This window comes from Alosa sapidissima, chromosome 14 (assembly GCF_018492685.1).
Source record: "Alosa sapidissima isolate fAloSap1 chromosome 14, fAloSap1.pri, whole genome shotgun sequence".
Classification (NCBI taxonomy): domain Eukaryota; kingdom Metazoa; phylum Chordata; class Actinopteri; order Clupeiformes; family Clupeidae; genus Alosa; species Alosa sapidissima.
Genome location: NC_055970.1, coordinates 31,624,768 through 31,737,662, shown reverse-complemented (window position 1 = coordinate 31,737,662; position 112,895 = coordinate 31,624,768). Strand labels below are relative to the sequence as shown.

Here is a 112,895-nt window from a genome sequence, read left to right as displayed (position 1 = left end):
GTTGCAGAAATCACGTATAAGAAGGTATCCCTTCGACTTCTGTTTATTTTCACATATTCCAACATAAGGAAGCAGCATGAGCCTCCTGTCATAATCGTCATCAGGACATTCCTCCCAAATGGCCCTATCACGTCTTTGAACTGACGTCATGAGGGCGTGTTTCAGCTCGTGCAGCTCGTGGAAGGCAACTGCAAGATCTGTCTGCAGGCTAAGACTCCCGCGATATTTTAAGGTCATGTGACATGGTGTCACGGTGGTAAGTCCCTCCCTGGCTGACAGAAATCGGACAGAATTTCTAACCAGCAAGCATTGCGTCCATCCCAGTATGCATTGTGTTCAACCCAGCATGCATCACATCAAGTCAGATCTGCACAGATCTGCCGCAAGTCGAACTCGCCTAGTTGCTCCAGGTGGCCTGAACACCTGGCATAGGATTCTAATTGCTCTATTGTGATGTCATAATCTAATGTTAAGTCAATGGGGACATTTTAGTAGTTTTTAATTAATAGTTTAAAAAGTATAAAAGTTACAAAGTTGAAAAATACATAGCTGAAGTCACATAGTAAGACCTACGCAACGCAGTTTGAACGAAGTTTCTAAGTTAAACGGTTGAAGCTGTATTAAACGCACAAAAAGCGTCAGCGGAATAATAAGAATAAATCGGATAACAGTAGAGTGCATTTTCATGCACTCTAATTAGAATCCTATGCCAGGTGTTCAGGCCACCTGCAGCCACTGTCTCAGGCTGTCTCAGTCTTTAAGCATACAATATGGCTGTATTAAGACTACAGATCCTGTTCAACTGCTTCCTGTGCCCACAACTGTTTCAAAATAAAAGTCCCTTTAAACTATCCAACTTTTTAACTGTTCAACTACTGTCAACTGTTCAACTGTTGTAACTGTCAGTCAACTATGACTCCCATCAACTGTATCCTCTGCCTTCAACTATTTCAAAATAAAAGTCCTCACTAGCTAGTTAGCATCATTAGCATTGTTAGCATAATTAACATTTTAGCATAACTGCTAAAAATGATTAGCTAAGTTAGCTGAGTCACATGGTTAGCATAGTTAACATGTTAGCATTGTTAGCATGCTAACATTTTTTTAGTAAAGCTGCTACAAATTATTAGCTAAATAACATGGTTAGCATGTTAGCATCATTAGCATTTTAACATAACTTCTAAAAAGGATTAGCTAAGTTACATGGTTAACATAATTAACATGTTAGCATTGTTAGCATTTTTTACAAAACTGCTAGAAAACATGAGCTAAATTGTCAGTTATCCTTAACTATCTACCTATATAGAGCCTTTAAACTATTTGTCTATCAATATGCATTAAACTATCAGTCTATCAACAACTTTTAAACTATCTAAATTTCATTTTTAGACTTTCAACATTCATGAAACTATGTGTATCAACATCCATTAAACTATCTGTCTATTAACAACTTTTAAACTATCTACATTCAGCTTTTAAACTGTCTACTTCTAAACTATCAACTTTTATTAAGCTATGCTGTCTGTCCTAGATTCATTTTCATGCACTCGTAATTCCCTGGAATTACATTCTCTAGTTATTATTATTATTATTATTATAGTGCATGAAAATGCACTATACTGTTCTTCCAAGTCTTCTTATTAGAGTGCATTTTCATGCACTCTACTGTTATCCGAATTATTACAGTGCATGAAAATGCACTGTACTGTTCTCCCAAGGCTTTTTCTGATTATTACAGTGCATGAAAATGCACTGTACTTTTCTTCCTAGGCTTCTTATTACAGTGCATGCAAATGCACTGTACTGTTCTTCCAAGGCTTTTTACAGTGCATGAAAATGCACTGTACTGTTCTTCCTAGGCTTCTTCTTCTTCTAACGCAATTAATGCAGCTTCAACCGTTTAACGTAGAAACTTCATTCAAACTATGTTATGTAGGTCTTACTTATGACATGAGTGCTATGTATGTTTCATCTTTGTAACTTTTATACTTAGTTATAATAAAAAATGTCCCCATAGACTAAACATTGGCCTCTATGACATCACAGCAATTAGAATCTTCTGCCAGGTGGCCAGGCCACCTGCATCAACTGTCAGTTTCTCAGGCTTTAAGCATACAGACTACACATGCTGTTCAACTGTTTCCTCTGTCCACAACTGTTTCAAAATAAAAGTCCTCACTACAATAATTCCCTATTAAATAATTTAACCATTTAAACTATCTACCTATTTAACTGTTCAGTCAATCCAACTATATTAAACCTCATCTACCTAGCAAATATTTTAACAATTTAAACTATCCACCTATTTAACTGTTCAGTCATTCTATATTAAACCTCATCTACCTAGCAAATAATTTAACCATTTAAAGGTGCCATGTGTAAGAATTGAGGTAAAAATATCTAAAAAAAATGAGCTAGATGCATCAAAAGAATGAGAAAAAATAAGGGTGATGATGTCATTAAAAAAATGACAAGGTATAGTGCTGCAGAGATATCAACCTGACTTAGCATGCTAAATTACTAGCCACAGCCCGACAGGTGTCATAATACCAGTTTCGGCCATGGGAGGCAGTATGCGGGCAACATAACCACCAGCCAAACTGCAATACACGTTTCTCGGTTGTTACTCTAGGGTAGACCAACTCACTTTCTGGAGGTATACTGCCCCCATCTTTTATGGAATGTGGAGTATGAATTGATTTTTTGGCGGACATTACACATGGCACCTTTAAGGTATCCACCTATTTAACTGTTCAGTCATTCTAACTATATTAAAACCTCATATACCTCTCAAATAATTTAACCATTTAAACTAACAACCTATTTAACTGTTTAGTCATTCCAACTATTAAACCTCATCTATCTAGCAAATAGTTTAACCTTTTAAGCTCTTCACCTATTTAACTGTTCAGTCATTCCAATTATATTAAACCTCATCTACCTAGTGCAGTCATTCCAACTATATTAAACATCATCTACCTAGTTCAGTCATTCCAACTATATTAAACCTCATCTACCTAGCAAATAATTTAACCTTTAAAAATATCCACCTATTAAACTGTTCAATCATTCCAACTATATTAAACCTCATCTACCTAGTTCAGTCATTCCAACTATATTAAACCTCATCTACCTAGCAAATAATTTAACCTTTTAAACCATCCACCTATTTAACTGTTCAGTCATTCCAACTATATTAAACCTCATCTACCTAGTTCAGTCATTCCAACTATATTAAACCCCATCTACCTAGCAAATAATTTAACCTTTTAAACTATCCACCTATTTAACTGTTCAGTCATTCCAACTATATTAAACCTCATCTACCTAGTTCAGTCATTCCAACTATATTAAACATCATCTAGTCATTCCAAATACATTAAACCTCATCTACCTAGCAAATTATTTAACCATTTAAACTATCCACCTATTTAACTGTCCAATCATTCCAACTATATTAAACCTCATCTACCTAGCAAATAATTTGACCATTTAAACTTTCCACCTATATTAAACCTGATCTACCTAGCAAATAATTTAACCATTTAAACTATCCACCTATTTAACTGTTCAGTCATTCCAACTATATTAAACCTCATACCTAGCAAATAATTTAACCATTTAAACTATCCTATTAAACTGTTCAGTCATTCCAACTATATTAAACCTCATCTACCTAGCAACCAATATAGTTTGTTTTTACTCTGTATGATATTTTACATCATATTTTTTGCATTTTTATGCACTGTATTTCCTTCAGGAAATGCTTTTCTAGTTATTCTTATTACAGTGCATGAAAATGCACTGTACTGTTCTTCCAAGGCAACAACATCAACTTCTTATTATTATTCCGCTTACCACTTTTTCCGTACGCAATTTCTCTTGAACAGTTTAACTTAGAAACTTCGTTCAAACTTTGTAACGTAGGTCTTCAAACGGACCAAGCTGCTATGTCTTTTCAACTTTTATACTTTTTAAACTATTAAAGAAAAACTTTTTAAAAATCCCCATAGACTTAACATTGCCGATTGTGACATCATAATACGGCCGTTAAGCAATTAGAATCCTATGGCAGGTGTTCAGGCCACCTGGATCAACTGCCAGTCTCAGGCTTTAAGCATACAAACTGGCCTTATTAAGACTGCACATCCTGTTCAACTGCTTCCTCTGCCAAAAACTGTTTCAAAATAAAAGTCCTCACTACAATATTTCACTGTTAGCATGCTAGTTAGCATAACTGCTAAAAATGATTAGCTAGGTTAGCTAAGTCACATGGTTAGCATAGTTAGCATTGTTAACATGCTAGTTAGCAAAGTCACATAGTTAGCATGCTAGTTAGCATAACTACTAAAAATGATAAGCTAAGTTATCTAAGTCACATGGTTAGCATAGTCATTGTTAGCATGCTAGTTAGCATAGTTATCATTAGTTTTGACTAAACTATTAGAAAACATTAGCTAAGTTAGCTAAGTAATATGGTTAGCATAGTTAGCATTGTTAATATAACTACTAAAAATTAATAGCTAAGTCACATGGTTAGCATAGTTAGCATCGTTAGTATAACTGCTAAAAATGAATAGCTAAGTCACATGGTTAGCATTCTTAATATTTTAGCATAACTGTTAGAAATTATTAGCTAAGTTACATAGTTAGCATTGTTAACAGCATTAACATTATTAACATTTAAAAAAACTGCTAGAAAACATTAGCTAAATTAACTAAGTTAAGTAACTTGGTTAGCATTATTATCTTTGTTAACATAGTTAGCATAAGGGACCGTTCGTTATTTATAAACGGGGCCACCGGAGGAAAATAGGGGAGGGTCATGTCTTTTTATTCTTTGTTGAGGGGAGGGTCACCTAACTTTTTTTGTCTAGGAGGGAGGGTCACCCATCTTTTGTATTAATGAAAACAGCAAAAAATCAAAGTGGCTTGTTTGATTGTTGATTTCTGTCGCCATATAACGTTCTCTTTCGTTCCATAGCTCTGGCAACATTGAACAATGAAAATAAAGGAGATTTCCCAGGTTTCTCACGCAAAACACGGAAAATGTCAACATTCGTCCCCATTAACGTTGGAAGGGTTGGAGCAACAAAGTAGCCTACTTTATTCACGCCTAACAGCCTATATCCATTTGGTCAACTTTATCCAGCCCTAAAAAAGTTAAATTTAACTTTGGTTTACTTGTAGTTTACCGTGTAGCCTAACTTTAAACAGTGTGTATGCTTAACATAAAGCATACTTGTGCTTCATTCATCCACACATCCAGCTCCTAACGTTTTGACAAGCATTTCTAATTGACCTCGTTCCTGCCCATCTCTAGCTTTGCTGTCTCCATCCTTTCTGTTTTTGTTGTTTGCAAAAAAAAAATATAGTATTTATTGGTAACCAGCAACAAGTGCAATTTGTTAATCGCTGTCATTCTCTCTCCTGCCAACAAAAATGTGTTACGTTCCAAGTAGCAGTGCGTAATTCTGCTTCATAAAGTTGAACAAATACATTTGGTCATATAAATAGCCAGTTTATGGTCTATAGAGTTGATAAGTTATGGTAGGCCAACTTGGAGTGAATATACAGGGGGAATTCTTTGTCTAGCTGAGTAGCCTGGCAGGTGCGCACGTAGGCATAGCCTACGGCCGAACACTGCAAGCGCTAATAAATCGTGCTCTCACGACAACCACGTCGTTAACTTAAATAGGCCTAGGTTAACATCACTCTGAGTTCGCATTCAAGCAAGCAAAACGATGATTTGAATACATCTGTTTCACTGGAAGGGCAAGGGGTAACAACAGGGCAACACAGAGACAGGCCAGAATGCAGGACTAATGTTATGAGAGTATTACAGTAATATGGGATATTCTACGGGAAAATATTAAAACGGCAAGACAGCGGGGAAACGTTAAAATGATAAACCCGGAAAAAGTTGGCATGTTAGGTATTTTTCGGTCCCTGTGATTATTTGTGAAATTGTGCAAACGGCCTTTTCAAGTCATTTGAGAAGGAAGGAGTGTAGCAAGCTCCCAAATTGACGCTCGTCTGAAAAATTGAGTTTTGGATAATGTTCAGCTTCGGCAGCTTTACAATGACTGAGGAAGCCTAGAGACGAGTCCATAGCAACAAGTTCATGTGTTGAATTTGTTATTACCCAGTGTGCTTTGTGAATGGTCTCAATGCTTTGTTTTATTTCATGTGAATACTTACTAGAGGAGTAACTTTTCAAGTAGGCTAATGCAGTTGCAGGAAGTGTGCATTTAGTTTCCATGCTTATTGTGTTTCCACAACAATGTTAGTGAGTAAATCTACTGAAATGGCCACCATCTTGGTGAAGTGTGATGTGTAAGATCAGAAAGCAGAGGTTGGTTTTAGGGAAGTAGCATATGTTGATGTGTTTTTATAGCACGTAAGAGCGTGGGCGGAAGACATCGACAATTGGCTGGGGAGGGTCATGTCATTTTTGTAAATGCTGCTGGAGGGTCGTTGAAAATTATATCGCAGGCAGGGGAGGGTCATGCAACTTTTAATCGAAGCACTCTAAATCCCTCCAGTGATCCCGTTTATAAATAACGAACGGTCCCTAACTGCTAGAAAACATTAGAGCCATTCCAACTGTCAGTTATCGTCAACTATCTACCTAAATAATTTAACCTTACACTATCTACCTATCTATTTAACTGTTCAGTCATTCCAACTATATTAAACCTTATCTACCAAGCAACCAATATAGTTTGTTTTTACTCTGTATGATATTTTACATCACAACTTTAGCATTTTCATGCACTGGTAATTCCTTGGAATTGCATTTCTAGTTATTTTTCTTCTTCTAACGCAGCTAATGCAGCTTCAACCGTTTAACGTAGAAACTTCATTCAAACTATGTTACGTAGGTCTTACTTAGGACATGGGCGCTTTGTATGTTTCATCTTTGTAACTTTTATACTTTTTAAACTATTAATTAAAAACTAATCAAAATTTCCCCATAGACTAAACATGGGCTGAGGACATCACAATAGAGCCGTTAAGCAATTAGAATCCTATGCCAGGTGGTCAGGCCACCTGGCTCAACTGCCAGTCTCAGGCTGTTAAAACTGGCTCTATTAAGACTACACACCCTGCTTCCTCTGCCAAAAACTGTTTCAAAATAAAAGTCCTCACTACAATATTTCACTGTTAAACAATTTAACCCTTTAAACCAGCGGTCCCCAACCATCGGGCCGCGGCCCGACCTTCCTAACCGGGCTGTAGCCTACAAGAGTTTTAAAAAAAATGCATGCAAACTAAATAAACTCAATTTAATTCACAATAATGTCACATTCGCAATAATACCCACTGACGATGGTGAGCCAGATACCTCAAAGAAAAAGAAGGGGTCATTCAATACCCGAGTCATATTTAAAATATGGTTTCGCATGCACCAAGTCCTTTATGTGTGGTATTTGGCGATAAGTTGTCAAACGAAGCAATGAAACCATCAAAGCTAATTCGACATCTAGAGTCCAACCATCCTACACTTAAAGACAAACCCCTTGAGTTCTTTGAGCGTAAGAAACGCGAGCAAGAAGGACAAAAAACTAGTGCGTAAAGCAACCACATCGGTGAACGTGGCTGCGCTAAAAGCCTCATAGTGGCTAGTCGGATTGCTAAAAGCCCTTTACTATTGGGGAAGAGTTAATTCTGCCTGCTGGTAAAGGCATGTGCAATGAACTCCTTGGGGAGGTTGCAGCTAAAAAAATAGCTCAGGTACCGCTTTCTGCAAGCACTGTCCATAGGCGAATTGATGATATGTCAGAGGATATTGAGGCACATTTGTTAGAGAGGGTGAATGGGTCACCGTGGTACGCTATCCAAGTTGGTTGGTTGCAGGTCACTGGCCAGAGTGTTTGAGTTGCGAGAGCCGCTGCAGAGATTTCTTACAGAAAAAAAGTCACAGTTAGCTGCATATTTTAGTGATGAGGGCTGGGTGTCAAAACTCGCTTACCTGTGTGACATATTCGGGTTGCTTAATGACCTCAACCTGTCACTGCAGGGGAGAATGACGACTGTCTTTAAACTGGCAGATAAAGTCACTGCATTTAAAGCCAAGCTTGATTTGTGGGTATGACGAGTGGATCGGGGTGTATTTGATATGTTCCAAACAGTAGTGGGGGAGAGACTGAGGCAGGGCCCTTTCTCTCGCAGCTGGTGCACGATCACCTTGTTGCGCTTTCAAATGAGGTTGAGCGTTACTTCCCATCCTCCAAAGACCCACGGCAAACCAATGAGTGGGTCCGCAACCCATTTGTCAATATCCCGAATAGTCCTAACTTGTCAGCGCAAGAGGAAGAGCAGTTGATCGAAATTGCAAATGACGGTGGTCTTAAGAGTGTGTAGGCTATGAGGAAACCTCTCTGGCGGGTTTTTGGATGAAAACCAAAGCAGAATATCCCGAGATAGCCGTAAAAGCGCTGAAAACGTTGCTACCATTTCCCACCACGTATCTATGCGAGGCCAGGTTTTCGGCAATGACTGCAACTAAGACCAAATTGCGCAATCGACTGGACATTTCAAACACACTGAGGGTGTCACTGTCTTCCATCACCCCCAGATGGAACCTTCTTGTTGCAGGGAAACAAGCACAGGGCTCCCACTGATTATATTCGTAATGCACGTTTAGTTCCCATGTTTTGTTACCATATTTTGTTAAGCATGTTCACACATGATAGATGTAGCTTCAAGTTGTTCAATTTTCATAGTTCATATTGTTCAATTTTCACTTCTTCAAGTTCACGTTTTTCACATTTTTAAGAGTTCGTTACCTTCACTGTTCATACATAACTGGAGCTAGTTCTTTTCAAGTAATGCATGCACAACACGGAACATGGAACCCCAGAACCCCCCACCGGTCCGTGAAAAAAAAAAGGGAATCAAACCGGTCCATGGTACATAAAAGGTTGGGGACCCCTGCTTTAAACTACTGAACTTTTTAACTGTTCAGTCATTGTAACTGTGACTCCTACCCACTGTAGCTAGTTAGCATTGTTAGCATTTTTAACAAAACTACTAAAAAGGATTAGCTAAGTTAGCTAAGTAAAATGGTTAACATAGTTAGCATGTTAGCATGCTAGTTAGCATAACTGCTAAAAATGGTTAGCATAATTAGCATGCTAGTTAGCATAACTACTAAAAATGATTAGCTCCTTCTGGCTTATAAAAAACAGACGAAGTGACTGCAAAATAATAACGTCATGTACAAACCAACGCTGCACACCCATTACTCTCGTGTAAATTACTCGCGGACCTGTGATCGCATAGCCTAGAAATCTAGACGCACCCTAGCGGCGGCAAATTAATTTGCTCAGCCTGTACGTCTAGTATCAAACCATAGGGATTTCTATTGGCTGACGCCGTGGACTTCATCCAATCACAGCGCTCTATTTTGTTAGAGAGTCTTAAGGCGGGCTTAACAGGATAACGACAGTCCTGTGACGGTGAACAACAAGGAAGGTGGCTATGGCTAACAAAGAGCGGTTGTTTGAATCGGCGTTGGCGTCAACTTTGGAGGAGTTGGACTTGTGCTTTTCTTTGAAAGTTGAGCAACACAATGCACTTAAGTATTTCTTTTCAAAGAAGGATGTATTTGCCATTTTGCCGACCGGATACGGATATGGTCGTAGCGCTGGCCTATTGCATGCCTAGGCAGTTTGAAAGACAATGCCCGCCCCTTGGATTAAGCGAGGTAAATGGTTCGATTCCAGACTATACATTTCAATGATATAGGATGGCCCGCCAGGCTAGTGATCGCATAGATATGCCACGCATGTCAGATGAAAGAGGAGACTCAGAGCTATCATTTGATACCAAGTACATCCTTCTGGGTTATAAAACAGTCCCTCCAGGATTTCGCGAGGATTTTTTGTGATTGTTAGATTGTGATTGCGATCTAAAATGCCTGATTTCGCGACAACTTTTCTAAAAAATTGCGATGGAAGTTGCTGTGTTTTTAGATGTTTGTTGCGAAGAAATTGCGAGAGGTAGTGAAAATTGCAAAAATAGTTGCGATTTTTTTAAAAGTATTTTTTAATTGAGGGTAATTAAGGTTAGTAAGACCAAAATTACACGTAAAAGGATAAGTAAAGGTAAATAGTAAGGGTTACAGAAAATCAAAGTAGGCCTACTTTATTTGTGTAAAATGTTTGACTGGGGTAATTCACAAAGCAGTATAACCTTTAGTAGAACTGTCCAGAAAAGACCCCCTAAAGAGATGGCATCATGTCATATGTTTCAATACATTATGTTGTAATTCATATTAAGTTCATATCTTTTTAATAATTCATATTCTGTGACTTGCATAATTACTAACAGCCAACTAGTATCTAGTACACATTTTTAAGTGGATTGGAACGCTTGCATCTCACTGTGTTCGGCTACGACTGGAAATAACTTTTTCCTTAGTACAATATGTGGATGGAATTCGGGATGTTTTCTATGTCATTAGTTAAAATAAATGTAAAAAAAATAACTCGTATGAAATCATTCTTGGATCATAGAAAAGGTAAATTTCTTACAATGTTATTAATTTCTATGATTATGGTAGCACTACACAAACTGAGCCCACAAGCTAGCAAACATGACATGAGCTAAACGGACATCTCCAGGTGTAAACGTTTACCAATGGGTTGCATATTGTAGCTACTCAAATGTCAGTAAACCAAGTAGGCCTTAATTAACTTACTTTCATAGCCTAGGCAGGTTAGCAACACCAGGTTGAGAGACGCAAGTAAAGCAGATCATTAACGTTAGCCTTCCATTTATTGTCATCAAAACTGCAGAGGAGTGAACAAGTTATAGGGCAGTCTCTGGTGTCTGCAGAAGTGAGTGTGGCATCTGACTCAATATTCTGCGCGAGGGACTGTTGTAGTAGGTGAAATTTCACGGGGAAACCATGATGATTGGTCAAATTTGCGAAAAAGTTGCAGTGTTTGGACAAAATTGCGAGGTCGCCCAGAATTCACAGGATTTGCTGAATTTGCGTTAATTGTTGCGATCGCAACATTGCGAATTCCTGGAGGGACTGATAGTATGCTACTGAGACCCCCTGAATTTCCCCTTGGGGATCAATAAAGTATCTATCTATCTATCTATCTATCTATCTATTTGGGGCAGGCTTGTATGCGAGGCAGGCCTTTATTTCTTACATTGTGCATTTATTGTGAGACATGCGCTTCATTTGGAGTGGCATATCGGTAGGCTATCAAAAGCATAAGATTTTCGATTTGGTTTAGGATTTAATTTACTTTTGTACTGTTTGATTATATTGCTAAATGTTGAGATTGATAGGCACTGAAATTTGGGGCTATTTGATGATTCACTATTAAGTTTCATGTAGTTGAAAGAGTATCGGGATTTCTAAATTGAGTTATTTTTTAATTATGCATGATTTACTTTTTATTAAATTCGTAGGCTGGAATGCCTCGCGGCAACAATTGTGTTCCCCTTGGGGATCAATAAAGTATCTATCTATCTATCTATCTATCTATCTGTTTAAATGTAGTACTACTTCAGCCTCTGGCATGCTCAAAAGGGAGCGGCTTGCAACGGGCTTGAGAGCGACGTGTTGGAGACCCATGGTGTAATTATTACCCCGGCTTGTATTTGGGGACCATCCTTATTTGTCTGAATCGACCAAAATCGCTTAACTTTAACATAGTTATAGTGCAGCCAGATGATACAATCGGGGTAATGTCCAGGCTTCCGCAAAAAAAATAGTATTTTATTAGGTTGAGGCAACAAGTAGGATGGCAATTTTCTTCAAGGCTATTCTGAATAGCGGAAAAACAAGTTTAGTTTACTGTCTATAGAGAAAAATGAGTGGCTCTGAAAAAGCCGTTGAACCCGGAAAGAGATTTATTATCCCAATATTGCATCATCACATAATAACAGAATCCTTTGTGGGGGCCTAGTTGAGCAGCTGGCACCTGATACAGGTGCAAATCAGTTTAATTGGCCCTTTATGATGTCATAATGCTAATGCAAAGTCTATGGGGAAAAATAAGCTTGTTTTTTGTTAATATCTCAAAAGTATAACGTTTACAAAAATGAAAAATACATTGCTCAAGTGTCTTTTTTAAGAACTACGTTACAACGTTTGAACAAAGTTTATATGTTAAATGAATCAGACACAGAAATTTGGGAAGAATAAATAGGAAGAAGAAGAAGAAGACTTCGGATAATTTTAATGCACTGTAAAGAGTGCAAGGGGGATTGAGTTAGCATGGAATTTGGTGTGTGGCCGCTTTGCAACCATCACAGTCTCCCATACCCTTATTGCTGCCACACAACTGGGAACTGATGTTAAAAAGCCTTGTTTGCATATGTCTGATGATTGGTAAAAGTATTTTGGATTATTGATAAACTGCCATAAAAACAATAAAAGCAATATCAATCACACCTGGACATATAAGGAGGATCAGAAGGCTGCCCACTGCCCAGACCTATAGCCTAGCTGTAGTTTACACCGTTCTCTCCTATAGTGAGACACCATAAACCTCTTTTCTTTTGACAAAATTACAAGTTCCTTTATAGTTGCATTACATGTATTAGACTATATGATGTGATACAGTGGATGATGTTATACCATTTTGTTCTTTTAGCAGTAATATGTAACAATGGCAATGGAGAGATGAAAAATGCAATTCCATTTATGAATGCATAACCTCTGATTGTTTACCATATTTCATACTCAATTATTCAATTATTTATTTGTAGTCTGACCTCTAGCCACTTTCTTCATTTTACGCAGTTCCTTCAACACAACACGTTTTACTCTTTACTCTTAATACTGACGTAAAGGCTTATGTTTTGGCATTTGCAGAAGTCAGTGAATGTGTGAATATTTTTACAGCAGACATTTTCCCCTTAGTTTAAGGTCATCCAATCAGAGTTGCCATGAGCTTAATGTTCTGGAACAGAAAAGTTAACAGAAGTTATTTGTGCTATATAAATACTGAATAGTTCAGCCTCTTCAGAAGCAATACCCATGGAGTTTATGTTTATAAACCACTTTTTTCTGCAAGATTAACAATTACAAATGAGAAGTATTCATACTCCCCTCCCTGTTCCTTCTGTGTCTGCCATACACCAGAGCCCATCACCTAGATATTCTCTGGCTGCACACTGAATGTGGTTATAATTTGTGCAGCCTCTAGGGTACAAGGTCAGCAGTCTCAAACCTGGTACAAGAGCACTTATTGCTGCATCACGAGTTTCCAAAAATAGAACTACACGTCACTCATCTGAATTCACTCACTTTCGCAATTACAAGAGTCAGTAAACGGCAAGTGTTTTGTCAGCTGTTACACATTATCAAGCAGCCCATTGGTCCACCTATAAAAAGAAAGAAAATGTAAAGGTGAATCTTCAAAGGGCTCAGATTGTTGCTGTTTATAGTTGTACCCTTGACATTGACTGTCTTTATTGGTAACTGTGATTCAGCTGATAAGTACCTCTCTGATCCCCTTCACCATAAAAGCTCTATTCTTGTTTAATCATATCAAGTAAAGATAAGAATGCAGGTCAGTACTCCTCATGGAGATGAGTGGACTCAAATGGTTGAACTCTTGTTACAGACATTGAACAGACTTAGACTCTTACTGTAACATAGCCTATCAGAGATGCTCTGGCTCAAGGCTCCTACAGCCCTGTCAAACGGACCCTGTCAAACAATGTGCATGTCCTCTAGTGGTAATTTCTGATATGACACACTAACTGCCTATATCACCTTTCAAAGTAGTCTAAATCATGGCTACAAGCTACTACTGTATCCATTGAATTAGGTTATTTGTTTCTATGACATTTATATGAAATGGAGTGTCTGCAGGTTTGGCACCACAAATGTACAACAACACCCACTCAGCCACTTGATATAGTCTACATAGGCCTATTATGGGCTCTTAAATAAGAAACGCTGAAATAAAATAAATTAAACTCTGGCATTGGTGTCATATGGTGATATATATTTGTCTTTCTTCGTCCTACTCATAGTCCTACTCCTCATGCCCAAGCACAATTTCAAGAGTGAGCCCTGTCAATTTTACCCTCCAATCCAATGGATGGCAGTATAATGTGGAAAGGCTTCGAGAACAACTGACAGGAACTGTTTAGCAAGCAACAAGCCGGAGAGCACGTCAAGTAAATGTTCGATTGAACGTTAGCTAGCTAGGTTACTGACAAATTTCATTGACCAAAATGCCGGAGCTAGCTGTTGAAAAGGTTGTTGTACATCCCCTCGTTTTGCTGAGTGTGGTGGACCATTTCAACAGGTACAATTTTACCGTGGGTTTATTTGGAAATTATAGATTGGGTCGCGATTTAACTTGAGGGGCCCAACAGTGCTGGCTCATTGGCTAAATATTAGCCATGCTAACGCTAGTCAGAAAAGTTACTTGGATGATAAAATAACATTTCATTGAATTACTACTGAAACTATTTTGCCGCATTGTATGTGCATGGAAGTCTAGTTTGACAGCCAACGTTAGCGACTTTCATAGTTGTAGCAAAATGCCAGCTCACTTAAACTTGACTTTAGAAGACTGTCGATAGCTAACGTTAGGCTTGGCTACCATTTCAGTGTTACCTCTAGCAGACCTAGCTAAACAGCAAGTCATTTGCGCGTGTGAAATGTTAAAGACGTTTTGCTTAATAACGTTCATAGATATATATGAATAACGTTACGTTGTAAACTATGAATAACCACCAAACCAACCTCATTAACAGAACAAGGTGCCTATCAGGAAAAGGCTAATTGATTCAGTTCATATGTATTATTGTAATGTTATTTAGACAGTATTTTGCTCGTTAGCATAGACTAATCGTAGCTACCGTTATATGATAACGTTAGTGTTAACTTTTTGGCCAGAAATTCAGTTTACTGTCTACATGTCTTTCCTCATCATCGTAGTTGAATCTATACTTTGCCTTTTATTTTTGATTTGTTGATGAAAGGTAATTCTGTTTAGAATAGGTAACCGGGTTGTTATGATCATATGTCAGTCAGACTGTTTACTAACGTTAGTTTGTCTGACTGCATAGCTCTAGCTCCAAGCTAGCAAAATGACTCAGTCATTTAACTTAACCTTAGCTATCTAGCTAATGTTAGCTAGATTCTACCTAGATCTTAGGTCATTAACAAATAACATTAATTTGTTAAAATTACACATATGTGCATCAATGCACTTGATCTGGTTAGCTTTGAACCACATATTGCTGTATATTGATAGTTGACATGTCGGATAATACCTGAGATTCCGTCATTTTTTCAAGAATGATGCCTTAACATTGTGTCTTTCTAAAACCTTTTTCATCCTCAATGCCAGAATCGGTAAAGTTGGGAGTCAGAAACGCGTTGTGGGTGTTCTTCTTGGGTCATGGCACAAGAAGGTCCTTGACGTGTCCAACAGTTTTGCAGGTTACAACACGCTTGTCTTGTTTTGGAACATAACCCCATCATTTATCTGACAACCAGCAAAATTCAATCTACGAATTTTAATGTAGTTGAGTATTGCTCATGCATTGTGTCTTTTGATATACAGTGCCTTTTGATGAGGATGACAAAGATGACTCTGTGTGGTTCCTGGACCACGATTACTTGGAAAATATGTATGGAATGTTCAAAAAAGTAAATGGTAAGTTTGTTTTTGTCAACGTTTGTATGGGGTTTAAGTGGCATATGTTGTGTTTGCCTACATTGTTTTCCTCTGCAGTAAGTGGTGAAACATAATTGGCCACTAGATCTCAATTTTCTGTTCGATTGCTCTTCAGCCAGGGAAAGAATAGTTGGATGGTATCACACTGGTCCAAAACTACACAAGAATGACATTGCCATCAATGAACTCATGAAGCAGTACTGCTCCAATTCTGTAAGTACCAATACACGGGTTGTAACTGTGTACAAATTATGCAATTCTACTGCATAGCCTAATACTGTGATTTGTGTTTGTGGTGCAAAGGTGTTGGTCATCATTGATGTGAAGCCCAAAGACCTGGGGCTGCCCACTGAGGCCTACATCTCTGTGGAAGAAGTGCATGATGTGAGATCCTCTTCAGTATTCTTGTTCATAAAACCATTTTAATATGCATATGAGAATTGTTTTCCCTTATATTTGTTTATACGACCTCATGAAGCTCTCTTGTGCGAAGATGTTGAGTAGTTTTTCATTGTGCTAACTTCCTTTAGAACGACTTGAGTGCATTCACTGAGGCTTTGGTTTGATCCACAACAGATGGATTGCTTTGCTTTGAAATTACTATTTAATTATAAAGTCAGTGATTTAAGCACAGATAAAACCTCAGTGAATCTAACTCTAAAAAGATTATAGACAGGGCCTCATCGGTTTTTGTACTCTGTGTGGTAGGATGGTACTCCAACTTCAAAGACATTTGAGCATGTGACAAGTGAAATCGGAGCTGAGGAGGCTGAGGAAGTCGGTGTGGAGCATTTACTCAGGTACAGTCATTTGACGTGCTGAGTCCGGCGATGGTGCTAATGATAGGCATTCATGTCATTCGATTTTTCTGTTACGGTAGCTTATTTTCTTTTTATTTTTTACAGAGATATCAAGGACACGACAGTTGGCACGTTGTCTCAGCGCATCACCAACCAGGTGCATGGTCTGAAGGGCCTGAACTCCAAACTTCTGGACATCAAAGGTTACCTGGAGAAGGTGGCCACTGGCAAACTGCCCATCAACCACCAGATCATCTACCAGCTGCAGGATGTCTTCAACCTGCTGCCAGACGTCAACCTGCAAGAGTTCATTAAAGCCTTCTACCTCAAGACGAATGACCAGATGCTGGTTGTCTACTTGGCCTCCCTAATCCGTTCTGTTGTCGCCCTCCACAATCTGATCAACAACAAAATCGCAAACCGTGATGCGGAGAAGAAGGAGGGCCAGGAGAAAGACGACGCCAAGAAAGAGAAGAAAGAAGACAAGGACAAAGATAAGGAGAAGGACAAGGAGAAGGGAGACGCCTCTGCCAAGAAAGAGGAGAAAAAGGAAAAGAAATGAACTGGAGCTTCTAGCATGGACTCACACGGTCTTGACTAAAGTTGAGAGGATGTTTTGTTTTTTGGTACCCTCCTCCTGTTTGTATGTACAGGATTGGTCGGGCATTGTATTTATCTTTTTGATAAAGGACTCCACATGCTCTGTTTTGATTAAAAGAGGGAAGGGAATCATTTTTTGTCATCAAATCCATCTTTGTGTCAAAATGTATCTTTCATATTGTCTTTTTTTCCCCTTCCGTTCTTTTTAAAAAGAAAAGCACTGATGGTAGTATATGACGGTTGTATACTGCAACTACAGCAAACGATTCCTTAATGAAACGTCAACCATGACGGGGATCCCATCAGAAACATAATTGTGGACCTCACCTAAAATTGAATCAAAATTGAAGTACAGACATGAAACATACTACATTGTTCCCCTTAGTTTGTGTAGGATCTGTTATTAAACAACAAACATGTAAGCCATTTTTACTAAATAAAAAAATCCATTCCAAAATTGCACACCCTCTAGCAACCTTTTTATAATTCACAAAGGGGGAGAAGTAGGTGACAGGAAGCTGATCTTGTAAGTACATTATTAATCCAGTGTCACATGTTTGGCTGTGCTTGTAGTGTACTGTACGAATTCAGTACATACACCAGACATACTGTGGGCCTTTATGAAGTCATCAGCCATGAGGCTGCGATGGGACCCTGCACACTGCTGACTTCATCTGTCTCTTTCAGGTCTGGAGTGAGACCTATCAGAAGAGCTTCAGCATCACATCCACTATCCCTTTTTTCACATGGATCAGGAGAGTACAAGTAAACAAAGATTTATTTTAGAAGTATCTGAAGTTGTAATCTTAGGTTTTGTATTGAGGAATGGACACACCCTGACATCTCATACACCTTAAAAGACCCTCTAAACTATTGAACTTGAAATCAATAGTTTGAAAGGCTACAGCATTTCACTCCAGACGGTAGGCTATTCACCTTAAACTTGTCTGTCGGCCTAATATCTACATTCATAGCCCTGAATGCACATTGGACCATCTCCATGTAACGTATAGTGCAACAATTGATTCTAAGGCTTTTGCAGATAGGGCAGTACATCATTAATATCTTTTTGAAACCCCTTAAATGCTCTACAGTGTCTCTTTATTTAGAAACATAAACAAGAAAGATACAACAGGTGTGTTCATTGTGCATTATAAAGATTTACACAAATGAAATATCCAGTGGAATTCTGCACCAGAATAATGTTTGAACTTGGAACATTACATCAAAATATGCCACATCATTTTTTTTATCCTAATGTATTTATTCCACACCACAAAAAGTGTGCAATGTTCCAGTCAAGTGCTAATTAGTATAGCTAGGAAGTTTCACAATAATTTCACTATGATCTTGTAATGATAATGTAGACAGTTTACAATGTTTACACAGTTTAAAATAATTCACATATGGAAGCCACAGAATGTTCCTTAACACATTGCAACTACTTTCTCCAAATCTTGGAATCTTAGGATATTTAGGTTTCGAGTTAGCAACATACTTCAACAAGAACCAAAAGCAGCGACTGGATTTTGCTTCATGTTATACACCATTACTCAAAACACAGACATTCTACTCATGCTTAAATAACAATGGACAACCAATAGTTTTACGATATGACAGATGGTGCTGGATTGTTAGTGGCAGAGAAGGAGCCACTCGCTTCTCCTTTCTTCTTAATTTTGATCCCAAACAGACTGCAGAATTTCATCAGCATCAGGTCCACTATCTCCTCCTCTTCAGATGGCTGAGGAACATAAGTGGAGGACAACAGAGTTAAAATATTGCAAATCTTACTCTTATAAGGGAGCTCTTATTATATTTCAGAGCATGTTCTTAAACACAGAAGGTCAAATGTTTGGTAACCTTATGGTGAAGTTGCTCTTCACTAAATGCCACCAGGATCACGGAAATAAAGAGATTCAACACCACAAAGGTCATGAAGATGATGCAAGAGCCAATTAGGAATGCACCAAGAACTGGGTTATAATCTAACACCTGGAATTCAAAAGCAAAATAGAGAATCATTAGCGTTGAGTCATTGAGTTTGCAGTCATCTGCATTTATTTAAGTTAATTTACCAGGAACTGACCTCTTCATAATTGAAGATACCAAGCTGTAGGCTGACCATAGTCTGTGCTGCATTAATGAGAGTCCTGTATGAAGACAGCTTCCAGCCATACATTAGGTTGCACTGCAAAAAATATGCAGAGAATAGTTATTGGTTAGGAACACAGGAAATCTACAGTGTATCCAAAGCAATAATCATAAAGCCATATATTAAAGCAGATTTACATATAAATGAATATGCTTCTATCATAATAATAAAGTTATTACGCTGGACACAGGTGTTCCATGCATACTGTGGGTGATTTTAACCTACAGCAATAGAGTAGGCCAGAAACATGATGGTCATGACCAGCAGGAAGCCTGAGATGTCTGTCCAGGCCCTTTGCAGGGTGGAGGTGATAAGGTGCAGTTTGGGGTTGAGCCGCAGGAGGTGCCACAGCTTAATGGTGGACAAGAGAACCAGGAAGGCGATCAGGTAGCCCAGCACCGCATCCACTGTGGCAGTCTCATGGAAACTGATGTACCTGATGAGGGGAAAAGGTTTCAATATAACCGCTAAGTTCACTATCCAGTCCCAAGATGTTCATGTGACGGTGATCACTCACTGGTCCTTGTTGTTTTGATATAATTCCAGGTCCCTGTTTCCCAGCAATGTTCTTTTGATAAACACACTCAGTGCACTCCAGCTGAGGATGATGATGGCCAGCTCAAGAAGGTTCCACTTAGTCTTAAAGTAAGCCCACTTCTGCTGCCTCATTAGTTTGCCCTGATTGCAGAGAGAATAACGGCTTTACAGATAGGAATATATACCAACTGAGGAATAAACAGGTTGGGGTATTAATTTTTTTAGTTCTTCTTAAGTACTTCATGAAAACTGCTCACCTGGACATACATGTAGTAGAGAATGAAAAGAAAGTAGATGACCTCAGAGGCCATGACAAAAATGTGTAAACCACCCGTAGACTGATAGAGACGGACAGTCTGTATCTCACTACGGTACTGGAATGCACCTGTGCAGACATTTGAGTGTAATTATACAGTGGAGAATAATTGTACTTATCTCTAATCATTCATATCTACGGTAAATATGAAATGGCTTCAATCAATGAGATGTCTGCCTTACCCACAGCTGTTGTTTCTAGCATTAGTGTAGCAATGCAGAAGAGGTTGATGTTGGCATTGTACACAGTGAACTCCGCAAAGATAGCACGAGTGTAAACATCCAGCCATCTGTTGTCAAACAAGTACTGAAGCGCACTGTGAATTAGAAAAGTAGACTCTCAAACACGTTTTCACACTTCTCTCAGTGGTCTCAAACTGTAATGTCACTCACTTCCTCTCTCTGTACTGGTTATATTTATGATTTGCATATATGTATGTTTTTCATTTGTCTTGTTTTTACCTTGTAGCATTGGTCAGGTCAGGGCCCAGCTCCACCACAAAGCCTCCTCCTCTGTACAGGGCCACGTTGCCCCATATGGGATGAGCTCTGAGTCGGGACTGGCTCAGGTATTGCCAGGAGGCAGCAGCCTGGGAGGTGTTTGTATCCCTTGTGCGATTCCAGCCTGGTCCATAGGAGCCCCTGTCCTCTATCTCCCAAGAGTACGGAGCATGGCAGTCTGTGACCGACAGTTCCATGGAGCGGGCAATGCGACAAGAGTCTTTCTGCACCCTCACCTGGCGAAGGCGGGCGTTGCCAATAAGTTTGGAATTCCCATCTGTTATGAAGCCTGAAGTAAATACAGACAAATGAGTATATCAGACTGTGTTGCTCACATTGTTTATAATATATTTAAATATTTTGTGCTTTAAAAAATGTATTTAATATGGTTGAATAGGGTTACGCTTATGTTTCACTTTGCCTGTTATTGATTTCTCTGTGTATAATGAAAAAACATTATATGAAAACTGCAATATTACAAACTGCATACCTGGATATTGTCCAAAAATGTTGTTCAGAAGCGACGTGTTGGCCCACGTAAACACCTCCTTGTGGCTCATCGAGTCTGTGATCCCACTGCTGAAGCTTTGCTGAATGTGCCGGGTCAGATAGAACGCGTTTGGATCCCTCTGACTATAGGCAACCAAGAGTAACATCCACATAAACCCCATGTATACTGTGTAAGAAAAAAAAACTGTTAGTTCTCTCTTTTCCATGGCTGGAAAGAATGTGTTTGATCAGTAGGCAGGTCTGACTTACTGAGAATCTCTCTGATGAGGGCAAACACTTTCTGTTCCTTGATCATATTCATTCTCATCCTCTCAATGTCTGAAGGTGGTGGCGGCTGGTAGAAACTGCATGTGCTGTCTCTCCGTGCAATACGTACGGCATCAGGATCACCTTTAAAGCATGTGTGGATGCATTCATTTTATTTGCGTTCAATAATTTACACATGATTGATCAATTATATATTCCTAAAAGGATTTTGCAATAACGGTACCTGTATTCGACACTGATTCCTCAATAGGAACATCACCGTATTCCTCCTGGTCAACTTTCTTCAGCACTAGGGCAAAGAAAACTGCAAACCCAAGCACCTGTGTTGTGTTGAATATGAGTATTCTTATACAAATCCATTGAATTAAATGCAGTCGATTTAAAGTGAATTCCACAGTTTCTTACTTTCAAAGGCTGAGTGATAAAAAGGCTTTCAAAGAAGGACACCAGCATGGAAATGAGCCAGTTGACAGAGCGCTCTTTCCCGTATTTCAACCCGTACAGCATCGTGAAGAACGCCGACACCCCGCTCGTCGCCGCCACCAGAAGCCAGCCCAGGAACACGAACCACCAGGGCAGGCCTCCCTGACAGCATCTCTTGCCACCACTACTGTCCCCTCCCTCGGCGCTGTCCTCGGGGCTGGGGCTGCGGCTGGGGTGGTCTCCGTTGGAGGTGGAGGACAGGTGGGGCTCCAGGAGGCCTTTCATGCCCCGGACCTGCTGCACGGCCTGGCTGTAGCTGTCGGGGTTGGAGAAGCGCTCGGGCCCCAGCAGGCCCAGATCTTTCTCCACGTGCTGAAGCTGCCGGTAGAGGTACTGGCTGTGAAGGCTGCCTTTCTGGCCGTCACTGGATGTTTTCTTTGGGCTCTCAGAGGAAGGGTTCTCTATCAGCGGGAGAGAATTACACTTTCGTCATCTTGCATGCTGGATCACAACATCACCACTAGGGAGAGCTCCAGTCTCAGGGGACACAACTTTACAATTGCAATTTCAAGGAATCCTACATTTCCTCTTCAAGATACAATTACCATTCATAAGATCAGTGGTCCCCAAACTTTTTCTTCCGAGGGCCAGCTCACTATGCCTGGCTCTAAGAGAGGGCCAGAGACTCGGAGTATATCAGTAACCATAAATAGCTTAGTGCTGTGAACAAAGGCAGTAAACTATCTTAGTTGAATATTCCATTACATTTAATCTATAGGCTATTGCAATTTAATACCATTGTTATCTGTGTTTATATTGCCATCATGCCATATCAGTGTAAAATGTAGCTCAAATGAAATAATACTAATAATAGCATTCTCAAAACTATAAGCAGGGAGTCCCAAAAGTATATTTTGAACTCTGAACTTTGAATACACAGCTCAAGTTGTGAACAAGCAATATCCTACAAATAATTTAAAGTTCTCAAACTATGAGTTTTATGAAGTGGGGGCAGAAACATCTAAAATGACCACCATTCTAACTTTCACTCACCTGATTTGACTTTCAACTTTGTGAACTCTGTATGAACATTTGAACGAGTGAATACAAAATATAAATAATTATACCAGAAAGTTCCAGAATTATGACTTGAATAGAAGTTAGTTAGTTATTAACAATTAATTGATACATTTTTAGAATACTTTGAGCACTGATGCAGTCAGCAGAGGCCTCTTACATTGTTTGCAGGTAGGCCTACTATACATTTCATTCCGTTTTCGACGGCAAACGCGAAACAGCGCCAAAACAACCACCAGTGGACAAAAAGAGTATTACATGTGTACTGTTAAGACCCGCCATAGAGAATGAATGGGGGAAATTACGGAGGTTATAGTTTGACGATGTCGTACTCCCGTGCGGGCCGGATCCTATATACCACGGACATGTTTTGGGGGGCCACCTAAAATGAGGTGGCGGGCCGTAGTTTGGGGACCACTGCATCAGATAATAGTGTGTTACTATATTCCCATTTTCTCCCCATCCTATCATCCATATACTCTCTGTATGTGACATGTGTTTTTGTACCTCATACAAAAGCATAATAATAAAAATAATGAGACAATGGTTTAGTAACCTTCCAAAGTGACCGTGAACTTGGAGCTGTCTGTGTAAAACATGTCCCCTGCACGGTTTTGCTGCCGGATGATGTCTTCCACGAGTGAAAGAAGCGTGTTGATGTCAGGGTTTTTGCCAGATGTCACATCTATCCTGGGAAGAGGGTTCTTCATCACCTTGGAGAGTGACTGTGCTATTCTTCTTATGTCCTGGGAGACACAGACATCTCACGTAAGTAATTATTAGCATTAAACTGAGGAACCCATTCCACTTATTAGATGGTTAAAGACCATCTAATTGAATATCCGGTTATTCAATATCTGTGTAGGTTTTTTGTACCTTGGTTACGGCTTCTGGTGTTATGTCCCTGTGCTGGCTCTGAGGGGAGGGCGGCTGGGTTGGTGACACACGGCCACTCTTGGCCTGTTTGCAGGTGTCCGCTTTACTCTTGTCCTTTACAGGCTTCTTGGACTTCCTCTCCCGCGGGCGTGTGTTTCTGAAGATGCTGACAATGAGGAGGTTGATGGGAAACATGATGATGGAGCTCTGGACGCCAATCATCACTTGCTGCCAAGTGAACTCAATGTGACCTTGGTGGGGAAATAAGACAAAGAAATAGTTTGACTTTAAAAGGCATCTAACCTCAGAGTTGAGTGCTACTGATGTCTGTTTTTTTCATGCAGGTAGGTTAGTAAAAGGTGAAATGTGCAGAAACGTACCCAAGTCCATGGTCTGCTCAGCAGGATCTGTGGGCACACCATAGAACATGATGCTGGTCAGCATGGTGCATAGTAGCAGAGAGAAACAGCAGGAGACGCGCTGCACACATGTGAAGTTGCTGTTTGCGGGGCGGCTGACCACAGAGAACCAGATGTGGCCATCACGGAAATCTTTCACTGTCTTCATGTAGAACAGATTGCTGCAAAATGAAAGACAGGACAAATGACTATCAACTGACTAACTGGCTTTTTTGTCATACCTGAATTGCAAAACAAAATGGTGATTAGGGTTTATCATGACAGACAATATTCTTGTAGTAATCCAGTGGTCCCCAAACTACATTTTAGGTGGCCCCCCAAAACATGTCCGTGGTATATAGGATCCGGCCCGCACGGGAGTACGACATCGTCAAACTATAACCTCCGTAATTTCCCCCATTCATTCTCTATGGCGGGTCTTAACAGTACACATGTAATACTCTTTTTGTCCACTGGTGGTTGTTTTGGCGCTGTTTCGCGTTTGCCGTCGAAAACGGAATGAAATGTATAGTAGGCCTACCTGCAAACAATGTAAGAGGCCTCTGCTGACTGCATCAGTGCTCAAAGTATTCTAAAAATGTATCAATTAATTGTTAATAACTAACTAACTTCTATTCAAGTCATAATTCTGGAACTTTCTGGTATAATTATTTATATTTTGTATTCACTCGTTCAAATGTTCATACAGAGTTCACAAAGTTGAAAGTCAAATGAGGTGAGTGAAAGTTAGAATGGTGGTCATTTCAGATGTTTCTGCCACCACTTCATAAAACTCATAGTTTGAGAACTTTAAATTATTTGTAGGATATTGCTTGTTCACAACTTGAGCTGTGTATGCAAAGTTCAGAGTTCAAAATATACTTTTGGGACTCCCTGCTTATAGTTTTGAGAATGCTATTATTAGTATTATTTCATTTGAGCTACATTTTACACTGATATGGCATGATGGCAATATAAACACAGATAACAATGGTATTAAATTGCAATAGCCTATAGATTAAATGTAATGGAATATTCAACTAAGGTAGACTGCCTTTGTTCACAGCGCTAAGCTATTTTATGGTTACTGATATACTCCGAGTCTCTGGCCCTCTCTTAGAGCCAGGCATAGTGAGCTGGCCCTCGGAAGAAAAAGTTTGGGGACCACTGTAGTAATCGAACAAAACACAACAAATGAATGTTTTACCTAAATTTCTTTAAGTCCATTTCTCTGGCTACAGGAAACACTTTATCCAGGACACACTCCCCCATGTCTATGGCGAGCCACGAGCTGCAGAGGAAGTGCCATTTCTGCCCCGTCTCAATGTCCTGCACCATCACTTTGTTAATGTACCTGATTTGCACAAAACAGAACATACAAGTATGAGAGATACTGTGAAACATGGATGTCACAGACACAGGTGTAGTTATACTATGCTCCCTGTTAAGCAATGCAACAGCTTTTAGGTTTAGTTTTAGTGAGTTACTTTCTAGTTAGCTCTGTGTCATGTACTTAGGCTCAGATCTGGCACATAGCAAACTGTGATGAACTTCAGCTGTGTGGATGACCGTTTTGATTTGTCCAATTAATGTGTAGCCTTTAGTTTGAAGATTGCAGTAAGTAGGATAAAATTAGTGGATCAGTTCTTGACTGGTGGTAGTGTATGGGCATATCTGTGTTACCAGCCAGGGTGATTCCCTGAGTTGTCATGCCAGAGCCTGATACTCTGCAGTTCGCCCAACGAGAATGGCGTGGTCAGTAAAAACATGTCTACCCCGCCTCTCTCAAACACTGGCTTGTCTGGGTCAGTCAGATGGTGTGGTTCACTCTCGCCCTCAGTGCCCAGCAAAGTCACTGTCACCTGCCCAGGAACCAAAGACACAGTATGAACTTTGACCTTTGAGGTAACCCGACATAAAGAGCATCATACAGCCATTGTCAGTGAATGAGAAATTTTGTTTGCCAAAACAACAACAGGAATGTGCAATGATGCCAACCAGAGATGGCCAATAAGCCTTCATAGTAGTGAGGAATGCACACCTGTGAGGATGTAGAAGCTCCGCGTCGGTGCCCAGTGCTGATGTTGAGCAGGTATCTGTACTCTGCCAGGGGGTCGTTGTCACCTAGCACAGTAATCTTAACCTAAGAGGCAGCAGAAAAGGCATTTTCAAACTGAAAAAACAGCATATACCGTGAGTTGATCAATCTTCTAATATCATTTTATAAATGCATTCATAAAGATAATCTATATGAAATGTAAAATGGAAATTCAGTTCAATTCAATTTAGCATTCAAAAGTATTCAGTGGACGCCAATCAAAGAAAAACATGAAATAAAGTATAGTTTAGCCATATGTGTTCTTTTGGAATACTGACCAGAATGTCACATTAGTGTGGATTCTACAGAGACAGACCTTTGCTGTGTCCTGAATGTCCTTCCGTCGTGCCCATATTACCACCACGAGGTAGGCCAGGAAAATAGCACCAACAAAGCACACCACCACCGGATTGTTCACAAAAGTGCTGAAAAGTTGAGCTGTCTGGCTCACATCCACCACGTTGGGCATGACGAAGAAGGAGCTCCCAAAGAACGTCAGGTGGTTGCACAAGCACTGTGTGACCAGGGGTGTAGTCAGGGGGCCAACCTATGAAGACAGAGTCAAGTATGTGCTAAAGAGTGAAATACAGAGAGGCATCAAGTCAAATTCACTAGGTGGTAGAGATTGCTATCAAAATCTGACTAAGGCCAGTTTGCACTGTTCAATGCATTTATAGTAACATCTAACAATCTAAAGATCTAAAAATACACCCCAAGGGCTCTACATAGCCAAGCTTGAACAAAACATTCACTGATTACAATGATTCCTAAAATGATTTCAGACACTAACTTCGGGTCATATACACAATTACTCTTGCAATAGTAGAGAAATGTAACGTGAATGAACATACCCTGCATCCATAGTCACTCCAGTTTAGCTTTAGTTCATCCCAGTACACACACTGAGCAGCAATGGACGTGATGGAGACTGTGACTTTTGTAGAGTTGACTCCTGCCCCAACCACAGGCCTCACCAGAAGGTAGTATACGCCTTCATCTATGGTCATATCCCTGGGGCTCAACACCCATGTGTATCTCTCCTCTGCCCAGAATCAGTGGAGTGAAAAACAAAAAAGTAACTTCAGTTATCTTGTTTCTTTTCGTTGACATTTTTTAAAAAAAAAAGTAGAAATGAGTTAGGATGCGGAAACCTTGTGTGTCTCTGTCATGCGGCAGGTAGGTTTGTGCCTCGTAGTGTGTGTCGTTGGGGTACTCCTGGAACCCTATTAGCAAATGTAAGGAGACGTCTTCTGAGGGGTCCAGCTTGAGCACCAGGGACACGTTAGGGGACGTCACATTGATCACGATGGTGCTGAAGTTTCCAAGGTCCAGAAAGGTGCTGTTCACTTCAGCAACCAATTGCCTCGGCAAGAAAATCTGAACAAAATCACATCAGTTAATGGACAATTGGGCCTCAACTAAAGATCCTTAGCTACACAAAGGGTTTCAAATGTAATTGGTATACTACAATAAGACTAAATCAGAATTTGCTGTCAAAATTAACACTGCAATACATTTTTTAAAAATACTCTGTACAAAATAATGGTAAGCATGTCTACCTCAATCTCGTTTGTCAGGTTAGCAACAGGGATAAGGGAGCCATTCTGTTGGGTGAGAGACAGAGCCCCCACTGTGCCATTGATGGACTGCGCTGTATTCCAGCAAAATGGGTTTGTCTCAAAGGTCATCATCTGATATGAAACATATATAAAGGTGGTCAACCACTGGTGTGTGCATGTGTGGAGGAAGATGGTGTAATGATGTGTGTGTATGGGTGGGCATTTCTCTACATTAGAGAAAGTAAAAAATGATATAATAGATTATTGCATTTACACACCATTGAGAGAGAACATACATTAGCATCCATTCATCAGACATTGAGGGCCTGCTCTTACCCGGACATCCACGGGCGTTGATGACACAACAGAGAGACCTAAAGGTGGGAAAGCAAAGCTGGCAGAGCTGGAGCTAGAGTTCTGAATGGTGAATGGCTGCTTCACAAGGTTCTTTGGAGACATTCTGCAGGAGGAATATGTCTTAGATTTTTTTGTAGAGCGCAGGAACTTGACATTGAACTAGAAAATATCACTAAAAGACATAATCAGCACATCGGATAATACAAATTAAATTGATCTTTCAATTAAAAACGTAGTCAAGCAATACTAATTCTGTCAACGACATACCATTTTGAGTGACTGCCAAAAAGGATATGGATTGTCCAGCTATGCATAAAAGAAATAACATATAAAAGGACTCTGCAACTTAGTCAGCTGGTTATTACCTGTTGACATATAAACTAATCTGAGGAGTGGTTATGACTGTGGGCCCATGGCTGGTCTTTTTCCCAACCAGAAGGGCACTCTGGACGTTGTCTACAGCACTGAGTAAGTGCTCGGAGATCTCATTCTGGAAAAGACGTTAAAGTCATTATGTGAGTACCTGCACCAAAATGTGATTTAAAACCACGGTTGTCATGCAGAAGAAGTGAAGAAGTACCTGTTTATCTGTCGCTGCTGAGACCACAATGATGTTACTAGCAGCTTCAATGAGAGGCTTGGATGCTTCCAACATCTTCTCATTTACATTACTTTCAGGGAGTGGAAGTGAGTTGAGGGACTTGCTGAGCTTTGACAAAATACTGCTTGCCTGAATCTGTCCAGAAGGGAACAAAACATATTACTGTTTTATATTTATATGTGTAAATTCAGGATTAATACAATCTCTCTCTCTCTCTCTCTCTCTATCTATCTAATCTAGTTGCAATTCCATATGTTACTGCCACTGCTGTTCCCACTGGTTAAGCCAAAGGCTGTTGCTACTATGGACAATTATAGCCACAGCAGTTGCAATGGGACCACAATCCCCTTGATTGAAATGACCACACTGGATTCCTCAAACCCCTTCTCACCCCTTTGATTCCAGTATGCAGGTCCAGGATTCTCACTTCCTGGGGCCCGTAAAACTACAGATCTGTCCATGTGTGGGTGGCCACTCCTACTCAAACTGTACTGCAAGCCTTATGTGACAGAGATAATCTTTCCTTGACAAATAGGGCACAGTACAATACAAACATCCAGAAGTCGTCCTGTACCTGTGTGTCTGTGGTCAGCTCATCATCCTGCTTAGTAAGTTCGGCCACAGCACTGGCGACTGCCTGCACCTCCTCTGGGCTCCCCATGGGGACACTCTCTATTGCTACAAACATATTGGTGACCATCTGCTCTCTGAGCTGAAAGGAAAACAATACTAATCATGAACTGGACTTCATGTCTCAGCATCTTGCAGGCGTTACCATAGGCTACTTACAAGCATCTCAATAATCCCCATTATATGTCATATGAAATTTATTTGGATAAACAATTGTGCTCATTTTTAATTAGAAGAACTATGTGTAGTGTTTTTAGTTTAAAATATAAAAAAATTATCTAGAAATAATAACAGAATGTGAAAGAAAGAGTTTTGATGTAATGTCAAAGAAATGTATGCTCTGTGTTGTTCAAATATCCACTAATTTTAGCTTGAGGACCAGCCAGACTTGTAATGCCACTTTGTGCCTAATCTGTATTGAATACACTGCAAGTTAACTGAAGAGTGCCGTTTTTTTCTCCTGCAGAATTGGACACATAGCATTCAATGATGGACACTGGTACCTCTTTTCTTGCACTCTTGTCCTCGTCATTGTAGCCTCCATTCAATGCACTGGACACGGTTTGGTACATCTGAGCTAAGGCTGCCCCTGTAAACTGGCCTTGGCTCTGTAACTCTGCCACCTGATTTGACACCAGGTTCTGGAGATCCTGCACAGAGGACTCCGAAACAGAGTCCCTCACCTAGATGATAGACACAAAGGTATGTAATGTGGACATCAACCTATTGTGATTTTATAGCTTCATCAGTGTTAAGGTGAATATAATACACAAATTGGACAGTGTCTGTTAACACTATTTTGAGTTTAAGTGGTAAAACTTCTCTGACAAGAGTTCAGTAGAGCTTGTTACTCTTCCCAGATCAAAAGTGGCCTTACAGTGTTTAACACTTACAGGGCTCTATCTTGTCGATCTTATCACAGCGCAAAGCTTATTCCTATTTTAAACTCAATAAATCGCCATGCTCTTCATTAAACAATGTGCCCAGGGGTGTGGCAGTTAACGGCATAAGGTGTGGTCTGGCGCATGATCTAAAAATCGCTATCTTACACCCTCTAAAAATCATTACGCCACTGACCAAGAAAAACCTGGTCTATAGCGAAAGGCGCACATGAGGCACAGCTGAAGATGCACTGTCTCAAGATGTAAGCAGCAGCTCCTCTGCAGGATAAATGTCCTTAGGTTTTTTATTCAGTCATTCGAACATTATTGGAGTAAGTGTTGCTCTTTTTCAGGCTATGTTTTTGATGGTTAACCCATTGTCAGTTAATAGTGAAAGTAATTAACTGTGTATAACTGTTTTGTCATTGACAGTGAAGTTAGTTTCATATTACCTATGAGCTCAAATAATAGACGAGGGCAGATACGTGTAGCCTATACTCTTCTAGTCACAAACAGGTTTTAGTTAAGCATGGTTTAGTGAAATACCTGTTCCAAATGGTCTTGTGTGCAAGCAGATTCCTTCAAATGCGCCGGTGACCATCAAAATACCAATGCGCTGTTTGAAGTCGCACTGCTTGCTGTTAAAGGGAATGACAGATGTCATTCTCATTGGTTTAAAGGATGTTATGCCCCAAAACACACCCATGATGACTGATTAAGAAACATAAGACCAACTTTTTTGTGCCAAGCGCCCAACGTTTGATAACAAAACTACCCGAATGTGGACTGGACACACCCCTAAATGCATTTAAGCTTTTCGCTACTGACCGGGTTTTAGATCGCCAAGATAGGGCCCACTGTTATAATGAATTCTTAAAGAATATTGTAATTGAACACTTCAGATTTTACACATTTTACTGTGTAGGCCTACGTATACAGAAGACAGATGGATCTAAATGACAGATCCTATTTGAGCTGCACATTTTGGCCTACAGTGTATGTTGTGTTGCTATTTGCTGTGCTATTTTCCAAGCCCTGTATCACATCTTCTCAGAAGAGTGTTGGGCACAATGGTGAACAATATTCAAACACATTTTCTAGTGGCTGCTGATAACATGCTACCATTCCATTTGCATTCTATATCGTTTTTGAGCAGCTAATTGATCAAAATGAATGAATGAAAGAATGTACAATCATCTTATTAGGTATCACAAACCTTGACGAGAATTGTGGTGTTTAAGGTTTGTCTAGCTGAGTTCTGCAAAGTTACAACCACAGTTAGGGTGTAGTCATTACTCCTGTCTCCTAGTGGCAGAAAGAGTGACCTCTCGCTAGGGTTATTACCACAATAAAGGTAATTGCCTGTGAAAAACAATTACAACATTTGATAAGATAAGATGTAAAAGAGATAACAAAATGTACATGTTGATGAAGATAGAAGAATAAAAATAAACAAATCATGACACCTTGCATTCCAAGCGATCCCCACCTTACCTTACTCACAGAAACTTGTCAAAACGTTGACATTGACAATGCCACCAAAATTAGTTTCTTACCACTGGCAGTGTTGAGGCAGTAGGTGCAAGGTGCAAGGCTACAGAAGGACTGGGTTACACTGCAAGTGAAGGTAAATGGAGAAAGAACATCTCCAGCAGTGCGGTTTGTCCAGCATGACAGGACACTGGGTGGACTTGCAGTTGTCCCGGGAGAGGCTGACGATGTAACAGAGGCTGATGTGGTCACACTTGAGGCTATGGTCACACTTGAGGGTGTGGTCACAGTTGAGGCTGCGGTCACAGTTGAGGGTGTGGTCACACTTGAGGCACCGGGTGTAGGTAATGTAATGCCAAATTCACTATAACCGGACTCTATGTTACCACCTCCTGTATCTTTTGTGCCTATAGTGAATATAGTAGATGAAGAGCAACCAGTGAGTAACATACAGAGACTATTAGATTCATGCACACAGTGTGTGACCCCAGCACAAGACAATTACCATAAACAATGACTGTGATGAGCTGCTGTGCACTCTGAAGGGTCGCTGCTGGGACTGCCCATGAGCTGACTGAGTTCGCTACCTCTCGGAATCGCTTTTCACCATTGCTGTAACAGGAGCTGAGGGCAGCCTGGAAGGAAACAACAAATACATCAAATTCAACAACAAAAAACATAATTCGTCATTATTTTCAAATCATTCCCCAACTTCTTTCAATCAATATGGAGTCTTAGATTGAAAATGATTCTAGACAGTTATATTTCTATTTTTGTCAGCATTAGTGTGTCGGTTGGACATATTGTAAGACTCTTTAAAAGGTGTAATGTGTGTGAGGATTGAATGTTTTTTTTGTGTGCTAAATGTCCTTTTTGTTGGTGCACTTCAAGTGTTGAATGAGATGTATTGTAATGTTAGATTTTAGTGTTTTTTTCTATGTTATACTTTTTCTTGTCACTTTGTCTAAGCTACAAAAATTACTGAGACAGAATATGTATTGCAAGCAGACAGAACGGCAAATGTAGTATAGTTAGTACCTAACTAATTACTCCCCCCACAAGTGACATATTAATTAAATCTGCCCAGGGAGGCCATATCACTATCTACTACTATCCACTACTTTTGAATGTTAATGTATAAATGAACATACTTACAGGGACTGGAGATGTGTCCTCAATTAACCACACTATTGTCTGACAACCTGGACAATCCACTTTTAGGTTGAGGTCATTTAGAATGTTGATAGAGTTACAGTCCTGACAGCTGAAAAAGACATTGCTTATTGTCTGAGGTAGAAATGATTTAGAAAGGTAAATTCAGAATCTGAATTGGTATTTCTTCACATATTAAGGTACTGATGTATCCTATGTGACAATGAAACTAAAACTATAATACTGGAGTACATCCAGCAATATGACATCCAGCAATATGGTGTACTTTGACTCCTGAATACTGCAAAAATATTATCATTGAACCAAAATAGATTCTCACTGTATTATGACAGTTATTTCTCTCCTTGGAGTAAGGGTTACACATTTGGTTGCCGTCGACACTTCTTTATTTCCTGTCTTCTTTGTAACAGTCAGAGAGTATACCACATATTCAAAAGGTTTTTGTAGGCATTTCTTAGGAATCACAATTTTCTTCTCATTAGAGGTGTCAGAACATATACAATTCCCAACTGAAAGGCAGAAAAATGAAAAAAAAAAATCCAAATTAAATTGTTACCGACGTGCTGCCTGTCAACATACAACAATGTACATTTGTGAACTATAAATGTTAGACTTACTGCATTCCCAGTGTAAATCTGAATTTCCATGTCCATTGATCTCAAGCTCGACGCTTGGGTCACCAATGTTGGGCTTATTAGGGTCCATCTGGATATTAACACTGGCTCTTGGAATTCTCAGATGCTCCTCTGTCTAGGTATAAATGTAATGCGAGATGTTTAGATCAGGGTTAGTCCAGTAGTATTGGCAAGAGAGTTACAGGGAAACAAGTAAGGGCTCAATAACTGTATACGTCATTGAGACAAAAACCTACTGAATTTTGAGCATCATTTGACAGTAGTTCTATCTCAGGGAGGCAAAGCACTGTTGTATTTCCTGCATCCTGATCTGTGGCTGAGAATGCATTCCATGCTTTGACCTTCACTTGTATCATTCCTAAAATCAAACATATACAACATACATTTCATGACGACTCATTCTGTGATGGATTACTTTGTGATGGAAATCAAATTTCAAAGGCGTGGAAACCTTGGACGGTTGTTGAGATGTTGAAAACCTGAAGACTGCCACTGTCCACTTCTCTCGTCTCCTGGACGGTGTTGTTGTCACTGTCAGATATCTGGAAGAGCAGCTGCGCGGGGGCCCCGTAGTCCAGAGAGACGGTGATGTGGAGATACGCCTCGGGGCACGGCCTGGCCTGGGTGGACACGGACGCCTGCAGCCCCTGCACCGGATCCAATACACACACCTCCAGCGCTGTGGAGGGGTCAGCAGCCGTGACGTTGTTAGAGGCCAGCAGAGTCAGCCGATGACAGCCTGGACCCAGGCTCTGCACCTCCTCTGGACCCAGGGTGATGTTGTGAGGGACTATGCCCACAGCAGCGGACGACGAGGCCAACAATGTGCCGTCTCTCTGAACTTTGTAGGTGACATTGCTTCCTGTAAAAACGAATTGTGTGTTGTTCATCGTTGTCAAATCTATAACTATTTTCTCTTGTGTACTTCACGTGGAAAAATTTGGTTACCTGCGTCCAGTTTGACCTGGATTGTAAGAGGGTTGTTAGCAAAGGCTTTGCAGTTTGTGCTGTTCATTGGCTGGCCCATGCTGTAGCACTTGACCACTCCATATTCCCCAAGTGGCTCCTGGATGGTGATGGTCTTCTGTGCAGTGACGTGCCACTCACTGGTGGTGCACTCCACCCCGACAGTGAAGACCCCTGGATAGCTGTACTGATGCACCACACTGGCCTGTGACCTAACAAAAGGAGAGACTGACTAAACCTCACTTATGCCAAGCAGAAACTGGGCGATTATTTTGACCAAAACAGTCTGATTCCTGAATTCCTGTCCGATTTCTCATGTCGTTTGAGCACTCAAGACACACGATGAGAAGACGTAACAATCAGCTTTCAAGGTCCGGTGTGATACAACTGGATTTCTGGCATGCCATTTTTGTCGGCTGTCTTGCAGTGTGAGCAGTCAAACATGCAATGTGAACACAGCAATCACTGTCAAACTAGTAGAACATACCATGTGGTATGCGACTGGAAAAAGTAAAAAAAAAAAAAAAACTCATAGTGCTCAGGGATTAAAGTGAAAAAAAATCGTTTGACTGAACTTTTTTCAGGCCATAAGTCATACGTTGTTCATATCTACCTATAGTGATAGCACCCCTTTTGCGGTCGCGACCTATTGGTTTTTAATGTACAAAAAGATGCAAACAGCAAAGTAAAGGGAGTATTCGCCTTATTCACATGGCGGCCATTGTTTAAACCAAAACGAGGCTACAGGGTACACTTACTATATAATTAATGCCACCTACAGGTGAATGCATAGAACATAACAATCCTATGGTTTGTGTACCCTGTAGCCTCGTTTTAGCCGCCAATGGCCGCCATGTGAATAAGGCGAATTGAGTGTTCTTGATTGAGATTGAGTTTTCCTGATGAACAAAAATATATTTTAGTACCATCCCTGACCATTGCTGATTAGCCATTGCTGTTCTTTTCTACTGCAGCAATATTGTAGAAAGGCTTTAACACACTCTTATTTAATTACTTCAGGCCAAAAGTGTTTAAAGGGGAGATTTTTTTCTTGTTAATATGCAATTCAACACCAAGTAAAATCTATAAAATCAAGTTTGCAAGACTTCCCATTTCCTCATCAAAGTAACGAATCAGAACATTCTAGATATTGTTCATATTTCCATTTGTTGCCTCATCCGCATTTAATGAAAACATGGTAATTTTGAGTTTTACAGACAACTCAGTTTTCCAATGAGCAGTCTCTCAGTTTGTGTGTGCTCATGCAGGAGGTCTGCGCATTTGATAACGACAATCTGGAGACGGTGCTTTTGTCTTCAGCAACAGATTGTATAAGGTTGACAAGAGGTTGCGACAGGTTGCGCTATGAAAGAACATGCGTAGCCTACTTTCTAAACGTAAAAACGGTCAGCCATAGATAAACGTAGCCTACCTCTGTCGTGGTGGCTAGTTGCACCAGGCAGGGAAGATGTCCTGAAGTGCACAAACGTTAACCTTATGGCGGTCTTCTGATTGGTGGCGTGCTAAAACGTTTTCCTATTGCATCCATAAACAATTTTCTTGCAGCGAACCGCGCAAAAGCAAACCCCTGGCACTTTAATTTCTTTACACCATGGCTTGTTAGTTCTCCCCCGTTTCCAACAGCTGCCCATCTCCATTTATTTTTTAACTTTTGACACATGCCTTGCCTTCCTTTAGCAACAACGCATCCATGACAGCTAGTGGCCTTGCCAAATAGACGCACACAAATCATGACGCTAATATGCGAGGTTCTGGTAGGCCTACTGGTTATGGTTTTGTGCTATAAATTAATAATATTTTATAGCAAAGTTTTAAGTTGACTATTTTAATTGTATGGTTATTTTTTCAACATACACTCACAACCTACTGTCGTTAAAAGTGAGGCCTAAGCTAAATAGGCTACAAGGCTGTCTGTGCGTCACAAACAGACTGACCCCCTTACTCAACAGTTCGCGATGATGACAGTGATATATATATATATTTTTTATGCTAACACGCTCAGTCAAAACCTTTCGTCGCAAATTGTGAAAAACATTGTTGTACATGTCATAACAGACGGGATAATAAATTGCATAGGCTACGGTTTATATTGCGTTGCTTTACACATAATGTTAGTTGCATTGATTAAAAACTGTAACAATAATAGTAGCCTACATCGGGTGGCATAGCAGGCTATCTGTTCAAGTCATAGGTGACACCCAAAATGAATGACCTCCCCTGACAAGAGTTCGCGATAGTAAGAAATTGTCTACATTGATGCACGGAAAGAACACAGCGCTTCTTCTCCGAATTCGCACATAGAGCTCACAATATCATATCCAAAAAAGTTAAACGGATTGGCCAACCTCATCAGCTGTCTCTAATGTGTCACTATAATCCAACTTTTAGACTGTTATAGTCCTCCATACGTGTTCTTTTTTTTTAAGCAAACGCCCGAGACAAGTGTGTAGCTACAACATTAAGCGAAACTCATGGCTGACGTAGGCTATCTTCTTGAGCGGTCACTGATTGAGGCACAGAATGTTCTCAAGAACACTATTAGGTCTTTAAACATTTACCATCACACACATTAATTCATCGGACCTAATATTTGTAGTTGCCTTAAAAAAGGAAAAGCAAAGGTGATAGTCTCTCCCCCCCTCCTATTTTTTTTCTCATCGGATCTGCATCGATCTCAAATATGACATTTCTAAAATCAAATTGACGGAAATCCGTCCTACGACGGAGAACTTTAATCCTTGAGTGCTTTACATGCCGCTACGCCTTCTCCTCAGAAGCTCAGAATGCAGGCTTGTGTTCCATGTTCTATCCCTCTTTTCAATCAGAAAGAATCCCATCTCAGTCTACTTTAGATAGATAGATAGATAGATAGATACTTTATTGATCCCCAGGGATCAATGCTTTCCCCATTTTCTCCCTCCAACGTAGGCCTTCATGCCTAATGCCAATGCCAACGCTATTATACCTTATATCCATTGCCTCATCTCTGTCCTTATCATCACCTCTACTACTTTCAAGGTAAATTATCAACCTTCTTAGTGAATATGGGTGTAGTCTATATATAGTGGCAGTGTGCACAACTGCAATCAATGTACAGTGTAAGGTAGAGATGTGCATTTGGACTCACTCATCAGGAATGTAGGGGTCAATGATGTGGCCATCCCCTGCAATGAGTGTGCATGTCAGGTTACCCTGGAACGGGTGCAAAAGCCACTTCACCTGGATTGTGACGTTGTCAAAGACAGCAGCCAACTTGCCCATGAGCAGGTGAAGACCTACATGTAAAGAACAATTATGAATGTGTTGCAGATAAAAGAGCCTCTTGCCACAGATTTTTGACATTTGGCATTTACAGCAAGAGTCTTATTATAGAGTTCCCTGAGACTTAGTGTTGACAGTGGCTGTATAATCACTCATTTCATTCTGAATATTGATCCATTCATTTAGTGTGACAGTCTTACAGTCAGTCAGTTTTACAGTGCACAGTTTTACTGCTACCACTACCATCAGCCATCATATTTTATGTATCTATTAATATGGACAATATTGGAAAGCATAAACAATCAATCAATTAAGACAGAGACCTCCTACCATCTTTACAATGATATTCCACAGACAAGTAGCTTCCAAGACCAGGGCATGGTTCTCCAAAGGATGATGCATCTGCCAGAGCTTGGCAGGCCTGCAGTCCGTGACACTGCCCTTGAAATCAAATAGCCATCTTTGTATTACTATTTGTTCAGGACATTTGGTCTACCCTCACCTCTCCTTTTGCAAGGCTCTCTTTTCAACGGAACGTATCCCTGTGCCAAGCATTGGATTCACAATAATCACTGTACTTTATAAAGAGGAGCCCATACATACAGTGTTGACTATTCATCCCTGTAGCTCGTAGGTCTCCTCTGTGAACACAGAGTTATTTCTGGGAGCCTCATTAAATATTGACTTGATTATGTTCAAGCTCTATTTATCTCAGTCATCAGAGCCTGTTACAGGACAGAGATCCTTTTGTGGTTCAACTATCAGTGACCACACAAACATTATGCTAGCTCATAGCCCTTTTCATATTTTGATTCTATACAGAGAGCGTCTAATTGAACTGCTGTTTGCACATAGTAGTCTTCATACAGAGATTTTGTATCTCGGACACAAAGCAAGACACAATAGGCCGCAGCACTGTCACAGTGATTCCTATTGTGCCAGTATATAGTATTTAAAAAAATGTTCCACATTTCTTACAGCTGCAAGCTATGTTTCTCTGGAAAATCATGTTAAATCTACACATTTATCATTTATTAAACAGTTATCATAATATTATTGAACATATTTCCATATATGTGTTCTGTGCATTTTACACATTTAGAATGTGTAAATGTAAGCCTACAGTATATGAAGCATAGCGGTCTAGAGATGTGTTGAAGATCATACCTTCTACTAAATGTACTACATCCACCCAGCTGCACTCCTCTTGTGAGGACGTGATCGAGGAAGAGGTGAACCCCTGGCAGTAGTGTATCGTCTTCCTCCCAAAGAAGCTGTCGTCCACCTCTATCACCTGCCCAGAGCCACACTGAAGTGTTGCATTGTAGTTTGCACAAGCCATAGATTTCCCAGTTTCTGGGGAGAAAGAGTGTTACTAAGACGGTTCTTATCTCACAGGCCTGTACACACCTCACACAGAGAACGGGGAAAAAAGGCTCACCAAATTCACAGGCGAAGTGCATCTCTTGGGTGCAGTTGTCTGTGGCCTCCCATTGAAAGCCAGAGCCCTGGAGGATGTAACCACACCTGGCTCCTATTGAGGGTTCACTCGCCCAGTTAGAGTAACTAACATCAGAGCCATCGAGCCAGGAGAGTGTTCCTATGAGAAAATAATATCATTAATATTAGAAAAAATAAACTTTCCCAAACATGCTTCTTCATTTAATATTTCCAAATATTTCCTTTAACTCTACCCTTAATGTAATTATCAGAACAGGTCCACAGTAATGAAGCTGTTTATATCAGAACAATACATTTCCAACATCACAGAACAAATATACCGTAAAATGCAGCTTCACCCCAGCAGGGTCTAAATTACTCAAACAAAACACAGGAGGAAAACCCATAAATGGAACAATAGAGGCCCTGCAATGGTCTGAGTGATAATGTTTCTCTTTTGTGCAGAAGATAAAGCAGCTGCTGTGTTAGCCACAACACTATACTTGGACCTATTTCAGAGACATGAGGGTAAACACATTAAGAGACGATATTGTTTGTGAACAGACAGCTGCTAATCAGAGATAGACAGAGGGCACTGTTTCGAGGATGGCTGTCAGGCGTTCATCTGGACGCCAGCTGAAGGGAACGATAACATTGATTTTAAAAGCAGCCTAGTCCTGGTTGGTTGCCTAGTCCAGTGACCACATGTCCAGCATCATTTGACAGACAAATGGAAAACAAAGCAGATGTAAAGTTCACAGATTGTTTTTGGTCACCCACTACAGAAAATCATGCATTAAACATTTTCTCCTACAAGTGGTCTAGTAACATATTTAAGAAATATAAGTTTATCCAACCAAATCAGAGAATTTGATCTGGAAAATGTAAAGATATTTGTAATGTTAATCTTGGTAAACAAAGATGTGGTTAAGCTTAGCATAATGCAGAATGCTGTTAACCTAAGCAGTTATTCCTGTTGTTCCTCTAAATTTCTTTAGAAGAAATGATTGCAAAAAACGCTGGAAACATTGTTCTAAAGAAAAGACAGAAATAGAAAGCACACAACACGAGGGAACAGCTTGTACTATTATGGGCAAGTAAAAAATACAGTAAGAATTCCTTATTACAGTATGTTCTCTAAAGACCCAGCTCTTTAGAGAACATCTACTCTCATAGCAACACTTACAACAAGTCTTACTGATCCTAGCACTCACCAGCCTTTTTAAACTGACAAGTAACTGTTAAAAACAGCACTCACCGACGCACTTACTCTTACTGTACTCTAATGTTTTTTTTTAAACTGTCCTAAAATTGTGAGAATTGTTCTAAAACTTACTGTTTACCATGTTGTTAGTCGCTTTGGTTAAAAAGCGTCAGCCAAATGTAATATAATGTAATGTAATGTAATGTAATGTTCATGCTTGTGCCTATACACTTTATTCAATATTAAAAACACAAATTGAGATGAATACTAAAACAACTTGTCAAATCAGGGCAATCAGCTTAAAACCCCTCACAGCCTTGGTATTACCCTCTGCCGCAGCTGAGTCCAGGGTGAGGTTGCTGGACGCCGGGGCCAGCCCTATCCACCAGTCCTGCTGGGGCTGGATGTGCCGCTGGAGGAACTGCTGGGTCTCATCGTTCAGAATAAACGCCAGGTGCCCTCCGCCTCGTTCGCACCAGCGCTGGGCGTTCTGGAAGGCGCGCTGCTGCGCCACAAACTCATAGCAGGAGCCGTCAAAAGGCTCCTGGTGCTCTGGACAGCCCAGCGCCTCTGTGGGGTCTTGACCACGCGTTGCGGCTATGTGTAAAATCGCTAGCAGAACCACCTCTGCAAGGACACCTTTAACCATCTTTGCCACTACCTGTGAACTGGTGCAGGCAGCCTTAAAGCTCTGCACATTTAAAGCATGCTGACGTCAGTTTCCTTCATATCACTCCAGGCCCATAAAATGACCTGTTCGCACACAGCGAACTGGCTGTTTGGTTGCTTTGTGAGGCGTCCATTGTGGTGTTACTGTGAACAATGGCCTGTAGTGAACATGCTGTAAAAGGCCCATGGGTAAATAACTGCAGGCCAATCTGTAATCCCAGAGGGTGGATAGTGAGGTATCAGGACCACTGTCTGCTTTGGAAGATAAGCTTTGTGAAGTTGGCCATTCATTGGTGAGATGCTATTTCTGTGTACTGCATTTTGAGCAGCAACAGTTTTTTTTCTTGTGAATTATCTTTAGTGTTTATGTAGACTTTAGTGTTTATGTTATCCAGGTTATCCAGAGACATACTTTTAGCTAGTTGCATGAGAGGATTTTTTGTGCTGAAAGGCTGTTTTATTTATTTATTTATTTATTTATTTATTGGTTTATTTGATAGGGGACCATGCATATTAATGAATATTGTGTAAAAAACACCATGTAAATATGCCAGAATTAGTAAAAACTAGATGTACCGCATAGCGGTACAAAATATGACCGCCGCTCAGTCCTGTACATCTGTTCCGCGAAAATAAATCATACTTCAATTTGTCTCCATATTTTACTCCATCCCCCACTCTTGAAACTTTTGTGTATGCTTGTTTGGCATGCCTGAGTGTGTGTGTGCGGCTGCACAGAAAGTAGCCTACTGGTGCTGAAAAGGTGAATAGATTGTAGAATAGCCAAAGAAGATGTAGCATTGTTATAAAACCTTTAAAATCTCTAAACAATCACAAGTAGGGCAGTTCATCACAGTTCATCCATTGCAACTGGATTGATGAAAGGTCACTTACACCTGTAGGCTACATTGTATTTGGGAAAAGCAAAAGGTATCAGCATAATGTTATTTATTTATTTATTTTTTTATTTTTTTATGTATTTTGAAACAAAAACATCTCTGTCAGTTCCATGCCGTTTTCAACAGCTATCAAAAACAAAGGTCATTTTTGGATGGATGGATTTTTTGTGAATGTTTCTTCTTCTACATAAGATTTTAGTCATCTTTAGTTCATGTAATACTTTATTGTCAATGCACAAATTAAGTAACAGTAGTCTGAAACGTTATTGTTAATGCACAAATTAAGTAACAGTAGCCTAGTCTGAAACGAAATGCTGTTTTACATCTAACCAGTGGTGCAAATAACTGACATGTCCAAATGGGCCTTGATGAAATGCGTCGCTAGACTGTTCATACACATTTTAACGGGCTTTTGTCCGTTATTGTTAGTGCAAATATAGGCTGATTCATGTTCCCTTGCATTGTTTAACTGAGGTCCATGGCTAGTCTGGCTTTCATCAGACCAAGCTCAATCTTTTAAGAAATCAAAAAATAAATAGCGGGCAGATCAGGCTGGGTTCACCCAGCCTAGTCCATAGGCACCCGATATTGTTTAATTTTCCGATTGAGATATACACGCTCTGGCTATTCTAAATGCAAAAATGCATCAGGGAGTTATGACAAAACGGTAACTAACAAACTAGATCCTAATAGAAAGCTGTTAGCTTCCCTAAGCTACAGGTAGGATTATAAGGTAGGCCTATTTACAACATAAATTGTCAATAGGCTATGCTGGCGACACAAATAAAATCTCCTTTGGAAACCAATGGTTTACGCCTTACAGTATCAAGCAGACTTAAACTGTCATATCGTGGCGAAAAGTTGTAATAACATTCACGCAGCTCCATGAGTCAAGGAAAGCGCGAATGAAGTAGCCACTTCTAAATGGGACCCACTACACAGTAGCTTAAGGTGTTTTGCTAAAGCAGCCATAATGAAATGAAGGTGTCATTGTTTGGATACTTCACACACACGTGCTTTTTAATTTCACAGACTACAACTACCAAGCTGTAATCAAAGCACATCGATTCCCCTCTCACACCCTGCACGCACTTAAAACAAAATAAACAGGCGTCTCAGTCTCACGCATGTATAGGCAAAACTGTATCAGACCGGTGTAACGTTGGTAAATCTTCCATTGCACAGAATGATTTTGTAGCACGTGCAATAAATGACAGTCGAAAGATACAAACAGTGCTGCTATACATTTGCTTGGTATAACCGCATTTATAGTTTTCTACAAATGCAATAAATCAAATGCCTCCATCACTCAACCAACGCTAACGGTAACATTACCTAGGTCCTTATTGATATTACAAGATTAACGTACCTGCAGTAAAAACCAAGCATGTCCGATAAACATCCTCAGATTTATTTCGGCTTCAAGAAGAAATGGGAATTACACTTCATGTGAACATCGTCCTATCCTTATTAGATGTTCGCTGCGGTAAATTACAGTCCTTGTATGAAGCGTCCATTGTTTTTTCCAACCCACTTTTAACTTCCAACAAAATTACGTCTCACTGCAACGATGCGCCATCTAGTGGACAAACGACTACTTCTCGCCAATACTGAAAATGCAGCCATGATGATGATGATGAATATTTATTTTGGCTTTCTTTTAATCCTACTGAATTTGTAATTATGTATCGGCCGTTCTAATACCGATAGTATGTGGGTGCCTGTGTGTGTGCATGTGTATATGTGTGCACCGCCATTTACAGGCCAATGAGTGTACAGTCACTAAATGTACACATAACCTAATTTTTTTAGACCCCCCCATGGATGAAATTCTACGAAACTTGGCATACCCCCGGAGAATGCCAGGTCAATCATACACATAAAATTTGGTGCAGTTCTGAACATCTTAACTGAAGATAGGGTCGATTAAAGCAGAATAATATTGCATTTTCATTTTTTACCGGGGGGTGGGGGTGCAAATCACAAATGAGTGATTATGAGCCAGGTTGATGTGGGCCCTTGAGACCAACATACCATAAAAGATTCTTCATCCTCAGTGCCACGGTTCAGGTAGTTATTTAGGAAAAACTGTTTTTTGCGGTTCAGGGGGCCCAGCACGGGGGGGGGTTGGTGGTGGTTCCCCGGCGACGAAATGAAATTTGTCCGTAAAAGTCTAGTGGGGCTACATACCCACCAAATTTCATGTACCCCGGTGGTTCGGTGTCCCGGGTATCAATGACCAAAAATTCAGGGAGTAGATGACGGGAAAAATTCTTGAATTGTGTGCATGTGTGCGTGTACAAATTTATGTTTATGTGTGTGTGTGTGTGTGTATGTGCGTGCTTGTGTGTTTGCCTGCGTATGTGTGTTTGTGCATGTGCATGCATGCGTACATATGTCTACTGTGTGAGTATGTGTCATACGTATGATTACTGTAAATGTATGTGTGTGCGTGTGTATCTGTTTATGCACATGTGTGCACATGGAATGGGTTAACATGACCCCTGGAGGCAAACATACGGAAAAAATTGGTCATCCTAGGCCCTACAGTTCTCAAGATATTCACAGAGAACTGTGTCTGCCCTACCCTCCTTTCGGGGGGTCCAGTCCAGCGGGGGGGGGGGGCTACAGATCAAAACGAAGAATGACGGTTCCATGCCCACCAAGTTTTGTGTACCCCGGTCTTTCAGTGTCCCGGGAATCCTTGTTGGTGTACGTCACTAAATGTACACATAAATTATTTTATTGTAGGGCCCCCCATGGACGAAAGTACACAAAACTTGGCATGCATTCGGAGGGTGTCATAATGATCCTACACTTTTAATTTCGTGCAGTTTTGACCTTGTCAGCCAGAGATATTGTGATGAAAACACCTAATTTTTTGCTTTTTAATTTTTAACTAGGTGGCGCTATACATGAAATAAGTGGTAATGGGATGGGTTGACATGCCCCCTTAAGACCAACATACATAAAATAGGTGGACCTCCTAGGCCCTACGGTTCTCGAGATATTCACAGAAAACTGTCTCCGGCCACCTACAGGCCAGTTGGTGTACAGTGACATAAATTAATTTATTGTGTGGCCCCCCATGAACGGAATTCCACAAAACTTGGCGTGCATACAGAGGGTGTCATAATGATCCTACACTTCCAATTTCGTGCAGTTTTGACTATGTTAGGTCACAGATACCTTCAATTACAACACCTCATTTTTACTTTTTTGTGTTTAACTAGGTGGCGCTATACATGAAATGAGTGGTTATGGAATGGGTTAACATGGCCCCTTGAGATCAACATACAAAAAAAAAATGGTCCTCCTAAACCCTACGGTTTTCGAGATATTCACAGAAAACTGTGTCTGCCCTACCCTCCTTTCGGGGGGTCCAGTCCAGCGGGGGGGCTACAGATCAAAACGAAAAACGATGGTTCCATGCTATCCATGTGGGGTTACATGCCCACCAAGTTTCGTGTACCCCGGTCTTTCAGTGTCCCGGGAATCATTGACGGAAATTTGGGCATGCGAAAAAAAAAAAAAAAAAAAAAAAAAAAAAAATCTGACTAAACCTATATGACCGCCGCTTCGCTGCGCGGCGGTCATAATAACTACTTTTCATCTGCAGTCCCTAGGCAGGTGACATAGGACAAAACATATATAGCCAGCAGTCATACAGCACTCATACACTGTAAAATTAAACACATAAGGGTGACATATGCATTAACAGAATAAGCAAAACATGACAGACAAACAAAACAAAACAGAAATACATGAAGACAAGGAGGACATAAGGGCAGTACATTGACAGAGTAAACAAACAAAACAAAACAGAAATACATGAAGACAAGGACATTATTCATCCACCTCTATACATTCAGTTGATAGTGAACGTGTGTGGATGATGAAATTACATGTGTGGCAGTTTAAGGTGAGTGCATCTCTGGTTTTCTAGGAGCCACTGTTTTCAGTGAGTTTTAAAAGTGTTATATGTAGGACACTCTCTTATCGGGAGGGGCAAGCTATTCCGTTTACCTCCTACTACTGACAATACGTTTTGGCCAAAAGCGGTGCGTCTGAATGGTGTTATACAGACCCCTTTTACAGAGGCCCGTGTACTACCTCCACTTCCAAGTCTTTGGAGAAAGCCATGCAGCGGAGGGGGGGCAAGATTGTGCAGCACTTTGTATACCAAACAAGCATACTTAAAAAGTGTTTAAAATTGTCAAAGTTTAAAAATGTGTGTCTCTCTAAGATATTGCAATGGTGAAATGACAGTCAGTCTGTGTGCATCAGAGGTGATTTGAACTCAAATGGCCAGGCAGCTACAGGCTACTCAGTTTGTATAGCCTAAAGACGTTTTTGACTTTGACTTTGCATTGCGTGTGCCATGTCTCCGGTCCCTTTAATAGGGTTAGATAGTAAAACACTTATCGCACTTAAATAATTTAAGACAGTTCTGTAGGTTAACAGTCCTCCTCACGGTGAATAAACAGACACACCAGACGAAAAAAAATTCTGAAGAGTGCACTATCTGTACAGTTTGAGTTTTCTGTGAAACTCGCCAATTCGCTGACAAATGTCCGTTACGTAAGACAAAAACATGTTGTTGGGCTGTGATATATAGTCGACGCACAAGTAGGTGAGCATAGTGACCTTTTGGACTGAGAGAGCAACCTCACTTACCACACGGAAAATAGTTTGCTGACAGCACGGAATCATGGACAAAGTATTTGCAAAAAATGGAACAGAGACCCCGGAGCCTGTAAAAGCGGAAGTATCAGGTATCAACTTCAACTGAAACTTACATAAAATATCTACAGTTTCAAAATACTATTACTCATCTAGTTACACTGATGACGGATGGTTATAGTTTATGTCCAAACCAATTGGGATAGCTTGATTTGCATAATTTTCTTGGCGTTGCATTTTTCATTTGCACATGCTATTTCGACGAGAACGATATGGTGACGTTATGATGATTGATTATTGCCAAAATAAAAGTATCACTATAAATATCATTAACTGTACCGTTGGTTTACCGTAGCTGATAACCGCAGGTTGTTATAATTTTCTTGTGTTTCCTGTGTGCGTTCAGGCACAGTTCCTGAATGGTTACAGGGAACCCTTGTGCGCAATGGACCTGGGATGTTCTCTGTTGGGGATACTGCATACAAACACTGGTTTGATGGCATGGCTCTCCTCCATAGCTTCACCTTTAAAGATGGTGAGAAGGAAGGGCAGAGCACACATCACTATTTGCACTGAGTTGCAATGCAATACAACAGCTACTGATAGTGAATGCTGTCACTTTCCAGGTGATGTCTACTACCGGAGTAAATTTCTCAAGAGTGATACTTTCAAAAAGAACACAGGTGCCAACAGGATTGTGGTGTCTGAATTTGGGACTATGGCCTATCCTGATCCCTGCAAAAGCATATTTTCAAAGTAATACCTGAATTTCAATGCAATACATTTTCATTGTTCAGTTGAAATTACAAAGGAACAGTTCTAAATTAATTTACATAAACCAGGAGTAATCTCAAAACCCATGACACTTTTGGCCTCTCCAAAGGGCTTTCTCCTACTTCAGCAATGCCATCCCTGATTTCACGGACAACAACCTTGTGAATATTATACGATATGGTGAGGACTACTATGCTGCATCTGAAGTGAACTACATCAACCAGGTCGACCCACACACTCTGGAGACAGTTGGGAGAGTGAGTTCAAATATGAACACATTTGTATTCAATACAATAGAATAAAAAACATGATTTAAATGTTAATTTCTGAGTTTTCATATGGTTATGTTTTTTGTCAGTGGTGTGCAAGACTGTTCCATAGTCTTTTTGCTTTGTTGTATGAGTTGTGTTTTATGAGTTGTGTGTGTCCACATTATCATTGAGCAAGGTGTGAGAGGCCTTTATAAAGTTATGAAACTGATGAACTGTGATAAACTTTGCTTCAGGTAAATTACAGGAACCATATTGCAGTAAACTTGGCTACTGCACACCCTCACTATGATGAAGAAGGAAACACCTACAACATGGGCACAGCAATTATGGGTTTTGGCCGACCCAAGTACATGATATTCAAAGTTCCAGCCAACGCATCAGGTATCAACAAGAAAAAAGTGTTATGGCCAGTCACAGCAACACATGGACAAGATAACATTAACATATTTTAAGTATGAGTAAATAAGTAAGTATATATAATCTTTTGATCCCATAAGGGAAATTTGGCATTTATCCCAATCCGTGAAATAGTGAAACACACTCAGCACACAGTGAGGTGAAGCACACACTAATACCCGGCGCAGTGAGCTGCCTGCAACAGCAGCGGCGCTCAGGGAGCAATGAGAGGTTAGGTGCCTTGCTCAAGGGCACTTCAGCCGCGGCCCACTGGTCAGGGCTCGAACCAGCAACCCTCCGGTTACAAGTACGAAACGCTAACCAGTAGGCCATGGCTGCCCAACTATTATAGTTAATAGTTTAATTGTTTAAAAACCATTGACATAACAACTGTTGCATTACAGAAATACTGATATCTGTCTGCAGATAAAGACAAGAAACAGCCAACCTTGAGTAAAGTGGAGCAGGTGTGCTCTATCCCCTTCAGATCAGCCCTCTACCCGAGTTACTTCCACAGCTTTGGCATGACTGAGAACTACATTGTCTTCGTGGAGCAAGCCTTTAAGCTTGACATCCTCAGGCTTGCAACGGCCTACTTCAGAGGGGTTAATTGGGGAGCCTGCCTCACATATGACAAAGATGATGTTGTAAGTGACAAATGTACTTTGAAGTACGCACGTTTTCACTTTACATTCCAGATATTACATGACTTGTATTGGTCTGTTGTAGACAATATTTCATCTGATCGACCGGCACACTGGGAAAGCCATTTCCAGAAAGTTCTATGGAGATCCCTTTGTGGTGTTCCACCACATAAATTCTTACGAGGAAAACGGCCATGTTGTGTTTGATCTGATTGCATACAAAGACAGCAACCTGTACGAAATGTTCTACATTGAAAACCTGAAACAGGACACAGACAAGTTCATTGAAAACAACAAGATCTTCTCACCACCAGTCTGTCAGAGATTCGTTTTGCCCATCACTGTTGACAAGGTACAAGGCAGTAAATATCTCTGCATGCAATTTTATATTCATATTCTCATATATATATATATATATATATATATATATATATATATATATATATATATACAAGCACGGCATACTGTACAAGCACGATTTATTTTTGTGGAGAGAATGTGCAGGACTGAGCAGTGGTCATATTTTGTACCGTTTTTTCAGTACATCTAGTTTATATTGTGTTTATTGGTCACACCCTCTCCTTCAGAACACTCCAGTGGGCACAAACCTTGTAACACTAGAGGACACATCAGCCAAAGCAGTGACCCAAAATGATGGCTCAGTCTTCTGTTCACCTGATACACTCTTTGTGGGTAGGTTTCCTTCTTTCATTGGCTATTAGCTTGCTGCATTTGATTAAATAAGCTGTTGATCAAAACGTTTTCCTGGAATCTTATTATATTATGTTTTTTCTCAGGTTTAGAATTGCCACAGATTAATTACAAATTCAATACCAAAAAGTACAGATATTTCTACGGCTCAAGAGTGGAGTGGTCTCCACATCCAAATAAGGTAAGATGCTTTATCAGCACCCGATAAGAACCCCACCCGGCCTTGAACCTGGGTTTCTGAGCTACTAAAACAACCAGGCCCTCTTAGTCAGAGCGCATACTCAACTGTAGTGACGGCACTCCGTCATAAAGTAACAGGTAACACCAAAAACGAATTTGCTCATAAGGGTTACACTATCTGTCATCTTTCCTGCAGATTGCCAAAGTGGACATTGTCACCAGAACTCATAAAATCTGGACTAATGACGAGTGCTACATCTCTGAGCCGATTTTTGTGGCCTCACCTGATGCTGTTGAGGAGGATGATGGTTAGTAGCATGCACAGAAAGCAAAACAGGAACATTATATAATACAATATATAATCTATAATAATATATAATACAGAACAATATGATGTTATTTCTGAGAATTATCACAGAACACAGCATGTGCTGTAATGTAAAGTGAATACCACCCACAACGATTCATAATGCGCCATTAGTCTTCCAAAAATTATGACCTTATTTTTCTTTGACTTCATTTCAGGAGTCCTTCTGTCCTCGATCGTGTCTCTTAATCCTGCAAAACCCAACTTCATGCTCATCTTGAATGCCAAGACATTGGAGGAGATTGCCCGTGCAGAGGTGGATGTGTCTGTTCACATGGATCTGCACGGCTATTTTATTCCTCAGAAGGACAGCAACTGAGCAGGTTTTGGTCTTTGGGTTTAACCGTTTCTTTCAGCCCTTAAAATAGTTATTGAAAACCCTATGTGCTCTGTGATTATTATTAACATTATCGATCAAATCTCAATGAGACAAATTGTAACACATTATCTGTCAAATGTATTATTTACATATGATGCTGCCTATTTATTAACATATAACAAGCCCATAATATAATTTAGTATTTCATTTGTTTTTTAACTTCACTGTCTTCACTAGCTGGGTTTCTATCCAACTTTTTGATGCAAATTTTCATCATTTGAATAGGGACTCCTATAGGGAATAATCTGGAGTAAAACCACCAAGGGTCTATTTATGGATGGAGTTCAAATTTAAATACATTAATCAGAGGAGTTTTGAGATTTTTGCATTAACAATGAAATGGTTCAGTAGTGGTGTGGAGAGGGTCCCTACAGACAATCAAAGTATTGTAAACGTTGTGTACAGAGAGGTTATAATGAGGACTGTTAAGGAAATCAGTGCATTACCTTAAACTTGTCTTTCAATCGCCGGCATCTTGAGAATTCCTAAGTTATTTTCACTCCGGAGTATTGCTTTAAAGCAACACAATGTAGTTTTTTGCCTCAAAGGAAGGCATTTTGATGCTACACTGACTTACAATATGTGAAGTCACATTTCCAATGTGTGCCAGGAATGCCTGGTATTCACCCCTATTTGGAATTACACAGATGTCACAGTTGCAAACGGAAGTTCATGAACGTGAGGAAACCTTGCCATGGAACGTGAGGAAACCTTGCCATGGAACGTGAGGAAACCTTGCCACGCCTCCACTTCCCATTAACCAGATAACTTAGTCAAGGCTCACCTGCTCGCACCGCTTCAGCATTCGCTCGCGCTCGCAGTAGCCACCGGTTTGCTCCCTCGTTTCATGCAGAACTTGCTGCCCATTAAATCCGTCTGTTTACACACTTTCATTTGCGTCTGCACGGGGACTCTTGGAGTGAGGCAGTTGTTGCATTCGTATTAGAGCTGTTATGTAAAGCCCACTCGTTCGTTGAGAGACATGTCGCAAACATGTATGCCAGTTGAAGCCACTTGTTTTGCTGATTGCCTGTTTCTACCTAACAGCTAGTGTTCGGTCGCGTCGGGCTTGTTCATAGATACTTCAGCTCACAGAGTTGCCTCTACCTTTTGGCTTGTGTAACGGATGCCAGCTAGCTTAGCTGTGCTCGTGGAACGTTGGTAAACCTAACTCCCCGGCGCCTCAAGAGTGCTGCTGGCATACGAGCCAGGTTCAACACAATGCAGGTTACACTTGCTTGGAGGCATAGGGCAGGGCTGTAGTCAAGACCACATTTGTCGAGTCCAAGTCAAGTCCAAGACCAGGACTAGTCGAGAGTCGAGACCAAGTCAAGACCGAGTCCAAAGAGGTTCGAGTCCAAGACGAGACCGAGTCCAAAAAGGTTCAAGACCGAGTCCAGGATAGGAAAAAAAGTCTTATGCATGACAGTATCAAGACAATCATTTTGGGTTGTTATTATTATTATTATCTAAAAGCAAAAACAGTGTGAACACACCCAGGATTTGTAAGTGTAGCCATTCCCCTTCTCCAATATTATTATAGGGCTGTCAAACGATTTGAAATGAATTAATCTCGATTAACTCATTTGTAAATGGTGCACTGTCACTTTAAGCCCATTGTGGCCACGTTCTCATAATGATCTTTTTTACCAGCTCCATTGAAATATAGCCTATAGCTAGTCCACAAGCTCTAATATTGTTTGTACCACATGTATTGTACAATATTAACAATGATAAGCATGATATTAAGTTGGTATAAACAGCTTTCATTCCTTTGGAAATAGAAGCATGTAATGACATGATGCTAGCTAGACATTTTCTGTTTGCAATTAAAAGTGAATGATGAGCCTGAGCCAGTCACCTAGCTAGCGATGTGTTTCAATCGGCATATGTGCTTCATGTAAACAAATTATTGAAGACTTCAAGACTCACCAGTTCCATTACACAAAGGCAAAGACAACTCTTCATATTTTTGTCCATTTTTCAAATCACAGTGAGTGCAGCCTACATGTCAAAGTGCCCTGGCTCTCAGTTTAGGCCTTAACTGGTCAGTAGTGGAAATCGGATAAATCAGCAATCTCCTCTAACCTCGTCTTTGTTGCCTTCCTTTTATAAGTTTCTTATATTAAAAAGGAGATATCAATTATCATCAACAACGAAAAGCCAGCTGGAGCCTGCCAATCGTTTTCTCTCCCTCTCGTGTGCGCTCAGACGTGCTCTCAATTAAATGGAGTAGCATACGTTCAAGTTGGATCTTAATGGAGAGGACCCGAAAAGTATCATCTTTATGTAACTGTTGCTGTTGGTGCATTTTGACATTGTAAACGTTATCTAACAAGAGTGAAAAGCAGTTTGCAGTAAAGCTACTATTTATTGGCTAAATGTTGGTTCCTCTTCATCTTCAGCTAACTCCACAGACAGTAAAATAAACTCTCAGGCTTGCGGTTTTAGGTTTTGCGGCTTCCGTTATGTGACATCAGCCCCCCCACAAAGGAAAACACTATTGCGTTAATATTTTGTAACGCATTATGTATTTCAAAATGAATCGCGGCGATTAACACGTTAATTTTGATGGCCCTAAAGACACCTGGACTCGGTCGAGACCAAAAGCCATATTTGGCAAGACCAGTGGCCGAGACCGAGACAAGACAAAGTCCAAATACTAGCGAGTCCGAGACAAGTCCGAGACCATAGAAAAACGGTCTCAAGTCCAGACTCGAGTCCAAGACCGGACTCGAGTACTACAGCCCTGGCATAGGGTGAAATCATAATCAGCAAATATCTCGTGAATCACAATTGCAAACGGCCATGTGTCTAGACGTGACGATTCTGATAAACTAGGCTTTCAGTCGAACTGTCACTTGGGAGAACACTTTGGCGCACTTGGGGAACGGCTCGCCAACCTCCTGTGACTGCCCCAGTCACAGTCAGCTTGCTTGGGGCTGGCCGGTGGGGGGCTGAGCGTGAAGCGGACTGCTGCTGCTTCTGCTGTGGCTGTTGTTGTTGCTGTCACTGTGGGTACGGCGCACGCCTCGCAGAGGCAGAGAGCTTTTTTTAGTGCCTCCGCACTCCTTTGTGCCGCTTCAAAACGCTGCCTCATGTTGCCCCTGGTTGGCCCGAACAATCCTGAGGGGGTCAGTGGCGCGTCGAGCAACGGAACAGTGACAGTGACAGTGTGAGCCACAGGTGACGCACCAGCACCACCAAATGGCCCATCGCCCTGCCCTGCGCCAGAGCAGCGCACCTCGATGCTCGTAGAAAGAGGTCCAGGGCCCTCCACCACTCTGGGGTGGGGTCGAGGTCCCCTCCTCCTCGGCAGGCAACCACATACTCTCCCCCGGCATACACCTGGAGAACGGCCGCCGTATTGAGAGCCCAGCAAGCCTGCCCCACACAGGCATACGCCTTAGATACCTGGCCAGCCATAACCCGACAGGACTTGGATGGTAGTGTCAGCGGCCCTCGGGCTGATGCTCCCTGGGGGCAGTGGTACGCTAGCGTCTACTCCACCTCTGGGAGGTGAGCCAGGCCGAGTATGGCTTTTCCCACGACTTCTGTACCTCCGCCAGGAAGTTGGTTGTGGGTCCAGAGCAGGGATCCACATCCCGCAGCTCCAAGCACACCTCTGCATCTGGGCTCAATTCAGCTGACCAAGGGAGCACCTACACCAGCGTATTACTCTGCTCCGTTACTCTCCTAGCTGACCAAGGGAGCACCTACACCAGCTTGTAGCTCTGCTCCGTTAAACGTCCCACATACTCGACGCACCCGACCAGTAGCGCGACAATGTGACGTCACAGAAGCGCCATAACCATTTATACTCGCGCGTGGTGGTTGCAACACTAGTTGCAATATTCTCCTGAACAGAGGTGTCGCTGTTGTGAAAAGACTAACATTAACTACTTAAACAGCAGAAGAAGCTGCAGTAAGAAACACCAGTAGCTAGCCTCTGTGATGGTACTTCAGACTTTGGTTGCTACTATTCACAACTACCATCATCATTATCATGTAGTTTCCAAGGTGTGTGCACAGGTAGATAGATAGATAGATAGATAGATAGATGGATATATAGATAGGTACTTTAGTCATCCCGAGGGAAATTTTCATAATTTAAACAGTTTAGTTAGCTAGCTAGCTAGCTAGCAGCTGGCTGAGTTTGTGTAATTTCCTGAAGTGGAAAGAGATTTTGTTCAGGCCTTAATAGATATCCTTTGTTTGAAAATAAATCGTTTCTATTCTTTCCTCTTAATTCCATGTGTTGCAACTCTCACTGGTAACTTTGTTAACTTATCCAGCAAACTATTAACAATTCACGACTGTAACAAAACACTGCAACTCGCTTGCCCTCGAACTAGTCCATCTTCCTGTTTCCGCCTTGTCGCGCTCGTCTGAAAAAAAATGAGTGGTGCGCTACACGACCAAAACCCTGGCGCGCCAGAGAGATCTACGTCATTTTGACGTCACATTGTCGCGCTACCGGTCGGGTGCGTCAGGTATGTAGAAGCCATACTCTCCTAGCTGACCAAGGGAGCACCTACACCAGCTTGTAGCTCTGCTCTGTCCCTTGGAATCCTCTCTAATAATTCTACTGCTCACCACTTCTCTTGCTGTTAGTTACAGTATTCCATTGCTTCCAGCTTACCGTAATCGTAGATAGTTAAATTGGGATGTCATCGTGATTCACTCATAAATCGTCAAATCACGGGCCATGAGCCTGCAACTGCACCAGTTCCTCTATTCCCATTGTACTGACCCCGAGCTCTGCAACTGCAAGCTGTATTCCCCTGCACTGACCCGAACTCTGCAACTGCAAGCTGTATTCCCCTGCACTGACCCGAGCTCTGCGACCGCAAGCTCATTGCTCGGCTCGTCATGTTAGTTAACTCTCGAGTCTACCCATTCTTTTAAGATTGGTGCAGCCACCACGGCGGTAAATGACGGTCTTCCAAATCAGGCTGCCTAAACTCAACCGTCTTCATTTTCCCGCTGAACTTTCCGACTTCAAGAAATCTCAGCGAGCACTGTCATACTAATCCCCTGTTGCAGGGTCCTGGCCAGGGGTCCCAATATTACTGGCTTTGTTGAGGTGGTTGGAGATCTCACCGAATGCTGCCAGGGCATTTGCTGCCGGCAGAGCATTTTGGGACCCTGGTCACCAATTATATTAAATGGTAATATACTCTTAGCTCAGGCGCAGGCTGCCAGCGCAGTTCCCGCCCGGCGTGATGCCGTGATGCACTTCGCGACCACGAGCAGTAATGCCGCGCAGAGCTGTGTTCCAGAGAAGCTTGTCAGGACCCTGACTAGTGACCTAGACAAAGCACTCCCACATTTGTTCTATCTGGCAAATTTCGGATAGTGAACGCTTGAAACAGTAACAACTCTTTTTTTTAAACACGTTTTAGTCCATCTTATACACACCCATTGAAACAACAAAGAAAATCCAAAAATACAGACTTTTGTGTAATTATTCCATATCTTGTGTAGTCATTCTATATCAGAACCTCTGACATACAGTCCAAATAGTCAGTGTTACCTTTCATTTGAGACCAGGATTATGCTTCTACACCTAGAGGTTGCCATACAGTAATGCTTTTATTGGCAGTATACATTTTGGGTAACCAAAAGTATCAAGTGAGAGGGCTGAAATGTGGTCAGTTCAGAGATGCTTGTTATCCGGCAGAAAGAAAAAACAATATTATAGCCTCTGTAACTCTGTGCCAGTACTTCACACAACTATTCTGACTGTCTCCTAAGAAACTACAGGGTCTCAGCCTTCTACAAAATAAAGGCCCGTTCTTAAAAGTGTTAATGATTAACTTTGACTTATTGGTTGATATTGGTTATGATTATTCTTAATTAAGAAATATTATTTACTTACCTTGTTGTTATGTTAAGGTGACCTTTGTCTTTGTGTTTATCTTCTTGTAAATGTTGTCTTCCCTTGTGCGTATTGAATGGTCTAATCAGCCAGTATATATGTTCCCCGGCGTGTTATTGTAGGAGGTCAGTTCTTTATGTTCAGTTCTGTTTGAGTCAACATTATCTTTTGATTTGAGTTAAGTTCTGTTTTGTAGCTCTAGGCCTAGACCTATCTCTTTCAAATTAGTTGAAGATTTTGTTATGATTTCTAGTTCTGATTTCTGACTGTTTTATGTTTTGTCAGAATAAACGTTTCTTTTGAAACGTTATCCCTGCATCCCTGTTGCCTGGCCCTCACATATTTACTTATTATTATTATTATTATTATTATTATTATCCATTATTATTATTATTATTCATATATGGTTTTCCTGTTCTGCTTCGGATTCCTTGGTGGACTGGGGTGGGCCAGACCTCATTTGGTGCTTGGTCTTCTGCCCTGGGCGGGTTTGACACGGCATGTGCGGCTTCTTTTAATGCATCACCTATCAGATAAGGCTCATACTTATACAAACAAATAAACAAAGAAAAGAGACAAACAATGGAATAGGGCTAGTGTGTGCATGTATGGGGAAGCCAGTGGCGATCATCCTGGTGGTACATAGCACACCACATTTCTTTTAATGCATTGCACATCAGATAAGGGTCATACATGTCCAAAGAAAAAAAGAAAAAGGCAAATTAAAATGTTTTGAGTGCATGTTTTGATCGCATACTGTACAACTCACTTATTTTAATGCACCCCACATCAGATAACAATGCTGCATTTCGTTGTCTTGTACAAGTACTTGTACTCTGCACAATGACAATAAAGTTGAATTTAATCTAATAAGGTGCACACATACACACATTGTGTTGGGCTGGCAGCAGTGGGCCCTGTGTCCCGCAGCATCTCTCCCTGACTTCCGACCGTAATGTGCCTTTGATGGGGTCCAGCTTATGCTGTGACCATGGAGGCATCCAGGGCAAGCCTATTATTGTTATATTTGTCATACTTCTCACACCTCCCATAAATCACACACACACACACACACACAGGAGCTATTAGGACATATGCCAGTCCCCTCCTCCCTTTTCGGTCTGTTTGGTTGTTATGTGCATTGTGTTTTTGTGTCTTTGGTTGTCATACTTGGTACTTAATATTAACTAGTATTAACATTTGTCAAATGTAATTAATGACACTTTTCTGTTTGCAAATAAATAAATAAAAATAGAAAGCCTGGTATTGCACTATTGTCAGTGCCGGCCCGAGCCTTTTGGGGGCCCTAAGCAGAATTTGATTTGGGGGCCCCCTCCCACAATGCAGAGTCACCTGTGCTTGGCGATAATTGACAACTTCACACTATAATGTCATATTATAAATTAATACAGTGAGGTTATGTATTAATACAGTGACTGATTATGAACTACTGTCCCCCTGGACACAGATGCATAAGGACCCTCTCCCCCTACCCTATTTGTGCAAATGTGGGTACAAACGGGGGGGTGTGTGTGTGGGGGGGGGGGAATTCTGAATTTGGTAGATGTGATATCCTGTATTCTGGTGCATTTTTGGGATGGTCAGCTGGAGAAGGGCAGGAAAGGGCAGGAAATGGCGGAAAATCCATCATGGCGGAAAATGACATCATAATGACATCATCAAATTTCACAACTTTTCACAAGACGGTTCTATGGGCTGCCATAGACTCCCATTGCGGAAGCGTAATAATAATAAGAAAAGGTAGAAACACAATGGATGCCTTCGCAGCTTCGCTGCTTGGCCCCCAAATATAGTTGTTATTTACAGCAACCCTGTCACCTTTTAATCTTAGAGGGTACTAAAATCACAGATTTATTTGAAACATTCATATTCAAAGTGAAGCACTAAGGGTGGTTTACTGAAGTTGAATTGACAAATAACAAAATACAACTGCATTTATATTTGTTGTTAACAAGTACATCAGTTTAATGACTTGTTTTTCAACAAATTTGCAGAACAAATCTGCAAATGTGCATTAAATGAGCAATCTTCAACTACAAAATAAAACCAAAATAGACAAACATTAATAATCAAAAATAAAATGTCCCAAAAAATAGATACGTATTCCTACTTCGTTCCTGGCTTTCAGGCATTTGCAACTCTGCAGTGGACAAACCTGCAATTATTAAATAAATACATAAATAAATAAATAAATAAAAACTATGTTAAATGTGTCATGTCATATTAACAGGCTATGTAACCATTTGCCATCAAGAAAACCTCACCTTCTGTGTCATCAGCCATGGAGGCAGACACTTGATGAGGTAGAGTTAGGTAGAGGTAGAGATGTGCTCCAAAGTACTTCAACAGTGTCTCTGGAAAAAAAAGTGCATATTTGATCGGGCAGAATGAGTTTATTTTGCTATCATTACTTACACTCATCAACAAGCAATTCCACATGTAACAATTCATATTCTATTGGCAAATGAGGCATAATCAAAAGTATAATTGCAGTATGGTCTGGTGAACGCTTAACATGGTGATCTACTGCAGCCTAAATATTAGGGTAGCACCGCTACATCACTCGCCACTGTCTTAATCAAATTTAAGTCTATTTTCATCACAGAAGTCTCCCCACCCAACATGGTATATTTTCTCAAACACTACCATCTCTCTCCAAAGATCTTAGAGCACAGCGCACGTAGGCTACTGTTCCATCTTTGCCTATGAAGCTGGAACGTTACCGATGCCCAGAGTCGCGCTAGTCAATGGGTTGGGGTTGGGACTGGGAGCCTGGGCTTAGCCTGCTGTTGCTATCAGACTTACCACTATGTTACATATTATTGAACAGTAATAAACTATCAACACTTTCAGGTGCGAAATCAGAAACAATCCCTCTGTGGTAAATTTGCCTTCAGCTACGTTTTCATGTAGCTACTGTAGTGCTAATGTCCACTTCAGTCAGCTAGCTAACTTTAATTTACAACATAAGCCCACCTAGAGCTAGGGTACATGCTTGATTGAACATCCAAAACAATCCCAATATCCTTGACATCTGAAACACACCTAGATAAATATATATTAATGGGAGACATCTCTGTTGAAGGCGGGGATTTAGTTCTGGTGATGACTTATATTCGATCATGACAGCTAGCTAGCTACCTCAAGCACAAAACATACTGTAAATAATCATGCAAACATACCTGTATCTTGCTCGTTTTTCTCCTCTGTCATTTTCTTCTTTCTGTTTTCGGCACCAGAGGGATACGTCCTTTTTTGTGACTTGTCTTAACATCTCACCGTCTCTTCCGATTTTTGAACTTGATGCAGTGTCTGCACGAATTGTCTATGAACCCGAGGTGTCTAGTTTATGCGCGTGACTCAAAGGCTGGCAGACACAGTAGAGGTAGGCAGGCACATTGATCATGAAATCAGAATTTTCTTGTTTTGAATTATTAATTGTTTCATTTATTCATTCATTGATGTCACTTGTTTACGTTATTTACTATGTAAAAAAGAAAAGAAAAAGAAACTCGATTGGGGGCCCCCTGGTGGCCAGGGGGCCCCAAGCAGCCGCTTAGTTCGCTTATGCCTCGGGCCGGCCCTGACTATTGTTATCAAGGGCATATGACCTTTTTGTCAGTTTTAGACGAATAAGCCTACCGCCTTAGTAGCAGGTAATTCAACATCTTGATAATGAAGAGATAAATTTGAAGCTAAATGCCTTTTTAAAAGGAATTCCGGAGAAATGTGCTTTAGACGTTATTTTTCGATTCGGACAACATGAATGTGAAATTAGCCTAGGTGAAATAAAAGATCATTCAGACCTTCACTCCGTTTCGGAAGGTGGCGGTAATGCACTCTTCAGCAGCCTACATCAACAAGAAGAGGAAGAAGAACAAAGCAAAAGGTTTGTCAAGAATAATTTCAAAGGTATTTTGTGCCGTGGCGATTAATTATGTTCTCCGTCTCTTTCTGACCGGTTGTTGTTGTTTATCTGCTTGTTTGTTTGTGGACTAGCCTACTGCGAAGTCAGGCCTACCAACACGGCTCCATTTCAAGCTCACAGAGTGAGCTACTTTCCCACTATCCAAGCAAGCAAGATATTGATATAACGCTACTTCGGTTTAACAGTCTAAAAAACACACCTGTCGGATATACAAACGTTGTAGGATGTAAGACAAACATGTTAGTATAATTGAACCATGAGTTTGTATGGGAAAAGTGTGACATTATTATTATTTCACACAAGCTTACGTCACAGACCACTCAAAACTCCGCGCCATGATTTTTTTCAAATTAGTCACATAGACACTTATACAGAGTAGGCTATGTAGTGAAATGCTTTGTCCACTGTCTTCATGGCTGTGCAATGTGTAAATAAATAAGGAAATAAATAGAAAAAGAAGAGAAGAAGAAGAAATGTCAGTGTTTCCAACATGCCAATCTGCAAAATTTCTTACCAATACCTTTTTTTTTTTACTATGTCTAGTAACACATCTTCCAATTTATTCATGGCCAAATCCTCAGGGAAACGACTGGAGAGCCAATCATGTTTGTGGTGCCCAGAGGGCCTGGGCGAAAATAATGAAAACATATTTTTTTTTTTTTTACCAATATTAGCTTTTGAGATGTCTAACTAGGGGTTGTTAAGGGTGCAGAATCTATCCCAGCCATTAGTTTTGAGTAATGTCGCTGCTCATCTTCATCTGTCCATTATTGAATAAAGCCTGCCCAGACAATTTGATTGGTGATAACTGTTCTGGTTTGTGCATAGTTGCATAGTCCAGACCGAATTTCCCTTTTTGTGAGTGACAATTTTGTGAGTGTGGTTATCTAATTCAGACTGGCTTTAAGACTAGATAGTGGTTAGTAGGAAGGAACTTGAAAATCTGTTGCTCAGTGTCTGAATATTTAGGGTCCCCACTATCAATGTAGTAGCCTACATAATTAGATAAGAGTTCCATAGGAACAAGATAGCCTCTGTCTCTGTCAGCGCATGACTAGAGCGGAACTTGTAGCACTGTAGATACCAAAGAGCATAGGACCCCCTCAGCGAGCTGTCTCTGGAACCTCCTTACAAACTAACAAACACTAGACGGAGGCTCCCATGCTGTGATCACAATTGATCTGCACTCGATTGGTCTTCCTTAGCTACCAGCTGTTTTTGTCTCTGTAGACTGAAATTGTGGTTATTGAAATTGAATTTCAGTGTAAGACTAAATTGTGAGAACTGAGGGCCCCATCTTGGCGATGCATGGTCACTGGTGAATAGCGTAAATACATTTAGGAGTTTGTCCAGTTCACATTGCGGGTGGTTTTGTTATCAAACGTCGGGCACCTGGTGCAAAAAGGCGGTTCTTCTGTTTCTTAATCAGTCATGGGTGTGTTTTGGGTGTAAAATCCTTTAAACCAATGAAAATTACTGAAATGAAAATTACTGAATGAAAAAACTTCAAACAGCGCATCAGTATTTTGATAGTCAGCGGCGCAGAGTGTATGGAACAGGTATTCCACTAAACCATGCTTTACTAAAACCTAGCAGAGAATAGCCTACACGCATCTGCAGATTCTGCACTCGTCTATTATTTGAACTCATTGGCAAAGTGAAACTAACTTCACCATGGTCTCATAGTCAACGTCAAAACAGTTATTAATTACTTTCACTGTTGACAATGGGTTACCATCGAAAACAGGCTGAAAAAAGCAACACTTACCCCAATAATGTTCGAATGACTGAATAAAAAAACCTAAGGACATTGATCCTGCAGAGTTGCTGCTTACATCTCGTGATAATGTGTCTTCAGCTGTGTTCAGCTGAGCTGTTCATATGCGCCTTTCGCTAGAGACCAGGTTTTTCTTGGTCAATGGCGTAATGCATTTTAGATGGTGTAAGATAGTGATTTTTAGATCATGTGCCAGACCACACCTTATGTCGTTAATTGCCACACCCCTGGGCGCATCGTGTAATAAAAGAGAAGGGCATGGCGAAAAATTTGAGTGTAAATAAACTTTGCGTCGTGATAAGAATACGCTATGCACTGCATTTCTGATCGTCAAAATAGGGCCCTGAATGTGAAAGTGCAAAGAGTGAAATTTTCAGTTAGGATAAGTATCAGAGCAAATGAGTTCAATTTCAAAATATTATATTCAATTGCAAGTTAACTGGGATTCAGTTACAATGTAATGAATTCAATTTCAGCATATACTATTCAAATTCGGTTTCTACATACAATTGCTCAAATTCGGCAATTCAAATGCAAGTACAACATATTCAAATTCGGTTTGAAGTGACACAAGTCACATATATGCCCGTATTTCTGGTATTTGCACAGGGTATTGTGCTACTGTGAGTAGCACAAGGGAGTTTGCAGAATTAACTTGAATGCAACAGTTTTTAACAAATTAGCGCAGCGTGGTTATGATGCTAACCAGATTTAAGCACAATTTAGTACAACCTGGAAAATCATTGTGTGGTGGTCAATGTTGATATTGTGGTGGGCCGCCACAAATAAGTCAATGTATGGGAAACACTGAGTTTTGTTTGACGAACGATGCACTCTTGTCCTGCTTGACTCTCTGTTCCTCCTCGTCATCCGACATTAACTCAAAAGTTATTTTAGGGAAATCGATCTCCATTTTTTAAATTATGAGAACTTTAATTTAATTTTAATTTAATGGTTATTGCTACATTGTGTCAAAGCGTTATAGAATATTTGCATTGTATCGCAGAGTGATTTCTTATTAGCTGTGCAAAGTCTGAGTTGAAATGTCGGGGTATATTCCAACGCATGGAACGTCTCTCGGCCAATCAGGAACAAGTAAATAGTTCCATAGAATCCAATTGTTGTATAATTGACAATAAACAACTTAAGTTGGCATAAATGATCCTTGTTTTCATTTATGCATGTTACAGAATAGAAAAGTGTGCCATTAAACATCCAGTACGTCCCAGTGTTTATTTGCTTTAATGACTTATCTTTACTGGCATTTTTTGAAGACTTAAACATAATAAGAGATCTGTCTTTTTTCATATGAAGCGCAGGCTACTCCAAGGTTACAAGTAGCTGAACTGACCATCTCATTTGATTTGCCTACTGACTACTTGCCATTTGACTGCTACTCTGAAATGCTTGTAAGATGTACCGGTAAATGGAAAGTACAACTGTACAAATCATTTAACATTAGGTTCCTTGTTTAATTTCAGGACACTGAGAAAGTGCTCTCCATTAACTAACCTGGTACCAGTGCATAGACAGATCCGGGAAGAATTCCTCAGTATGGCCCCACCAGACCCAGTAAGATGTCTCATCTGTTTTAGCAATGTAGTTGGACAAGTGGCCATACCAGAGAACTGTGACCACTCTTTCTGTCTTGACTGCATCATGGAATGGTCTAGGGTGAGTATGAGTCATTTAATTTTTTTGAAAGGCAAGCATATTGTTAAGTTGAATATACTCATTTTAGCAGTAGACTGTTAAAGAAACCTTGCATTTATGTACAATACACTTTTCAGAACACGAATACCTGTCCAGTGGACCGAATTACGTTTAATGTTATATACCAAACGGATTACCCAGGAGGAAAGGTGAAAAACACGGTACGTTGCCAGATTTGATTAATGTAAGTGTTTTCAGGCCTTACTTAGTATTTCACAATATCACTGCGTGTCAATATGGAAAGTGGTATTTCATTATGTTTTCTCTTTATTTGATCAGTTGATTTCTATGGCATGTTGTGTGGTCATATGTTTTTAGGTAAAAGTTGAGAGGCCATTGAATAAAAAGGAGGATGTCTCAGATGACCAGGTCATTTGTGAGAAGTGTGGACGGTCTGACTTTGGCCATCTGTTGATAATGTGCTCAACCTGTGAAACAGGGTAAGGAGAGCATTTCAGCAAATAATACATCTGTCTATATCTATCCATTTACTGTGGGATTTCTTCACATATGTCTTAAGAAACTTCACACGTGATGAGTGGTATCAAACCCACAATTTTTTGGCTTAATTGGTGCAGTTTTGAGGAAGACTGGAATAAACTGAATATCATATAGTTTGGGGGCAGCTTCGCTGCTTCAAAGTAAATTGCTCTATGAAGCCATTAACTTGCCATATTCGGTTATCAAATTATACAATTGGTAATTGACTTCTACGACATGGTGGAGCAGCAGTAATTGATCGGTCTGGGTTTGATTCCCGAATCCGCCATTGAAAGTTTGTGTCGCTTTGTATAGAAGTGTCTGCTAAATCCCAGTCAGCCAAATTTAATATCTTGTTTATTTGTTGTGGAGACCTAAAATATTGGCACAACATTAATAAAGTTTGCAGCTTATTTGTGTTTGCAGACAAAATACTGATTGATGAGCTTCATAATAACCCTCTATCATTCTTTTTGCATTTTGTATTGAATCAAGGGCCTTAGATCAATAGGCATACAGTACAAACTTTAAATGGTCAAGTCATACTAATAACATATTTTATTCCTTTCTACAAAAGTTGGTCAGGCTAGAACTTTGTAAGATATTAATGCCCAAACAATGGCATCAAAGATATTGCAATTTTGAGAGTGTAATAACTCCAAAATTGTTTGGACAGTATTACATGTATTAGTTTTGGGAACTTGGGAACTCTAATGTGTTTTTTTTTAAACTGTCCTAAAATTGTGAGAATTGTTCTAAAACTTACTGTTTACCATGTTGTTAGTCGCTTTGGTTAAAAAAGCGTCAGCCAAATGTAATGTAATGTAATGTAATGTAAATGTAATGAACTGATGCATGAAGACGCAGTGCGTGGAAACATTGATAGTTTGCACCTATTAAACACTCTGTAAGTGAATTGTGTGCTTCGGCTCCTTGTTTCTGTTCAGTAATTTGAAGTGGCCCATTGAGCTTTGCTGATTATGTAGACAAACTTAGACAAACCATTTCCTTTGATTCTGTCTGATTTGACATAGAATGACCCAATATTTCATGGATAGTATGTATCATTATTCTGAGGTCTCCCTTTGCACTGTTTGAGTGTCAGTCCATTTGTAAGTCTCTTTGGATAAAAACATCAGCTAAATGAATTTGTAAATGTTTAAAAAGTTGCTCTTGAGGATTTGAGGATATGAATTATTATGCAAACCAGCTACAATAAAAACATATAAAGTTTTAAATATGTTCCGATGGCCGTTGCCTCTACCTTCAGGTACCATGCAACATGCCTGACCCCTCCACTGGGTGCAGTTCCAGCACAGGACTGGATGTGCCAGGAATGTACAGATAGCCATGGAAGCTTCTTTGCTGAGGAAGATGGTGTGAGCGCTGAGGAAATTGCATATTTATTAGCTGAAGCTGCTCCAACTCCAGGTAGACTTCGTCTGTCTACTTTGACTTCCACTTCTGCCTCAATAGGCACGAGGCGCAGCAAGCGGCTCCGTGCACAAGCAAGTAAAGGTTCAAATCACCAGACCCACAGTGCACAGGTAAACTCCTTGTGATTCATTCGTTTTTCCTTTATTAATGGGATATCAACAAAGGCCTTGATGCATTGACATTATGGATTTTCTAATGCAGCATGTTCCCAAATACCTCCTGAAGTTGACAGTACCATGTGACAAAAACGACCCAAGCAGCAGCTCAAACATTAAGAACCTTTGCTCCCCAGAATTGGGACACAAGAGGAAGGTAAACCTTTTAAACATCTGTCTCAGATTATGAATCTCACTGTACCTCTTCTCACCTGTTCTCATTGTTAATTTAAATTCTACCGTCTACTTCTTATGTCATCAGAGAGGAGGCACAGACGTGCAGTGAGCGGTTTTGTTTGATCAATCACAACATTAGAAATATCACATGGAGACTGGTCTGGTAAAATGCTTTGTTTCTTTCCCCATAACAATGTGGTATATTTGTGAAAGAATGGTCACCTGAAGTATATTTTTGTCATGTTTATGTTATATTAATGATGTGTAATACCTCGGCAAACCTGCGGTGGTCCAGATTGTGGGTGTAGATAATGGACAGTAGGTGGCAGTAAACACATGTATTGAATGCTTAAACCAGATATAAGGATGACCTCAGAAATCACGTGATAATGACACATCATGATTTCCAGAGAAATGAAAGGAAATGGTGTCTCTCTTTCCTACAGTTGCTAAAATATACCAGTCACACATGATTGGTTCTTCTTGTCAAATTTTGTTGTTTTTGTATGGTGTTAAATAAAAGATACATCTTTTTTTCATTTCTATTCTATGGATTTAATTTCTTGACAAGAACAGCAAGGCTTGTACTTAACAAAATAAATACATCAGTTGTTTGCTTTGTAAGTAAAGGAAGTTTTTTAGGAAATTAAATTCCCTTTTGGTCTCAGAAAAGGGACTAAAAACCAGCACATAAATATTCATGAACCTTTCACAGTAGCCTAACCTTTTGAAGTGTTTGACATGTACAGTACAAGCACGACTATTCATAAGCAGATCTGTGTGTGGAAAGGGTTACTGTCCCATTAGCTGCTATATAGAACCATAGCCCCACCTCTAGACCGAAGCAGGAAGAAGTGAAACTAAATAAGCTCAATACGACTGATACAGGAAGTTACACAAACCGGCATTCAAGTTTGTCAAAATGCCTTCCACAAATGGTAAGTGCTGTCCGTACATATTCAGCATATGTGCATGCAGAGTCTTCATTAAGGCTTTACTGTAGATTTCAGTGTAAATGTCATACCGCAGCTGTGACTTGTATCTAAAAAGAGCTATGGACAAATAGTTATCACACTGAGGAGGGTACATCTGATCAGTCATGCTTTCTTATGGTAAAACAGCAAAAAGATACCCCTCCAAAATTACATTGGTTTGAGGGCATAATGTTGTTTAACACTGTCTGCCACATTTATAGTTGTTCTTTGATGAATGTGATGGTTGAAGCATTAATTATTAGAAGTGCATTGCTTAGGTCACAACCAGCAGGGGAAAAAAGACAGAGACTTTGCTGGGAGGAAACTGAAGTCACTTCCCAAGTCAATTTTTGATAACTGCGAGATCATCACAAAGGTTGACCTACAGCGCAACAGGCTGAAACAGGTCAGTGGGATTTCTCAGCTTGTTAACCTTACAGAGCTGATTCTGTCCAGAAATGAATTGGCAGATTTTCCTGAGGAGATTGGAAAACTCCATCACTTAAAGACATTGTACATCAATCAAAACATCATCAAGTGCATATCTGAGAAAGTTTTCCCAAGTCTACAAAAACTTGAATTTCTCAAGTTAAGCACAAACCGCTTAATGGAGCTCCCATCTGACATCAACCAGTGCCGAAGCCTCATTTACCTGAACGCATCAAACAACTACTTGAAGGATCTGCAAGCTCTGGTGGGTGTTCCAAAACTTCGGGATTTGTATGTGGAAAATAACAGGCTGACAGATCTCCCCGGGGAGTTGTTTGCGAATCTGACCATGTTCAAAGCCACTGGCAACCCACTGAGGAAGCCACCAGGGGACATCTGTATTGGTGGCTTAAAAGACATTCGCTCTTATTTCACAATGTTAAGGGATAGCTCATCCCCAGTGACGGTCAAGACCATCAAGACAATGTTCCTTGGATCATCAATGGCAGGAAAGTCCACACTCTGTCGCAGTTTTCAGAGTTCCCGTCCAGTGGAAGTAGACGTAGCTGACAGGACTGTGGGCATTGAAATTATCGAGGTAGAAAAAGGAGGTGTCCGTTTCCTCTGCTGGGATTTTGCTGGACAAGAAGAGTACTACATAACCCACCATGTCTTCATAACCCCCCAGGCATTTGTCATCCTCGCAATTGATTTGTCAAGGTATATAGCTTTTGATTTTTGATGTTCATTAATAACCATAAAATAAAGGCTTGTTCTTCATTTAATAAAGGCTTGTTCTTCAAATAAATAAATAAGCAAAATAGTAAAATAATCTTGCCTATTTCAGCTATGACCCCTCAGACCCCCAGTCTTTCGAGGAACATGTGAGCTTTTGGATCAGCAATATCCAGCTGCGGGTCCCTGACTCTGTGGTTTTGCCAGTGGGAACTCATGTTGACCAGTGTCTAGACATTGACCGTAAGAAAAAGCATATCAACAGCAAGCTGCAGAGCATGCTAACTGATAGGACAGAAACTTTACAGCAGCTGAAAAAGAAGCTCCAGGAATCAGACGACCCCTCGCTTTACTCAGATCAGATGAATGACCTTAGTAGGCTCACACACTACAAGCTGAAGGTAATGTGTTTTTCCTTCAGGCGCTTCATCATTCTCCATACTAGAACTGCAAGAATTAATTGATTTATCAATTAGTTGTCAACTATTAAATTATAGTAATCGGTTAAACGGGCTCGCAGCTTCAATGTTCTGCTTTACTCATTCCGCTCTGACAGTGAACTAAATGTCCTTGGTGTGACCATTTTCTGACATTTTATCTATCAAACAACTTGACGATTAATCAAGAAAATAAACAGATTAATCAACTGTAAAAGTAATGGCTAGTTGTTCTACATCATACTCAAAATTGTGCATGTTGTGCAGGTACTTGACCTTCTACTTGTTGACTGCACCAAACCTGGATATATTCAGATGTTCCAAGATCACACTCTGAAGGAAGTCACAAATAAGGACAACTTTCCAAGCATTGAGAGGACACTACCAGGGATCTATCAAGAAGTAGAGAAAGAGATTCAAGATCTCCTCATAGAAGATGATATACCTCAGCATGGTTTGTTTATTTGTGTTCTGTTTGGTTTGACACAAATGGATTATAGAAGAAGCATGTCTCTCTTCGGAAATGCATTTTTAAAAATGTAGACCCTGACATTTTGTTTGCAGGAAGAGTGACTCTTTCTGACCTGCTAGATATATATATCAGCCAAAAGGAACTGGATCCAGAAAACATCAAGTGCATTCTACGTTACTTCCACCGGATCGGGGTAATTGTTTGGTATGAGGAGATTGAGTCTCTGAAGAATGACGTGTTTCTGAAGCCATCTATCTTGATTACATTATTTAAGGTAAGTGCAGAAATGTGTGGGGAAACTCTAACCGTCTTTCAAAGAGAAACTCATAATTACAGTTTATTATGACAACTGATTTTGTCTGATCTGTTATATCATGAACATGTTGACACAGAAATGGGCATGTAGACATAGCAATAATGATCACTAGCAGTATGATTACTGTAATATGTGGTTTAAAAAAAAAACATTATCACCCATATTCTTAACTAGTCTTAAGGTCTTGTAAACATTTTTGTACTGGATTTTGTCAACCAAATACCATTTATTTGACCACAGGCCATCATAAGACATGACTTGGAAAAGAAAATAAAAGACATCACAATGCGACAGCTGAAAAGCATGAAGGTCCTGAACAAGCACAGGGAGACCTGGTTGAGTGATTATAAGGAGAAAGCCACCCTACACAATGTAGCCATATCAATCCTGGTGCAGAAAGAGCTTGAAACGTTGCATCTTGATGATGCAGACCTTGTTCAAGAAATTGTAGGCAATGGCAATAAACCAGGGAGCCTACTTTGCCTCCTTCAGCACTTTGAAGTGTGTCTACCAACTAAAATAACAAGCCCACTCAATCCCACAGCCCCAGAGTTCCACCCCAACAAAACATGGGTGGCCTCTAACCCCAACGTGTACGATCCTGACAGTGCCTGCATGTTTCCCAGCTATCTACAGAACAATGATAGAGTTTTTCAAATGTGGGGGGAGGATAAGATGAGTGATCTCACTGTTCACATATACTTCATCCCAGAGATTCCTTATGGATTTTTCCACAGGTGAGGTCGCCCAACAAATAGCCAAATACCCAACATGTATATTACTGTGGCTGTAATTCCCAGGGATTATACATGCCCATAATAGTCCAGCTAATGAACTGAACACATATTCTTGTCTGCCAGCAGTTCCTATGTTTGAGTGTGACCTAACAGCCTCATGTTTTTGCAGACTCGTCATCAAGACCTGTCCACTGTATACCACTCACTGGGTGGGGAAAGACCAATGCTGTTTTAGCTCTTGCAAAACTCTGACCCTAATTCAAGTGAAAAATGTGGAGGGGGACCAATACATTAACATCCGCTGCAAAGAACAGACAGACAAAAATGGTAGAATATGTCATTTCATTCATCGTTGTCTGTAACAGATAATACAGCACAGAAATGAATGCCAAGCTCCACTCACTTTGTCTAGTTGACTTTCTATATTGGAGCGCATACATTTCATGTTACTCTAAATGTACATTAAGTTAATTTACAAGTGTACTTCGCAGAAATAAAGAAGTCTTGGAAAATGGTCCAGGAGATCATGCTTAAGATGGATCAGCTGGCCCAGGAGTGGCCTGGCCTAATCCAATATGTCCACAGTCCCTGTAAGGAGTATGGCTGTTCTGCATACTTTCAGTGGCGAGATTGGACAGACTGGCTGAAGTCCCCTGGATCTGGCAAGAGTGACAGGTATAACCTCTAACACTGATCAAATCAGAGCAGGTTACTTTTTAACAACATAACGGTTTACATTTAACATTTAACAATTCACCATTATCTATTTCTTCTGTTTTCTTCACTAATTCAGCTTTCAGGACTTCTATTTGTTTTTTAGAAACATTGATTTACAAGCTTTAGTTCACAGAATTGGTCTCAGCCAACATGAAGAAATCTCACAAATGTGACTACTCATCTGAAAGCCAGTTTATAACACAGATTATTACAAAATTGTATTGGAGGTATGCCTAGATGATGCATATTTTTATGTAGGGATAAAGTGTCGTATGAAAATAAACTTTCATATAGTTGGAAGGACTGTGGACTGTATGCCATTTTGCATAATTTATAGCTAAAGGTAACTGGTAGTGTTAAACAAGATTTGTATGCCTATAACACTTGTATCAGTCTACCTCTTTTGACTGTCTGTGTTGTTTTGTCCATCTTAATCTTTTCTTTTTTATTGGCCAGTCTGAGAAATTAATTTTTCTTTACAACTCTGTCTAGAATGCCAGCATCCTGAAGTCACCTCTACTGTTGACACTGGTGTTTTGCAGATACTATTCGAGGACCTCTATTTCTCAAACTAGACAGTCTAATGTATTTGGTCTCTTGCTCAGTTGTGCACTGGGGCCTTCTCATCTTTTTTTCTTTTCTAGTTAAACCCGGTTTATTCTCTTCTGTGAGGGGAGTAGCACAAAGTGTAGTGAGATCTTCAGGTTCTTAAAGTCACACATGGAACAGCCTTTATTTCTCAGAACAAGCCTTTATTTCTCAGAACAAGCCTTTATTTCTCAGAACAAGCCTTTATTTCTCAGAACAAGAATAGATTGACACATACTTTATTTCGGGCCATTCTATGCCTCTAATAGAACCCACAATAGCTGATGCTCCAGATACCAAACTCATCTGAAAGTATGTTATTTGTATTGCTCCTTTAATCAGAGCAGCAGTTTTCAGCTGTGCAAACATACTTGCAAAAGGCTTTTCTAATGATCAGTTAGCCTTTTAAATAGATAAACCTGGAATATCAGACGGAATGTGTCATTAGGTCATAGGATGGATTGGAGCAAAGGGGGGATTCTTAGATGTTGAATGTCAGTCATTTCCTCATAGTCATTTACAACATTAGTGATGTCTATACTGTATTTCTGATTGATTAGGTGTTATTTTAGTGGCCAAAAAATTGCTTTTTCTTAGAAAACAAGGAAATATCTACAGTATGTGATTCCAAACTTTTAAATGGTGGTGTTTTGAGGAAAAACAACAGTGTTGTCTGATGCAATTATCTGTTCTTTTTAGCAGCACAAAAGAGGAAAAAGTTACTTGCCGCAATGGACATACACGACGGATTGAGCTGATTTATCCCAAAGGTACAGTACTGTAGATTACTTTAATCAATATCGGATGTCAATAAGATTGTACATCACTATTTAATGTCATCCATGTGTACAATTGTAGGACTGTTCAACTCTGATTCTACGGAAAACCAGGCTGCTTGAGCATTATCTACATGATCTGTTTAGGTAAAATCTGAAATGAATACTGACAACCACAATGAACATAAAGTCCATCTGTCACATGCACTGTGCCTAAAATGTTTGATGTGCCTGTAATTTTTTGAGACCCTGTAAAGTACACTATGTTGAATGTATCACTAAAAATCAAAGAAGATATACTGTAGAATGTCATTATTGTCTGTTACATGATTGAATATTGTCTAATTGGGAAAAAAAACATGTTTTGTTGTAAATTATTTCTATGTTACCACTGGGGGGTGCTATGCACTCTTGTCTACTGTAAATTTAAAGTTGTTCTAGGATGAAGGAGGAGGTTTGGGTATCAGGTAAAGTCTTCTGTTCTAGCACTCAATTCCTCTGTAATAGATGTGTATTGCCTTATCAACACCTTACACAGACTGTATGCAAGTTCTGTACATAGCCTACCTTTAAATCTGTTTTCTGTTTGATAGATAGATAGATAGATTCTTTCTTTCTTTCAACTTTATTCAAGACACAAAGGTCCATAGAGACAACACAGTACAGATATATAAATGTAAAACAATACAAAACATTTAAGAATGATGCAGATGAGGCATCATTTACAAAACATATACAGGCTTCGGGTCCAATGTTTCCAAAAACAAGATGTGTACCTGGTGTCACTCTTAGAGACATCAGCTATGAACACAATAATCATATTCTTAGACCCTGTCAGTCTGCACATGAATCTATACATAAAATTTCTTAAAACAGCGTTAAAAGTGGGCACATTGTTAGACACAAACATTTCACTGGCACTACTCCACCTAGGGATTTTAAGCACAATTCTTAGTGCATCATTATAAGCCACATGAAGTTTTTTCATTTTCGACTCACTAAAATTACACCACAGGTGGGCAGTATACAGTGGAGTGCAATAGGTTTTGAAGAGTGAGATTTTAACATCAGGAGTGCACATGTGGAATTTGCGTGCCAGCATGTTTGCCTGCCCATACAGTTTTCCACACTGACGCTGCACATCATCATCACAGAGGTCATCTCTTATCACATGTCCCAGATATTTAACTTTCTTTACAACCTCTAGTGGTTCACCTGCCAACGAGAAAGAAGGATAGACACACTTCATATCCTCCTTTGTTCTGGCGATCAGTATCACACTCTTCGTTGAGTTAAATTTTATATCAAACATAACTCCATATTGAGAGCATATTCTAAGAAGTTGCTGCAGGCCAGCACTGGAAGGAGACAGTACCACCAAATCATCAGCATAAAGCATATGATTAATGAGACTATCCCCCACCAAGCAGCCAGTTCTACATCCCTTCAGTTCCGTAGATAAATCATCCATGTATAGATTGAATAGCAGTGGAGACAGAATTCCACCCTGCCGCACTCCATTGGAGACATGGAAGGGTGTTGACAAACTCCTCCCCCACCTAACTTGCATAGTTTGGTGAGAGTACCAAAACTGCAGTATCCTGATTAGGTAAGAGGGGACACCACGCTCATGCAGTTTACCAAACAGTTTCCCATGATTTATACGATCAAAAGCCTTTGACGCATCCAGGAAGCACATGAAGACTACTATTGCGTGATCTGTACCTATGGACAATTTCTTTAAGTGCATAAATACACAGATCAGTACCATGCTTGTTCTTAAAGCCAAACTGATTATCTGTTGACGCTATGTATTCTACAAGCCTGTCCATAAGGATCCCCTCTAATACCTTGGATAGTATACTTGCAAGTGCAATAGGTCTATAGTTATCTATACTAGTTAATAAACTTTAATAACCCCAAAGGGAATTTCAAACTTTGACAAAATTGAGAAAGGAACGACTCTTTCAGTTTCAAAACATGTGCCATGGCCCGAACAAGGTTTTGTCCAGACTGAACAGTCTTGCTGGCAGGTGACCAGTCTTCTGAGGAATCTAGTCCAGCCAAATGCTGTTTCACTTTTGATTAGCCTATGATTAACTTACTGAGCATAGGCTACATATACCGGTAGGCCTGTGACACTCCATAACAGCTAGCCTACTTTGCCCCCTTGATGACCGACCCATGTCGTAATAGGCTACACAAAGCTAGAAGACTGCAACGTCTTAAATGGTAACAGTAAATGGGAGTGTCGCGCTATACAAACGAAGTTTGGCGATATTTTACAGAAAAAAGTTTGGACTTCTAATTAAACGACTTGATCAACTACATATCTGGCCTGTGTCCCTCTGTGTTCGGTATACCATTGTGTTCGCCGCTGTAGGCCGTTTGAAACGGCCAATGGTTTTGGAAATGGGAACCTCGGAATGTAAATTAGCACAGCTCGTGCCCGCTGTGGTTGAAAGAGCCGAATTGTTTATTGAGATCCCAGAGCCACGCGCCTGGCTCGCGAAGCTGGTGTTCAGTTGAATCACACAGCGGGGCGGGATCTCCCCCCTTGGGGAACGTGCAACACCAAAAGGGGTGGGGTGTCAGGCGCGTGTAGAAAAAAGGGACTGCGCACGACAGCCCGTTTGAAATTTTACGTGGATCAGATAGCCTACTTGCCAGTCTAGAAAACAAATTCCCGCAGACACACGACCCACGCGAAAGACACGAGAGCTGTCTCTTGCCATAGGTCTACCATTCATCTGACTTTGATTGGGAGTTGGTGAACCTGCTCTTTTCAACTTTTTCGTTTAGGCTAACTGCTTTTTAATGTTCTTACCTGACATGGAGAGTACCATCATCGCCACCACCAAGCAAACAACCACCTACCGATTTACTTTGTCGGATAAAAGAGCATTTGCTCCCGTGACAAATACTGCGAAAGACTTCAGGCCAACTCTTCATGAATCAAAAGAGTGCAAGTCCATAGTGCTGAAAAGACAGCGCTCAAGCAGCCCAGAACTCCTGAGGTGCAAGCGGAGGCTCTCTTTGAACGGTTTTGGTTACACAATTCCTCAGCAGCAGCCAGTTGCAGTTGCCAGGCGCAATGAGCGTGAGAGAAACCGGGTAAAGCAAGTCAATATGGGATTCCAGACTTTACGGCAGCATGTTCCCAACGGAGCAGCAAACAAGAAGATGAGCAAAGTGGAGACCTTGCGATCAGCAGTGGAATACATCCGTGCACTTCAGCACCTTTTGGATGAGCACGATGCTGTTTCTGCAGCCTTCCAGTGTGGGTTGCAGTCGCCTCCGTTGTCCAATGCCTACTCAGCGGATCCGGAGTCACCTCATTCAGCATACTCATCCGATGACGGGACTAATGATCATCTAAGTTCAGAGGAGCAGGAACTGCTTGATTTCACCACTTGGTTTGATAGATACTAGGTAGGTCTAAATATTATCCTTCATTCTTCTGTATCCATAGGCTGAGCTATTCAGTTATTAGGCTACTTCACCTATAGCCTACCCTTTGCAGAAAATAATCAACTTTTCTTTCTTGCAGACGAAGACACCCAAAGATTCTGTCGAAGACCGACTGAGTTTAGCCACCTTTGTTTAACTAGACTGAAGATGCAACAGTTTCATAAGGACACGACATACAAGATGAACAACCAAAAATAGTCCAACTGATTGGGACGCGCAACGAACATAGCGGAATGTTTTGCAGTTTTTTTCTTCCAAAGTGGAAACAGGAACTGAACATTACTAGGCCTATCCTATTTGTTCTGTGTGCGAGGTAAAGGTACTGACTGAAATTGAACTGGAAGTTGAAGTTTGTTAGAACTTCTGTTTTATCTCAAGTAGATACCAATAGCGTGTCATCGATTAACGTTCCTCTTTTGGATGAGAATTTACCATTAAGCCTTAGTCCAGTGTGGATGAGAATATTTTTAAGTGAGCATGTCATGTGATAGCCATTTCTAACCCTCAGATGTCAATGTCATCACCATCATTGTAAATATGGTATTTTCATATTATGTGTATATGCAATGTTTATATAGAGAAATGTTATTTTACATACAATAAAGAATATTTAATTTATTACATTTCGTGAAGTTCTTGCATTCTGTCATCTCAGATGTCAACTATGTAGACCGCATTACAACTAGTCAGTAGAGGATAGCCTATAGACTAATCCTACAAAAAAGTAGTGTGTCATGGTGTTTCTATGGATACATTTTTTATTTCATTAACTAATAAACTGGTCAGATGCAAATGCAAAGTGCCCAAATATACCAATTTAACTGCAAAATAAGGCCTAGGGCATAACTATTACATTAGTTTAAAAATACATGTTTTAACTTGTAAATTAACTTTCTAAAAACGTTTGCCTTTCAGTAAACACTTGAGCAACAGTAGTAAAAAAAAGTTAGTACTTTACTTGGTTAGTCTGCCCAAAGTGACTTAACAGTTAATCAGATTCAAGTTTTGTATGTAAAACTGTTGTTGAACAGTTACTGATCATCGCCCTAACCAAATCCTCCCCCTAACCCTAACCTCAACCATAAATTGTAGGTAACAGAGTGTCAACAGATAATTGGATCAGTATGTAGTCTGTGGGCAACTATCCAAGTAAAGTCACCAAAAAGTCAAGTAATAATGAAATGAAACAATCAGTTGAGAGCATCCTACATCCTACCCGTGTAAACAAAATGTATACAGTAAGTTAACACTTAACAGTACCAACTTACGCTGATACTAAATGGACTCTAGGAATCACAACTCTTGTCTTTGCAGTTGGTCCTTTCAATGATTTAAAACAGCTGCAGGACTGCTTGTGTATAAAAAGATGTGTCTATGGCAAATTTGATCTTGAATTTCCCCTTGGGGATCAATAAAGTATCTATCTATCTATCTGTCTATCTATCTATCTATCTATCTATCTATCTATCTATCTATCTAGTTCTTTTCATTACAGCCTATATTTAGTAGTACTGACTGCTGAAGATATTATTCATAAAGCTATTGCATGAATGCAACAGTTGTGTCATGGAAGCAGCCTATAGATAAACAGTGTTATAATGTCTATAATGTCAGTGATGGAAATGTAATTGTTATTAGTGACTTAATATCATCCAATTAGATGTAGCCCATTATCTAAGCATTGATGATGAAGGATGATCTCCTGCAAGTTAGAAAAAAAAATGTCTAGACCCTACTTCCAAGGTGACACTTCACCTCCTTGTTCAGTGGGCTCTAAACTCTGAGGCCCCAGTGTGCTTGCTTTAGTTTGGTGGGGTACAATCATTTGCATGGGCTATTGTGCCTCAGAAATCTGTGTGCAGCGCTGGGCCCTTTGCCATTTACTTCCATTCGGGCTGGCTGTGGCCGAACGTGAATGGTCTCTGCTCCAAAGTATCACAAAGGCGCTTTTGTGCACTGGCCACACCATATTCATCATGTAATGCCTTTAAGACAAATCTGATTGGACGTCTCTGGCACTTTGATGTCGCTCCAAAGTGTGAGTGGCCCGGTGATGGCTAACTTCAGTCTTTATTGCCTATTCTTACTATTGAAATAGGGGGTGCCCATTCTCTGAAAGACTAAATTCATAATAAATTCTCCTGTTGTACAAAAACAAGCTAGATGATTGACACTGCTTTACAGCGGGTCTCACAAAGCCCTGATTTGTGCAGAATAATAAATGAATAGGCTGAGTGTGGACTTCATTCAGACAAGTTTAATCTCCCCCCTCTTCCCTATGGCTCCCGCTCCCCTTTCTTTCACCTTCTATACGACTCCATCTTTATCTGGAATGGTTGTGATTTACAGGAGAATTCTTCTCTATTAGAATCACTAATTGGGATGTGTTAATCTGAGAGGTGATGATGTTTTTATGTGTGATACTGAGCTATAGTTCACAATACTGGCTGTTTGTTAATTAATTACTGTAGACCAAAGATGCTGCTAGACAGTGAAGAGTCTGTAAACCGGCTATCCAAGAAAACAGGACAGAATAATTAATAATTTTCACATATTATTTTATTAGATTTGTTCAGTAAACCGGTTGCATCATTGGTATGGATATATCAATATTTGGGGTACTTTTTAAGAGAAAGAATTTAAAGAATTTTATCTTAGAGATTTTCTGTGTGACAGTCACAAGGGCTACATAAACATACAAACACAAAGAAAGACAAGACAAAAGAAGCCTAAACATTAACTGCCAGCTCATATAAAAGATACCAGTATGTGTAATCCAGTCCATTTGGGGTACTTTTTGCCTGAAGTCCTAGTCTTTGCCATGTGTGTGCCACTTTTGCATTCTTTTTGTGTGAGGAAATTCAGGACGTAAGGGTCATACTAAGGTATGTAATTAGGTCGCTAAATCTTCCTTGTTTTGTTGACAGAAATAGTTCTTGATTTATTTTGCGTATGATTTTGTGGACAGCAGCCATTAAATATTTTCTCCCAGATGATGTTGCACATTAAGTTTAAGACTGTATACGACTGCATGGCAAAATACCATGCTGCAGCAAGCAGAAATTCAAAGACAGTGCCAGAGAAATTCAAGCTGAGAATTGAATGCAGTCAAACCAAATGCATGCATATGAAAAGGTACCCTTTGGAAACTTTTGTTTAACCAGGTTCCAACACTTTCATCAAAAACAAAGCAGTGCTGTGACGTTTGCTTTTGCCATTTTATTTCATTAGCCTCTGACCTCTTAAGTAATTATTTTGATAAAGGAAAAGGAGCCTGGTCTGCATTTGATGATCCTGGGTGACAAGTCAGTCAGAAATGGTCACACAATTGTTAACACAGCCATTCAAGTCTTACAGAGAAATAAAGGAGAGTGACTGAAAGGGGAGGATTGAAAGTAGCATTTACTAGCCTTGCCAATCTTGCTGTCTTGTAGGCTATGCATTGTAGTCTACTATGATAGCTAGGTTTATCCAAGATACTCATGTACTGCTACAGGATGGTGTAGAAAGCTGTAGCCCTTAGGGATTTGGTAATGGTCCAGATACCTCCTTTAATATCCATGAAGGGCTGTTGTTTTGACCACAAACACTGAGCTCTGTTATTTTATTGTCATTCCAACACCATTTTAGACTGTTATTTTTCTCTGTGTTGCAGGCACCCAACTCTTCCATTCATGTAGTCACTCTTTATCTGGGAGAAATTACATGTCCCATGAATACCTATGCAGCAGATTTAGCTCATTTCATTTCCCTTTTACATTGTAAATATAGGGTGAGGATTCAAAATTCAAGTTGTTGGCCACTGAAGTTTGTGGATTTAAAGATGTCTAATCCTATGCGATTTCAAATTTTGTTTTTTTAGACAAATTAGCGCTAAATTGTTGCTCACTACACAAATTGACTAAAAGGGGAATTTATACATTGTGATTTTTATGCTGTCTCTTCATCTGTTTAATCTTACAGGGAAATCTTTGAAACATGCTCCAACATTTCATTTAAGTTATCACATGTTTTCAGTCAACATGGCCTGTCATGGTCTGTGATAACTGCTGTTCACATAATTTCTATTCAGAAAATACTTTCAATTCTATTCAGTTGCTCTCAGTGACATATAAATCTCACCTGACTTGATTTATATTTAGGTATAATATCTTAAATAAAGAAATGACTTATTTCAATATCCCATGAATAAAATATTTGCTTTAGTTATTTGTTCAACACTCAATTTTTCCACAAATTTTATCATTCAATTAATTTGTCCTGAATCAGACTCTACAATAAAAAATCCTGCTCTCCTCAGCTATTTCTACAGTTTCCTTTCTCTCTGTGAATGTAAATGCTTCTTTCATTCTCACTCTGTGCTCAGTCTGGTGTTTGTTGAGAGCCTGGAGTTCTTAGAGGGTGGTAGGAATGTATGTGCCCCTGCTGGTGGGGACAGACAAGGCCAAGGGGGACCCCATACCCCCCCCCCCCCCCCCCAGCCCCTCTTTTTGGGGGACAAACCCACCATGAAGTGTTTGTCAGCATGTTTTACACAGGGCTCCCTCCCTTTTATTTGAGCTGCTCCTCACATCCCAGGAGGAAGAGGGGAGGAAAGGCCACAGAGAAGCAGTGGGCTGCCACATAGGTCCAGAATGCTGCCGTCCTTTCAAGCACATTTAAATACGGTATTCTCAAATCTGATCTTCTGGTTCACAGTGGTTCTGTGTTGTGAGTGAAGAAGTTGAGCAGTTGAGCAGAGCATCTCCATCTCAGGAATGCATGTTGAGACTTATGCCCCTGGGTTTGTTTACACTTGTGACAAAAAGTAAACCGTCTTTTTAACTGCCCCTTGAACATGTTATGGTTTACACTATGAAATGAGGCATACCCAACGGTGGTCAAAGAAACAGTTTAAGAAACAAAACTGCTTCTTTGAAATTCCTTGTTAAAGTTTATGATTCAGATTATGACCTAAAATGCCCCTGCTGACACCTTATATCATCCTTATATATTGTGCATATGAGCACATGTTATGCATATTGTTTCAGTGCAGTGCTTTTTATATGTTACTTGAGTAAGTAACAGAGGAAGCTAATTGTTTTCCACAAGAGAAGTGGAGTATATCCTGATTGCCTGTGTAGTTGTAAAAGTGGTGCTTAGAGATAGACCATTGTGCAGCATTGTGCATTTTTAGATCCAGTCAAACAAACCTTTGGTTTCATTGCTGGATCAGAGACGTTTATTTGTTGTTTCTGTAATTTTCCTGTCACGTCACAGCCCAAATTGTCATAGGATCCTGTTTATTTATTTCAGTTACTTCACCCTATGCTGGCTCCTCTAGGTGCTCCAACAAGTCCCAACAAGCAGCGTTATAACATAACACGTAGGTGTTTAACCGTCAACAGGAATATTATATCTGATTTCCCCTTAATGTTCTCTTTTTAGGGGAACTCAAAAGAGTTCAGTTGACTTTGCCCCCCACTTAAACGTTTGAAATTCAGTATGTAGCAGACCAAGGTGCTTTAAACAAGTTTCTAATTAGAAATTAGGGTTTAAGAATTGTTCATCTAATTTTGTGTATCTCTGTAAACCATGTCTGTAGCAAGGATTCTACACTTCATTCTATTCTCTAAATACCTGAAAGGACTTGACCATGTTGCCCCTGGGAAGCTTGTCTCATGATAGAATAGATATTTGAAGAGTAACTACAGTATGTCTTTATCATATGAGTTGGACAGTAATGGTGGTCACTCACAGCAGAGGGTATAAAAGACACAGATTTCCATTTTTCCTGCCCTAAAGCTGATAGTAGAGGTGTTGATTGGAGTTGAGAATGCTCTTTATTTTGTCTCACAGAACTTGGTAGATGGCCACCTATGAGTGGAGTTTTATTCATCTAGAGTTGAAGAGGCATGATACACACACACACACACACACACACACACACACACACACACACACACACACCAGTTGCAGTATAGGTGGAGAGCTTGAGAGTAGGGTAGGGGCCAGACCTGTGCGCATGCCTCCTCATATGCATGCATGGCCAACACACTCCTCCACTCACCACTTCTCTTCTTTAGGCCGCAATTCGGGTCCTCCCCTGTGGCAGGGCTGCTATGGGTCCTCCCCTGTGGCAGGGCTGCTATGGGTCCTCCCCTGTGGCAGGGCTGCTATGGGTCCTCCTCTGTGGCAGGGCTGCTATGGGTCCTCCCCTGTGGCAGGGCTGCTATGGGTCCTCCCCTGTGGCATGGCTGCTTTCTTGCTGCTGCTCCTGCTCCATTCATGGTCTAATCGCTCACACAAAGGAATCAGCTTGGGCCCCTCACGCCCTTTGACAGTGCAGGGAAATCACATCCTGTCAAAAGGAGACCTGAGAAGGAATCTCTGCATGATAATATTTCGGAGCTAAAGAACCATCTGTCATTTGTTGCACTGCAAGCCTGCGCACAACGAGGTCCAGCAGTATAGGAATGAAAGTGAAAGGTTTCCCAATCTAATTTTTTGTTAGAAATTAGGATGGTGTTTCAAAGAATGTTAATTCTCCAACGGTTTAGTTCATCTGGGCTGAAAGGAGTGATAGAGTGAAGTTCTGTGAGTGCACTGGTGTGTAGACATAGTGTTCACTTATGAAATTATACACAAACATCAAGTTCATGCTTCAAGAACGTGCTCACTCATTCTCTGTAGATCAAACAAGTCCTACCAAACTCTTTCATACATTCCATCTTTTTTCATCCACTGTGGCCCAGACACCATGCAGTCTGGAAGCTGTCCACACACCCTCCGATCTTCAGGCCTGGCAGAGTCCCTGAGTAATGACCATTGTGTGTCCCCATTGATCCCTGACTGGCCATATTGTGCCTCTGTAGGATATCAAAAGGACAAAGGCAGCGTGCTGCATTGTCCCGCACTCCAAATGAAGAAGTCCGTCCTACTCCAGGGACCAGGGCCCAGAGAAGTCAGCAGTGGGGGGCCAGTGGGAGCAGGGCTGGCTGGGGGAAGGGAACGGTTAATTATTAATGCACTCTTTCAGCTCCCATCTCAGTTATTACAAAGGACATAAAGCTTGATGATGGATGTACAGATGTTGCTACAACTTGTGTCAACAAAGCTAAACAGCACACAGACAGTCAGCTAAAATTGGGTGACCACCAAATGAAACAAACAAGTGTGTTGCCCTTTTGTGTCAAATTTTAAAATTATAATTAGTCAATTATAGGCAGAAAGACAAAATTGTTCAAAAAGTGTTCAGTTATCACACCTTTAACAGTGAAAGTCTTGCTACATTTTGTACTTTCACATTTAGGTTCATAGCATTTAGTACAGCCAGTATTAATCTGAAAGTCCCCATGTTTGTATGGCCGAAAGTCTTGAGAGTGGTGCTCCAGTTGTTCTGATTGTAATACCACTGGATAAAGTCTTTAGGACTTTTACTACCAGCAGTGTTATATTATGCACCAGTTAACAACACCCCATTAAGCCAAATACTTTACAAGCACTTAAGACAGCATGCAAACCTGTTTGCCATCTGCTAGATAACTACAGTGCACAACCCCCCTGGTACAGTTATTCATTTACACTGAATATTTTACAACACACCACCAGTGGTGCCAAACCAAATATACAGACCATAAACAACCACGAGGTTTGCCATAAATATGTCAAGATATGTCTGCAGGGTAAAGCTGTTGTTTTTTGTACTCTGCCACGTTCTACTGTGGCACATACAACCAAAATCCCCATTGATGAACAGGATCAGTTTTATCTGACCCACCAGTTTATACCAGTCTAGCATGTATTGGGGACACAGTACTCCAGGAGCTCTTTCCTTCAACCCTGAAGAGAGTCCTTGGCCCACCCCCCTCTCTCTGTCTCTCTCTCTGTCTCTCTCTCTCTCTCTCTCTCTCTCTCTCTCTCTAATGAACCTGCTCTTGTCACAAGCCTAATCCCTCTATTCAGCTAGAGGGTCACTTAGTGCAGATGCACCTTGAGTCCTTTCCAAAGTTTAATTAAACATTCCCCCACTGCAGCGCCGGCGGCCCATTCTGGTGGGGCCTCGGCACAATTAAAGCAAGGCACGCATTCAGCCCATTGTGATCCCTAATGGCTTCCTTGTTTACTTTAAATCCAAGGCCCTGCTTATTGTGGCGGTGCTGTGGAGAGAGTGGTAGGGTGCCTCACTGTCGGACATTGTGGATGCACATAATGAGGCTTGCAGGCAGTAGCACCTTAGAACAAAGCATGCGTCAGAGCTCATAACCTAATCTCTGATCCACAGGAACACACTTGTGGTCAGCTGCAGGAGATCTTACTTATCCTCAGTAGAGTCGAACCCATTGGGGCCGCACAAAAACTGATGGGAATAAAGTCCATGGTGGTGAGAGAATCTTAAGAAAAACAGATCAAGTTAGCACTCCTAAGATGGAGCCTCGTGGAAAATCCCCCTTGTAGAAATGTCTTACACAGTGGGCTATATGTAAGGTCTTTAAAGGGGAACTTGGCAACTATTTCAACTTAATAAACCCGTTTAGAAATCATTTGGATGGTTAAATGACCTGTTCCGGTGAAAATGGTGACTTTCCCCGCTGCGCCTAGCGTCCCCAGGCGGAAAACCAACCTTGCAACATTGAGACTACCGTCCCGGAAAGAGAAGTGAGAAACAAGAAACTCGTTTTAAATCGTGTTTCTTACCTTGTAACATCCACATAGTTCTGCCAAACTTATGCTAACAGCTAGCTTGTAAACAAATCCATGTGCTTTATCATTACCATTTGACACAGTTTGAAATAGCAAAATGTGCAATTTCTCCAGCAGAGGGGGAAATCCTGCCAAGTTTCCCTTTAAGATAATTCTGCCCAACAAGACACTTGTTTGCAGCTGATGAAACGGTTCAAGTTAAATCACTTTGCCACTTTAGACTTACAGCAGTTTTCATGTAAACTGATCTCACAGACACATTTCAGTCATCTTAGCAAATTGCATTGCCATATTTGAGCAATCTGCATGGGAAAGCTTTCACCTTGAGGTCCACAACTACCCAAAAGCAACAATAACTGCCTTGACGCCAATAAATTCAAAACTCACTAATCCCTGTATTATCAGCTAAATGCTGGACCAACCGCTGAATCCCAAAGACGCGAAAAGAAAATGCAGCTGGAAAATACTATCTCCATCTTGCACAATAATGGTAATCAGGTCTCCCTCCATTGATACTTTGTCTTATCTCTGTCTACCAGCAGTGCTGTGCACAAAAAGACATGGCCACTGTCCTTGTGACCCAGAGGCTGCTGGTGCCATTTGATGGTGTTTTCTGCGGGTCACTAGATTTCCCCGTATGGTTGGCCTCACCATTATTTCCCCTAACTAGATTCGGCGTGTTTGTTTTTTGAGAAACGCTTTGCAATTGCAATAGTGAATTACCCGAGCTTGGTTGCTGCGGTCCTGGGTCTCAGTGCATGGATCTTAGTTCCATATGGGCAAGCTTGACAATCAAATTACTTTTGCCTTGGTCCCATTCTCCTCTTAGAGAAATTAAAGCAGTGCCTGTGACTCTCTCTCCTAGGAGGTCAGGGAGGCCAGCAGCAGAGGCAAATTCCATAGGTGCTAATTAGTAAATGAGATAACTGGATCATCTTTCGCTCATCTATCAAAAGTTGCCAAGGGTGAAAGTTAAAGCAGTGAGCAAAGGCTGCTCTCTTATTGGTTCATACAAAAGTCTACACAAAAGTTTCAAAGAAAAAAAGGTAATCCAATAACTCCTTTCATGAGCTCCTCTGAAAAAAAAAACTCACAATTTCTTTTTTTAAGGGAATGTTAGTCTTAGAATACTAATAGATATGGTAAAGATGGCATAACATTCTATATATTTTGTGAAGGTTTTACAGAATGTCATTTAAAATTAAGAAATGCTGAAAGCCATTGCTTTTGTGGAAATTGAATTTGTTGGCCTTCAAAATCAGAAAGATCAAAATGTGAAAGGTGAATGACTGAACCATGGGTGGCCAATTAGATGTGACGGGTTGGGGTTGGGGTTGGAGTGGGGTCGGGCATGGATTTGGGGGTTCAAAGGTTCCTCTATTTGATTTACTACCCCCATGGCCCTGCTGGTTCTGTCCAGTTTTTCAGTTATTATTGTTATGGGTCATTCCGTGTCAAATCAGATGAGGTTGTTGCTGCACTGTCTCAGATTTTGTTCAAACCTTGTCTATATCATCAATGGGTCCTAAAACCAAGGTCTGAGAAATATTTCTGTGCAAATCTTCTGTCTTCATATCTTTTTCAGACCTTGAAATTCTTCTATTTTTACAGCTTGAAAAACACATCCCAGTCTAAAGTCTGTACTAAATATCTCTTGACTTTCGAAAAGGCACTAGATTTCAGAAAAATGTGCATTAAGTGTGATATTGAGGGTATTAAAAACATTTTTTTCCCCATTTGGTATCAGTCACTATTTTCTCTTCAAATACATATTTTTTAACCATTGACCTAAAATAGGCCTTCTGGGGATGCCCTTTCATGTTCCATCATTCATTCATTGGTGGCTATGAAGTTCTCAGAGATCATTTGAATATCTTCATACATGTTCTTATCCAAGGAATATTGGTGTCCTGTCCTGGCAGTGGCTTGGGCTGGCACAGCACACATGAATGGCAGGCACCCAGCAAATGTCCTCAGATTTTGGCCATTTGAATGAGGCTGCTGGTCGAATTCATTTCTAGTACATGATTCGATATATTTGGCATCCTTTTCATTTTCAAGGTATTAGGAATTTCTTTTTGTAAAGAGGATTCTTTTTGTAATATGAGAAATAAAATATAGCCATTCCTTTCAATTCAATTCAAGTATCTATCAGAATCAATGCCTTGTGAAAGGAGTAAAATGCTATGCTGTGTTTTACATGAGGGGGCGCTAAAATCTGTTTATTGTAAATGTTTATTTTGGTGTTCCCAAAACACCCGTAATTACATGCATTTATTCTGTGAATGGGACTTGGTACAATATTGGTAGTTTACACACTAAATGTCCATATTTCCACACAGATTTTTATGGTCCTACTAGCTACCCCACATACCATTTAAGTTGCATGAAAATTACACAAAATGCAAACACGCCTCGTTTTATCCTTATTATTGTCATGGCCATTTGTTTTGGAGACTTCACATTTTGGGACAACATTAACAAAGGATTATATTTCTAGAGAAAATACTGATTGATGGCAGGTCCCAATAAAAGAGTTTTGAGACTCTCAATATCACTTTTTTGCATATTTTTTCTGAAACTAGGGACTTATATAAAACCAATGACACTGTGGTACAAACTTTTAATGGTTGAATCGTACTGAGAACATGTTTGTCTTCCATTCTATAAAGTTTGATGAAGCTAGGGATAATGCTTTTTGAGATATGAATGTCCAAACATGGCCTACGAGATAAGGCCTTTTAGAGAGTGGAAACAATCAAGGGCAAAAATACTATGAAAACAATAGAATTGAACAAAAATATTTTACAGATTTTAGTGATGGAACCTGAACATTGTGTAGACAAACTCTGAGGAAAATCGGAGTTGGTGCTGCAAATATTTTCCTGGATTTTGTCTGATTTGACACGGAATGACCCTTATTCGGTTATTTGTACACTCTGTTGTTTTTCTATATAGATTGTATAATTTAATGTCTCCTATAGCTACAAAGTTGAGAATCCAAACTTGGGACATCCTCAGTCCTACAATAGCACTGAAATATCAATCAATCAAAACTTTTCAATCTCACAACATAATATTGTATTCATATTAGTGGTCCAATCCATAAACAACAGGTATTATAAATGGACGCACAATTGTGCATATTTAACAGATATTTTATTTGAGAAATGTTGCTGTCTGGACTGCTGACATCTATGGCTATTGTGGCTAATGGAGAACTGAAAGAGCAAGCAAAGTTAGTATCAGAGGGGGAAGGGATGGAGCTTTGTCCCGGGTCTATTAGGTTTGACTTTGAGGGACTGCACTTTCAAAGAGAAACAAAGCAGGCACTAGATGATCCTAGCCAAGCAAAAGGCATCTAATTAACATGAACAAAAAAGGCCAATTACTCAAGACTGAGGAACCTTGATTTTGCCAGACACCAAAAAGCAAACCAGTGGTCAATAGAGAGCAATACCATGAATGGAATAGTCATTTTTCATTACGTTGCACCTTGCCTGTTTTCCTTCAAGTGGAGCAAACTTTCTATCAATGGGATATTTTATTTATTATTATTATTATTATTATTATTATTATTATTATATTGTCCAAATGGCTGCAAATCCTAGTGGTATTTTCTCTCGACAGTCCTTAATGTTTAGTGCGTAAACCTTTTTAGATAGTAATGAAAGATAGATGCTAATGCTCTACTACTGTGTCCAAACTGAAACTCAAGACAATCATGTCATACTAAGAATGTTAGGTATTTCTACTATAAATTCATGAGAAAGGCAAGGACACCACTAGCAAGGTAGCACTAGCAAAGAGGAAACCTAGTCTCAGCCCAGATAGATCTTCATCAAAATAGTTCCTCCTCTATGTATGTGGGGATCAGTCTTCTAAAGGAGGCTGTGGATACTGGGTGTACATTTATATAGCATTATCCCTAAAACCCATTTGATGAGCAAGCCAAGAGTCTACACTTGATTTGTAGGAGACCCTCTGCTTAGTCTCTGAGATGCGGATTTGCGCCCATTCTCAGCATCTTAGCCTTTGGAGCACAAAGATTAACTGGATGATGAGGCCTGCTGTTCTAGCTCCTGGCCTCCCCTATTCCCCAGGCGAGGGCCGTGAAGAGTCCTCCTTTGTGGCTGCAGAAAGCCCTCTCTCCTGGAGGAGCCAGGGTCTTTGTGAGCGCATGGGAGACTGAAGGGGGGGCGACTGATGAGTGCCGTGGATTACAGGCTGAGGACACTTCTGACTGACCAGCTCCTGAAATCTGCCCTCATCAGGCCACAGCTCAGCGCCTCTGGAGCAGGCAGATAATTACACGGCCGATGGGCCCCGGTGCTCTACCCAAGGCCTGGCCGGGGGGGCAGGGGGAGTCATCGGCTGACCCCAGCATGTGCCCAGGCTGACCCCTGGGAGACGGAGCAGCCCTGCACAGCTCTGCTCGTCAGCACCTCCGAGCTGTCTGATTAACCAGTCAGGGGCTGGTCTGCCCTCTGCTGTTGGCACGCTCTGCACCTCAGGAACTCAATCTGTCACAATTGGTTGGCCCGTACAAATTATATCCACTCCACGACGACAAACACATTCATCAGTTCTCAGATTTCACATGAATGACCATGTTTCTGATGATGTTTCCGAATTGAAGTTTCTTGAAATTACCTAGTATTGTTTCATTTTCATCAGAGCGTTTTATGTCACAGGAAAAAAATACTCCCACTTGCCCAATGTTAAACAATTTCACATCCTATTACTTTCCATTACTTCTGGTATTTGTGTGCAATTTCACCCCTTTGTAAAATGTTTGTTTGTTGTAATATTATTGTATCCTGGGTAGACATTGTTCGGGTACTTTCAGATTCTTAAATGTCATTATATCATTTCGCCAATCTCTACTTTGTTCACTTCTTACTACCAGTGGGTTTTGTTTGTGCCCTCTTCCACTTCATCTTCCTTTCTCTCTCTCTCTCTCTCTCTCTCTCATGCACACACACACACACACACACACACACACACACACACACACACACACACACACACTTGTACAGTCAAATAACTTTTATTTGAAACTTCATGTTCTGTACTGAACTTACTTCTGCGTCCTTCTGTGACCTAGTTCTTTCTATACACAGCAGTTGAGTTCAGCACACCCTGGATCTCTCTCCAGCAGCAGAAGCAGTGTAATGTAGAGTTGTTGTTGTTTTTGGTGGTGGTGGTGGTGGTGGTGGTGGTGGTGGGGGGGGGGTGTCCAAGTAAAATGAATAGCAATTGTTTGAATTGAGAGGATGAGGAGGGGGGAGATATACAAAAAGCTCGCTCTCCAATAACATTAGTTAATGAGAGGCGTCATGCTCTTATGGGATACATAATACAGGCCTTTGCTCCCCTAAGGACTAGCTCTTTCAGTCTAGCTCCCATCCACTCAATAGGCAGCTGCAGGCGGACAAGACAACCATGGAAAATCCTGAAGAGAGCTCAATCAGCCAGACTCTGAAAGGGCCTAAATGAGGTTTCTCCTCGCAGCCAATCAAGCAATCCACCTCGAGGCAGGAAAAAATTATTGCAATTGTGTGTGAGGAACTTTTCATTCTTTCCTCTCATCTCTCTGCGCACCAGGGTTCCTTTCTCTTTCTTTCTCTTGTTTTTTTTTTGGGGGGGGGGCTGGAGGGGGGTTGGTAAAGGGACTGTGGATGGAGTTCAGAGCACAAGCGAAGCATAATTCGAGGTCATGTCCTTCTTGTGTAGATGGCACATGCCCACTCCACAGAGGCCAAGACGGAGGCGAGGCTCTCGCCATGGACACGCACTGAACAGGGACACCCCTGGGCAGGACAAAGCTGCACGAGACCAGAGAGTAGCCATGACACCTCACGCTCACAAACAGGTACACTGTTGTGCTCAATTATCACGTAGTGTATACGGGCCTAAAAGTGCAACAAAAGAAAGAAATGAAAAAAAATAAAAGAAATTCAAGAGTCACTGTGGAATTACTGTTGCTGTGGAATTACTGTTAGGGCTGTTTGGATAGGCCATTGTATTGCAAAATGGCATAGCAGGTTATGTATACCATACAAGTCATGCTAAAAGAATAAAGAGCCCCAAACTAAGATTTCAAATGACTATTGGAACTGGTAATATCTTAATGCAGTTTTTTTTGTTTATAGTTCAAACTGTGGTGTTTAGTATAAAGCCCATGTAACAATAATGCATCTAGGCCTGATATTTGGAATATATTGCATATACCCTCATTAGTCAAAATCCCCACTTCCCTGGCCCAAGAAGCCCTGAAGTAATCGTCACGCTTCAGCAGCGTATTACGCTGAAGTCCATCCATTTTACTGAATTCTGTGTTGGTGAATGCTAAGACACTTTCAAAGGCAGAAGAACTGAGACCATTCAATATCAATGCATCACCTTTGTCGACTGCTGAAATGCAGCAATGTATAGCCACTCTAGCCGTGAATGGACACCAGTTTATTGTTGCGGTATCAGTGCAATGGGGGGCTGGCCGGCTCAGCCCCTTCCAGAGGGGAACACAGAGGGACTGCTGGTGTCCAGAGTAAAGGGCGCTGGATAGGGCTGGGCTGCTGCCTCGGCCCCGACACTCCCCTCTCTCTCTGGCCGCACCCGGGCTGCATTATGTGGGGGAACCGGGGCCTCGGATGAAAAAGCGAGACAAAAGTGCTCATTGCTTGAAAGAGTTTTCTGAGGCCTGGTGTTTGGGGTCCTCCCGTACTCCCTTGTTTTGGGGGGCGAGTGCGACTGAGGGCTGGGGGTGTCAGCGTGACGGATGGGTTATGGGTCGTCGGTGCTTTTGTGGCTGGTGGTGTGCCCCTGGCTTGGGACGTGCTCCCTGTCCCCGCACCCCCTTCTTTTAGCTGGAGGCGTGAGGGGTGCATTGGGATGGTGAGGGGGTTCGATTCAAGCCCAGTGAAGTTTGGGGGGCCCCCCAAACAATGCAGGCGAGGGTGCAGACACATTTGAGCTGTGTGCTGTCGTGGGGCGCTCCACAAATACACAACTTAGAAATCACAATAACCCACTGACTACAACATTATATATGTACAGAGTTTCAAAATAAATAGTCTGTGATACTGCAATGGCTGTAAAGTTTTTAAAAATTAGGTTTTGGTAGATGTGAAGATAGCAATAAAAAATCAGATAAGCTTGGATTATGTAAACACAAACAAAATGATCTTAAGACATGGCAATGAATGAAACCTACAACTAGTAATGCTAGTTCTAAGCCTACTACTTACTACTAGTAATAATATAAGTACTAAAGGCATAAAGTAAAAAGAAGCGCTTGTAGAGGGCAAGATTACTCCGAATAATAAACTAGACAATGATGTATTCTCATCCCCAGTTCAGTGGAGCCAAAAACAAACACATGAATATAGTGTTGTCTGTGGCCCTAGGAGAGTTGAGACCGATGAAAGCCCACACAAAGAGAGAGGCAGACTATGTTTCATTGTACAGACCCATTTGTTTGGTTCTATTTGTATGGATGTATTTCTGTGGCTGCACCTGCCCCCTACCCATGCTGAAGTGTTGGCATTCCTCTATGCTTGCACCTTGCTCAACAGAATGTCCTCTGGGACCAAATACAGTGGTGCTGATTATCATTCATCCTTTTGCCTAATGTCCACCTTGCACAGAGGAATGTCCTCAACACACAGCCCCCAAACAAAGGCCGCACAAAAGGACAGACTGTATATTTTCTCTTCATTCCATTATAGATATTCCCTATAACGTTGCTAACCACAGCCTGATGCGTGTGAGGATACTCATCTAAATTTGCATTATATCCATTCAATTACATAATTGCATAATTAGCTGATGTAGAGACAGATAACGGACATTTATCAAAAAAGAATGCGTAATGGGGCGTTGCGAGATTGAATGAGATAATCTCCTCATTGCCTAATAAAGGAGCGGGCCTGTGGCCTTGTCCCCGGCTCAGAAGTCAATGGAGAAAAAAGCACGTCGGCATGCATGCTAATGGCTCTCTGAGTCCCATCACTTTTGTTTCCTTCGCCTCCTCGAGGATGCCTCTCCCCGAGAATGGGCCTTGGCACAGGCTGACTGCTGGGGGGATCCTCCGGGGTCCGACAGTCAACAGAGCCGGCCGCCACTGTCCTGCCACCGAGTTTGATGGGCAGGTGATTAGCATTTCTCCCTTGTTTCCTCTTTTGTTTTCAGGCAGAGGGGATAGGTATGTTTGCTGTTTGGCAGAGTGAGAGTAAGACACACACTGTCTGCTCCTCAGTGGGGGACGAGTTCGGTCAAGAATGGCGCCCGGCTGGTTTGATGGACTTTGCTGCTGATAAAATGAAGCTTAGGCTTTGGGAGAAACAGGAAAGGCAATTGATTTGGGTCAATTGGCATTCCAAGGTTTTTAATTATGTGGGTTATGTCACTTTCACCTTAAAAAAGAGAATGAAAAAGGGGGTAGTCTACATAGGCGCAACATTAAAAATATCAGCAATTGATCATAAAAAAGCAGAGGTGAAATAATGGTGTCTATGTGATCCTCTCATTGCAGAACACCAGTTTGTTCTTATTTCTCAATGGCCAATGGCCCGGCCACATTGGCTCTTTAGACTGCCTCGCTGATATATCTATTGTTCCCAGATCACTGATATGTGTGCAAAGTAGTGATACAAATGGAGGGGGGCATATTAGGCTTCATTAATGAGGCCTCCCCTATATGTTTGGCTTGCATGGAAATGGGCCTGTCTCTGTAGCCACAGCTGCTCTATTCTATTATATCAGTCTATTCTCTCTTCTATCTGTTATGTACACACACACACAGCATTAAGTCCCTGCCCATCATATGATAACAGATTTCATCTCTGTTTCTTTTGAAAGCCTTTTCCAGCCTAGAAAGTCTCACAATGCAAACATGTCCACAGATCTGATTTCCATTAGAAAACCATGTTATCTGTTACCAGCACAGATATGAACTGTGAACAGCTGAAATGTCAGATATTCTGGATGTTGTGTGTGGACATGTCCTACTTCCCACAGAATAGGTGTTCTCGTTATAGATTATGTAGTTAAATAAACTGCTCAACACAAAGTCTCATCAGTCAAGCAAACTGGAAAGGACAGTTGACTTCATATGGTCTTTATAAATGACAAGACAAACAGCAGCATTTTGAAATGTGAGGAGCGCCACCTAGTGGATTCTACATGTTAACACTGTAACATTGTCAATAATCACAAACACATTAACATGGATATTGCAGAACATTGTTTTTCATAAATAATAGGTGTCTGACATATGTTTTGTATTGAGATCCTTCTTCATCGTTTTTTACAAAATTATTTCTCTAAATAGATAATGTGAAGGAACTGTGTGAGTAAAGGAGTACAGTCAACTCGAAAAAAATGTACAGTCCCAGTGGTGTAAGAGTTTAACACATATCTGGAATTTCTATAGCTCTGTTATTCAACAGAATGTCCATTTTACACAGCTGGTCAGGCCCCCTCTCAAGACTCATGCAATATCAGAAAGTCCACTAGGGAGCAGTACAATCATACAGATGAAGTCCTTGCCACGTTTACTTTTTCCAGTTGTTACAATTGTATTCTGTATTTCCTCATTATTTACTTTATACAGTCTCTTTTGTTGCCTGCTTGTGGCAGTGGAATAGTAACACTACTGTAAGTAGTTTGCAGTTATCAAACATAATATGGCACAGTGTGCATTCTTCATGATTTAACAAGAAAGAGAATGATAGAGAAGAAGCATTTCTTGTGTGAATCACACAAACAGTCATTTTCAGTCATATTCCTCATTCCTTCTTTCCATCCTTCACACTACAACCGTTCAACCATCACATTTCAGATAGTGATGCTGTTGGAAGAGTTAACTGTCAGCGAGGAAAAACAAAACAAATTGAGTTTCAAAAAGATATTTTGAAGACATGAGAGTGCTATTGGGCACGGATCCACTCCTCTACGTGCTTGAGAGTGCCGAGTTTCCTGCTGAGTTCCTGCTCAAGTGCTAATCCCTGAGTGGGTTTGCGTCGGGAGGGCTGTGTGCTGGGCTGCCGTGAGTGGGAGTCTCTAGATGCTCCACAGAGGCTTCATACGTGGGCAGATCTGGGGTCGTCTGGGGCAGATAGGGGGGAGGTGGAAGGTCAAACCAGGATGGATAGCTGGGGAAGCAAAAAGAGGACACTGAGCACAAACAGAAAGCTGAATGACAGACTGTCATTCAATAAGGCTCCCCCCAAGAGCATGGACAAGATACAGACATCTATATGAATATATAGAATGTGTCAGCATAGCTAGATGGTGGACTGTATACTCAATATTAATGCTCATTTGTGGCTTTGTATCTTGACATTTAATTTCAATTTCAATTTTCAATTTTACGATAGCCCCTTGAGATGAATCATCTCGTTTTCAAGGGGGTCCATAAATACATTAAATGCCCTTTTTTGAAATAATAACAAAATACATACTAGACAAAACACAAGACACAAACACATTCACACTCAACACAACAAACATTGCACCCCAGACCAGCCCCCAACCCCATACCTCACCAACCACTAAGTTTTCAGCACATAGGCATGTAAACAGAAACACAGGGTACGTTAGCACGCCTGTGAACTATACATAGCACTTGAATAAAATAAAATAGAAGAATCACAATTTATGCCCTTCTCTTCACTCTGAGCATAAAAAGACAAGAGAGAGATAATATAATTAAGAAAATATAAATAATAATAAAAAATAAAAAATTAAGTAAAAATAAAATAGTAATAATTTAAAACCATGAGCACGGAGTTTCAAAATGCGTCATTATAGCTGATTTGAAAATTTGGAGAGATGTGATAGACCTTAGAGAGGAAGGAAGTGCATTCCAGCCTGCCGGTGCTCTAAATTTAAAGGCCCGATGCCCAATTTCCTTATTGAGCCGTGGGGTAACTAGGAATAAGTGGTCTATGTGCTGGAGACTGTATTGGGAACTAAAGGGAATTAATAGTTCTTTCAGGTATATCGGGCACTTAAGGTAAATACATTTAAAAACAAAAGTTAACCAGTGGAGCTGCCTCCTGTTTTTGAGACTTGGCCAGTTCAAGGCCTCAAACATTGTACAGTTGTGGGTTCTGTAGGGGCACCGGAGCACAAACCTACAGAGACTATGGTATAATACATTAACAGGACGAAGATTTGTATCAAAGGTACTGCCATAGATAACATCACCATAGTCCAGTATTGGGAATAATAATTGCATCACAACATCTTGTGAAAAACAATCAATGGAACGATAAAGAGATTTCAGGGAGCCAAGTATTTTTTTAGTTATATAATTAATATGAGATTTAAAGGGAAACTTGGCAGGATTTCCCCCTCTGCTGGAGAAATTGTGCATTATGCTATTTCAAACTGTGGAAAAAGGTAACGATAAAGCACATGGATTTGTTTACAAGCTAGCAAAACGGTTAGCATAGGTTCGGCAGACAATGTGGATGTTACAAGGTAAGAAACACGATTTAAAACGAGTTTCTTGTTTCTCACTTCTCTTTCCGGGACGGTAGTCTCAATGTTGCAAGGTTGGTTTTCCACCTGGGGACGCTAGGGGCAGCGGGAAAAGTCACCATTTTCACCGGAACAGGTCATTTAACCATCCAAATGATTTCTAAACAGGTTTATTACGTTGAAATAGTTGCCAAGTTTCCCTTTAAAGGATAGCCGTGAATCAAGCCAAATGCCTAGATATTTAAATTCCTCAGTTTGTTCGAGTACTGTTCCATCATTCAGGGTAATTGACCAGTTACTTAACATCATTGAGTCAGGTCGGGTGGAAAACAACATATTGTATGATTTTTTCTTATTTAAGAGAAGCTTATTTGATGAGAACCATGACTGAATCCGGGAGAAATTAAATTGCAAAGTGTCTTGTATTTGTGAGACATCGGCTCCAGACGCATACAGAACTGTATCATCAGCATATAAGTGGATAAGACAATCAGAACAGACTTGCGGGAGATCATTAATGAATATTGAGAACAACAGAGGGCCCAGTGATGAGCCTTGTGGAACACCCTTATCAATAATCTTATACTCTGATTGACTTCCCTGAAAGGAGACACATTGAGTTCTATGGTGAAGAAATGAATTAAAGAAAAATAAAGCATTAGTAGAAAGCCCTATAGAGTATAGTTTGTCTAGCAGAAGGTATGGGTTGACCATATCAAAGGCTTTTGATAAGTCAATAAATATGGCACCTGTGGGCATGTTATTATCAGCTGCTGACAGGATGTCATTTGTAAATTTTAGGAGGGCAGTAGTAGTTGAGTGGCCTGGTCGAAAACCTGATTGGTGTTGAGATAAAATGTTGTTTTCTGTAAGATATGATGATAATTGATTAAATAGAAGTTTTTCAAATATTTTTGCTATGCTATTAATAATCGATATTGGTCTATAGTTATTAACATCAGAGGTGTCCCCTCCTTTATGAAGAGGAGATACCCTCGCACTTTTCCAGGATGACGGTGTTTCACAGGTTGTGAGTGACAGGTTGAACAAATCTGCCAAAGGAAACGACAAAACGTGAGAGGCAAGTTTAAACATTTTTATATCTAGACCATCTGGACCTGCACTACATTCAGAACTAAGATTGTTAATGACCTGCTGTACATCAGTTGGAGAAATAGATTTAAAACAAAAGGAGGTACTACTGTTCTGAGTAGGGAATGGACCCGAGTGAGTAAAACTAGATTCAGAGCAGCCAATAGTGGAAAAGTGTTGACTAAAGATTTCAGCTATTATCAAAGGATCACACACCGGCTCATTGTTGAGGTTAACATGAGTTGTTGTAGGACTTTTTGTTGATTTGTTTGTAATACTATTTATTTTCTTCCAAAATTTCCTTGGATCTTTAAAATCAGACGATAAACTGTTTTTGTAATAATTTGCCTTTGCATTTCGCGTATTGGTTTACACCTATTTCTTAGATCCTTGTAGATATCCCAGTCAGCTGGATTTTTTAGTTTTCCGATACTTAGCCCACGCTTTATCCCTTTGTTGGAAGAGAAGTACAAGGTCTCCCTTGATCCAAGGTAGATGGTGACCCTTGGCCTTAATGGAAATCAAGGGAGCATGCTTGTTAATTACTTCTGATAGCTCGCTATAAAGATAATTCCAGGCGTCTTCAGCAGTCGGAATTAAATGGAATCTCTCCCAGTTTATATTTAGGATATCTTGGATGAAGTTTTCAGAATTTATTTTATTAAACCGTCTTATTTTAATAAGTTTCGGAGGGAGATGAGGCAACTTAATTTTCCAAATGCAGAAGATCATGGAATGGTCACTACTTTAAATTGAGAAAACAGTTTATAGTCAACTTTTCTGAAATGAATGAAGCTGGATGCTCTGCCTCCCTCCACTTGGCACACAGAGACGCCTCATCACTCACGCACGACTTCCAGACCCACCTGGAGTCCAGCGCTGCCTCCGAGTATGACGGTGGAGACCCAGCAGGGAGCGGACGGGCCTGTGGACTGCAGGAGAAAGGGCTGGGGCTCGAGGGCGCGGTGGAGGGAGGGGACAGGCGCGGGTACCCCGGGTCCAGGATGACGAAATGGGACAGCAGCAGCGGCTGGTGGTGCCGGGCCTGGGTCCCGTGGCCGGTCAGGATGCCGCGCTTGCGCTGGTGGTGCAGGACCAGGCCGAACAGAGCGGAGAGCAGGCCGATGAAGAGGGCGCAGCAAGTGACCACCCCGGTCATGCCCGAATAGTCCAGGTGGGACAGGTCTCGATGAGGGGCCGCAACTGATGGGTCAAAGGGGACAGAGACGGTTAATACTTAGGAGAGCTCATCCTGCTGATGGCCCAGTCCTTCAGCACATCACACATGTGTTTCTACCCATAGAACTACATCTGTCAGCCATGAGTAACACTATGAATGACTACTATTACAGACACAGTTATAGTTTTGATATACATTTGGATTAGTGTTTTATTTAGGGTTTTAAAACACTTGATTAGGGTTTTAAACACTTTGATTAGATGAGGAAGAGGCAGAAAAATGAATTGGCAAATGAGGTTTTGTAGATGACACAGGTTCTATTGTATGACGACATAGTAGAATTAGAGAGGAAGCTGCAGGTTGACAGGAAATGGAGAACAAAGTTGAGTTTTTGCACCCCAGGCCGCATTAACACTGAATTAATGGATGATTTCATGGGCTCCCACTGAGTGGAGCTAGAGCAGGAAGTGGCATCTGGGGCCTTGCGGCTGGCCCTGAAAGAGCTGCTTCTCTCTCCACACTTCATGCTATGCTGGACGCAGTCAGCAGGACCGGGGGATGGCCTCGTTCTGTGTGGGTTCTTGTTGTTTACTTTTATGCCTCCTTTGTGCACATTGTGTGGAGGGTAAATAGGGTCTTTAGAGAGGAGCACAGAAAAGGAAGTTGGAGTGGGAATGCTTCAGCATTGGTATCGGCCCTCCATGGCAACCCTGTGTGTGAGGTGGGAGAGAGTCTTTTTTCTAATTGAATGACAGTGCACACTTTGGATGTGTTTTTATAATGTGTATCTAATCAAGACGGCTTCTAAAAAAAAAATCAATTTCCTGTTGTCTTTTTTTTTTGTCCGCGTTAATGAGAGTTTATAATTTCCTCATGTTTTTATGACCCTTTTGACAGCAGTTATCAGAGTGCAAACATTATGCATCCAACATGCATGATGACTACGGTCTTTCACACAAAACATTCCCTGGAAACCCCACTTTTGAGCGTGCTCTTTGAATTCTCATTCTCATATTACCACTAGATTGACAATGTGCTCACAAAGCAGAACACTCGGAATCTTTCATTAGTTCGAAGAATTTAGTAATGTTCCACATCAGTGCTACTAGAAAACGGTGTGCCTTCTCTGAGGCAGACGGAGGTAAATTCTTCTCATGCTTCCTTGATACACCTGAAATGAACTTCCACTGCATGACTTGGTGAAATTTACATTTTGATTACAAGTTGCCAAAAAGCCCTTCCCCGAGTCCCCAACACTGAAAAGTTCATAAATCTGCAAGTCAGATAGTCTGTCTTTGCTAACAGCACAGACACCATCAAACACATACAATGAGGAGGGGAAATGTTTCTTCTTATTGAAAGAACCGCAGAAGGCTGTGGCTATTATGAGGTGGACAAAAAAGACCCAGCAGCAATACAAAGGAAGAGGGTAGGTGGTAGCCTTGAGTGATATAAATTAGACGTGTTCCTCCATGAGCAAATATGATCGATTGGCCTCTCTCTCTAATGTCCTCTTCAGGGCTGTGATGAGGGCTCGGGGATATACCTCTGTGCTCAGACTGCGCGTTATCAGAGGGCCGGAGCGCAGATGAGTGACAGTGAGGAATGAGCACTAATGAATCAGGTCAGTGCTGCATCCCCTACAGGTACACCCCCACTGTCTAGTTTTTTCATTTGCTCTGTCCACATCAAGCGTCTTTCTCCCTCTAGCCTGCAAGGCCTTCATGGTCTAGCCTCCACTTCATCAATGCAACTCCCATCTTTCCCTTCTTCCTACTATGTACCTAGTATATTTTCTTCTTGTACATTAGAATTTTTCCTCTCTGCAACATTGTTTTTGGTTTTGGTGCTTAAGTGTGTACACTCTTGATTTCATACATAGTAAAAGTAACTGCATCAAAAGCGGCTGAAACCTAATGGTTATGATTTTGTCTACTGGTAATTTATTGTGTTGGAAAACGTTGTGTGCAAATGGAATTTAAAACGTATTACCTCAATATGTCTCCTTTAGTCATCTGTGAATTGTCACCATAAGATTGGATGATTTCTCAGACTCGTGGGGTAGTGGCAGTCAATGTATTTGCCAAGTGAATTAACAAAATGCAATTTCACATCTTTACACTTCTCTCTCTAGTCTTGGCAGGAGAAAAGTTTCACTCACAACTTCACAACCAACTCAATCCATTACCTGGTCCTGCACCAGTGAAAGGTCTGTCAAACCACTCCCATTATATTTCTCTCCACTGATTCCATTCGCACACCTACTGAGGTGCTGCTTGATACCGCCTCAGAAGTGATGGATGGTGCCGCAGTCTGATTCAAAGAAAGCACGACTTCTCACATGGCTACGCCGTTATATTGACTTGTCATTTTAAAATATGGTTCCCATCGAGTTCCATAAACATTGGCCGCTATTGGCAAAGTGAAATCCTGTCATGTACAGCCTCTATCAGCTATTCGCTTCTTACATGTGAAGGACTGTATGCACCCCCCATTCATCAAACCCTTACTTTAGGGGATAGTGAGTGCACAAACTGCAGCTCAGCAAAAAGTTGTGAACCATGAAAGTCTACAGTAGGCTGTTTGCTTTTATATCAAATTATATAGCTACAGTGAGGAACAGTGTTGTGCTATTTCAATTGAATACTGTTTACTTTGCAAATCTCAGAGGACTTAGTTTGCTCCATGCTCAGTTCTTGACTGTCAGCCTGTCTACATATACAATATGCAGTGTTTTGACACTAAACCAAACACTTTTATTTGATAATGTAGTTTAGCGTAAATAAGTAAAAATCCACCATGTTCACATAGAAAAAAAAAACATATTTTCCTTGGGTAATAAACTATCAAAGTTATGACCTGTTCTCACTCCCCTATGAGATAGAAGAGAGGGCGTTTACTGTATGTAAGTGGAGTGATACATTCTGAATGCTTCAGAATGTTTACATCATGAACATATTGATTTGACCCCATATGTATACACATCCAGTACCTGTAGTGACCTCACAGTTCTCTTCATCGCTGTTGTCCCTGCAGTTGTCTTCACGGTTGCACAGGAAGCTGAAGTGAACACAGCGGCCGTTGTTGCAGTGGAACCTGCTGGCACTCGCGCAGAGGTCAGCGTTATCGACTGCAGATCACAAGAGCAATGTGTAAGGTGTAAAGTGTCACAGGTGGGCTGACACTCATCAGAAACCATTTGTAGTCCAGGGAGAGAGTGTTTTATTAATGTAACTGCTCCCTCGGATACAAACCCCACACTCTACTTATTGGGCAACAGGAAGTGACAAATGGAGAGACAGTCAGAGAGGCGGTCTTAATGGGTCATTAAAATTGATGGACAAAAGTGGGCCATCCTCCCATGCTGAACTGATGACAATGCTCAGCGTGGGGGAGAGAGGCAACATTTGTGCAGATTATCTGCTTGTTCTGGCCCGGCTGGACGCCTGACAGGGCTTAGTGTGGAGCACACAGACAGTTCTGACGGGACACTCACCGCACTCGTGCTCGTCGCTGCCATCTGGACAGTCTGGGAAGCCGTTGCAGCGGAACCGCCCGATGATGCAGTGGATGCCATTGGCACATGGGAAGAAAGTCGGGGAGCATTTGGACCTCACCCTGGCTGTGAGGACAGATAATGAGAAAAAAGCTACATCTGAAAATATGGCGACTGGCCTATTAAGGGGTGTAATGGCACGCACTGCGACTTCTCAGCAGATTTCATTGCCATGTTGTTTTAGAGACCTATTCAGAAAGGAGGGCACTTGCTGTGCAGCAAACTGTGAAGTTCTCCTAAAGCCCTGCCTAAACTAATGGCAACCCTACCCTCTCATTTCTCCTGGGTTTCAACATAACACTGCTTGTTGGAATTTATATTTAGGCTTCGTCCATGAAAGATGATATTGTTACACACGGTCATTTGAATTGGCACGCTAGTTTGTTTTTTTCTGTCAACAAAGTCATTTTTAGCAACAGAAACCATGGCTTTAAAAGATTTGCTTCAAGAATTGTTGGCGTCAGATGGCAATCACTTTCTAAAGCTAATGGATATACTGTACATGTACAAAAAATGTATGACAGTGGATCACTTGTTCTGAAAGCAGCCTCTGCCTCACAAAAGCGTCTATGAGTAATGTTACATTCTTGTCCGGTCATACGCCCCCAGTGTTGTCTCTGGTTTTACCAAGTCATCCTTTTTTTAGAATCACAGCACAACACACAACAAGAAAACAAGACGGCTCACACAGAAACAAGGTGATCTAATGTTACACAAAGCCCTTCGCTGTGACAGACAGAGAAGAGATCACAGTGAGAATCCACACCCCGGGGTTGTATATCCTGATGGACAACAAAAATCAATTTGAGTACAACTCTGACTTCAATTCCCCTGGATAGAATCTAAATGGAAGGCTCTATGATAGTTGTGATACGTTTGTCCAGGAGGGATTAACTTTCTGTCAAATACTGTTGGAGGAGCCAAATAAATCCCAAATAACCTCTCTATTGATCCATCCATCTACAAGTATCCAAGGAGAGACTTTTAGGATATACCTCCATAATACACACACTGTGTGAGCGCACATTTCACAATGCTCAACAAATTCATCATAAACAGAGCCCGAGACTCCAGTGGAAAGACAACACCAGGGATATTCCACCATTTGGGGAATTACACTGATTTCCCACCTCCCCTTGAGTTAAACCACTGATTTTTACCTTTCTCCAGTTCATCCAGCCGTTCTCGGAGTCTGGCGATACCAGTTTTAACTCCAGCCTAGCATAGATCATTGAATCTGAGAAATCATTAGACCATTAGCTTCTCGCCTGCTAGCATCACATTTGAAAGTGTCTAAGATTTCCGGTAATTTTCCTATTTAAAACTTGTCTCCTCTCAAGTTACAAAGTGTAATAAGACCAACAGATAATGAAACGAGATCTTAGACACTTTCAAATGTGATGCTAGCAGGCGAGATGCTAATGGTCTAATCCGATTCGATGATCTATGCTAGGCTGGAGTTAAAAGTGGTATTGCCAGACTCAGAGAGCGCCAGAGAGCGGCTGGATGAACTGGAGAAAGGTAAAAATCAATTGTTTAACTCAAGGGGAGGTGGAAAATGAGTGTAATTCCCCAAATGGTGGAATATCCCTTTAAAGATGAATAACTGACACTTATGTGACGCTCCAGTTGGACTTACAGCAGCCCTTCTCATCACTATTGTCAAAGCAGTCAGGCTGTCCATCACAGCGCACAGCTCCAGGGACACACTGTCCATCTTCACACGTGAAATTGCCTGGAATGCTGCAGGTAGCGGCGGTGATGGTGTTTCCTGGGGGAGGCTGGCTGCCTGGAGGTGGTATACATAAGTAGGTCAACACAGAGCACAAGATAGATTACACTATAACGGAGAACACAAGCAGAACAAGCTACAATTCATCTAACATATTAGGAACTCACAATCATTCTCTCTCTCTCTCTCTTTCTCACACACACACACACACACACACATTTACTTTGCTTCTGTGCAGGTGTACACACCCAAGGGAGCATAAAATTAGCGAACAATAGTATAACAAAAATATAGCAATGACAAATATCCATTTCATATAGTGTTCTTGAGTAAGCAAACACACAGAATTTAGGCTATGTGGTGCTATTTTACACCGACTCTAAAGTTAATCATACCTTTGCAGAAGTGCAATTGCATCACTAGGCCTACCATATATCTACATCATGAACATGTTGGCAAAATGCAATAGCATATTCAAGTTTTTAGTAGCCTATATTGAAAAGCAACATGTCACAAAGTACGGTAATACAGAAAAATACAATGTGTTTTCCCCTGTATAAGTCTTTTGGCTGTTTTTTCATGTAACTGGTTCCTACAAAGGTCTTAAAGGCGTACTATGTTTGGTCAAAAATAAAAATGCACAACTGTAATTGTTAAAGCATGCATTTCCAAATATTACTTTGTGTTGACAAATGCAAACAAATGCATAAATCATCAATCAAGACATGCATAGAAATATGGCAAAACATGACCTTTCACCACTGTTTTTTATTTACAATAGCTCTACCAGGCTATGGTGTATTCGTTAACAAACACTTAGTTACACCTATTTAGTGAAATATGACAATCTCTAATAGCATGCAACACATCCTGAGAGGACCATAAGTAAAAGGTATTAGCGGTGCAGAGCTGTAGCCAGCCTATCAGGACGAGAACCTTCCCCAAGATGATTGATAAGGAATTGCATTCTAAAGGGGATAGCAGGAGAGGAGAAGAGAAGGGTCAATGTTTTGCAGAAGGCCAAACTGATTAAGGCCTTATAAATATTGCACTTCCAACATGTGCATCCAGCTGAAAGGTTTTACATTTGTGTGATATCTATTTTACCAAATGCCAAATTAAATATAACATCATAAATAAAGTAAATAGCCTACTAGGTATGATCAGCTTTTGTTTGCTCTGAGAACACATTGTTCTGCTGACTTGGAATGATGTAAAGGATTCCTAATTCGGAGATAGTTTGGCTCTCCTTCCCTGGATAACCATCCAGACGCTTATTAAGCTAAATTTCCGAATCTTTCACATCCGCCCCTCTCTGCCCTGTCCTGTCCAGTCCTCCATCCATCCATCCAAACAAACACAACATGCGCTGCTGCTCAGCTCTCTCGTGCTAACGGAATGACAAGCCAGTGAAAATGCTGTTATTGTAGCATTGCAAAACATCACAACAAATCACTTGCCAAGATCACGTTGTAAGTGCTTTGTATCCTACTGTTTTTTTTTCTAACTCACCAGCCAAGTTAGGTCCTGGCCCAGAAGTTAGCAAAATATACCAAATCCACATCCTTGGCTTTCCTACCCAGTTCGAAGTAGCCTACTACATAGCCTCAGGCCTGCATGACGGATTCCTACATCACACGAACAAGCGTAGATTATGCTTTTCGTCAAGAAATTCACTCATTACCAACGGTCTGTAAACAGAACAAACCAGCGACCGCAAGCGAACATACATCAAAATTTCCGCTCTAAACGGGACGGACAAATGTAAGGGAAATTCGATTTGGGGTCGAGTCTCGTCGATTCCTCCCGTTAGAAAAGGCGGAGACTGGTGAGCGTTTTGCGACGGCTGCCCACAGTGCCTATCCGTGGGCAGACCAGGAAGTGGCAGGGGTAGAAAGTCCAGTTTTTTTTTTTAGGTAGGAAGTCCAGTTCTAATTGCAATCTAGTCTACTAAACCACCACCACACGCAGGAATAAGAAAATTAAGGAAATCATCAATGACTGACGTCAGCTGGATTGTATCACCTCGGATAACCTACATTTAGATAGATAGATAGATAGATAGATAGATTACTTTATTCATCCCCAAAGGGAAATTATGGTGTTACAGCAGCAATTAATAAGATAAACATATAGCCTATCATACATAGGCTACATACATGCACACATACAAAAAAAATAGGCTACAATTGGATATAGTCTTTGTTGAAGAGGTTTATCCCTATAAATAGCCTATACCCCTGTACCTTACTACACAATTTACCTTTTCCCCCCTATATATTCTTTATATAGCCATGTTATTTCCGGGTGTTTTACAGGTAGGCTAGGGGAGCGCGGGGCACAAAGTAACGCGGGGTTAAATGTAACACGGACTTTTTCCCTATTTGCAGGGGGTTGATCGAGGCATGCTATTGTTCAGTTAATCACACTACTATGAGACGGTGTTCCACAAATTTTCAGTCAGTATGGACGTGTTTCCACGTAGATCTGCAGCAAACGCCTTTTGAAGACATCAACGTAAATGTCTAGGTGGTACCATTACTGAGTTGTGGGTGCAGCTCACTGACTCCAATCTTGTATCATCTTAATAACCGTCTTGTAGGCTAAAAATGAACACCGTTTTGAAACATGTAGCCAACTCATAGCAGGAGCTAGCTTATCTTATAACAAACGTGACCCAGCGGGGTTAGTTGTAACGCGCTGTTCTTGGCAGGATTGACCTTGGTTAGACTCTTTAGCTTCCATTGGCGCATATTTCTCATGTTATTTCTCCGTATGAAAATAAAGTCAATTTTCGACACACGTCTGTTGTTAGTTCATGACTTATGTATCATAAATAGTCAGATCCTATTCTATCATACACATTCAGATACATTTATTGAATTAATTTAATTAAAAACAGCCTTTGGCATGAGTGTTACAACTAACCCCGCATATGGGGCAGGTTGTAACATTTCACCTATCGCCACTCTCGGTGGAATTGTAAAAGAACAGTAGCTCCTACAAACAAACTTCCAGTGCATATGTGTAACAGAGATATGTATGTTGCTTGTTAAAAAGTATAACTAGTGAAACTCAAATGATTTTAGAATTATTTAGCCATAACCAAAAAGTGTTACTTTGTGCCCCGCGCTCCCCTACTTCCTATAATTTACCCTTCTCTAAATATTGCCCATAGTTTTTACCCTCTGTTGTGCAATAAAAAAAAATGGGATGTACGGTGTGCATTGTGCTCAGAATGGTTCAGTGATATGCAGATTCTCCACCTCCCAAGAGATACACAGTGGTAGGTGCTGTTTTCACTGTTCATGTTTAAATGTCAAAAATAACTCCTTAGTACTTTACCAACCTAATGGCAATTTACATTTTAAAACAGATATGTTGGGACAGACAGACAATAACAAATAGGTCTCACTCGTAAAAACCTGGCATATAGCCTAGCATTTTAGGCATGATGATAATCTGTGATGGGCCTTGAAGGTATACCTTACATCTGTGCTGTGGTGCATACAATACATAACAGCTTTCTTAACTGCAATTTCACAGACGTGTTCTTGAGCTTTGGACTGCAATTTATGGGGAAAGTGTGAAATGTCTTTCTCTTTCCACATAGTAGACAGACAACATGTAAGACATATTCCCTGAGTTTTCAGAAATACCCACATGAATAATAGTATGGGAATATAACTACAGGAACCATAGCATATTTGGAAAGAGTCAATTCACTGATCAGATGTAGATAAATTACTGGTAAGACCTTTCAGTATTTTATATAGAATACTCTATCATGTGTCAAGAGTTTAATTCTGTTTTTAGGCTTGTTTCATTTACAACTGAAATTTAACTGAAGGGTCAAAAAGAAATATGTTTACAGCTTTATTGTGCAATTTCATGCTAGAGTGGAAGAGATCATTCTTTCATGTTGTGTTTGGTTTTGTTAATACACCATATTTTCAGCCGTCCCAAAAATATGAAGGGTGAATGCTTTCATAGCAATGCTTTCATGTAGATTCTCAAGAAAATAGGAATAAAGATGAAAAACAATCCCACCCCTTAAGTGAAAATAAGTGAGAGAACAATGACAAACTGGATACGACAAGGAGTATGAGTCATGCGTGGAGTAGTGGGCAAATGAGGTAGCTAAGGAAGGTAAAGAGATAAAGAAAGTAAAGAATTGAAGCCCAAATGACAAACATCTCTAAATTATTGACAGAGGTATGTTGCCTATGCATTAAACCCATTCTTTCCTATTCTTAGTGTTGAAGAGTCGGTTCAAAATCAGTCTTTGCTATACTAAAGGAAATTGCTGCAGTATGGCCTAGCCAGGTAGCCTATAGAAATCTAGACGCACCCTAGCGGCAGCAAATTACATTTGCTGCCAGGGCTACTAGCCAGGGGTAAACTCACAAAAGCATGGGAAACATTGTAGGGTTGAGGGTCCATGGCAATACACTGTGAAATTCCCTTTCTCCTAAAAATGGACAGCTAGATGCACTTTCCATTGATAGTATATTTTTACTACCATATTTCTCTTGAGACTCAATCAGGACGATGCAAGATCAGGATCCAGCTTTATTCTTTTCAATGAGGGGCCAGTGCCCCTCAAGGGAGAAAAGTACATGTTTGTTTCACCCCATCATGGATTTCACCAGATTCTCAGTATTATCTGACTTCTCTTCTAAAGACTACCGGAAGAGGCTGGCCTTTTATGCTCAATTTGCAAGGGTGTGGTTCACGTGGTGATCATAGGTACAACGTCCTCTGATTGGCTTTCTCTTCCCGCCGTTTCCGTCAGCCACACCCAGACACACCTACACACACCCACTTACTATTTAACATATTAGGAAGGCTCCTCAGGTAGAAATGTTATACAGGATGTTCTAAACATTCTTATACTTAATTCATTGTACTCCTTGTACTGAGACTATAAAAATGATACCAAACATGAATACATTTACAGTTAATGACACAAACATATAATTCCGCTAAAGTTAACTATAAGGTCTTTGTTTAACCCAAAGACAGAACAGAGGAGATTGACAGATGGTAGGAGCCAGTGGGGAGCATTTCACACCTACATCTGCATTGAGAAAGAGAATACCCTCTAAATGTAAATGTGGCTAAGCCTCCACCAAATAGGCCTATGCTAACCATGCTACTTAGCTAATGATTTATAGCAGTGCCCTGGTAAGCCTTTAATATCATAATTAGTAACCATAAGTTGGGGTGCCTTGGCGTTTTGGTTTGGCCGTTAATGAGCCTTAGCCCCAAAAACATTGAGAACATCTGAGTGAATAGTACAGTATATCAGCATTCATTTCTAGAAATACTGGCGTAGGAACTGCGTTCAGGAATTCGCGGCCGGCTAGGGGAGCCGGGACTGGAACGGATTCCTCTTTAACAGTTCCGCTGGGAAAGAGCAGGACTGTAAACAGATAATGGCGCTCATGCAGAATCGGTAAGTGAGTATATATACTCTTTTGATCCCGTGAGGGAAATTTGGTCTCTGCATTTATCCCAATCCGTGAATTAGTGAAACACACTCAGCACACAGTGAACACACAGTGAGGTGAAGCACACACTAATCCCAGCGCAGTGAGCTGCCTGCTACAACAGCAGAGCTCGGGGAGCAGTGAGGGGTTAGGTGCCTTGCTCAAGGGCACTTCAGCCGTTCCTACTGGTCGGGGTTCGAACCGGCAACCCTCCGGTTACCAGTCCGAAAGCGCTAACCGCCATGGCTGCCCCCAATATATATATATATATATATATATATATATATATATATATATATATATATATTAATGTCTGGAATTATTCATTTATCCGAAGGAAGTTATGTGATCAGATGCCTGGGCTGGTTGTGTCTGTGCAAGCATTTTCTGATTATGTCTGTGCAAGCATTTTCCTTGACCCCCCCCCCCCCCCCAAAAAAAAAAAAAAAAAAAAAAAAAAAAAACACACACACACACACAAACACCATGCCCCAACATGGACCCCCACTGTGGCTGGGCCTGCACCTCTTTTTTAGCAGAACTTTTAGCTGTTTTGATTTAGCAAGAAAATGGAAGAAATGTTCTAATATTAGGTAGGCCCTATGCTATGGCAACAAATCCTCTTGAAATAAAAAATTAACTGAATAGCCTACTTCAAATGATAACAGAGTCATCACGATAACTTCAATACAATCAGAGGTACGTGTTTACTGTATAGGGTGCTCTCTCCAAGAGAATGCTATGACATAAAAGAAACACAATCAGACATGAGAATCATTTACAGCAAAATGCGAAACAGGCTCAGCGTGTCTCAGTTTGCATCGCTCTACATGTTCGTACAACAGGTCAACCCGATTTTGCAAGGTCTCCAAATGTTGTTCCGAAAGAAACCCAAGCTCAAGTGCCAATGGCTCGTCTGCCTTATAGAGCTCAAGCAATCGTGAACTAACGTTTCTTTGAAGCTTCAATTCTGCTATGCGTTGAACAGTCCTCTTTCGGAAAATACAAACTGTCCTCAGGAGTCTCTTGTGATACTTCTCCCACGAGTTCAAGACTCTGTAGCCGTGCACTAGCCCAGCTTCATTGTCTATGAAGACCAAGCCCCTTTTAGACTTGAGAAGATTGCTAGTGGTTCTCTCCATCATGCGCGCGTCCCATTGTAAATTGAAAAGATTACTTGCAAGTCGGTCAAAATTTGCAATCAAATAATCAAATAATATGAGGTCGGTCCATTGCATCATCTCAATTAAAAACGTTGTTGTTTTGTTTCTCAACGCGTTAAAACACACATTGGTCGGGTTTAAACCTTCTCCTCCTTTCCGCAGAGCAGTCGGTATGAACACGCCTGTTAGATTTGGTACCCATTCAGTCAGTGAGACGATTGCTTCTGTTGTCCAATGCAAAGATTCGATACTTTCACGAACAAGCATCCATTGTTTTTTCTCTGGATCCGGTTTGGATAGAACTGTAGGAGGTAAGTTGTAAATACCAAGCATCCTTGCTAAGTGATAAGCCAGTATCTCACCTTGAACCTGGTCAGCATCTATGCCATAACGCACACACGCTTTGGATCCATCTGTAAACGTCGCAAGCCCATTGGTGACCCTGCCACATCCCGATTCTAAATGTATTATCTGTTGGACCTGTGCTCTCTCTCTCCAGATACCTGTATGTTCCTCATCAAACATGGGACGCTCCAGAATCTCCAAGCTTTCGCTCCACAGACAGCCTTCCTGGAATAACTCGATAACTTCACTCGTGGGATCAGACACAACTCGGGAAGTTTTATGCAGCAAATGTCGTGATGCTCCAGTAAGAAAATATCCATTGTCATATCCAACAGGAACCTTTAAACCAAGCTGTATGTCTAGACCGACTGTAGTGTAGAATTTAAGAATGATGCTCGAGAAAAGAAATATGAAAAGAGCAACCTTTGATTTCTTCATGTTTGTCAACTCCGAAGTGTTTGATGAGATAGTCTATTAGTTAAGGCACCTTTGTCAGATGACCACTTTCAAAAGATGAGGGTAACGTACCTAATCAATTACAGAGTATAGCCTGTCCATAATTATGTAAAACGGAAATAACTTACAAAGATCTTTATAGTCAAATATTTTTTGCGGCAGGTGCAGTTTTGAGAACTAAAACCATTTAAGTTATTGAACGCTGATAGGGCTCGTTTGTGGGTAATCATGTGACCACTATTATGGCGAGGTGCTTTGCGGGCATGTGGTACTACAATGAGGAATACGCTATTAGGGCTGTGCACTTAACAACAAAATAACTTGCAATGTCACAGTTATCAACAAAATCACAATCCCATATCCCACAGGCAATAGGTTACTACTAGCTGCTTTGTTCAGAGGTGAATGAAGAAAGTATGAATGTTTTCTTAAGGTCAAATATTCAGGTTGTTTCTGACATCACATGATGCTGTCCACAATGACACTGGTGAGTGACTTCGAATAATATGTACAGATAAAGCTTCAGGCATGCTTATGCTTTATTATTATTATTATTATTATTATTATTATTATTTTTAAACTTCTAGCACTTTTATTTTCAAATACTCAAGTTTCAAGTTTCACTTTATTTATCCTTAGAAAAGGAAATTTAGTGTGCAGCAGGATGTCTAAAACACATACACAGAAAAGCACCACCAGATGCCAACAACATTGTAAACACACAATGGAGACACTCCTTCCCCCCAAACCAATGACAGAATCCAATTGGACAGTACACAGGTAAACATTGACAGGAATAAACTTCTTCTTGCATTAAGTAGTGTTTGGTCATATTCAGTTAGTGAAATGCATATTTGTGTTTTCTTGTTTGTTCATGACTGCAAGAGAACCTTCTGTTACAGATGTTTGCTTATTTGAGAGCAGATGGCTTCCTCTAGTGGCAGGACACTGTACATACAAATATACGGTCCTCAGTTTAACAACTCTTTACCCATGCAGTTTTACACCTGTATAGAGCGTTTGTTTTTTCATTACACATGTTTGTATCAGAAACTAAGCCAACACCTTTCTTAAGTATTGTGTTGTATCACTGATTTTCTATAAAATAAAAGTTATTTTATCCTCATCTGTTATGTTACATATACTGTAGGTTTTATGCTTCTAGGTTTCACATGGCCTGCTGGGCGGTGTTATCATTAGAGAACAGATTTAACATCAGTTTACAGCTGAAATGGTGTACTGCTTTTGCCTTTTTTCCAAATACTGTTGCAAGATACATTACCAGTCCCTTACAGGCCTTTTCTACCAACAAAGAACTGGCTCCTTTCTGGTTCATGCTCCAGATGTTGAACCGTTCTGAGCATTTTGACCAAAAATAAATCAGTTCAGAACCTGAAAAGTTGGGTCAGAGCTGGCACCAGAAATGCTCTGTGAATCGGAATGGGCATGTCATTTTACAGTTCAGTAATACACGCTATGTCTCTGTTGATGATGCACCCTTTGTTTCATTCAAAACTGGTGGAAATGTGGGCTGGTTCACTAGATATCTTCAAGGCTCAAAGAATTCTAAATGGAAACAGATATCTGTTGGTCGAAAAACGCCCGAGGTGAATCCTACTGTATATTGTCTCTCCAATGTGTTCTGTGTAATTTCAAAACACATGTTCCAAATACCTATTGCATTAGTCAGTCAAAAACACAATTATTTTTTTTTTCCATTTGGATTAAAGGGCTGGAAAATGGAAACATTTAGTGGTGCATGGAAAATGTGTGTCCATGGAAATGCAATGTTTCATCCCTCTGGCCTATGTGTGCAACAATCTCCTCTGAACAGAAGCCTCCATGTTGGGACATACAGTATAGGAGTGGAAAAGCTGCTATCAGAACTATAGGCAGACATGCTTTCATCATCAGTCAGTCAGAACATCAGTGAGCAGGAGATGGAACAATCCTTGGGGGAGGAGCCCTGAAATGTTCATTGCCAGGTGAGTCATGAACTTCTTCTCTGCGTTCTCCATTAGCATGGCTCATCTTTTCCCCTAGCAGTATAGACTGACCA

At 40.7% G+C, this 112,895-nt stretch overlaps 8 protein-coding genes and 1 long non-coding RNA gene across 11 annotated transcripts; 6 read left to right on the top strand and 3 right to left on the bottom strand.

Annotated features, from left to right (window-relative positions):
• Nucleotides 1-14,130: 14,130 nt before the first annotated feature.
• psmd7 (proteasome 26S subunit, non-ATPase 7) lies at nucleotides 14,131-17,537 on the top strand. The gene is made up of 7 exons (XM_042062244.1): nucleotides 14,131-14,294; nucleotides 15,348-15,439; nucleotides 15,564-15,656; nucleotides 15,793-15,890; nucleotides 15,981-16,061; nucleotides 16,386-16,477; nucleotides 16,583-17,537. The coding sequence occupies exons 1-7, from the start codon at nucleotides 14,221-14,223 to the stop codon at nucleotides 17,037-17,039; spliced, it is 987 nt and encodes a 328-aa protein (XP_041918178.1). The 5' UTR covers nucleotides 14,131-14,220; the 3' UTR covers nucleotides 17,040-17,537.
• A 632-nt stretch (nucleotides 17,538-18,169) lies between these two features.
• On the bottom strand, nucleotides 18,170-46,735 carry pkd1l2b (polycystic kidney disease 1 like 2b). Of its 2 annotated transcripts, none has more exons than XM_042061823.1 (41): nucleotides 46,699-46,735; nucleotides 39,251-39,409; nucleotides 38,977-39,165; nucleotides 38,140-38,250; nucleotides 37,676-37,823; nucleotides 34,510-34,739; nucleotides 34,013-34,423; nucleotides 33,798-33,919; nucleotides 33,544-33,676; nucleotides 33,246-33,435; nucleotides 32,909-33,017; nucleotides 32,259-32,388; nucleotides 31,819-32,160; nucleotides 31,479-31,624; nucleotides 29,885-30,064; nucleotides 29,326-29,463; nucleotides 28,731-28,886; nucleotides 28,516-28,640; nucleotides 28,130-28,253; nucleotides 27,794-27,925; nucleotides 27,386-27,611; nucleotides 27,086-27,276; nucleotides 26,551-26,781; nucleotides 26,178-26,279; nucleotides 25,820-25,998; nucleotides 25,344-25,490; nucleotides 24,119-24,318; nucleotides 23,739-23,989; nucleotides 23,419-23,608; nucleotides 21,768-22,246; nucleotides 21,586-21,682; nucleotides 21,345-21,485; nucleotides 21,076-21,261; nucleotides 20,547-20,874; nucleotides 20,268-20,401; nucleotides 20,027-20,154; nucleotides 19,750-19,910; nucleotides 19,458-19,668; nucleotides 19,167-19,268; nucleotides 18,941-19,072; nucleotides 18,170-18,821 (listed from the first exon to the last, which is right to left on the bottom strand). In XM_042061823.1, the coding sequence occupies exons 2-41, from the start codon at nucleotides 39,270-39,272 to the stop codon at nucleotides 18,684-18,686; spliced, it is 7,092 nt and encodes a 2,363-aa protein (XP_041917757.1). In that variant the 5' UTR covers nucleotides 39,273-39,409; nucleotides 46,699-46,735; the 3' UTR covers nucleotides 18,170-18,683. The 2 variants fall into 2 exon arrangements, with proteins under 2 accessions (XP_041917757.1, XP_041917756.1); XM_042061822.1 differs by lacking the exon at nucleotides 46,699-46,735 and adding an exon at nucleotides 40,781-41,681.
• Nucleotides 46,705-51,753, top strand: LOC121681880 (beta,beta-carotene 15,15'-dioxygenase-like). The gene is made up of 11 exons (XM_042061824.1): nucleotides 46,705-46,796; nucleotides 47,111-47,239; nucleotides 47,331-47,460; nucleotides 47,588-47,735; nucleotides 47,984-48,131; nucleotides 48,573-48,793; nucleotides 48,876-49,142; nucleotides 49,378-49,483; nucleotides 49,588-49,682; nucleotides 49,878-49,989; nucleotides 50,207-51,753. Exons 1-11 carry the CDS (start codon nucleotides 46,733-46,735, stop codon nucleotides 50,365-50,367), a joined length of 1,581 nt encoding a protein of 526 aa, XP_041917758.1. The 5' UTR covers nucleotides 46,705-46,732; the 3' UTR covers nucleotides 50,368-51,753.
• Nucleotides 51,754-60,035: 8,282 nt separating this feature from the next.
• LOC121681945 (PHD and RING finger domain-containing protein 1-like) lies at nucleotides 60,036-66,539 on the top strand. The gene is made up of 7 exons (XM_042061915.1): nucleotides 60,036-60,218; nucleotides 63,516-63,708; nucleotides 63,825-63,908; nucleotides 64,066-64,187; nucleotides 65,498-65,774; nucleotides 65,866-65,976; nucleotides 66,082-66,539. Exons 2-7 carry the CDS (start codon nucleotides 63,589-63,591, stop codon nucleotides 66,103-66,105), a joined length of 738 nt encoding a protein of 245 aa, XP_041917849.1. The 5' UTR covers nucleotides 60,036-60,218; nucleotides 63,516-63,588; the 3' UTR covers nucleotides 66,106-66,539.
• An 82-nt stretch (nucleotides 66,540-66,621) lies between these two features.
• On the top strand, nucleotides 66,622-72,474 carry si:ch211-210p4.6 (malignant fibrous histiocytoma-amplified sequence 1 homolog). Of its 2 annotated transcripts, none has more exons than XM_042061914.1 (10): nucleotides 66,622-66,934; nucleotides 67,249-68,119; nucleotides 68,247-68,535; nucleotides 68,839-69,025; nucleotides 69,136-69,317; nucleotides 69,600-70,096; nucleotides 70,266-70,423; nucleotides 70,588-70,771; nucleotides 72,104-72,171; nucleotides 72,260-72,474. In XM_042061914.1, exons 1-10 carry the CDS (start codon nucleotides 66,919-66,921, stop codon nucleotides 72,298-72,300), a joined length of 2,493 nt encoding a protein of 830 aa, XP_041917848.1. In that variant the 5' UTR covers nucleotides 66,622-66,918; the 3' UTR covers nucleotides 72,301-72,474. The 2 variants fall into 2 exon arrangements, with proteins under 2 accessions (XP_041917848.1, XP_041917847.1); XM_042061913.1 differs by having other exon boundaries at nucleotides 72,101-72,171.
• Nucleotides 72,475-74,773: 2,299 nt separating this feature from the next.
• Nucleotides 74,774-76,271, top strand: ascl1b (achaete-scute family bHLH transcription factor 1b). Its single transcript, XM_042061916.1, has 2 exons — nucleotides 74,774-75,609; nucleotides 75,728-76,271. Exon 1 carries the CDS (start codon nucleotides 74,995-74,997, stop codon nucleotides 75,607-75,609), a length of 615 nt encoding a protein of 204 aa, XP_041917850.1. The 5' UTR covers nucleotides 74,774-74,994; the 3' UTR covers nucleotides 75,728-76,271.
• A 17,164-nt stretch (nucleotides 76,272-93,435) lies between these two features.
• Nucleotides 93,436-105,227, bottom strand: LOC121681497 (low-density lipoprotein receptor class A domain-containing protein 3-like). The gene is made up of 6 exons (XM_042061256.1): nucleotides 104,893-105,227; nucleotides 103,288-103,437; nucleotides 101,589-101,714; nucleotides 101,085-101,222; nucleotides 97,779-98,115; nucleotides 93,436-94,487 (listed from the first exon to the last, which is right to left on the bottom strand). Exons 1-6 carry the CDS (start codon nucleotides 104,942-104,944, stop codon nucleotides 94,334-94,336), a joined length of 957 nt encoding a protein of 318 aa, XP_041917190.1. The 5' UTR covers nucleotides 104,945-105,227; the 3' UTR covers nucleotides 93,436-94,333.
• LOC121681499 lies at nucleotides 96,541-105,808 on the top strand. The gene is made up of 3 exons (XR_006022154.1): nucleotides 96,541-96,552; nucleotides 101,391-101,393; nucleotides 105,699-105,808. It is a non-coding gene; the product is annotated as an uncharacterized LOC121681499 (long non-coding RNA).
• A 3,825-nt stretch (nucleotides 105,809-109,633) lies between these two features.
• fjx1 (four-jointed box kinase 1) lies at nucleotides 109,634-110,818 on the bottom strand. Its single transcript, XM_042061243.1, has one exon. It carries the CDS (start codon nucleotides 110,816-110,818, stop codon nucleotides 109,634-109,636), a length of 1,185 nt encoding a protein of 394 aa, XP_041917177.1.
• Nucleotides 110,819-112,895: the final 2,077 nt, after the last annotated feature.

Coding starts and splice junctions, on each gene's coding strand:
- psmd7 (XM_042062244.1), top strand. CDS start 14,221: ATGCCGGAGCTAGCTGTTGAAAAGGTTGTTGTACATCCCCTCGTTTTG. Junction 14,295..15,347: donor GTGGTGGACCATTTCAACAG/GTACAATTTTAC, acceptor CCTCAATGCCAG/AATCGGTAAAGTTGGGAGTC. Junction 15,440..15,563: donor CGTGTCCAACAGTTTTGCAG/GTTACAACACGC, acceptor TTTGATATACAG/TGCCTTTTGATGAGGATGAC.
- pkd1l2b (XM_042061822.1), bottom strand. CDS start 41,102: ATGGTTAAAGGTGTCCTTGCAGAGGTGGTTCTGCTAGCGATTTTACAC. Junction 30,065..31,478: donor ACACCACAATTCTCGTCAAG/GTTTGTGATACC, acceptor TCTATCATCTAG/GTGAGGGACTCTGTTTCGGA. Junction 19,269..19,457: donor TTCTGGCCTACTCTATTGCT/GTAGGTTAAAAT, acceptor TATTTTTTGCAG/TGCAACCTAATGTATGGCTG.
- LOC121681880 (XM_042061824.1), top strand. CDS start 46,733: ATGGACAAAGTATTTGCAAAAAATGGAACAGAGACCCCGGAGCCTGTA. Junction 47,736..47,983: donor CTCTGGAGACAGTTGGGAGA/GTGAGTTCAAAT, acceptor ACTTTGCTTCAG/GTAAATTACAGGAACCATAT. Junction 48,794..48,875: donor CATATGACAAAGATGATGTT/GTAAGTGACAAA, acceptor GGTCTGTTGTAG/ACAATATTTCATCTGATCGA.
- LOC121681945 (XM_042061915.1), top strand. CDS start 63,589: ATGGCCCCACCAGACCCAGTAAGATGTCTCATCTGTTTTAGCAATGTA. Junction 64,188..65,497: donor TGCTCAACCTGTGAAACAGG/GTAAGGAGAGCA, acceptor CTCTACCTTCAG/GTACCATGCAACATGCCTGA. Junction 65,977..66,081: donor AATTGGGACACAAGAGGAAG/GTAAACCTTTTA, acceptor TTATGTCATCAG/AGAGGAGGCACAGACGTGCA.
- si:ch211-210p4.6 (XM_042061913.1), top strand. Junction 68,536..68,838: donor TCACACACTACAAGCTGAAG/GTAATGTGTTTT, acceptor CATGTTGTGCAG/GTACTTGACCTTCTACTTGT. Junction 69,318..69,599: donor TCTTGATTACATTATTTAAG/GTAAGTGCAGAA, acceptor ATTTGACCACAG/GCCATCATAAGACATGACTT.
- ascl1b (XM_042061916.1), top strand. CDS start 74,995: ATGTTCTTACCTGACATGGAGAGTACCATCATCGCCACCACCAAGCAA.
- LOC121681497 (XM_042061256.1), bottom strand. CDS start 104,944: ATGTGGATTTGGTATATTTTGCTAACTTCTGGGCCAGGACCTAACTTG. Junction 101,223..101,588: donor CAGCGACGAGCACGAGTGCG/GTGAGTGTCCCG, acceptor TGTGATCTGCAG/TCGATAACGCTGACCTCTGC. Junction 98,116..101,084: donor GAACTGTGAGGTCACTACAG/GTACTGGATGTG, acceptor TTGACCCATCAG/TTGCGGCCCCTCATCGAGAC.
- fjx1 (XM_042061243.1), bottom strand. CDS start 110,818: ATGAAGAAATCAAAGGTTGCTCTTTTCATATTTCTTTTCTCGAGCATC.